Source organism: Mchenga conophoros, linkage group LG14, assembly GCF_057382185.1.
Source record: "Mchenga conophoros isolate Kocher_MC1m ecotype Shallow Benthic linkage group LG14, M_conophoros_male_GT1.1, whole genome shotgun sequence".
NCBI lineage: Eukaryota > Metazoa > Chordata > Actinopteri > Cichliformes > Cichlidae > Mchenga > Mchenga conophoros.
In genome coordinates this window covers 21,179,456-21,323,634 of record NC_140539.1, presented here as the reverse complement: position 1 = coordinate 21,323,634, position 144,179 = coordinate 21,179,456, and the positions used below count along the sequence as shown (strand labels likewise).

Genomic DNA, 144,179 nt, shown 5'->3' with positions numbered 1-144,179 from the left:
TTTACTTCCACAGTGCACATAATTACAGTCTGTCAGAACTGCCATTAGGCACTGGTCGTAGTGTGTTCTTGGAAAAGAAAGCTGGCTCTGTTTTGTGAGGGGTTTTATTTTTTTTATGTTTTGAATAGGGACAAAACCAACAGGTTGGTTTCCATCAGTCAAACTCATTTATGCATTAAAATTGAAATTACAGACCAAAAAAGCTGTAATACTGTTTAAAATGAAAAGAAAAAGTCAAATAAACTCATATTTTATTTACAATAGAACATAAATGAATGTAGTCCCATTCTTGTCTGGTATAGGATTATATCTGCTCAACAGTCCCGGGTCTTCCTTGTTGTAGTTTTCATTTTATGATGTAGCAAAGGTTTTCAGTTGGTGAACGGTCTGGACTCTGGGCAAGTGGTTTGGCACCCGGACTCTTCTGAAGCCACACTGCTGGATCATGTTCACATGTAGCTTCTACTCTTAAAAAACAGAGTTTTAACTTGTATTTGTGGATGCAATGGTGAACTGTGTTCACGGACTATGAAGTGTTCTCGAGCCATGCATTGATTTCTATGACAGAATCACACCTTTTTTGTTTTTTTTTAAATATGAAGGTCACAAGCATACAGTATTTATTTTCAGTCTTGCAGTAGATGCTGAGATATTTATTCTTCTTTGCAATTTTACGTTGAGGAACATTATTCTGAATTTGTTCCAGAGTTTGTGTTTTTTGCAGATTGGTGAACCTCCACCCATCTTCGCTTCAGAGAAACTCTGAAGTAACTCTAAGATGTTCTGTTTATACCCAATGTTACTGACCTGCTGCCAGCTGAACTAATTCTTTGAAAAATGTTCTTACAGCAGTTTCTTTTTAGTACAGCTTACTTTTCCAGCCTTTTGTTTCTCATCTATTCACTTCTGCTTATCCTTCTCAGGGTCGCGCTGGAGCCTATCCCAGCTGTTTTAGGGCGAGAGGGTAGGGTACACAATGAACAGGTCGCCAGTCTGTCGCAGGGCTAACACATACACAAAGACAACCAATCGCACTCACATTCACTCCCCCATTCACACCTATGGGCAATTTAGTGTTTCCAATTAACCTATCCCCACTAACTACATGTCTTTGGACTGTGGGAGGAAGCCAGAGTGCCCTGGGAGAACCCCCGAAAATACGGGAGAACATGCAAACTCCACACTGAAAGACCCCTGGTGGAACTGAACTCGGGACATGGTGCTAACCACCATGCCATCATTCTGCCTTTTGTTTCCCCCATCACAATTTTTTTTTCATATTGTGTTTTTAATGTGTTGCTGTAACACGGAGTATTAGGGCCACATTAAGAAAAGAATTAGTCCCAATTTTGAGATTAAAGTCAAAATTGCAAAAATGTGAAGATTACAGCTGTCGCTTCAAGCCAAACAACTTCCATGGCTCCTATATACTATATACCTCCACAAAATGCTTTGTGTAGAGGAGTTAGTGAAAAAAATTGATTAGATGTCTTATTCTGTCTTGTGATACAACACACATCTTCTTTACTGCACGAGGGTGTCACCATCGGCACAATTCCGGCCAATTCGTCCAAGTTTAAGTGCCTTTTCCCCTTCTTAACAGATGCAGCTTTGTGCACCATCACTTCAGTGTCCCTATATTTCTTCCCACATTGTGTTTATGTGCTAAAAGAGAAATAATTTCCTTAATTTCACTAACTCCTCTATACAAGGCATTTTGTAGAGAGTATGGCGGCTGTGGCAGTTTGTGTTGAAATGTCAAGTGTTATCTACACATTTCAGCTTTTTCCTTGAAATTTCAACTTTATTCTCAAAATGATCGTGGTTCTTCAAACATAACAAGATCAAATATAGATACATAAAATATCATTTAAATATTATTAAACTCCCAAAGCTGAACAGGGTGAATATAGCACTCAAATTATAATTTTAAAAAGAATCCAGAATTTAATCTTGTTCATTATTGGAGTTATTTGGCAGATTCGATATCATCAGTGTCGATATCATCAGCTCAACTAATCAGAGACAGAATCATATTCTGTTTACTCACTTTGGTCACATCATCGGTAAATGGTCTGTCTGCAGACTACGTGACACAGGACTAAGGAGACTCAACAGAACAAAATGTTCACATTCCTTAATGAAAGTGGGCTTTATACAGCCATTAGGAGGCTGGTTGGCTGGAATCACATAAGATGCTTTTACCCCTTACCCAACCACATCTAACAGAAGGGATCAACATTCCTCCAGTTGTGAAACATTCATCCTGATTCGGGAATGCTCCCTCACGCTCTGATGACACCCTTGCTTGTAAGACACGGGCAGCTGCGTGGCGACATATGTTGTCTTGCCAAGCCTAACCTCAGTCAACACTGTATGGAGTGAAACTAGCACAGCATAGTGACAAATGTAACTGTGAGCAGCCTGATTTTCCTGCCCACTTATTAATGTTACTGAAACTGTTTTGCCACATAAAGAAGAAACGCAGGCATAATGTTAAATATTTTACTATTTTATAAATATAAATAAGTCCATCCATCCATTACCTTGACCACTCATGCAATTTAGAGTCCAGGAGTGCTGGAGCCTTTCCCAGCTGTCAGTGGACATGTCGCCAGTCCATTAAAGGGATAATTCAGAGAGACAGACAACCATTCATTCTCAGATTTACACCTATGGCCGATTTAGAATCACCAATTAACACCCCACCTTGAAAATGTGTTAAAATCAAACCCATGAAAGTTAATGCTCTGTAAGGGTCTGGGCTACCCAAAGCTCCATACTTCCACTGAGTCCTACTTATTCATGGGCTGAAGCTCATCCAGGCTGCTTTCGAGCAGTCCAAAAAGTTACCTCCTACCTCCTTTTGCTGCCCACTTTACTTCAACCGTAATGGAAAATGTCATGAGATGAGGGAAAGGTGTTGAGAAGAATTAATAAGGACGTAGAGAGAATAAGTGAAGCACAGTGTGTGAGAATCTGGCTGTTTTTATAACTAGTTTTGTTTAATGTGATTGTGGATGTTGGGTCTGCAGTGGTGAAACTACAATGTCCTGGAGACAGACTGCAAAACACTCCTCTTAAATGCTTTGGCACATGTGTTGTTATTGTGTTCTTTAATGCAGCTGATAGAAAAAAGAACCATTTGGGAAAAGTATGAGTTAATTACCAAAACTGTCATTTTTAGTCTTCTTCTTTCAGCTGCTGTACAGGTCATCATAGTGAGCCCAGGTATTTAAACTCTTCCACCTTCACTACCTCTACTCCTTGCATCTTTTCACCTGTGTCCCTCTCATTCACATACATGTTCTGTCTTGCTTCTACTGTCTTTTCATTGCTCTTCTCTCCAGAGCATACCTCCACCCCTCCAAGCTCTCTTTCATCTGCTCCCAGTTCTCATCTGCAAAGATCATAGTCCACAGAAAAAGGAATAAACAGCCTATAATTTAACATGAAATGTTTGTCACATTGAGATTGGTTGCTCATCCTGTCCATTCATAATTTCTCTTCCTGTTGGAGATCCAGTACCATCCCTGTGTTTATGAAGTCTTTCTTGGACTGAAGGCAGATTAATGATCATCCTAATGAAACTGTTGTGGTTGCTTCTCAAAAAAGTAATGTATTGTGCATTACTTTTAATCATTAAAAAAAATTACACTAACTACTTCCTGGATAAAGTCATTCCTTTCTCTGCTTTTTACATTAATTTTTCACTACTCCATAACATGGCCTTAGATGCAGACTTCATAGATGCATTGTCGCATCATTACCAGCTGAGGGTACAGTCCCACACAGACAGAGAAATCTCAGTTTGAATTTTAACACAAAGCTGTCGGGAACGTTGAAACCCAACACAAAGAGATATGTTCCCCCCAGCAATTCTACTAATTCTCCCAGTTAAAATACAAATAGTCACTTAGTATAAATAACCATATCTTTAGTATAAATAAGAACATTTTCAAAAAAAAAAGTGTAGACATCTGATTTTTCATGTTTGTTACCTTTGGCTGGGAGCAGCAGAGTCTACAAAGCACAGAGTTCAAAACAGTCTTACAACCTCTGGGGAGAAGTTGTTATTTAGTCTGGTGGTTCTGCTCTTGATGGTCCACAGCCTGAGGGGAGGGGGTCAAACAGTGTGTGCTGGGTCAGTAGCATCTTTTCAGATAGAAGAGGCCCTTTTCCTGCATCTGCTTATGTAGATGTCTGTGGTGGTGGTGGTGGGGGGGGGGGGGGGGGGAAATCTGCTGCCAACAATCCTCTGTGTAGATTTCACAACCCTCAGCAGAGGCTTCTTCTCTGCCACAGAGCAGCTGCCACACAGTGATGCAGGAGCACAGGACTCTCCACTACGCATTTGTAGAATTAATTCAGGACTGAGCTCCAACGTCCAGCATGCCTCAGCCTCCTGAGAAAGTAGAGGCGCTGATGCGCATTCTTAACCAGGAAGGAAGTGTTGTGGCTCCAGATAAGATCCTCCATGAGATGTACACCAAGGTACTTAAAGCTGGAGACCACTTACATGGTGGCTCTCCTGATAAGCAGGAGTGGAGTTTCTGCCCCTTCTGAAATCCACAGTCATCTACTTTGTTTTGTTGACTTTCATGCAGAGATTGTTATCCCTGCACTTTCTGGGGGGGGGGTGTTTTGTTTTGTTTGTTTGTTTGTTTTTTGCTTTAGCAACATCTCGTCACTGCTGTGTCTTCTGTAAATTTCACAGCATGACAACTCTGACATTTTTCTCAGTGGTCACAGGTCAACAAGGTGGACAGGAGGGGATTCACACCACAGCCCTGAGGAAATCCTTTTGGGCAATAAAGCTGTAGGTAATGTTAGCCATCCTCAAAAGTTGAGGAGCAGCAGTTTTCTCCTCCCTCCACACAAACTAAAGTCAGCTGACTGTAGCAATAACCGCACAGGAAAAAAAAAAAAATTGTTCTATCAGTCCATCATCCAGATATATGAAAGAACTGTAACACACAAGTATTGATTGTTTGCTTAGTAACTTTAACACAATCTCTGAATTTATTACTGGAATGTTTTACAGGATGCAATTACAGTAAAGTCTCTTTTACACGGTGTTAATATGGTGATCAAAGATCCTAAAAAGTGAATGATATGTGATAACTTCAGGTGACTACAGGCGAAATAAGTGCTGGCAACACAAAGTGGGCAGGACCCACAATTAGTTTTGGATTCATTACTCAAGAAAAGTAATATGTTTTGCACATATTCAACTCTGTATATTTTATATATTTTATTATTATTATTATTATTATTATTATTATTATTATTATTTTATTATTATTATTATTTTTTTACTATTTAATTTGTAAAAATGTGTATACACACACACACACACACACACACACGTAGGAAAATATTTAGTATACACATCCAGAAATGCATACACTATTATATATTGTACATATATTTATTAGTTTCAGGTTGGCCATTCTTGTATTTTGCTCATTTGTGTTGTTGTGTTTGCACATCTCTGTTGCTTGTGGGGCTCGCACACAAGAATTTCACTCGCATGTGCTGTGCCAGTGTGCCTGCACATGTGATGTGACAATAAAAGTGATTTGATTTGATTTTGATTTAATGTATTTAATGTCTTACTCACTAATGTAAGTAATATACTTCATTCCTCGCCCAAAGAGGCGTCAAAGTGATCACTGCAGTAATTCTGCTTTAGTAAGATGAACAGGCAGAAATGAAGGCTACGGGACCGACTGCTCATCGCTGTTTTCGTTATCTCTTGAAGTTCAGGGTCTGCCTGCTGGGCTGCAGTAGGCATAGACTCAGCTTTAACGACACTCTGGATTTGCGTTAGCATTCTGTCTGCTAAGTTGTGTTAGCAGTATAATGCAGATGTTTCTTTCCTGGATGCAGCTTTCACTTTTGTGCAATAAAAATGAAAGCAATGTCCATGTCTTCACCCCTCAAAAGCTAGATCACTGAACCACTCCAGCATTTCCCTCCACCCACACATGAAGTGAAATCAGCTGATTGCAGCATGAGCGCACAGGAAGAAAAAACAAATGTCTGTTTGATGTTTTTTTCTTTCTATCCACCTGGTGTGCAGATAACAACACAATTAAAACTGTAATGTGGTAAAGCAATTACGGAATTTAATCCAATAATTTGCTACTTTGTAACATTTATTGCCCAACACTGCCAGCGATAAACTGAAGAGACAACTAATGAGAGTGGTGATTACCATTGATTAACCTATGAGCTGCTGTAAAATTCAATAGAGGGTCACCTAGGCAACCAGGGGCAGGAATGTCTGCAAGCAACCAGCGACTTGCTTCCAGTGTGTGCATCGCTTTTCACGTTACTTTGGAACATTGTAATGTTGAATTATAGCAAACCTTAAATTCACTTTGATCATTTTAATATAGTTTAAAAGTCTTTTTAGAGAGATTTTTTAAATATAGAGATGTGCATTTTTCATGCAAGGCAACAACTAGATAAGCAGAATTTGATACAGCAGCTTAATGTCCATAGCTCACCTGTGTGTTTAACAGCCTGTCATTGCTTCAAAACAACATGGCTTCAAATGGGAAAGTCACTGTTAATTAACATTTAGATTATTCATTGTCCAGCCAACACATAATCACCAACAATTTCTCTTCTCCTTTCACAACGCATGGGGCTATTGTTAGCCGCTAGTACCTCTTGCCACGAGTTCCCAGAATTCTTTGCGGTTTTACCCCTGAGTGACGTCACATTTTCAATCTCTATTAGCTTTCATTTGCATTTAAAGAAGCGAACCAGCTTTAGCCATCATACAGATATTTCAGAGCCAGTTCACACAGTTAATGAACCTTCCAATAAAATGTATTCTTTAATAGTAGCCCCAGGCTCACTTTCACATGTTTGCAGCTTCTAGTCTGTATCTTGCACAATTGCATCAATATCACACTTAAAAATCTCTCCACAAACAGACATATAAACACTTTACAAAGTACTTAAAACCCATCTGTTACACTTCCCACAGTAGGCCCGTGTGTGTCATCATTTTGCCATCACACACACATATACACACACACACACACACACACACACACACACACACACACACACTAAACAATAACAGCCAGCGGTCACAGTTAGTTATTGTTTACACAGCTAATCTCTGTCACCTCATTTTGTAAGCTGTGCATGTTGTTACCACATGTTACTTAATTTAGGTTTGTTTTATCTCGTGTTTGTTACTTTGATAGTGTTTCAGCTATGACTATAATCATGTGAAAAGAAAGTTCTCACAGGAGTCGGCGCAATCCTGTGAAAAACTAAGTGCACACCTCGATCAGTAGCTTTATCTGTTATCAGTTCCTGTAGAACATCTTTAGCAGTGAAAACCTGAAGTAATTGTTTTCTGTATGATTTTTATCATTGTGTCACACTGTGCTTGAGGAATTTGGACCCACTCTTCTTACCAGCAGCGTTTTAATTCTTCGATGTTTGCAGACATGTTCGTTTATGCATGGCTCCCTATAGGTCCCAGTAAAAAGTTTCTATTGAGTCGAGGTCTGGACTGGGCCCCAGCAGCACCTTGATTAATTTATGAATTTTAAATAATTTCACCATTCTGTTGTAGATCTACTTTGTTTGGGATTGGGATAACATCTGAATCTAGAATAGTTTGGTATACAGAGGAGTTGACTCAATGACTGTAAGGCCTCCAGGGCCCTGTACTACAAAGCAAATTCAACATAGCCAGGGTATCTTTCTGTTATCTGGATTCACTTATCCTCACATAAGCAATCAGGATAATTGTTCACACGAAACGGGTTATGAACTCGTTAAGTTAACCCATGGTTTTCTCCTGCACATTCACATGAAAGGGGTGGCATTGGTAGCATCTGACCAATCGCAGTTATGAATGACGATACTGTCAGCAGAGTGGCTGATTTTACAAAAGAAGATAAAAACTATAATAGTGGGAAAAAATGAAGAGGTTACACACACAATGCAATACTGTAGAGTCTGAGAAGTAGCTCTTGGGTTATTTTCTGATTTAAGATGAATTTCTTGGGATGTCCGTTCCTGGGGCGATTGTGCCATTAAATGTGAAAACACACCTGAATGCATCACACCAGCAAACTGCCAGAACTGCCTTTACAGAGGTGCTCACACTTGCTGATGATCGCATAACGGAGTGGATTTGATGAACAGCACCCGGCTGTTAATAATCATCCTAAATCCCGTGGAAGCAGTAAGAATGTCTCGAGTCATTTTCACATGATAATTCTTTTATGTATGACAGGAAATTGTGACAGTTGTTAATACTATAAAACAGTTGATCACGTCAACGATCAACACAAAATATTAGAATCAGTAAACAAACATTTATGACTATGCTAATAATGTAAATACCAGCATTACACAGCACAAACACTACACTGACAACTCACCACGACAAACGTTCGCTACTATAAATCACCATGTCTAATTATGTCAGTTCAACTGAGGACCAAAAAATGATCTAATGTCTTTATATAGAGTAAACATCCTGCATCACTGTAATCATCTCCTCACTGTTTTAATACATACATCAAAGCAACAAAGCCCATATGCATTTTTTTCCTCATACTGTTTCAGTAAGTTTAACATGTTGCACATTGTTTCTGTCAGTGATGGATTTTGGTAATGATTTCCAGTCATTGCTTAAAATAAAACTGTCCACTGCACTGAGCCCATCTTTCTCCTCCACCCTACCCTAATAATAATAATCTGGTTATACACTGGTCATAAAGCTGTAGTAGTACAATGTTATTGTCCCTCACAGCACACTCATTACGTAAGATATATTGGAAAAAAAGGAGTGAAGTCAGTGAAAAAAGATAAACTTACTTTTACAAATTTACTCTGACTCATATATTAAGACACGTGTTTATACAGATGGACTGTGAGTGTTCGTTTTTCTTATTTTTAATGTCTCTTTCATGGTGGGAGACTTCTTTAAAACTGAACAACTGTAAAAAAAAAAAAAATATGAGAATGATCCCCAGCCATCTCACAGAGTGTCTGTGAAGGTTCTCAGTCATCCAGGTCATTGTAGTCAAAGGAGCTTGCAAAGAAAAGCATAAAGAAGTCCAGACGTTTTTCTTTGCAAGCTCCTTTGACTATCTCACAGAGTGGTTAATGTCCCTTTTTCATACACTGCTACTAATACAAGGGGTCCTAAAATCTTATTTTCGCAGGTCCAGTGTTTTTTGGGGGTTTGACAATTCATGCATTCAACAATAACAGTAATCAAGAGTTCCCATTTTTCTTTTATATAAACATGACCCAGAGATTCAGATCTAAAATATAAATGGCAAAAGGGCCAAGAGAAGAGTAGAGTCTGTGGGAAAACAGGACTCTGCAACACATGAGTATAGAAATAAGAAAAAAAGGACTGGGTCATAGCAAATATACAAAAAGGCATGCCACACGGATGGACAAAAATATGAAAGCGGTAAGGAAATACACAAATATAGCACCACAGATAGAGAGCACTGATGTCACAGCGTGGCATCTGTGCTCTCTAACTTGAAGACGGTATCCTGCTTGTGTATGTTAAATCTAACTTTACTCTTTCTTAACTGTTTATCTGTCAGTTCAATTCAACTGTAGTTATATAGCGCAGCAGTCACCTCAGGGGGCTTTACACTGTAAGGTAAAGAGCCTGCAATAATGCAGAGAAAACCCCAACAATGAACAATCAAACCCCAAACTCCCTCTGAGCAATCATTTGGCAACAGTGGGGCGGAAAAACTCCCATTTAACATGAAGTACCTCAGCAGCACGGTGGCACAGTGGTTAGCAATGTTGCCTCACAGCAAGGTCCTGAGTTCTATTCCACCATCAGGCGAGTCTTTCTGTGTGGAGTTTGCATATTCTCCCCATGTTTGTGTGGGTTCTCTCTGGGTACTCCGACTTCCTCCCACAATCCAAAGACAGTTAGTGGGGATAGGTTAATTGGAATCGAAATTGCCCATAGGTGTGAATGTGGCTGGGATAGACTCCAGCCTCCCCACGACCCTGGGAAGGATAAGTGGCAGAGATTGGATGGATGGACCCTCTGGCAGAACCAGGCTGAGGGAGGGGCGGCTATCTGGCAGTCGGTTCACACCGAGGGCCAATTACAGTAAGTATCACCAATCAAGATAACATCAATTACTTGTAAATATGGGAAGATTCAGACAGTGATAGCATCTGAACTCAAGAAGGAAGGTCCCCAGCCAATTCAAACCCAGGAAAGTCTTGCCGTGAGGTGACGATGCTAACCACTGCACCACTGTGGTGCCTATGGACACCTTAAGAGTTTCATGTTGCAAAGCTCAAATAATATCAAACTGGTTTCTTGAACATGACACTGTACTTGTTGAATTTACGAGTTTATTAAGACAGTTCTGAGGGGGTCCAACTAAAGTGAGTGTAAGTAATCACTGTCTGACAAAAAAAATTTTTCATAATGAGATACAAATAAAAATGCTAATTTAAATGTTAATTTAAACCTGATGAGACATGTCTGCCCTCTTCAAAATTTCATGTACCATAAAAGGAGGGTGTGTTTAAGTCTGTAATGCTTATTCAAAGTTGATGGCCATCATTCAGTGTGTTGATCCTGGAATCTGGTTGCAGTGATTCAGTGTGCTATTATTTCATTAAGCACCATTACATCTGAGTCATTTTTACTTGGATAGATGTCTTTTACTACCATATTTGTTATGGTAAAACATTAAAAGTGTTTGCAGTTCAGTTCAAGTTTTGGAACTTTCTTCATAAAGAAGTACAACAAAATAGAGTATTTAAAACTTATTGTGGTGTTTTAAATATAATCATTAGTTTCAGTTACTTGTTGTCTTTTGGAGGACCTCTGAATTGCACTGATATGGTATCCGTAGTATATTGTTTATTGCAGTTTTAGTGGCTTTTTTAGAGTGAGTCTTAATGTCAAAGTGCACCGTTTGCCCAGTTCTCAGGCCATGTGCTTACATGTGCTTACCACATGCTCCTTACTTGTGCAGCCAGAAATGGTCGTGAGCTGAAGCAAACAAATGACTAGTTAAGAAATTCTAAATGTTAAGCAAGCGAAAAACACAGAGATTACTTTTGTCAGGAACTGCAGTCAAGTACAGGGTCGAATAAAATTTAGCTGCCACGCTGCATTTACGTTGGACTGAAAGTCGAAATAGAAACTTTAGTGCGGTGTTAAGTTGATCCAGTTTTTTTTCTGGATATGCAAGGAGGAAAGTGTTTTCTGATATATTATCCACAGGACGACCTGTTGCTGTAGCTTTGTTTTGGTTGGAGAGAGTAGATTTCACTTTCCTGTGTCATAAAGACGGCTCCTTGGTGCCTTTTTGGCTTGTAGATTCCAGCTGTCCTGTTGTGCGTTGTTGTGTATAAGCAGTAATGTATGTTTCAGGGTTTCCTGCTTTTTTGTTTGTTTTAGGGGTGTTGTTTACACTTCAGTTATACATTATCATTGATATAATCCAGTTGATTTTCTTTCACAGAATTTAGTTTAAAGGAATAACCCTATTACATTACCATTGTTATCATTGGGTGTATTTCGTTAGTTTGTCAGGAATTTCCAGCCTGCTTTGCTTAGTGTCAAGTAAGGTAAGTGGATAAGGAGATGGTGGTGTATTTGGTTGCAAAAACAAATTTCCTCAGTGACTCGAGTTCAGTAAATGGAAGATTCCTTTTGATTGTTTATAAGACCCCAAATCTTTTTGTAAAGTGTCTCCTTTCAGGGTGTGACCCGGTTTGACTTTCTGTGAGATCCTGCTGGCTTATCTAGGGAAAGGGACCGTTTGCCAGTCTTTCCTCCGAGGGTGTTTATGATAATGGTATTAATTCATGTTTGCACACTATAGTACTTAGTACTTATCGTATCTGAGCTCCCTTCTCTGGTTCCAACAGTTCCGTTATGGAGGAAAAAAGGAAGTCCTAACAATGTTAAGGAAGTGTGTTGGTATGCCTGTCGGAAATGAGCGTCAGTGCTCTTAATTGAACCGAGAGATGCGGGGTAAACTAACTGCAACTAAATTTCAGTGGGTGGGGGTTTAAGTTGGGAAAACTTGGTGAAATGCATGGGAATGGTTATATTTTTGGCCTCACTTAATTGGTTTTCCCATGCCTTAGGTACAACAACATTTTGTTAACATGTCAACTTAATGTTTATGGTATCCTAAGCATTTCTTTTGCTGGGCACCATCTGACATGGTGAAAAGTTGTTTCATCAGCATGTCATATTGCCCGTGTACTCTGCTGCCTTCACTCTCTCTCACTGTGAAGTGGCACACTGCCTGATTTCTGTCCCCAAGTCCCAAAGAAAGCCTGAGAAATTTTCTGATAAGGCAGAAATAAAACAATCTACAAATATGTAAGCGTCACTTCTCACTGTGAAGGGATATTGGCTTACAATGCCAGGACTTTCTTTTCTTTTCTTTTACATGTTAGATAGAATAGATAGGTCTTTTAGGTGATGCCCGTATCAGTATTTAATGTGAGTGATTGATGCTGTAATGTTTATTATTTCAAACCAAGCATGTAGATCAATTTGCCTTTGGCGAGGGTATACAGTGCAAGCTCCCTATATTTGTTTTGTGTATTATTCTTCCGATTTTATTTATGCTTGTTTGCTTTTTGATACTTACTGTGATTTTTTTTACTCTGTTGCTTTTTTTGGCTGTCTTTGCTCACTATGGATGGTTTCACTTTCATCAGCTTCTAGAGTTCTTTTTCTCCTGAAACTCTCGCCTGGACCTTTATCTGTTTTGTTAAGTTTTGTGACTCCTATAATGACATAAAGTTGTTTTAATTTGTTATAGTTTTTGGAGTTACTAATCATGAATTTTGTCACTGACCTTTTCTCTAGTTCCACCATGTTAAGCTTTCTTCTATGTGAATTTTCTACTACAAATCAATCACAACACCTCACTTCCAACTTAACCGTGAGCAGACATTTTGCGGGCAGCTGCTCATGCCACAAATGGGCACATTTCTTATTAACATTAGGTTGCACACAGAGGCACACCTTTTTACTTACATGTACATACTTATTGATTTCAACACCCATTCAGTCATGCAAATATCTATCAGATCAAAAATTTACTTCAAATTTCAACAAAGTTGTCATGAACCGAAAGGCTGGGAGACAGAGACTGTCCAAGTAAGGTGAAGCCAGGGTTGGAACTCCACTGAATGAAGGGAAGACAGAACCTACTCCAAGAGATAAATCACACAAGGAAAACCATGAAGGGTAAACGTCATTTACCACCAAGAAGAGTAGCGCAAACTGGCGAGGAGGAGCCAGTTGAGTCAGCTTAAGTAGGTCTCCCGCTGATTGCTCGCAGATGAGGCTCAGGTGAAGCAATGAAGTCTCCGCCCCCAAGGGATAGCTCAGCAGCCACAGAAGGAAAACCCCTCCAGGTACTCCCACGGACCATGACAAACACTGAGTTTACACAAATTGAGAATGAATATTTCTATACTTATTACAAGAACAAGCAATAACATGTCTTTTTTTGACATTGTGCTCCAACTGGCAAATTCAAATGTAATATTTCACATGATAAATAAGAGTTCATCTGTATTAAAATAACATATATGTAATATTTTAATATAAAGACTTGTTTCGGACTTTACGTTTCCCAATTTTGCTTTAAGTTATAAAGTTATTTTGTTGGAGAGTTTTCTCCAAGCACGACATCCCAGTGTATTTCAGACCCAGCAACACGCTCAGACAGAAACTGGTTCACCCGAAAGACAAAACGCCAAAACACAGACTTAACAATGTGGTGTATGCTGTACAGTGCAGCGAGGAATGCCCAGACCTCTACATTGGAGAGACCAAACAGCCACTTCACAAGCGCATGGCACAACACAGAAGAGCCACCTCCACAGGACAAGACTCAGCAGTCCATCTGCATCTTAAGGATAAAGGACACTCTTTCAAGGATGCCAATGTTCACATTTTGGAAAGAGAGGACAGATGGTTTGAAAGAGGAGTGAAAGAAGCCATCTATGTCCACTGTGAGCGACCATCTTTGAACAGAGGCGGGGGTTTACGACACCAACTCTCTGCCATCTATAATCCAGTTTTGAGATCCCTTCCCAGACGCCTTAACGCCCACTCACATCCTGGGCCATCTGACCTCAGGAATTCGCATGATAAGGTGGGGCCAGGTTTCACAATGAACTCACCCAAAACTCTGGCTGATTGGGACCCACACCCAGTTTCACACCTTGGCTCAGGCGATTAGAGGATCATCAGGGGGTCCTTTTGTCCCTCTGTGGGGGGTTACTCCCACTAGGTTTATATCTGGGACTCTCCACCATTTGACCTTAGAACTGAAGAAGCTTCTCGGATGAGAGGTGAAACGTCTTCAAGTAACTTAAAGAAGTCCAGACGCTTTTCTTTGCAAGCTCCTTTGACTGCAGATTATACAGTACAAATACAATGTTCACGTTTCTCCAACGTTGTCTTCCCAACAGTTTCACTAACATCTACACTGGATGGCCAGGAAGCGTTCACAATGTCTTCTCGGGCACTTCTCCGGCGCTGATAATTGGCGTCTGTCTTGTGTCAGTGACGTAAAAGACGGATTTAATGTGACATGACCGTTCACACAGCAGTCGCTTTCTAAAACATCAGATATGTATCGGATTCAGTACCACATACGAAAGTGACCCAGATCGGATTTGAAAATATTGGATTTGTGCCGTTCACACTGTCACACCATGATTGGATATGGGTCGCACAGGGTCAAAAAAGTTGGATTTGATGCGCTTTCGCCTGCAGTGTGAACATAGCCCAAGACCTGACCTGACACATAAACATAGACAAACAGGCACACACAGACACAAACATGCATTCCCACCCTCATGCACACATGTACAAATACTGAGCACTAGCTCAACATGGAGAGACAAACAGAAATGAAGACTGTACACACACTCACACACCCCAAACATACTCTATACCCCCAGGGCCAATCCGACCCCAGACCCAGGAGATGTTTCCCTTTATTCTGGGGTGGAGACAAGCAGCAGGGAGGCACAGCATCCCAGACCCCAACCAGATGGCTAGTTCCTTCTCCCAGCCCCCTGCCCTAGATGGCAACCAAACAACAGGGGTGTGAAGACCCCATACCTCACTCCACCACTTCCTGGGTGCTGTTCTAAAGTGCATTTAAAACATGGGAGGGGCATGGTACCCTCTGCCAGATAGCAGCTGGGGTCAGCACGGCCGCTCCCGAGAACCCTCAATGTCTACATGTATTTAAACTTGAGAGCTGGGCACCAGCACCAGAGTGAGGTTGAATAAACAGACCATCCTCTGGACGCTGCTATAAGCTATACATTTTCACTGCTATGCAGATGACACCAAACTTTATCTATCCATGAAGGCAGATAACAGACACTAATTAGTTAAAATGCAGGAATGTCTTAAAGACATAAAGACCTGGAGGACCTCATATTTTCTGCTTCTAAGTTCAGATAAAACTAATCAAATCAGATTTCTACTCTGGATGGCCTCCAGTAACACTGTGAGGAATTCTGGTGTAGTTTTGTGGATATGTCTTCAGTGCAAATACTAAACAAATATGTAGGACTCCTTTCTTCCATTTGCACAATAGCTCCAAAATAATAATCAGGCCCCTTACCTTAACTTCCTAGGATGGCGTCCACATATGTGGACATCACATTTTGGGTTGTCTAGACCAAAATACAAAATTTTGCTCTACAAGGGCCTGATATCCACTTACGAGGACATTACTGCCACTGTTCTATCGAAATTTAAAACGAATGTCCTCATATGTGGATCTAATTTTTATCTGAAACAAAACTCAAATTAAAAAAAAATCTGGTAATTCTTTGTTTTTACATTCATCAGGTCCCAATCAGCCCAAATATCAAAGAGAAATTGAAAATGCATGCCATGATAGAGTTTGGGTCTTCGGAGGTTAATGAATTTATTTTATGATTTCACCCCATTAGAGTACTTCGCTCTCAGGCTGCAGGCTTACCTGAGGTTCCTAGAGTATTTAAAAGTAGAATGAGAGGCAGAACCTTCAGCTTTCAGGCTCATCTTCTGTGAAACCAGCTCCCAGTTTGGATTCGGGAGGCAGACACCCTCACTACTTTTATGCTTAGGCTTAAAACTTTCCTTTTTTATAAAGCTTATAGTTAGGGCTGGATCAGGTGACCCTGAATCCTCCCTTAGTTACATTGCAATATGCCTAGGCTGCTGGGCGCTATCCATGATGCATTGAGTATTTCTACTTTACTCACCTTTTTTCACTCATTGTGTTTATACACCTCTCTGCATTTAATTATTAATTATTATTCGTCTCTGGCTCTCTTTCACAGCTTGCATTTGTCCTGTCTTCCGCCTCTAACCCCCAATCATTCCCAGCAGGTGGTTCTGCCTGGTTCTGCTGGAGGTTTCTTCCTCTTAAAAGGGAGTTTTTCCTTCCCACTGTCATCAAAGAGCTTGCTCGTAGGGGGTCTTATGATTGTTGTGGTTTTCACTGTTTTCTTTGTATTATTGTAGAGTCTTTACCTTACAATATAAAGCACACTCAGGCAACAGATGTTGTGAGTTGGTGCTTTATAAAAAAAACTGAAATGAAATTGAATTGAACTGAAAATATATAATATATACAATAGATAGTTTTGTGACTGACACTTGGAGCTTGGATTTGGATGGCATATGTGTCTATGAAGGGTTGTAATATTTCATTAAGGTGGTGCACAAATTATCCAAACAGCAGAACATTTCAGCTACAGGTCACATGGGCACATGAGCTAAACTGACCCAATCAGAAAAAGAGAAGTGAACTTTAAATAAGTCTAACTCCATTTTTATAAACTATTGATCAGCTGCTATTACTTTACTTTTACTGGCTGTACTGACATGTTGGTGTAGTATTTTGATTTCATAACAGTGGCAAACAGACGAAGCAGCTTGCAGAGTCATAAAAACATAATTGCTCAGGGTTATAAAATATTAAGTAATTGCTGTCATGGGTCAAAATTGAAATTCAAATAGAAAATTATAAAACAGAAAGTGAAAAACAAAACTGACATGCAAAAGAGATGCGTAGCAAACAAGAGGCCAAAAGGGCAGGTGGTTGAGCACCACCTGGAGTCTGTGCACGTGCCTGCAAACAGCTCTGCACAACCCAAAGCTTTACACATGAACCAACTACGCAACTTTTATCTCTTTAAAAAATTAAAAAGCAAACAATTGTCTCTGTGCTGAGTCAACCTCAAAGGATGTCATGATGAATACTTGTTTATTTTTCATTCTAACCCTGAATTTTGAAAAAGGTCCACCCATTTATCTTGTTACCCTGCTAATCAGAGAAACTTAGGTTACCTCTGTAATGATGCTGGTCTGGGCTTTACTTTACACCAGACTGTATATGCCTGTGAGACCTGTGTTGTGAATTTAATTATCACTGCCAAAGATGACAAAAAATGATACACAGAGATTTGAATGCTTTATTTGAGCCCTTGCAACGCTCACTGAAGGTTTGAGTCTTGAAGATTTGATGCCAAACATGACTCACCCTGCTTCCTGGGTTGGCTCTTACCAGAAGTCATCAGTTTTCCCTGGGTGCCTGGGCTTAGATCTGATGTTCCCTGGATCTTGCTTCGTATGCAGAGCAATGTTAATTGCAGAGAAACAACATCTGGAGCATGGTCTGGATATGTGAGTGTCAAACTCTGGAGGTAGGCCAGAGTGTGTGTGTTTGCTGGTGACAACACAGGCCATTAATGTTTGTATGGCATCAGGGCACTTCTCATCTACCAGTCTGTGAGGCTGCACTCTGCAGTGTCCCACCTCAGAGAGAGAGAGACAGAAGACATGGGCTGGAAGAATGCCTTCATCTTGCCTCAGCACTGTGGTTTACTCTTTGTACGTCTTTTGCAGACTTAAAACAAACCGAGGGTGAATGAACATCAGACAAATCTGTACAGTGTCAGCTGCAGATTAAGAATGACCCACGTCACATAGCTAAACAACTTCACTCTGTGATTATCTCATGATGATGACGCCAGAGCTGATCCTCTGCAGCAAGATGTAAGCACTTAGCCAGTGAACAAAGGTTTATTGTACCAATGGAAGCCCATCTGTGGACAGTTAAACAGTGAGTGCCCTCATGCTCAAAGAAATATACAAGAAAACAACGGCATCTGTATCAGCACAGTGGTTGTTTGAACCTGAGATCACTGCAGGAAGCAAAACTAGTTCACTGAGGATGCCACCAGCATAGGTAATATGTATCTGTTTAGGGATGTTGAATTGCTTGACTTTTGAATATATACATGTCGCGTGATGTCCATGGGTGTACAATGGACAGTAAGTGGGTAGGGGCCTCAGCTTCATACAATTTACATATAATGCAATTAAGCTGGAAGCCATGAACCTCAACCTGTGCTTAATTTGTAGCAGATCCTGCTTTATTTTCTGGTGTCACTTTGGCTGATGTGCAAAATAAGAACATGGAAGAACAAAATGTAAGAAATGTTCCTTTTAGAGTTGTGGGATTGTGTTTTTATTACCTGCTAAAACTCAAACAAAACCAGACATTCAGAGCAAGAAACACTTTTGGCATAATTTCATTGACAGCCACCTTACACTGTGACTTATTTACCACTCTATGGCAGTGTTTCCCAACCTTTTGGAGCCACGGCACACATTTCACATTAGAAAAAAATCACAGGGCACACCATCAAACACCAATGTCACAAAAAGCTTATTGATAATTTTTCCCCTCGCACCGGGTATAGCGAAATTGGCTCAGTCTGTTCCCAGTATACATTTTTTGCTTTCTTCTGACCACTACTCATGCTAGGGCCTTCATCTGGGTTGGAATTTTCTCCAAGACCCAGGTCAGACAGACTACTTTTACTTTTCAAATACTGTTGTCTCACTCACAAAATGAGTATTATGTAATTTCCTCTTCATCTTCATCTGTTTTACTGGCAGTTGGCAACCCATTTAATCAGAGCAGGTAGCTGTACTGCCCTCTATTGGAAGAGAATGCAATTGTTCTGCCCATTTCTCACGCAGATCGGTGGAACCAGATCTTCTTCAGTTGAGATAAAATTGGTCTCTGGAATACTTTGTTGTACAGAAATGTTCAAGGCTCAGTGACTGCAAGGTATCCAGGTCCTTTGGCTACAAGACAAGGCCAAATCATTACCCCTCCACCACCGTGCCTGACTGTTGAGATGAAGTGTTTGCGCTGGTTTTTGCATTTAGCCAAAAACATGTTCAGGTGTAACTTTCAGGTAAAGCCATTCTGCCATATTCTTTTTAGAGAAAAGAGGCTTTCTCCTGACAACCGAGAGTCTGTTTGTAGTCTGTGCGCATTTTCACACCGATAGAATATTTACTCTGATCCAAATCAGTTGATAAGATGGTGAACTTGTAGATTTTTCCTGTGATTTGGTTTCTTTTCTTACAGAAAAAAAAAACTACAGGGGAACCAAAATATGTCACAACAAACCACATGACGACATTTAGTCAGCTTACTGATCAGATGTGTCTGGGGCAGGAGCAACAGAAGTAAATAAGATAACTCTTTATTTTCATTGCACAGTCATACTTAGTACAATAGTACAATGAAACTGGAAAACTGTCCCATGTCGGAACTAAGCACAAGTAAACACAACAAAACACAACACAGTAAACTTTAAAGTAAACAAAAAGTTGAAAAAAAGGTATGAATAATAAATTAAATGAATGTCCACTGCACATTATTGCCCCCCCAAAAAAGTCCAAGGAGGTAGCTAATCAGGTTAGCTGTTAGCATTGATTAGGGCTATTGCTCTTTTGTAAAAGATTTCCTTGAGTCGGTTTGTCCCCGATCTCAGCAACCAGAACCTCCTGCCACACCTCCACCTTCAAATACAGAAAGAAGGTGCCGCCTTCTGGCTTAGTGGGCACATGGAGAATTTACATTACATTAATGTGCTAGCACCACTGACTGTGTACAGGAAGGTTTTTAGCTCAGACTTGCAGCATACATCTGTTGGCTCTGATCAGGTTCACACCATAAACGACCTGCTCTGGAATTTATTTGGAACTGGATCCAGACCACCTCCTCCAAAGTGTCTCGCTGCTTGTGTTTTGGTGCAATTATCATGTTCGCACCTGCCAAATAAACCACTATAAGAGGGAAAATGAAAGACCAATTTAAAAGGACTAAACACCACAGATGTGAAAACACCCTTAATAAAATGCTGCTCTTGGGTTTGTTGCAGTTGCTCTGACTATTGCACAGTCTGGCCTCTGGGTGAATTTGCCGGGACGTCCACTCTTCACACTTGCTGATAATTACTTAATCAAGTGCACCACCTGGCTGCTGGTTACCCTTTTAATTCCTAAGGAAGCAGTTTTCTTAGTTTTGAACAGAGCTGCAAAGTCCTGTGAAAACTTTTTGTCACGTGACTCTAGTTCTAAGTTGGTGAGTTTGTTTCTCAAACTCTAAACAAAGAAAACGTGCGGCATACACCCGATAAATGGTTTAGACTGAGGTGGATCACATTCTCAACATAAACAAGTCTCTGCAGATCTGGAGTTTGTTTGGAGATAACCTCCTCCAAAGCATCTTAGTGTGGTTGTTTTGGTCTGCACCCATGTTCACAACCGAACCACACGGGCACACACAAGGCCTGAAAGCAAGACCAACATAAACAGGCTAAACACTGCATGTGTGAAAATATCCTTAGATTAATCATCTCCACCAATGAGGTTATGTAATTATTGTGGTTTGTCTTTTTTTTTTTCTTTTAATTTCCTTGTTTGCTTATTTGTAAGCAGGATTACTCCATTATGGGTGGATTTGCGTTAAAACCTTTTTCAAAATTGAACATTTTGCATCATAGCTTCATCAACAAATATCAAATTTAAAGAAGGAAAAACTAAGAAAGTATCTAAATGTTCCCACAAAATTATCACTAACTAATCATATTCCATTTGGAGTCTCAGTAAGATGTGAAGTCTCAACTGCTCGTTGCTTTATAGCATCTATTATCTGTCTGTTATCAAATTCTGAGGAAAACTGAGGGAGGAAACTGGGTCAGTAAGTTTTGAAGTGGTGAATTTATTTGAATGCCTTTGACTAAATCTTCAGTTGGAATTTAATATACTAAAGTTTATATATAAAGTTTGTGTGCCTTCTTGGAGAGCCCTCAAAAGCTGACTTTACAGACTTTATTTCCTTTCTAGCAAAGCCAAAATTCAAAATGGATTATATTCCACGGCTTTGCCAACTGTAAAAGGTCTTTTCCTAATCCTTGGTTAAGACAGTTTATTACAGTGTGAAAATCCAAATGCTGCAGTATGTTGAGCAATGCAATGTGACAAAGAGGATCCAAAGTCTCACAGAGATTTACACTGACAAATCAAAGGAAAAACCACATAAAGTGTCTCAGTAGTAAGGTGTCAGGAAACCACGTGCCACAAGAACTGCTTCAGCGCATCGACTCTCTTGAATGCTACTGAAGGATGAAACTCCATCCTTCCAAAAAAAATTTTCCTTCATTTGGTTTTTTTGATGATCGTGGGTGAGGTCTGTCTAAAACACTGGCCCGAAGTCTCCCAGGGGTGTTCAGTCACTTGATGATCTGGTCATTTGTCAATTTCATATTCATCAAACAATTCTGTGACCTTTGTACCCTAAAGATTGAATCCAAAAGAGATCACTCCCATCAGGGCAGAAACATATTTTATTAGAGGATACAGTCATGTGAAACTTTTCACAAGGCGCCTGTGAAAAGCTAAGTAAGCCCATGATTCATCAACTTGTAGAACCACCTTTAGCAGCATTATCTTGAAGTAATCATTTTCTGTATGACTATCAGTCTCTCACATCATTACAGGGGAATTTGGGCCCATTCTTCTTTACAACAGTGTTACAGTTCATTGAGGTCTGTTTCAGTCAGGTTGAGGTCTGAACTTTAACTGGGTCATTGCAACACCTCGATTCTTTTTTTTCAGCTATTCTGTTATAGATTTCCTGCTGCACTTGGGATCATTGTCCCGTCTCGTGACCCAGTTTGGGCCAAGCTTTAGCTGTCGGACACATGGCTTCACATTTCACTCTAGAATACTTTGGTATACAGAGGAGTTTACGGTTGACTCAAAGACTGCAAGGTGTCCAGGTCTTGTGGTTGCAAAACAAGGCCAAATCATCACCCCTGTACCACTGTGCTTGACAGATAGTATGAGGTGTTTGCACTGATATGCTGTGTTTGGTTTTCTCCAAATGTGTTGCTGTTTATTATGGCCAAACATCTCCCCTTTGATCTCATCTGTCCAAAGGACATTGTCCCAGGCATCTCGTGGTTTGTTCAGAGAGAGAACAAAGCCTGGCAACACGTCCAAACAAGCCATACTTGCTCAGTTTTTTTCTCATTGCACTGTCATGAAATCAAACATGCTAACTGAGGCCTGTAGAGTCTGAGATGCAGCTCTTGGGTTTGTTGCAGTTTCTCAGAGGATTGCACACTCTGGAGAAACCGACCTTTGGGTGATTTTGCTGGAACATCCATTCCTGGGAAGATTTTGACATTGTGTTAACACACACCTGCATGCTCCAGACCAGCAAACTGCCAAAACTTCTGCTTTTATAGAGATGCTCCCGCCTGCTGATGATCAGTTAATCAAGTACATTTGATTAGCAGCACCTGGTTCCTATTGAGCCTCTTAATGCCTATGGAAGCAGAGAGGGAACATGTTCTTTTTCACATGACTGTAAATGAGTTGATTCCAAACAATTTGTACTATTTGCAGTGAACCTCTAAGTTTAGAAACTGACCCAAACCAGAACAATGTCCTCGACAGCATAACAGAACTTACACCATCATGGCGTCACAGGATTTGGGGTTTTCTTGAATTTGTCTGTAAGTGTGTAATTCTTAGAACATAATCATAAGGTGTTATTGAACAGCAACCTTGTCCACTAGTTATTCTTCACTGATCAATTTTCTTAATCACTGAGGATCTCTTGAGGTCTGGACTTCTTCCAGCTGTCAGTGAACAGGCTGAACAGGCTGCCTGCCCACCAGTTATCTTAATTGAAAAGCAACATTACAGTTACACAGTTGACCTAATTACATTACATTGCGGTGAGCCGAATTAGTGAATCCATGTCAGACTAGCTCCTGGAGATTGGCTACTGCGCTGAAAAACCATAAATTCTGGACAATTTTTCCTTGTGGAAAAAGCAAAGAGAAATCGCAGCTTGTTAACCCATCAGAGAAGCTGTTACAAAGAACCATTAAGTTCATTGTCTAATTAATAGCAGTGGGCTTTGCGTGACCTCTCATCAACCCTCACCAGAGTCCATGTTCAGTCTCAGCTCTTTTGGCAAAAACACCATCCAACTCAGCCCAAAGGAAGAATACCAGACATGAGCTAAAATAGACATTTAGTCTTGTGAATAAATTGAGAAAAACGAAGCTCTCATCCAGAATACACTTGTTTCCCAAACAGAGTAGTCAGCTGGGGTTTTTGGTTTGAAACCAAACATGGAACGAATACCGCCATGCAGAATGCAGGATTAGGTCAGTGTCGTCCTGATGTTTAGATTGTAATTAATGATTTACTTTAATCACAAGAGTTGAGAGCAATTTAAAACTTTCCAGGATCTTGACTGGAATAGACTGTTTTGGACTTGTTCTGTGTCTTTGATGAGTTTACCGAGGACAACACATGTTTTCATTTACTCTTGAAGTCTGACTTGATAGAGTGTATGATAGAGTGATATCCTAAGCATATATAAGTTGCCTTTTGTTATGAGAGGTGATGTGGGGAGCACTCCTTCAGGAAGATGGGCATAAATGGAAATTATTTCTAATTAGCTGAGAAATTGAAGCTGATCCATAACAGCATGACTCAACATCATAATTCAAACCAAAATATATACCTTGCCTTCATTCTGATCGAACCTGTAACAGCTGATATTGTTTGCATGCCTTACCTAACGTCAAGAAAATCAACACGAGGGAATATGAACATTAACGGGTGGCTGTCACTACTATGAAGGATACTGTGTATCTTGGAAGGCAAGACCCATTAGCATGCATGCAACAACCCAGTCTGTCAGGTTTGTGTCTGTGAGAGTAATGGCTTTGGCCGCAGCTCTCGCCAGTAAAAAAGTACCTCTGCTTAACCTCTTCCACTTAAAATCCAAAATATATGTCCCAGAGCAGAAAAAAAGAGATGCACAATAACAGCTTTGTCAGCAGTGAGGTGTTTTGTAAGTAATGGCTCGGCGTGCGGAGCCAAGATCAATCTGCGCACAGGTGTCTGGAGAGGATGTATCACGTTAGTGATCTAACAGTGGTAATGTTGTGTCTATGAAACACTCACAGTGTGACACAGTTAATGAGTGGGGAGGTAACAAAGTTTTTTTAAACTGATTTGTTGGCGTTGTATTTTTTTAAACCATGAGTAGAAAATACAGCGAGCTGTTTATCTGCTATATTTTTCCCCCAAAGTAGTTTTTGTCACCTGCGCATTCAAAGACAAATACATAACCCACGTAAAAGTAATGATTTGTAAGCAAGATTTGTTGAGCTCAGCCGTGCAGGTGTTGCTAAATATGCTTAGGCAGGACTGACTGAGAAGGATTTGGTTTGAAGAAGTGGTGAAGTGTGAAGATGGATGCTCCAAGGGTCAAGTCAGTGAGATCCTTCTATTACAAAAGTGAAAACAGGATCCTATGAAATAAATGAGATAGAACAGTTGCCTCACAGCAAGAAGGTCCAACATAACTCTTCCAAAATTATTGGACACTCAAGCAATGGCACTGGATTCACCACTGACACCAGGTGAACTCCAGGAAGCCCTGATAAGTATGCACAATAATAAGGCTCCAGGTCCAGATGGCTTTCCTGCAGAATTCTACAAAGAATTCTGGTCGATTCTAGCACCAGTTTTCTACAGAACGTTGTTGGAAATTAAAGAAAAGGGCAGACTTCCATCAAATATGAATTCTGCAAACATTAATCTCCTGCTAAAACCAGGCAAAGACCCTGTATATCCCTCAAGCTATCGTCCAATATCCCTTATAAATGTAGACCTTAAAATAATCTGCAAAGCTCTCTCAAAGAGACTGGAGAAAATAACCCCCCTCTTAATTCATCCTGACCAAACTGGTTTCATAAAAGGTAGGCACTCATCAACAAATACACGTAGATTACTTAATTTGATAGACTACTCATACAGTAAAAACCTAGAAACGACAATATTCTCTTTAGACGCAGAAAAAGCATTTGACAGAGTTAACTGGAAATTTCTATTTGCAACTTTACACAAATTTGGTTTTGGATCCTCTTTCATAAACTGGTTAAAAATATTATATAATTCCCCAACAGCTTGTGTTAGAACAAATGACCAGACATCCTCCAGCTTCTGTCTCTTGAGGGGCACCAGGCAGGGATGCCCACTCTCCCCTTCACTATTTGCAATTTTTATTGAACCACTAGCAGCAGCAATTAGACAGAATTCAGTAATTAAGGGCATAAAATGCAAGAACGTGGAACATAAAATCAGCCTTTATGCGGATGATGTGTTACTCTTTCTCCAAAATTCACAAACCAATATCTCTGGGGTGATTGAATTGATAAACTCTTTTGCAAGAATATCAGATTACTCAATTAACTGGTCAAAATCTACAGTCCTACCGATTAATTGCTCCCTCCATAATTCCTCTTCTACACCACTGCAATCGGGAAATATAAAATATTTAGGTATTAATGTTTCTCCCAAGCTTGCAGATCTAACTAAATTAAACCATATCCCACTTTTAAAGAAGGTAGAAGATGATCTGGCTAGATGGAAATGTCTACCCATATCACTCATGGGAAGGGTTGCCGCTATAAAAATGGTGGTCTTACCAAAAATAAATTATTTATTCTCAATGATCCCAACTAAACCGCCACAAGATTGGTTCAGATCTCTAGATTCATGTATGTCCAAATTCCTTTGGAAAAATAAACCCCCACGTATAAGCTTAAAAACACTACAAAAGACCAAGGATAAAGGAGGACTAGAACTGCCTAACTTTCAGCACTACTTCTTAGCCAACAGGCTTCAGTTTATCTCAGGATGGCTAAAACACACCCTCTTAGATGAACCTTGGCTAGATGTAGAGCAAGCACTCTGCAATAATCTAGAGATCTCAGACCTACCATTTATCAGCTCAAACATCCAACGACATGAATGCTTTAAAAGCATCAACATCAGCTCTTCTCTGACAGCATGGTGGGAGTTTCTAAAATTGACGGCGTCTTCATTAATCCCATGCAAACGTACACCTATCTGGAACAACCCTGACATATTACAAAACAATAATATGATAAACTTTTCAGATTGGAGTGATAAAGGAATCAAATATTTAGAACATATACTAGAAGGAACAGAATTTATTTCATTTGACGGACTAGTTACACAATATGGGATCAACAAGAAAAGATTTTTAGAATATCAACAAATTAAATCCATAGTAAAAAAGAAATTTAAACCGGGTCAAGTTGAACTACAAACACCACCAAGTGTGGTTCAATTTCTTACTCTTAAACCCCCCAAATTACTATCCAAAATATACAGAATGCTTTCTAAAACAGATGAATCAATATCACTTCCTATTGCAAAATGGGAAGCGGATTTATCAGTTAACTTAGACCTAAACTTCTGGTCTCAGATTTGCTTAAAAACCTTTCATCTAATTAGAAATCCCAGTCTTCAATTAATTCAATACAAAATATTACATAGAGTGCACTATACAGGTCATCGGATGTTCAAGATGGGCTTTACGTCTACCAACAACTGCTCACACTGCCAAACCAATTCACCGGACAATTATATCCACGCTCTTTGGTTCTGTCCACCAGTTCAGAAGTTTTGGCGCGAGATATGTGAAGACTTATCGAAGTGTCTGAAATGTAACATTCCAACTTCCCCCTTAGTGTGTTTGTTGGGCAGCTTAGATAATGTCACTTCAGAAAAGAATATCGCCCATATGGTTTTCACTGCCCTATGCATAGCCAAGAAAACAGTCCTCATGAACTGGAAAAATAAAAATAATCTTAATTCTAACCAATATAGAAATTATCTATTAGATTACATTAGTCTTGATACAGCCTCTGCCACCACATCAGATCAATTGCTCTGGGCTCCTTTGATCAGCTCCATCACCTAGTGGGGGTGGGGGGTCATAGTTTGGTCCCGCCTTCACTGTTGTGATTGGTGTGGGGGTAGGGACAGGCTTAGGGCGTCGGGGGGTTCCCCGGAGGCATCTTCCTTGGGGGGCTCAACCCGGGGTAGCGGTCATGTCCGGTTAGGGGCTCTGTTGGCTCTCCGGTGACTGTTTCCTCGCGGCTGCGTGCAGCGGGGCTAGGGGAGGGTCTGTGCTGACGGACGTGGGTTACTGACCTGGTAGCCTGGCTGCCCCTGGGTGGGTCCGGGATGGGCGTGAGGTTCTGGGGGCGCTCCGTCTCTGGGCTGGGACCCGGACCGGGCCTCGGGGGCTTGGGTCCTGGTTGGTGTGTTGCCGGGGTTGTGGGCGGGTGGGTGCATGGGGGCCCAGCCCTGGAGCAGGGTGCCGCCGGTGCGTCGAGCCACCTGGGGGGCTCTTCAACTGGTGGGGGAGATTGTCACATCTTGCAGGAGCTTTCCTCTCCTCAGGAGCTCCCTCTGCAGGAGGGGGAGATACAGGAGAGGTGGAGGAAGATCTCAGCCTGGGTGTTTATTGTCTTATGTAGTCTGGAAGATGAGTGGATGGTGGGGTGGGTGCAGTTTTCTCTGTGGTGGGGTTGGGTGGACTGTCCCGGGCTCTGTGGGGCCGGGCGGCGCTGCTGCACTGGGCCCGGTCTGGATGGGCCTGGGCCCCCTTTCCCTGGCGGGTCGCGGAGTATGGGGGTGCCTACTGGGGTCAGCGGGGGAGCTGGCCCCAGGGAGGGGTCACTTGCCCCTCCCTTCCTTCCCTCCCCATCTCCAGGTGCCTCCCTCTTCCCGCTCCACCACAACCACCCACACATGCAGGGCCTTGGAGTAGGGGTATGTCACCAGGGTGCAGAGGAGGCTACCCCCCCCCCCCCCCCTCTGTCCCCTTCTGGCTGCCTCTGCCTCAATTTTATCCCACAACTTAGACATTCACATTACTCACACTCTCATTACACATACATATAGGATCTTGGGGGTGGGCACGATACACGGAGTCCAAAGTACCATCAGGGTGTACACCCCACCCCTGGCATCGTTGCCCACCTCTCAATTTTAAATACACGTAGACATTGAGGGCTAGCAGGAGGGACCATGCGCTTACCTGCTGCTCTCTGGCAGGTAGCTCCAAGCCCTCCTGGGTTTTAAATGCACCTTAGAACACACATGCATCAACATTACAATGAGCGGGTGGAGGGAGTTTCGGAGTCTTCTCTCACCCCCGTTCTCTGCGACCTGCTGGAGCAGGGGGGCTAGGACTAGGAGGAGGAGTTGGCCGTCCGACTGCGGTCTGGAGTGTGGAGCCTTCCTGCTGCTGCGGAGTCGGGGCGGTCTGCCTCCCCCCACCGCAGGGAAAAGGGAAACACCACCTGGGTCTGGGTGCAGTTCCCCCCTCCAGGGGCGGGGGCACCTAGACCCGGTTTGTAGAGTACGCTTGGGGAGTGTGATCGTGTGTACAACGTCTCTTTATGTCTGTCTCCACGTTGGTTGAGTGTGGAGTAAGTGCATATGAGAGCATGAGGGTGGGAATGGATGTTTGTATCTGTGTGTGCCTGTATGTCTGTGTCTATATGTCAGGTTGGGTGTCAGGCGCCACCTCTCTGGGGACATCTCAGGCCCTCCAAGGTTTGGAGGCCTATCTCCCCCTACCACCACTTCCCCTGCCAGTGGCGGACCCCCTCAGACATCGGTGCGTTGGTGGTTCTTTGTGTCCGGGGATGGGCGTCCAGGTACACACCGGCTCACTCCTTGGCGGCCGCTTATCGGGGCCTGGAGCCTGGGGCTCGCTCGGGCCACTTCGGAGGCGGGGTGCCCCCGGCCTCTCGGCCTGGGGCTCGGTCACTCAGGCGCAGCTGGCTGCCGGCGGAGCTCACGGGCGCGTCACTGCAACTCCCCCTGGCTTCTGCTCCGCGGCTGCTGAGTGAGCCCTCATCTGGGACTCTCCTCAGCTCTTTCTGGGACAGTGGCGCAGCTGCCCCTCTGTTGGTCTTCCTTGGTCTCTTGTGTTCTGGGAGCCTCTGGATGTCTGGAGTTTTGATCTCCTCCACACCTGCTTCACGCCCTGGAGGACGGGGCTGTGGCCCCCCCACACCCTCTAGCAGATTATTACATGAAGGAACCTTTTAAAAAAACAAAAAACAAGCGCGTCCATGCTTACAGGTGTACACACGGGTGATCACACCCACAAACTACACCCTTTTTGGCTCCTACCTCAAAGCACACTGTGTTCTGTTGATCTTATGTGCTGCACAATAATGTTTAACATTTAGTATTTACTGTCATATTCCCATATATCATTGTGATGTTGTTTATTCTATTACTCTTGTTCTCTTCTGCTTGCTTTCTTTTTTCTTTCTCAGCAGGTGATCCAGGTGATTGATATATGCATTTTTTTTTCTCTGCCCGTTCTGTTGGTTTTTGTTTTTTGCCCTTCTCCCCCGTCCCTCTTCTCAGCTGTTTCTCTTACCCTTCTTTGCCTTTAGACAACAATTCTGATGGCAAAAGAGCCAAACGGGACAGGCCAAAAAAAAAAAAAAAAAAAAAAAAGAAGGTCCTGAGTTCAAGTCCACCATCTGCCCGGGGTCTTTCTGTGTGGAGCTTGCATGTTCTCTCCGTGTTTGCCTGGGTTCTCTCCAGGTACTTCGGCTTCCTGTCACTGTCCAAAGACATGCAGTTAGTGGGGTTAGGTTAATTGGTAACTCTAAATTGCCCGTAGGTGTGAATGTGAGTGGAAATGGTTGTCTGTCTCTATGTGTTAACCCTACGACAGACTGGCGACCTGTCCAGGGTGTACCCTGCCTCTCGCCCTAAGACAGCTGAGATAGGCTTTCACAGGTGGTTTTAAACTTCTTCTTAAATGTATTAACAGTGTAAATCAACCAATGTTAGTTCTACAACACCTTGGAGCCACAACCTCAAAAGCACCATTTCTCAGCCTGGACTGAGGACACTTTGGTCAGTAGACCTCAAAGTCTGGCAAGTTACATAAGGATTATAAAGCTCACTGACACAGAACATTGACTGTGAAGAGTACAGAGAGTCCATCTATCAATCCATTTTCTTCTACTTATCCAATTCAGGGTCACAGGGAGACTGGAGCCTGTCCCCACTGCCATAGGGCGAGAGGCAGGGTGCACCCTGGAGAGGCCATCAGTTGGTCATGGGGCTAAAACAGAGAATCAAATAACCACTCACACCTATGAGCAATTTAGAATCACCAGTTAACCTAACAACACTAACTGCATGTTTTTGAACTATGTGAGAAAGGTTAGTACACAGGGAGAACCCACACAAACATGGGGAAAACATGCAAACTCCTCACAGAAAAGCGCTGGTCACATGGTGGATTCAAACCCAGAACCTTTTTGCTGTGAGAGAACAGTGCTAACCACGGTGCCACCATGCTGAGTTCAGGAAGTGATCACCAAAATCTTGAACTAAGCCTTAAACTTTGTCACATGAGCTAATAAGAAGCCTTGTAGCAGCCTTCTGGACCTTTTGTAGAGTGTAGGGTGATCCTTTTCCTTTTTCACAAAAGATCAAGTTAGTGTTGGATTGGGTGACCCTGTATCCTCCCTTAGTTACACTGCAATAGGCCTAGGCTGCTGGTGGCTTCTCATGATGCACTGAACATTTCTTCTTCTCCTTTTTCTTTTTCTATGCGTTTACACACCACTTTGCAGTTAATCATTAGTTATTATTTATCTCGGGCTCTCTTCCAAAGTGTGTCTTTTCTCCTGTCTTCCCCCCATCCTCTCTAACCAACAGGTGGATCCCCTTTCCTGAGAGTTTCTTCCAGTTAAAAGGGAGTTTTTCCTTCCCACTCTCGCCATTTGCTTGCTCAAATGAAATGGCGAGAGTGGCGAGACAGTCATTGTATGTCTATATAGATCAAACCAAACTGAACTGAATTTGATCCAGGGATGGTTTGCTCAGGCAATAAAATGTTTAAAAATAGGATCGTAGAAGACAACCAACTTATTTAGGTTGAACAGCTGATCAAATGTAAACCGACCAAAGTTATCAGGGGCACAAATAAAAACTTCACTATTTAAGGAGCACAATTACATCAACCCGGAAGCCTGACATTGACTGAGGTCCTCATGAACTTTCTGAGACATCGATTAGCTCCTAAGAAACATCATCCTTGACTTCTTCACACGGTGTCATCTTTGAGTGACGATTCCTGCCTTTTGCATCGCGGGTTGCCGGGCACAGCATGTTTCAGTTTCCCCAGCTGTTTTTTGAACCAGGGACGTTTTTAATATGTGGCTCTTATATTTGGTGGAAAGATGCTGACTCTTGCTGTGTTTCTTTTCACCCTCTATCCTCAGGTTTTTGTGATTGCTTGGTTAAAAGAGTTGCAAGATCGTGGCACTGCAAGTGTTGAAAAGCAACAAGCTGAAAATTAAAGCCACAGAGCGCAGGTAATTATCTGGGTTTGTTGTTTGCTCTTCCTCAGTCTGTAACAAATAAGTATGCTCTGTATCCGTGCAAATGCTTGGCAGTCAATTCAATTCCTTCTGGATGGGGTCTTTCTTGCTCCCTCTCCCTCTCTGTATCTGCCTGTATGTCTCTCGCTCTCTCTCTCTCCCTCTCCTTGCTGGCAGGAGCGTCTGTGCTGCTGGCAGGAGTGACCAGAATAAAAACAGCAACACCAGACATAGACGAGGAAATAAAGCAAAGTGATCCACTGAACCAGAGTGTTTGCCCTCTCATAATTACGTTGAGCTTTTCCCTTTTTTCACCCTCCCCCTGCTTCTTTTTTTTTTCATCACTCTTTGAGACTTCGGGGCTAGTGGTAATTAGCCAGAAGAGAATAAAACCAGCTGATCGGGAGAGGGGTGGTGCATTTTGGAGCGAGATGGCTAACAGAAACATTCTGTTGCTCTTCTGTGGACTCTTCCTCTTAGCACTGATTCAACCCTCTCTTCAAGGAGGTAAGTGCATAACCGCAGGTGAATGGAGTCATAATTATTGCTGCATCAATCAAAGGTTTAGAACAGGTGCAAAAAAGTTTTGTTCCTAAACTTAAAATCCTCAGTCATCAAAATGTCTGCTGATGCTTATTAGCCACAAGGCAGCAAGAAGTACATATAAAGGCTTTATATAATAACTAAAATTGATATTGTTTGCATCGGATGTTAAACTTTTGCAAAATAAAAATGTTAATTTAAAAAGAGCTCTGCATTATATTGCTTAGTATGCTTGGTTTGCTAATTTATTGATGACTGCTGCTCATTTGATTTTTATTAATTCCCACAATACAATCTATATAGAAAAGAGTTCTTATTTTATGTTTCATGTTCGCAAAAAGTGTGCACGTACATGCTGTCTATGACTTCACACTTCTGTCCCATGCATTTAAATATTAAGTTTTAAATGCCACATATTTATCTTAATGATTGCACTCCCCTATTGCATCATTATTATTATTGTGCAATCTAAAAGTAAACCATAACAAGACGCCCCTCAAGTCTCCGAACTCGCTTCACATGCATGTGTTTTAGTGCATTTCAAACACTTGAACTGGCTCCTGTGTGCACACCTATCCATATGCGTGCTTATGTTTATATGGCTGCAGATCCAATCCAAAAAATGTAAGAGGAGGCTCCAGCTGGCTCTTCTTTCTACTCAGGAAAAAACACATACTTCTGATTCACTCCTGATGAACTCCTGCGTTGGACAGAGTGAATGTGAGAGTGACTCTAAAAGCTTTCTGCAGCTCTTGTAGCATGTGTCTACAGAACCGAGGAGCTAGTTTCAAGTGCAGTTTGTCATTGAGACTTATCAGTTTCAGACTGAAAGGGAGAGAGTTTGCCTCCCACTATCATTCAGCTAGTGAGTTTGCTTTCTCTCCTCTGCCTGCATTGCTTTGATTGCTTCTTAGTCTGGGATTTGGCTGAGATTCTGAGTTATTCAGTCCCCAACTGGAAAACATGTCAAGCATCTGGGACTGGGTATGCTGTAGTCCATTTGTTGTTGTATTTATTTGCTTAAAAGTTACAGCTGTTTATATTCCTTATCTCCCAGTGTCCAAGTGTACTTTTAGGTGCATTATGGCTATGCTGCTAGAGTCCTAAAATAAATATTTTGTCCATGTAAAGTCTCACTTTTTCTAGCTGTCTTCATCTGATTGTAGAATTTCTTTATCCGTTCTGCCTCATGGCACATCCATCATGTCTTTTCGGTGCCAGGCGCATTTCTATGGAGATTTTGAGATACTTTCATGAAAAATATATAGCAGGTAAAGGAGCCAGCAAATATCAATATTGGCTTAGCAGCGCAACTTTGATCTCAAGATGAGTGTTGAATCTATCCATTTCAAACATTTCTGTGGTGCTCAAACTAGTTCCATCTGTGTCTGTGCACTCTAACCTGAAAAAACCTTCTGGGCACAGTCCAAGGGTAAATTATCTGTGAGTAACACGAACCTCATTAACACCCAATCCACCCATTTAACGGTTCTGCCCAGAAAATGCCTCTTGTGCCTGACAAATTCACGCTTTGAATTATGGTGGACTGACAACCCTCTCTGAATAACTTCAGTCAACAAATGTAAATGAGAAATGGTACTGGAGGAAACATACAGTTACTATAGTTTGTTTGTTTGGATCTCCCTCATGTGATGAAAGAGGCGGACCAACTTGAAGCTTTTTAAACAATGCGTCCTATAGAACACTAGCTATGGTTTTAAGTATCTCAAGTACCTCAGTCTATATGTTGCATTCACACAGACCATAAAACAATTTAACTGGCCTGTGCCACGTTTTGAGCTTGGCTTCAAGGACAAACAAGGACAGAGTTAATGGCACAACTCTGATTGGCAGGACTTGGCTCTGAGCTCTGATAAAAAGGGGGGGAAGTAGTTTTCTTCCTTCAAAGTGTCCAAAGAATTCAGGAGCTTGGGATTTTTTTTTTCTTTAGTGCTGCTGGAAGCCAGTTCCACTCATTTGGCATTAGTCATGATCAGCCTCGAGGAATATAATACATTAATCGGTGCCAGTCGCCTGGCTCTAGGTGAACTTAAATGCATTGCAGAGTGGACTGCCATGCAAAAGCCAAAACACCAGTGTTGACATGCAGCAGTACCTGAGAGTTACTGGTGGGTACCTAAACTCGATGCACTACTTTATTGGTAGCATGTGCTGTGAACACTTCTTTGGCTTTAATCCCTCCTCTGGTGGGGCGGGTTGCCAACCACAGTATACTGGATTAATGTGACATATAGGTGCTCCCAGCGCTCAACAGCTCTACTCTGCAATTACTGAAGCAGTCTATTTGAAGTACCGTCTGAACAAGATGCAGATTTTTTGGTGGCGGGGGGGAGATTTTTCCAACAAGGTTCTTCTTCTGCTTCTCTCTAGCTGGAGCCACACAAGCATTTTAATTTGTTGACGTTGAGCGGTTTGGTGTAATTTCCAGCAAGGTGACTTCATTCAGTACACATTTGGATAGAAGCTGTTTAGTTACAAGCACTGATTGGTTTGTTATTGTGAAAGAACTTTTATTCCATGTATACATGTCCCACTCTGGCGCATTTCCTGAGAAAGTGTTAGGGAATTGTACAATTCCATCCATGTTTTACATCAAAGAGGTTTTGCAAAGTCACTCTCTGCATCAAAGCACAAAGCAAGGAGCGATTACTAACATGTTGGCTTTCCTATCGCTCTTTCTTTTTTTTCTTTTATCATAACTACTGTTAAGAAGGTTACACAAATCGGAGCAGAGGTTAGGGATGGATGAGTTGTTTTAATACGCATTATGTAATTTGAAGAATAATGCACTGCTAATATCCAGGGAACAACCTCTTAGTTCTTGCACTTCTTTTTTTTCACTACCAGTCTTGACTTTATAAACCCAGCACACAGTTTAATGGAAACCAATTCTTTCTCTGACTCACTGCTTTGCAAACCCAATGTGTTACGATTTAAATGCCTACAGATTTTGGATAGTAGTCACTTCTCACCACTGCTACAAAAACATATCAATAATTTGTTTAGCTCTTACTCTTTGTGTGTAAATGTCAGTCTGAGCATCTTCCAGTCAGATGTTTGGTCTGCAATCGAGGAGTGCCAAGTGTTCAACAAAGAGGCACATTATCTCCGATGATTCATTCCAGCCACTATGCAAGCAGCCCTCACCAGGCTGCGAGCTGGTAGGTGCAATCTTACCGGGCCAGCAATCTGAAGTGGCTCCAGTCAGGAATTTTTTCATCTTCGGCCGCCACAGCTGATGTCCAACTTCTTCTTTTAGGTTTACAACAACCTTCTTTTAGGTTTACAACAAACACCACAACAGCACTATTTTTTATTTAAAAAGACACAAAAGAGGATGAGCTGATGAGGAAAAAATGGAAATAAACTATAATTTTAATCAAATGCATCACATGAGGTTAATCAAAATCATCAAAGTCCTCTGCGGTGAAACAATGTATCCTGTGTTGTGATTGATTTTTTTTTTTTTTTTTTTTGGGGGGGGGGGGGGGGGGGTAAATGTCAGCATGTCTATAAAAGCAGAAGTTTTTTCAGTTTGCTGGTCTGAAGCATTCAGGTGTGTGTGTTAACACAATGCCATCTTCCAGCATTGTGATCAGTTCCAGCAAGTTAACACCAAGGACAGCCTGTGCAATCCTCAGAGAGACTGCAACAAACCCAAGAGCAACATCTCAGACTGTACATGCCTCAGTTAGTACATTCAATGTTAAAGTTTCAGACCTGAACAGCTTAGGTTTACAGGTCTGCAAACCATAATGCATGGCGCCACGTTTGGTAAAACCCAAACACAGCTATCAGCACAAAAATCACAGTCCTGGTGGAAAGATGATGATTTTAGCTTGTGTTGCAACTACTGAGCCTGGGCACCTTGCAGTCACTGAGTCGACCATGAACTCCTCTGTACAACAAAATATTCTAGAGTCAAATGTCAGGCCGTCTGTCCGACAGCTAAAACCCATTATTTCACTAGCTGGACCCACGTCCTGATTTTAAGTTTGACAGCATTTTAGTATGTAAAGGTGAATGCTTGGACATGAATTGAGCTGCAATTTGGGGAAAGTCTCGAAGGGGACTGGCTGCTGCTCCTGGGCCTGGCAGATCCCCATGTACTAAATAGAAGTGAAGAAGTTAAAGAATTGAAAAGGTAAGGGAGGGTGGGGCACGTAAACGAGAATGAACAGCTTGTAGAACTGGGAGAACCTATATAGATGAGAACTGGAAGGAGCATGTTTGGAGGCGTGGTCCCGCTCCTGAAATTCCGATACCTAATCTCCAATTGACCATGCAACAGGACAGTGATCCCAAGCACAAAAGAATGGAAACAAAAGTGTTGCAATGAGCCAAAGTCTATGCCTAAACATGACTGAAATGCTGCGGTGGGTCCTGTGAAAACCCTCCTTTTCATTACTTTATAGGGGATTTCTTTGCAAAGCACAACACATTTTGAGAAACAAAACTTTTTCATATCTTAAACTACATTTTATAATAATAATAATAATGGATTGGATTCCTATAGCGCTTTTCAAGGCACCCAAAGCGCTTTACAATGCCACTATTCATTCACTCTCACATTCACACACTGGTGGAGGCAGCTACAGTTGTAGCTACAGCTGCCCAGTTAGTTGGTACACTTCACAGTGGTGTTATGTTCAGGTGTCCCATCAGTTAACTTGGTTTTTACCAAGTCAAAAGAAATGCAGGGGACACATTTTGGAACATTGCAAACAGTGGATAATGATTTTAGTCATTTATGGTCCTTTTAACATTTCATTTGTAACTCTGTATCAACCAGTGGAACCAACAATCACATAAATCAGATTTTGGAGGGGAGTCACAACATGAACAACTTGTTCCATTAGCTTGTAGTGATTTCACATGGTTGATGGTTATCTCCAACCACGGCCCAGTTTCCTCCGTAATGCTCACGCTTGCAATCCTCACACAGGAGAGCCCACAGCAGCTGCTCCAAACCCATGTTTGGTTTCAAAGGCATGACTTTCCTAATCTTGTAATGATACCCTGTCAGCTTCCAGTAGAAAGCTACACTAGAGCCACCAGAAGGTGAACCCTGACAGGACTGAAATCTGGTCTTGTGAGTTGTTAAAATTCTGCTCACCACATGCTTATGTTTCGCTTCAATCACTGAAACAAGATGGGAAACCGTAGAAAGGGAAGTTGAAATCATTTGGGGGTGAGACTAACATAGATTTTATCTTTGAAAATTTTCATTTTCTGAACTGCTTCTCACATTTTTCCAACATGCTTTGGAAAATAGTGCAAAAATAGTGGAATGACTGACTGATTGGCCAGCTGTCATGTGTCTGATAACAGGAGATGTAAGAGTGCCAGGAACCGCAGTGTTTGCTTCACTGCAGTGCTCCTTGGGTTGCGCTACGAGAGCTTTCCATAAAGAGAGAACCAAACCTCCTCTTCTGGGACAGCGGTTTTGGATACATGATGTGAATACAGCAAACAGCTGCTAGTTTGCCAAAACATTTTGAAATTTTATCTAAAGCGATAGAAATACAGGCGCAGAATCGTGTAAATGTGATGTAAACACTGTCCAGATCTGCCAATACTTCACAAACTATGCACTGTGAACACAATGGTAATGGCTCTGTAAGCCTTTTACAAAGGGAATGCCTTCATTAACTGTTTACGAGGTCACGTGTGTGTGTGTGTGTGTGTGTGTGTGTGTGTGTGTGTGTGTGTGTGTGTGTGTGTGTGTGTGTACTCACACACGTAAGCGTGTTTTTCATGCACAAGTCAGGCAAATTGCTCAATCAACTCCAAAGACCAATTATTAAACAGCCACAGCACAGGGTCAGGGAAATGTCACATTACTCACCCAGCTTGTTGTAAATGAAGTAAGACTAAGATCTTTCAAAGAGCAATTGTAAAAACTGCCATTAACTTGGGTGGTACTATGGAAAAAACTGTCATTGGCTTTGGTTTGATTTAGTAACAAAACAAGATCTGACTTACAATTTCCTACCTTCACTACGAGCCAGTCATTATTTTTGGGCCCAGTAACCCATATCCTCATAAAAATCAAGTGTGTAAGCCAGTGTACATTTTCCACTTAGGCTATAATATGTGATAAATTCATGAATTACAATGGAAGGCTTTGCTGCCAGTTTTGATGCTCAGGCAATACATCAAATAAATTATCTTGCCAGCTGAACAGCTGATAAACATGTCACTTTTTAATTTCCAGGCTTACACTCAAAACATGACATTAGGCAAAGCTAAACATATCTGGATGTGGGCCTTTCCACTTGTTAGCTTGTGTCTAGTGAACTACGTCATTTTAATGAAACTCAAAACAAGGGAATTAGGCAAACCCAAAACACTACGTCCACATATGTGGACGCGTGTGAAAATGATTTCTATCTAAGCCTTCAGGCTTTTCACAGATTGTCCTCTTTGTTCTCCGTAAATGCAAATGCAAATTCCCTGGAAACGAAATAATCAACTCTCGTCAGAGTTTGAATGTCAAGTGTTGACAAGATTTTCACGCTTGAAGCAACCCTCATTGCTGATACACAAATTTAGAAAGTATTATTTTCCTTGCATAATGTAAAAATATAAATAATGTGAGGTTGAGCTTTTCCACACAGCTGCAACTTGGCTGTGATTTATATAAGACTGGAAGCAAACATTTAAAATAAGTGGTGCGCCTTGAGCTACCGATAAGAAACTGTCTTATAAAACAGTGGCTATTTTAAAAAGTAATAAAAATCTGACTAATGACACTTCTGACACCTTTGTAAGAAACGTGTCCCTCTCTTAGGGAGTCTAGGAAATGTTGCCAATCACTAAAATAACAGAATACATGACAGGGTGAGGAACACTACATGTTGTAATGGGATACATAAATGCACCAACACAGTCTAGAACTGTGTGTTAAGCTACTCACAGGGGTCCCTGTAGCTGAAGTGAATAATGTTGAGCATTTTGCTGCAGTACAATGATCTGCTGGGGAATCTTAGGTCCTTGCATTGACCTGGCCTCCAAACTTCCAAATCCCTTTCCAATTGAGCATCTGTGAGAAACATCAGAAAAAGCTGGACCCAGAAAGGCCCCACACCACAATCTATATCCCAGTGTCAGGGAGCGCAGGATAGCCCTATGGATCCCCTGTCTCCCCTGTCTATGATGCTGACTGGGAGTTGTTTTGGCAGCAAGAGGGACCACTCCACAATTTGATTATCCAAAAACTTTTTTTATTAGCTGTTTTTCCCTTAGCTAGGAGTGATGAGTTAGCTGTAGCCTATTCATGCTGTCATAGGTCCAGAGGCTAGGTAACCTCAGATCAGGTCCTTTATTTGACACAGGCCTAACACAAAGACACACGCTCACTCTGACATCAACACCTACAGTACGGCCAATGTAGAATCAGCAATTAACCTAGTGAGCATTTTGTTAGACTGGCAGAGCTGCAGAGAACTCCACTCATTCATACAAGCACTTTTTTTTTTACATCTACTTGTTTTTCTAAGCTCTGGTGGATGCATCGGCGAGCAACATGAGGTTCAGTATCTTCCACAGGGATACGTTGACATGCAAACTGGAGGTCACTGCAGCCATTGTTTTTTTTCTGTGGTGAATTTTTAGATCTTTGAAGCTTTTTCCCAGTTCTCTTGTCGCTCTTTTCCCTGTTCTGGCCCCAGTGTTAGCCGAACAGCAATCAGCAGAAGCATACTCCTCCAGCGATGCACAGAGAAGCTCTTGGAGGATTGCACAGGAGTGTATGTGGGTTTGGTGAAAAATCCTCTTTTCCCCATTAGGAAAGTGACAATCCCCACTAGGGTATAAATACCTGGAACTATCCACCATTTGGTTTTAGAACTGAAGAAGCCTCTTAGCTGAGAGGTATGGAAGCCCATTTCCGCCACTAAAAAAAAAAAGTATCCATAACTAGGGATGGGTATTGATAAGATTTTCACGATTCCGATTCCATTTTTGATTCTGTTTAACGATTCGATTCTTTATTGATTCTCTTTAAAAAAGGAGAACACTAAGGTCGATTAGCTTAGAACTTTGTTTTATATCTTCTCTTTGAACAAGATAGAAATTTAGGATTAACATGGCCTTACAAACCCAGTAGTGAGATCTTAAGAGATCCAGCCTACGGCTCTTCAATGGGGTGTCACAGGGTCCCCAGGAAAAAAATTGTAAATGTAAAATAATAAAATAAATATTCTTCTGTAGCAATAACAAAGTATAACATAAATTATTCTGTAGCAATTACACAAGAATATCCAGTAATGTCCCTGCCTACAATTAAACACATTCACTTACCGAAAATCGGGGGCATCTGCTGTGGCAAATGGGTGCAAGGCTTTTACCACAAACTTAATCACTGCTCTGTGACATTCGTCTATCCTGGCCTGCAAGGAGACGCTACCAGTAGACTGCAGCGAGAACTGCCAGCATCTGAGCCAGACTCTGTCTGTCTCTCTCATCATGGTCACCTAAATGCACAGTAATGGCAGGTTTTGTAATAAGGCAGATCGCGCTAACATAATATGCACTGTTAGTTGATTATTTACCTGCCGCATTAACGGGAGAGGACGTGCAAACGTTACCGCTGCTGCTGGGTTGAGATTCATGAGTCCGGAGCGGAATTAAAAACACGACATTTATTTAAGGTTATCGTGTGTTTTGTGAGCAGATGCTTTTGCATATTCGTAGTGTTTCCTCCCTTAAATGAAAATATCTACTTTGCAAGTATTGCAAGTTGCCCTGTTGTCATCTGTTCTCGTAAAGTATAACCAAACTTTTGAGCGTTTGAGCCGCCATGTTTCCTGCTAGGTAAATGACGCTCCGCAACGTGGTGACATTATTCGGGGCGACTGGAATCGATAAGGGAATTGTTTGCAAAAATGGCAAACAATTCCAAGGAATTGAAACAGTGGGAACCGGTTCTCAACAAGAACTTGGTTTCGATACCCATCCCGATCCATAACTCAAAATTTCAACTTATCAACTTGAAATTTTGAGAAAATTAACTTGAAATTTCGAGTAAGCTCTGCCCATCAGTAAGCTACGTGGAATGTGCACTCGAAGCCGGATCGAGAGTACGTTTGCTGATAGTAACACCATGTGATTCAGCTAATAACACAAGGAATTCGTCATTTGTGAAGCCACACTTTGTGCATTCATGACTGGCTGTAATACTTGTACCTTAGCTGTAGCATTTGTAGCTGAGGGCTTCAGCTTCCGGGTAACAAAGAAATTACGTAATTCATGTAGATTACTGAATTTCGATTTAATAACTCGAAATTTCGAATTATTAAATCAAAATTTTGAGAAAAGTAAGTCAACATTTCAAGGTACTTTTCCAAAATTTTGAGTTAGTAAGACAAACTTTCGAGTTAATAAGTCGAAATTTCGAGTTAAGTCTATTTCTCAAAATTTCGAGTTATGGATCCTTTTTTTTCTTTGTGGTGGAAACGGGCTTCCATAAAGATGTGAAACATCATCACGAAAATTAATTAACATCCAGTCACTTTCTTTCTAAACTCCATAGACTACTATGACTTGAATGACTAAGAACCTACACAGACAGACTAAACTATGCTTGAGGTCTATCTCACACAGTAGTCCCGCTTGCGCTTTTGTTAATCAGAGGCAGCCAATCAGAAGAATGTTTGATTAAAGTGCTAAAAAAAAACCCCCAGCTTATTTCAGACAGTGGATAAGCTGTGTGCACCAAAACCTCAGGATAGGAATTATTGTGTAAATGATGAAAAAAATCCTCTCGTACAGTCCAAGAATCAAATGATGGAGGTGAAAATAAGGATAATAGGCTGTGTTTTATGTTATGACTGATCAGTCTGTGTAGATTTGGATGTGAGGTTTGGATGTTTGCAATTATCCTGAGGGTTACAGACAGTACAAAAGTGACTTCTTTTCCTTCTCTGTCTTTATTTTTTGCAAAGTTAACTACTGAAGTGTAGCTCAGAGTCGCCTAGTTTACTGGCTACACCACATCAAAAACTTTCTTGACATCTCTTGACAGGTTTCATTGCTTGTCTTCAGTCCCCCTGCCTCCAAAATGTGGCGTAAGGGTGATTCATATCTGGCAGGCCCTTAGACACCATGTTAGGTGAAAGTGGCGAATTATTATGTCTTTGCCTTTGTGGTGGGTGGAGTGATTGCTCTAAATGTTGCTCCTTTATGTTTCACTCAAAAGTGATGCAGCAATAGCTATTCCTGCTGGCAGGCTTAATTATTTAATGTGGTGAACCACACTGAGGCAAGCTCCATCTTCCATTATGAAGAGAAAACTAGAATTTTGTGCTTTAATCTTAACATCGTCTTCTGTGATTAGCATGCAAAATACCACAGGAAGTCTCAGGATCTCGTCCCCAGATAATGAACTTTGTACTTTGTTGATGACTAGCTTACTGACAAACCATTGACTAAGAGTCCCACAGCTGGACCACATTCAAGTCCAAAGTGAAACTGGTGACAAGTCAAAATTGCTGCCAGGGTTCCTGTGAGTGCATGTACATCATCACCCTCTTAATATGCACAGAGCACCCTACAGAAAAAAATACAGTCTGTGCACCCTATTTAGGTTGTAACAGTCACTAACATTTAACTGATACCAAGAAAGCTTATTTCTCCCTACACAGCAGCCAGTAATTTATTAATATTTTCTTTTCCCCTTCTTATTTATCCGAAGTTGTCACAACTTCTTCTGTTCCAGTGGAGATAACCTGTACCAAGAAGGTTTCTACACATAAAATTATATTTGTTATGATTACCTTTTAGCTTTTACTCTTAAAAAAAAAGGGGGAGAGGGGCTTTTGCGGGGCCACCAGTCTTCTTTTCTCAACACCATGCACGTCACAAACACCCAGAAAACTTGACTGTGCAGTCTAAATCCTGCTTGCTCTCCGAGTCAGTCTTGTCCTCCACACACATTCCAACACATTCCCATGACCTGGCTGAGTTCATGAGGAACATAAGCACATGATGATGGTGATGATTAAGAAAATCATGAAGAAATCTTCAAATTTATTGACGTAGGTCAGGGCACTTGGCAGAGGTCAGTTTGTGCCTTATTTGGATGCACGGTCTTGGTGAACCCGGTGCACTCTGTGGATGTGGTACAGTAGCACGACTGGATTCTAAGCAGGAGGAAAACTGGAGCAGACCTGCAGTCCGTCCTGCCTCACTTACAATGCCAGCACAGGAAATCCTCCTTTTGATTGCTAAATGAAGGCGCAAGATTGAGAACAATAACTGTGCGTCCACTGTGTAGTGCCTTGCACTTGAGCTCTATGCCATGGAGCCACGGGCATGGGCAAACTAATGGAGACTGACAAACATGTGCACTGCATTTCAAATTACTACAAAGCACTTTTTTGTTTCAGTCTGTAAGGCCAAACCTCAAGAAATGTGATCAGTCCAGCACTCTGATCCTTCCAGCGAGGATAAGTTAAGAGAGACCCTATCATTTGTCCTACACTGCAGACAACCACAGGGGTTATAAGACCTTTCTTGACGCATTACTTTTTGCCCAACACAACATTTTATCTCTTCATCATAAAAAATCGTGTTTATCCCTTAACTATCAGCACAGTTGCAAAGTATCCGAATGAGTGTGACACTATTGTCCATAGCTTCACTGCAAACCACTTACAGCTGCATCAGTACATTTAAATTAAAGATTTTCATACATAATTTGCTTGTAATTTAATAATCCAGCTGTGTGTTAAAAAATATCTTCTTCTTCCAGTCCAGGTGGTTCCTGCATCATCCTCTAGGACTGTGCACTTCACTAGTTCCCCCCACTGATTAGCACTGCTTTATTAGCCTCAGCTGCAAAACTGATAATAGTTGCACAAATCAAAAATATGTCACAGGTTGTTAGCGTTTTCTTCAATCTGGCGTACTCGATAAAATGCATGGGCTGGGTTTTTTGGTTTTGGTTTTGGTTTTGTTTTTTTGTGCCATGTGTGATGAACTTCGATTCATCCAGCTTGGACAGCAATACCTTGTAATGTTCCTCTTCTAATGGCCTCACCCAGTGGACGGAACCGAAAGCCCAGTTTTCAAAGTGTATTCTCTAATAAACACATGAACGCCTTTGACATGTGTTTTAAATTAAATTGCCTTCCAACACATATAAGAGCCATTAAACATAGTGGTCTTACAGCCACATTCTCTCATTTACATTGTGTTTTTGTGATATAAACCAGGTTTTCCCCTCAAAAAATATTACTTGTAATTTTGGCTTTAGCTCACCGGTCCCGTTGGATTTAGCTGTTAGTCCTCCCAGAACAACTGCAGTCATTTTTTTTAAGTCTCCATTTCTTTTTATTTCTCTTGTTGTTCCTTGCACACATGAGGCCACCATGTCTGGGATCCAGAACGACCATCTCAGGAGTTACTCACAGTTGCAGCCAAAAATCAGCCGAAAAATAAGGCTAGGGGATGCAGGTGGGGGTTGTGGGTATCCAGAGTGGTGCAGTAGGATTCAGAAAGAAAGTTTCCAACTGCAGTACCTCATCAGTATGAAAACGATTTGAATTTTCTCCTCATCAAAGTTATAGTTTCCCTTTCACTGTGGATTCGGCTGCAGCGGCTGTGTGCACGTTTCATTTAATTTCTGCAACCTGGGGCGGATGTGTATACCAAGGACGGATTCCATTTTTGCTTTATAATAATAATAATAATAATAATAATAATACATTTTATTTAAATAGCGCCTTTCAAAGCACCCAAGGACACTGTACAACAGATAAAAACTGGAAATATACACAATGATAAAAATAGAAGATAAAAGTTAAAACATACAGAAATTTAAGAATAGGCAATTTTAAACAGATGAGTTTTGAGGGTGGACTTAAAATGGGTCACGGATGATGGAAGTGTTTAAGAGTGTTTGTCCAATAAATGAGCTATTTGTTTAGAAATGCTATTAGAAGCAATGTGCTTTTTTAAAAAAAAAATGGCTGCATGCCCATATTTCTAGTTAGTGTCACATGTGTTTGTGATAGAAGATAACTTCTTGCTTTTTCTGATCTGTGCTCCAGGTGTGTATCTACCACCTGGTGCTGGGTTAGGACCAGGAGGCGGTGGAACAGGAACTGGATTCTTTCCAGGTAAAAGAGCATCCACCCAGTGTCTGCACAATTTAAAAACAAAAAAACATCCAGAACGCAGCCACTATAAACAAAGTCTGCTTCTCTTTAGAAAAGGTATGAGAGGTACATTGAACTACCGTGGAGCAGAAGTTTAACTAAAAGAAATAGTAGTATAAGAATCACTGCAATGTGAACATGCAATTGACTCAAAATAAAGACACTTGCAGTATTATGTGCAAAAGAATACGAGAAACATAGCACTCTGCTTGGCAGTGCTTTGTCATCAAACTTCAAAGCTGAGTTGATAGTTAAGTCTTGGCACTGATGATTCAAATGACTGAAAGTGGCTCACACAGATTTAACGTTCTTATTTATAACTGAAACCTAAGGGGTCTGTTTCTGTCAAAAGCATAAACTGGAAAGTCTGAAACTGAGTAAATATTTAACCCAAAAAGTCTTTCAAGGGTGAAAATGTGCATGTTTGTGACATGTAATCATCCTTTTCTCTTGTTGTATGTACTCAAAAATATACACTCATATGAAAAAGAAAGTTTTCACATGACTTCATGCAGTCCTGTCAAAGCACACTCTTACTGCCTCCAGAAGAATTAATAAGGTAAGGAGGAGCCAGGTGCTGCTAATCAAATGCGTATAATTAATCATGAGGAAGTGTGACCATTTCCAAAGGTTGCCTGAAGAAAGCGTCTTTTCTCTAAAATAAACATGACAGCATGGCTTAGGCTTGCAAAGCTGCATTTGAACAAACCACAAGATTTCAGGAACAATTTCCTTCGAGCCAAAGTAGAAATGCTTGGCCCTAACGCACAGCATTGTGTCTGCTGAAAACCAAACACAGCATATCAAACACATCATACCACCGTGGTGCAGGGGGGATGATTTCGGTTTATTTTGTAGCCACAGGACTTGGGCACCTTGAAGTCACAGAGTCGACCCTGAACTCCTCTGTCTCAAAGTATTCTAGAGTCAGATGTGGGGCCATCTGTCAAACAGTTAAAGCTTAGCTCAAACTGGGTCATGCAACAGGACAGTGATCCCAAAAAATTTACAGCAGAATGGTTGAAGCAGAAAAAAATTAAGGTGCTGCAATGACCCAGTCAAAATCCAGACCTCAACCTGACTGAAATGCTGTGGTGGAACCTTAATAGAGCCGCGCATAAACAAATGCCTGCAAACCTCAGTGAACTGAAGCAACCTTGTACAGGAGAGTGAGCCAAAATTCCTCTGCAACGATGTGAGGGGCTGATAAAGTCACACTGAAAATGATTACTTCAAGTTATTGCTGCTAAAGTTGGGTCTATAAGCTATCGAATCATGGGGCATACTCGATTTTTCACCAGACTGCACGGAGTCCTGTGCAAAACTTGACTGCATACAATCAATGTATAAGCACATGCATTCAGTGATTTATAACATATACCTTAATGTATGCATGTGCAGCATTGTCATTTCTGGAAAAGGAACACAGATTTTGAGCCTCACAAGCGGACTTATGTGACCGTGCTTCATCATGATATAAAAACTTATATGCAAGTATGTAGTAACCCTCAGAAGATGCCACAAGACACTCCTGGTGTCCTGAGAGAACTTATGACACAAGTCAGCTGGCATGATGATAAACTGTGATTTACCTTACTACATGTAGGCAAACCATAAATCAATAGTTGTATGACTGTTATTTTACTAGGGGCTGCTGGAGGGTTCCCTGCGGGCTATAAACCAGCTAAAGCTGCAGGTGAGTAGAAGAGATTTTTTGATTTATGACTTTTCCCCCCAAAAAAATAAAAATAACTTCTCAAGAATTGCATCTGGTTTATCATGAACCGGATCATTCATGTCTCTGTCTGTGATGTGGACAAATTAAACAAAATTATATCATAAAAGTCTTCTTCAAATATGTATATTGGAAGAATTGTTTTTTAGCCTCATGGAGCTGTGCATGGATCAAGGCGATTTTATGATGAATTCAACTTGGTTTAACTCATTGTCTTCCAGCTACTGATTAATATTTATACATTTTTAATAAGCTTCAGCATCATCTAGGCCGCTCTTTGAAGAGAGTCTTTCATTCGGCTCAGCCTAAATCAGCGATATTTTCCATGTAAGTTTCTATAAATCGAGAAAGTAGTGTCATTGCAGGCACAGGTATTCAGTCTGATGATTATCATTTCACACATCAGCAGCAGATACTCACACACACAATTTTAGCAGCAGCTTTACACACCCTGTGTAGTGCCCTGGCAGGGCTTCAGCTCCCATTTGCTGAACAAGTTTGACCTTGTGCACCTTTTTCATTTTTTTGCTATATTTTATGCTAATGCTATTTGAGGGCTATGCGCACGTTAAGTTTACAACATTAAGCATGCAACAGTGTAACATTAGTTCCATAAGAAACAGACTGCAGTCCTTGAGACAAATTTCCCTGTCAACGCTCGGATTTGGTTCGGCCGGATCAAGGGGAAACAACTGGTGAGACTTCCTTATCACGCCACCACAAGCTAAGATTAATTAAATCCAAGGGATATTGCTGAGGCAGTAAAACAATGTGTTTGAGGGCTGACCGCTTTTAATAAGCCTGTTTGCTGGAAGGCATTATGAGTTTTCTCTTATATGGTCTTTAACAATGATTACCGTGATAATTAACAGCCATCTCCAAATGGTAACGATGAAGACAAAATGACGACATGACACGAGATTGTTACAGAAACAAACACAGCAGTGCGACCGTGATCAGCCTATCATTAATGTTGTCATCACTTTTGTCATCATCTGCTGTTTCTGTCAGGAGGTTATGCAGGAGGAGGTGGAGGCCGAGGCCTATTCGTGCCAGGGGCAGGTGGCCAGGTCATTGCAGGATTGCCAGCAGGTATGAAGCAACTGCGCTTAATTGATTTAGCTGTCGACCAGCAATGCACCTGCCTTTAGGAGCCGCTGTCATTACACATAATCAGGCAAAGCATTTCGGCATCTTAAGTCATAGCTGTCCGTTTGTGTTAAAACAGTTTAACAAATTATGTCACAATCAGATAATCACACAGTCCTCGCATATTATGTTTGCTTTGACTTCAACAGGACAAGGTGGAAAAGCCCCTAAACCAGGTAAGCTGGAACATTTTTTTAGTGTTATTGTGGTTTTTATTCTATCGTTTTACTGATATTAAAACAGACTCTGATTTTTACATGGAGCTAACACTAATCTACACTTTCACAAAATATTTTGAACCCACTATTTTTGCTCTGTTTCCACATGATGCAGTATTGCAATAACAAGGAGATTTTACACCATGTTGGACGGTCTTGAAAGGAAGGAACTCTAGTCACTCTATGGTCTGCATTACCTTTACCCACCCAGTCCTTAAAGAGACAGTCTATTGATCGGGTGTCAGCAGGTTGTCCTTATCAGCCCTCGGGTTTTTTGTGGTGGTGGGGTTGGCATCTCTCTGGGGAATCCTGACTGGGTGGGATCATACATACAGATTTCTCTACCTCTGCTGCATGAAAAGGATTAAGGAGTGATGATTGGCAGAGTGCAAACAGCTATCAACGCCTGCCAAGCAGTGGTGCCAGAGCACTGATTAATGTTATTGTAAAGCTGGACCCTCACAATATCTGGAAACCTCCGTGTTGAAATTTACCACAGCCCTTCTCTCCGATACTGTACAATAAATATTTTCCTTTGCTGTATTTTAGTCTGCACCGCATTGGTGCTCTAGTAAATTTAGCCATCATTTAATTTCCCCCAAGCACCGCTGATACAATCGCAGCCTACCTCTCTGTGTTTAGAAAGATAAGGGACCAAGCAATGGTTCTATAGTCCTGATAACACATGGAGCGGGGTCCCTCTGGAGTGCCACACCCTCACCCTCCAACCAGAGAAGCTGGAAAGCACTTTTGTGAAAATGACCTAATATCCAGCATTTGGTGGAAGTTGACTTTGGCCGGGCGCAGCAGAGCATTACTGGAGAAATATTGCGCTTTTGTGTGCATTTAAGACCCCTCTCTTCCTCACCGTGTACACGGCAGGAATTAAATTGGTGAGAAAAAGGGAAGTGAGAAATGTTTTAAAAAGCTCCTTTCGTGTTTGTTTTAGATCAGTGCTCCGCTCTGAATCCATACTAATCTTTGTTGTATGGAAAATACTCACAGTGCATTACTGGGGTTTAGCTAAGACGCTTTTTTTAAATGGAAAAGAAGACTTAAAGCCTCAGGGGAGCAGTAATATGTTCCGCTTCATGGCTGTTCACAAAGCTTTGAATGTTGGTTTCCATCAGAGCTGCTTTCCTTTCCATCAGAGGAATATTGCCTGAAGCCTTACAAGCATGAAGCCTCCATTAATACACAAATGTATATCTACAGTTCACCTGTAAGTAAGACTCACACAGCGGCAGGTAGAATCCATCCCATTGGTCAGTGTCTGCAGGCTTGTGCTGCAGAGAGAACATGCAACTATCACGTGAAAATTCACTGACATGTTTTTAGTTTTTCATTAATCTTCAATATTAAGAGCAGGATTGTCTTTCTAAGGACACACAAATGCAAACACTGGTCAGCTAATCTCAGATGCATGCTCACATAACAAGAGCTGCCATTCATTCTTCTGATGAAGTCAAGCAGTGACATTGCATTCCTCAGATATGCACCTTGCCTTTGCAGTAATGGAGAACAGCAGCTGGCTATGTGAGTAGCGTGACTGCAGTGAATTGCAGCGTAACTCATGCAAGACCTTGTAAATGTTACACTAATTGTGAAGTCTGTCAGCATCCAGCTCTGACAATACAATGAAAGGTGGAAGGAGGAACTTTCTCCTTATGAACAGCTGTTGGAGCCCTTTTCTTGTGCTGCCTCAAGCGAAGGTGGAATCAATACTCATAGCGTTATTGCTGAAACTTGGCTCTCGCCGACCAGCCTCTTGTCACTTTCAGGCAACGTGAACGCAGTTAACGAGAAACATAGAGGTTACTGTTTTTGCTGTTGGTGTAATTTCTTTGTACGATTACAATGGTCTGTTTTAGCTTGAGAAAAGATGTGTCTGTGTGGGAGAGCTGCAATGTGTTTACACTCAGCCTACCAGTGGACTCTCCAAGATTAATAAACACTGAAGATCATAGACAACATGTTGTCTGTCTTCATTTTCTAACGCTGTCAGAAGCTGACAAAAGCGAGCCTCGGCCTTTGAGCAATGAAAACGTATATGAGCCATTGGGATCTGTAAGCAATTTAACAGACTATAGATCTCATACAGCAGATGGATGAAATACTGCTCGTGTATAGCTTGTCTGTCGAAAGCATCAGTGGCAGTCGGGCTTTTATTAGTTTCTAGGCTCATAATGTTATAAAATAGGTATGTGTGAGCAAATAGCAACGACTAAAGGAAAAAACTAATGGCTGGCTGGCAGCAATTCGCAAATCTGAAGAAATTAACATCTCAGGAGAAGACAAGTAGGCATCAGGTGTCACTTCTCTGTAAGAAAGTCCAACACTAGCTTTTAGGAAAGCTGTCGCTGAACAGTCTCTGTGCTATTCAGGACAGCTGAGTACACTGAGTTTCTGAGTAAGCTCTGCCAACTGCCATCCAACCACAAAGAAAGACGGAAATTGATATTGTGAGCCTGGTAATGTAAGCCCACTGCTCGGCTTAACTTTGTGATGCAACTGCAGTGTAGTACAACTCAGCATTACAACATGAAGTCTCCAAAAAGTCTTTGCGAAGGCGCAGCGGGATTTGTTGCGGAGCCGTTTATGAATAGATAAGCGTACTGGAAAAAACTGGCAGCTGAGTGTAAAGAGTCTCGCCTTTTCTGTGGCTCTTCCACTGAAACATGATGATGAAAAGTATTGGAAAATGTAGTCAAAAATCCTCCTCGGAAAATTTGAGATACATGTAACATTTTGGTCCACACAGAAACATGTCTCTGAGTTGTTTTGGCAGTCATATGGACCTGCGTGGCAGCAGGCCAGCAGAGAGTTGTGGCTGCTGATTGCAGAAAATACATGCAGGTGGTGGGCTTGAGTGTTCGCACCACTTTAGACTGTTTGTGAAAATCTGAAATAAATGAAGATATTCACTTTAATACCATCACTGGGGGAAAAAAAGCCCCTGTAATTCATAAGAAAACAGTTATTTCAACACACGCACTTCTTTTTTTTTTCACCTAAAAACTCAGAATTTCTTTTTTCAGTTAATCTTTCTAGGATTTAAAAAGCAGAAGTACACCTGCTTTTCTTTTCCTGCTCATCTTCTGGTTCATATCGCGGCCATTGTTTGAAGACGCACCAAGTGAACTTGTCTTCTTCAAAAGCAGGAAAGGCAGAGAAATTGAAGCGTGCAGTGGACACGGGGAGGACAGACGAGAGACAGGCTAAAGCAAGGAGAACGGAAAGGACCGATAACTCATGCGGACATGCCGTATATATGTCATACGCGTACACCACCTCTCACTGCCGCGCAGAGAATTATATGCGCATTCATTCGCATTGCACACATACCGAGAGAGCTCTGTGAGAGAAAGGAGACTGATAGATTGAGGTGAGGATTAAAGTGTTTAGCCAAAAGAAGATGAGCTCTGAGGAGGTTTAGTCTCCTGGAGCACATGTGGCTTTCATTACCGCAGCTCAGACCTGTCCTCTGAGCTGTCAGAGACTGGAAGCATCTGCATGTGAATATGCATGACTGTGATTGTATGTAAATATGTTTATCATCTTCATATGTGCGCAATTACGAGAGCGACCGCATGTGTGCGCGCCGACACAAACACACACAAATAGCGATGTGTATTCTGACATCGGTTTGGAGGCATTCGGCATCCCTTTCAGCACATAATAGACACACTTGTTTATGCAGGAAAAATGTGAATTATGGACTTTTCTCTATTCTTACTCAACTATCTTTCCTCTTAGTCCATTTAATCTGCCCTCCACCGGCTCTCTGCGTCAAGCGTTCAAGATCTTGGAAAATAAACTGTCTGCAACGGAAACTTTCTGATATCACCCCCACACTGGACTCAGCCCACCCAATATGCACACAGCCAACACGGCTTATTTGTTCGCATTGCAAATGCCTGTTGTCTCCCAAACAATTTTTCTTGGATTACGTCACCAGTTGTTGATGTCCTCGCGAATTCATCTCAAGAATTACATTTATATTGGATTAAAGCTTGATAAGAAGCTCTTTATTAGTTTTCATTGGTGCCTAATCAGTCAGGCGTTCCACACATCACTGTTTCTAACTGTGGTATTTCCCCACATGCAATTATAAAGTACTTTCTCTCTGCTTTAGGAATATCTCCTCAGGCCCTCACTGGCCAGTTTTGTATTTTGTTTGCACGGTTATTTTCCTGGGAACGTTACTACCGATGCATCTTGTCCGTCTCCGCTTTGTTGGTTGAGCAACTGTCCCATGACGATACTTCTCACAACCTCTTCTGACGCTCCCTTTGCCAGCAGGTCGGCAACATGCAACTGTACTTGTCCATCTGGCTGCACAGCCAAAGCGTTATTTATGTAGTGATAGAGAAATTTCTTTCTGTTGTTTTAGTAAGAGCTTATGAAGACAGGGTGAAGTCTGTGAGAGCCGAGGGCCTGTTTAGTAGATTTGTTTAAGAGTAAGCATTTACAGCGCTGTTGCTGTGAGTTGGGTTTGAAGAATTTAAAGGGCCATTAAGAGGAGATTATTTGTTTGGAAAGTTTACTGTATGCATTCCAGTCTTGGTGGGTATAAAGGATCATGCATCACACGGCATCATCAAAAGAGTGGTGGGTGATTGATACATACACAGCTCACGTCTATGCTCAGGTCTGATGCAGGGCCTTAAAAATGTTGTGACTCCACATGTGTCATTTTAAAAAAAGTCACTGCAAAAGTGTTCTGGTGCTGATGTCTTGTCCTCCCAGTGCAGGTTTGCTCATTCATTAAAGTGCTCCTAATTTCAAATAATGGGAGTCGCAGAAATTATCTCACCCCTGTGAAATGTCACTCTTGGATTTCTCAATCAGGCCCAGTGCCGGGCTTGAGTAACCTGGGATGATAAATGGGTTCTGAATGACTTCAGCTTTGGCCCTTGAGGCTTCGTAGGTATCCTAACGCATTAGTTCATGCAGCAATGCCTCTGCATATTTGTAACGTGCTATTTAGTAAACAGCTTTCCCACCGTCAGTGACAGTTTATCTTCCTTTGCTTGCTTTCCTTTGTAGAGTATCCCATACAGTTTGTCATAATGAAATGCCTCTCGTGGCTGAGCGGTGATAGCAGCCTTTTTCATAACGACAGAGGAACTTGGAAAATGCTTTTAAGGCTGACTCGAGGAATCCATCGTCAATGTTTTAATTTGCATGTTATGAGCCGAGCCGACCTGTTGAGCACTAGCCTCCCCTCTCGGCCCTCTGTTGTCAGAAAAGCATTCAGTGGAATGGCAGTTAGATGCATATGTGGACCATCTGGGAGAGGAAACGCACTTGGCCAACTTTACATACCATGGCCACAGGCTGCATTTGTTGACTGATTTTCTTACACCATGCATAATTTGCACAATTGAACCTCCCTGCACATGGAACCCACTGATCACAAATGAGCTTTTTTTTTTTCCCCCTAAAACTTCATCCTCTCCGAGCACATGTACTCCGTGCTTTGCTGCTCGATCTAATGCCTGTGGTTTGTTTCTGCCTTGTCTGCATGTCTTTACAGTACATTCTGGGAGTGTGTGTGTGTGTATGCCAAGCTACAAAATGAGCAATGGTATGAGCTCTGAGTTAGAGATACTCTTCAGACATATTCAGGGGCTTAGTGTTGGCAGAGCAACTGTGACATTCCTTTAGAAGTGGATAAAAAGGAGAAGAGCAGAGCCTCTCCACTCACACACAAACAAGGAAGCAGGAGACATGTCAGGTCAACTTGAAAGCCTATAGCATAGCGTGTTCTGCTCTATATGACTCTAGTATAAACAATTACATCAGAGGCTCAGTGGATATTGTGTAATGCGTGGAGTCGAAAATTAACATGGTGTAAATTAAGACATGGGAATAATGGTCTTTTGGACAGATGTGCTTGAAATAATGCGTGTTTGCAGAGGTGAGAGGCTTGAAAAGACTCGTGCTGGTGGGTTCAGACTGCCGCAGACGTCAGTGGGCATGGCAGCCTGGTTTGGCACAGCGATGCTGCTTTAAATCCAAAGAAAGTGTAATGGTGACTTTTACAGTTGCCCTTAATTTGAAGCCGTTCGCAAGAGTTGCTCAGCGCCCAAGTGTGTGGGTTTGTGAGGCTCTCCAAAGATACCCAAAGTTTTTCTTGCACTGTAGGTGCCCACCGCCAAATATCCCCTTTTAATTTTTTAGTATGATGCAAAGCTCCCTTATAAAAGTGAATAATTGCCACTCGTACCAACTTACTGACACGTAACACTGATCTCAACCTGGATGGTGTGAGAGTGTGCTTGCACACGGTAACAGCAAGCACAGATGTCAGAGAACAAGACAATAACAAGACCTTTTCCCTGTTTGTCTGTAGGATTTTTGACAGTTTTGCACTTGGGGTCATTTGGCAGAGAGGCAGGATCAGGCTTTGGGACCTCTCATTGATCGTGTCAATGACTCCATGGAAAAGGAAAAGCAAAAACAATATAAGGCTTCCCGCCAAAGTCGGCAAGCTCACATCAGCCAGCGAGGGAAAGACTTTGTGTGTAGCGGTGTGACTGTGTGAATACTTAATTAGTCCAACATGTGACTCGTCCTGCCTCTCACAGCACCGCATGTCCGTGACTGACAGCACAACCAAATCTTGAGGTGACCAAGAGCAGGGGAGGTCAAAATTGAGGGAGGGGGGAAGAAGAGGAAGCAAAGGGGGAGCTTCAGTGTGTCCACATGTCTCACGCGATCTGGAATCACCATCGCACGTCACGTGACTCTTGCTTCCATTCAGCTTGTCCTGCGTCACCTTGTAAGAATGCAACTTATCCACCAACTTGGAAGCAAAACTGTGTGATAATTTGATACTGATAAAAATCTGCTGTCATGACAGTGAAGGACAAAATGATGGGCTTAACTTTCAAAGTGAAAATTTATATGGGACCACAGCTGAACAGCAGAATCTGCCTGTCAGTCACAGTAAAGCACTGAGTCCCCTGGGCTCTTGAAGAGGAAGTTTATCTTCATAAAGATTTTCCATCACATTACAGAAAATTACAGCATTTGTATTATGCACGTCTTTGTGCTTCTTGCAGCTACTCTACTCTTCACATGTTTGTTTGATTAGCCATTTTTTGCATACCAGCACTGGCTTCCAAGTCAGATAACAGTATTAAAGATGTGTATGAGTTACAGTACAATAACCTCCCCTTGTGAATTAACCACTTGTTCTTATGAAGCTTCCCTGATTAAATATGACCTGAAACCAAGAATACAATGAGAAACAAGTCCCAAAAATTTCCTGGACATTCCAGTGCTCCAGCTCCGAAGTCTGCTCTCCTCGCGTCTGCCGTCAGTTACAGTGGATCTCTGCCATGGAATTCTTTGCTCTCTTAAATTAAACCCTTCACCAGACCCAGCTGGTTCACAAAGCAGAGAGCGAGAGAGAATGAGAGGGGAGAAAGGGGGAGGAAAATGGAGGGGATGGAAAGGAGCGAGCAAATATTTCTCTCGCTTCTCATGTTTGGCTTTCTCCATTTGCTGCTATTAACACCTCATATCTGGTCTGCACAAGCCCTTAGACACCAACTGGAGAGGAAAGAGTGAGAGGAAAGAGACAAGGATGGTTAAACCGACAGAGGAACGGTAACAGAAAAAGACTGTGCGCCGAAAATATTGTTTTGATTAATGTCTCTTGTATTCCTCTGGTCCCGAAACAGAGAATTACCTTACCTAACCCCAACGGAGAATGAGCAAGACGTTTCAGTGCAGAGATTGAAACCAGATATTTCTGTTCACACTGGCTCACATCCATCACTTGTTCTGGACTTGTGTTTGAGAACATGACTGGTGACTGAAAGTACTAGCCACACTGTCTGGCCAGTTTTAATCCAGCGTAAGTCTTCGGTTTAAATAGCTATCTGCAGGAGGCATGGCTGCCTGTCCTTCGTCACGTTTTCATTCCATTGAAAAACAAGATTCCCTCTTCTTTGCCGGAGAAGCTTTAAACTCATGTACCCACAGTGAAATCATTTTTAAACAAGCGACAGCAAATTAATCACCCACCATTGCTAGGCAATGCTCAATTATTCATAACCGCAGCACAGCAGATTTCACCTCAACAACCTGTTTGTGCACTTGCCACTTCACAACTCAGAGCCAGGGGTCTTTTCTCAATGGAAACTGGCTGGCAAACAGTGTTTCTGTCACATTTCTTTTTTTCAAGGTATCTAAATGGAGGAAACTTTGATGCACTGCTGCGCCGCATCACTTACCTTCCAGTTTACTTGGCCCCCAGTCCTCCCTCCTGTGTTGTATTGGGTTTCTGTGCCGTTTAGAGCACAGGCCTTCTTTGGGTTCTTTTGTCTAAGGTCCAAATGCAATTGGGGTTTCAAGTAGTCTCTCGAGCTTTTTATTACGACTCGAGAGTCACTGAGAAAATTCAGAGCTGTATTAATGTACAGAAGTCCTTCAGCTTGACAGTAATCAGCCAAATATTTGGAGCGGCACCAAAGAAAAATGATGATTTGATATCAGGGTAACGGTGCAGGCTTTCCAAGTGTGCAGACCATGACAGCAAACAGCAATGGTGTGGACTCCCGCTAATGCGTGAGCTAAGTCGGGTCTATTTGTGTGAGCTGACGTGCTGTAATAGTAGTAGTCCAACAAAAGCCTGCTTGTTTGGACTCACAAGATGGTGTAAATATAGCTAAACAGAGGGCTTTTGTACAAAACTCAACCCTCCATCTCCCAAAGACACAATCAGTGGATGAATGCCAAACTGCCAAAAGTCCAGATTTTGTTAGCGTGTCCTCTCTCTTTGAGCTCAAACATACACAACCTCCAGGGTAGCTTTTTTAAAACTGTAAAGCATTGTATTTTCCTACGCTCCAGTGATGTCAGAATTACAGAAAACGAAGCGTTTCTTCTGTTCTTTCTTCTCTAAACTTTGCCTCTGCCCAAGGCCTGCACTCATACCCTCTCGCTCACACACACACACACACACACACACACACACACACACACACACACTCAGAAGTATTCTGTGTGTCTGGATTGTGTCTCATGATCTCAATCAGACAGTTGAGCTCAACCTGGCAGATGCTGGACAACCTTTAAAACCGCTGCCAGGTTGGGCTGTGCATGTGCGAGCACAGGTGGGCCAGATGATGGATGAATAAGCTAAAAACCTCCAGGGTCCTACCTGTCTTCACTCTTTTCAAGTCTTTGGTCCCCACTAACATGCGAAAGCCTCCTCTTGCTGTAATCTCACACCTACAAACATGCCTCAGATTGGCCAGTGAGACAGTCCAGTGCTCTTAGTGTAAAGGAACACATCAAACCAGACCTTTAACGCTTCCATTTTTATGCCAGTTCTTTAACATTTCTGGTGTGCATTGCTTACTGATAAGCTCAAGACAAATAATTCCTCGTGTCAGCCGAAGACACATTGGGAAAAGGAAAGCCCAGGATCAGAGAGATTTATATAAGAATTGATTACTTCGAGGTGTGGCTGGGGATGGTTGAGCAATCGAGGGGAATCAAGCTGAAAGCGTTGAAGGAGATGAATTATCACAAGGACGCTCAGCTTAGCCTTTGGACTCATATTGCATGCTAAGTCTAGTTGCCAAACCCTTTGCAAGGCCGATGCCCACATTTGTTTTGACTCAGTCATGAAACTTTACTCTCCATCTTCCCCTCTGTCTCTCGCTGCACATTTCCCACCCTTTGTCAGTATCATTACCTGCACCCCGCGGCTTGCTGAACCGACACCAGACCTCCCGCCCTCCACTCCGAATCTCGCCTTCTCTCCCCCCTCACTCAGCTCATTTCCCATGCTTACTCGTTCTCACCCCGAGATTATTTTTTGGCATACAAGCGTTGATGAAAATAAATTCCTTGGTCGACTAGCCCATTGGCAGCATCCAAATTTCTTCTGGTTTCGAAAACAGTCATTACTCCGACCTGTTTGTCTCTGATAAAAGAATTTGGTTAACTCACAGCTTCTTTTAATTCAACTCTGTGAAATACAGCTCTGACATTAATGTTCCTAACATGTTTTAAAACATCCATTCCCATATGTTAACGCCAAGTAATAGGCATTTATCACTTTGGCAGTTGTCTGGAGATACTTAAGTTCAACATAATGCATCTAGATGTGAATAAAATTACACCATCTTGAGGGTTTTTTTTTCTTCTTCTTCTTTCTGTTTAAATTATAGCATGTTTTGTATCTTAAGAAATCTAACATATAAAGTTAAGCAGGGATTTTATAATCTATTAAATTACCTTTTTTCCCAATGATTTAAAGCCACTAAATTCAAGCAATCTAAACCTTTGTCTGACTGTACTTTCCAGTGTTGAATTTTCTAAATATGCTTTCTTAAGAGTCAGAGCTAAGGCAAAGCAGAATCTGTTTTCTGGAGCTTTTTTAATACTAATCTAGTCTCTTATGATCAATAGGCAGGTGGCGAGCATTTTTTCTTTTGCTCTTTCCCCACGTTCTTCTCACATTGTTTGTTCCTGTCTGCTCGCAGGGATGTGGCTTTATTCATGTGTCAAGTGAAGCCAAAAAGATTAGTTTGGGTATTTAGGGGCTCAAAAAGTGCAGACTGCTCCATCCAGTGTTTAGAATTAAACATAACCAGATAGGGAACCAATTTTTTTTATGGTATTTCTCTCATGCGTTTTAGCCAGTTGGGGTCAGCTTTATCCCATGTACCCAAAGTAAAGTCCTTGGCTCTAAAAACATACACACAAGTGTTTTCAATCAGATTTAATTGGGCACACATGACATTATATCTTATGCCATGACATTTATTTTTTTTACTGTATGGTGCGCTGTACTCACAGGTCTTGGAAAATGTTTGAGTGATGGCTTATTTTTCTTTAGGAGTAACTACTGCTGGGTAAACCACATCTAACTCATTATAGCCACATTGAAAGAAAACTGTGTGCTTTTCTTTAATTTGTTATCATCTACACACTTCAGTCCGTTTGTGAACTGTCACTTTTTTATCATCCAGGATATGGAAATCTAGGAGGTGGCGGCCTGGGGCCTGGAGGCTATGGAGGAGGTGAGCTGAAACTAGAACAGCTATGTGTATGTTAAACACAGGGGCAAAAACTCACTAACCTTTAACCTCTTGTGTCGCTTAGGTGGCTATGGGGGCTACTATCCGGGAGCTGGATCAAAGGCTGCTAAAAGCGGTAAAATGCAGGGCAGAAAATGTCTTGGTAGAAATGTAACATCGGCGGCTAATAAAAGAGTGACGGCATCAGCGAACAATTTTTCCTTGATTTCTCATTAAGTGCAGTGGAAACTGGAGGTTCATCAGATATGATGGATATTGGGATATTGGCTGTTGGAACGAGACACCGTTTATGTTTCAATTACTTGTTTTGATTACTGAAGCGATATTATGCTTCTTTTGAAATTCAGTCCTGATATCTGAGGTCTAAAAATGCCTCAGGACTTTAAGGTCTGAAGTAACTTCCAGGATTACAGTGAGACATTCCTGCAGAGGTGGAATGAGCTTGTCTGCCATGTGAAAGCTTGTTGTTAAACAGAAACATTGCCTCCCTCTTATGTTAAATCTGTTTTGGTTTGGATAATTGTAAACTGACATTACCGATGTCACTGTAATCTGTTAGGTTCTGTCCACTAAACAAAAAAACAACACGCATTCACAGATGAGGCTCCTGCATGGATCTGAAGTGCATCTGAAGTTCTGGTTGTCCTGCTCACAGGTGCAGGAGGCAAACTCATGTTTTGGCCCGTTGACAGACTACTGTACAGACCAGACTGACACTGACTGAAGCGTTTTGAACTCTGAAAGATCTGCATGCTCAAATGTTAGGAGAAAGCCAAAGTGAATGTTTCACATTAATGGTAACTCGGCATGGAAACACAGTTTGGCAAACATGCGTACATTTTTAGCATGTACTTGCAAACCTTAGACAGTGTGAACCTCAGCAGAGCCTGGCCTGACCTGAAAGTCTGTGCTGTATTCAGACACATGAAGTCAAGAGGGCTCAATCATGGCCAAGACTTGACTATGGCACAGAGCCTACCGTTAAGTATTGATTGGCAATGGCAAGAATCAGTCTGTATTGTTTTCATGACACTGAAAATAACAGGTCCTTCCTCTGAAAGAGCACAGATAAAACAAAACATTCCCTTGCCAGAGTTTGCCTCACCAGTTCCCCCAGAACGCATACTTACAGGCAGTGCGCAATGTCTGTCCAATAAAGTGTGTGGACTTTAAGATAAAAAAAAAATTAACCAAATAAACCATTGTGTTTTATCCAGCTGCCAAGCTCCCTTGAAAGTGAAGCTGACAGCTCATTTCCTGCAGGAGGGGTTAGCCAGCGAAATGAGGCATTTGATGAAGTGAGGAAAATGCCATGCATGCTGGCTGCCGTTTCTGATTAAAGCAAAAGTCAAAAGCCATGTTGCTTTTGGTCACGGGGGTGATGATAAACTGCAAGGCCCAGATTAGCTGCTCTCATTACCGCTGACCAGCAAGCGGACCTGCCACAAGCCACAAAGCGACTCATTGCTCATCTTTAGTGGCACAGGGCCCTCTAGTGGTGTTGGGATGTACAACTGTACAGTGGTACAAAGCATCTTATTGGTGTCAAAGACTAACACTGAACTGAACGTGACTTCAAATGTATGTTTATGTCTGCATATGAACAGGGGTTGGAGGAGGAGGAGGTCCTGGAGTCACTGGAACTGGACCTGGACTGCCTGGTGGAGGCAAGGCACACACCTAATATCATTTTCCACCTTTTCTAATTTTTTTTCATTTTATTTTAGCTCTGATTTCTCGAGTAAAATTGAAAGCCAGTCTTACTTTTGTTAGGTACTCACTAGAATAGATTGTATATAATACATTTTCTAATATATAATAGTAAGAAAGAAAGGAGTCATCTGTGTGAAGGGGCAGAAATCCCAGTTTGGCCAGGATGTGTGTGTTCTGGACACTGTGTCTTTTTCACACTCCTTTCTTTAAGCAAAAATAATATTATGGCTTCTTTTCTTTATTTTTTTTCAGCACCTGTTATTCCTCAGACCGGCCTTCCTGGAGGTGGTGGCGCAGGAAAAAAAGCTGCCAAAGTGCCAGGTTTTGTAGACTCAACAATAAACTCAGAGTGAAGACAGACAGGATGCAGCCCACCAGGCAGTGCAGCCACATCAAAAATATTTACCAACAAAACATATAAATCTGCAAAAAAAACCCAGAAAAGCTTATATAGACAGTAGTGTGCAAAAGTCTTGCGTTACCACTCGTTTCTTTATATTTTGCTAATAAAATGTGAAACATGCGCAGTAATTTATTAAAACATGTCCAAACATACATGAAAATACAGGATATAGCGTAAAAACACAGAGATCTTGAAAGTCAGTTGTGGTATGTCCAGCTTTATACTTTGGCACAGCCTGAACTCTTAGTCAAAATTTCTTGTAATTTCTTGTAATTTAAAAGTAACCTTCAGAAATAGTTCTGAAGGACATTCAGAGCTCTCCTCTGGATGTTGGCTCGCTTTTGTTCCATTCTCTGTCAAGATGATTAATGTTAAATAATGTTGAGGTTTGGGCTCTGAGAAGCCAATCCATGACTGATAATACTTCATTATTTGTTTTTCTATTCACATATGCTTCTCCTGCCTTAGCAGTAATTTGGGGATCACTGTCATGAAGCCAAATGAAGCCATTCCCAGTCAGACATTTTCCAGATGGTATTGCACAGTGGATCAAAATCAGACTCTTCTGCTTTGATAATTTCATAAGGTTTAACAAGATTCCCAACCCCACTGGCTGAAAAGCAGTTCCAAACCTGTGTTCTCCTGACCTGAACCAAAAATGTCTTATTTTGAATTATTACTCCATATAAGACCAGCCCAGTTCTTGTGTAGTTTAGCATACGTCAGTCTTTTCTCAGTAAACATCATATCTCAAAAGACGTCACCAGACATGACTTCCAGTTGCTGTTCATCTGCTGTAGATAAAGTTTTAGGTCTGCTGGTTCTTTTTTTGTCTTCTTTGTCTTTGTCTTCCACTTGTCCAGTTTCCTCACTGTTTAAGGACACACTGCACACCATGCTGACACATGCCAAGTTTTCAGTTAGTAGCTCTTTGAGAATCACTTAATTGCTGTAAAAATACAAGTTGTGTTGTCTTTAGAAATTTGTTTTTACAAATTCAGCTAAAGAAATGGGAATGTATTGAGTGTTTCTGTGACGGGTGATAGTAACAAAGTCCCTAAAGATACATTTTAAAATTGATTGTTTGCTACACACTGCACTGATTCATTCATTGAATTAAGGACTTCTTTCTGCTTGGGCAGTTCATAGGTGATTAGGTGCTTTAAAAAACAAAAAACATTCCTCTGAAAACAGTCAGGTGCAAGACGTGAACTGAAAATGAAAGATGAAGAAGTATTCCCTGCTTTAAAAACATAACAAGAAAGTGCCTTAGAAGCAAAATATCGTATAAAGACCTGATGGGAGGCTCAAGACTTTTGCACAGTGTTGTACATAAAAGCAAAGGATTATACTGAGTCTTGTCAAATGTCGCCTTAGAAAACAGCAAATCAACATTCTTTCAAAAGAGAATTCCCCTGATAATATATTAAATGTAAAGGCATTTTTACATTGCTGAAATAAATTTCGATGAAGGTGAGCTATCAGTGTATACAGTATAATTCATTTAGTTATAGAGGTGAATTCAATTTGTATCAACCAGGCAAAGGCTCAATGTGTAAGCATTTTCCGCTTCCCATTTGGCTTATTTTTCTTTTTGTGGTTTTCGGACATCTAAATGTTCACCGTCAACACTGCTGTTGATCCCTCACATATATTTAAACATGGGTGTCTTCTCATTGGCTGTGGCAGGTGTGGGTGTACCTGGCCTTTATCAAGGTGGACTGGTGCCTGGACAAGGTTTGACTCTTTCATATATTAATCTGGGGAACTTTTACTCCTTTGTTAGTTTCACCATGCAGACTGTCAGTCATTTAAAGACAACTGCAGGAATGTCTGGTTTCTTCTGTCATCTTCAGGGTTTGGTGGACGTGGAGTTCTGCCTGGAGTGCCCACTGGGTCTCAACTCAATCCCAAATCAAGTAAGTTCAAGTTTTTACTGATGGGTGTCAGCTGATTTATTTTCAGTTTTATTTCATTGCCAGTGAATCCCAAAAATGGTAAATACCAGCTCTAAAAAGGCTTACACTACTGACAATCCTTCACAGACAATATTTGTAGAGTTCCCAGTGTAAGACATACTAAACAAATGTACATGAATAAGTAAAAGTGCTGGTGTGGGTCCAGAGAGTAATGCCGTAGCACTGTGATGCATGGTTCCAGTGTGCTTTGCTTCGTCACTGCAAAAATCTTCATGTGTCTCACTGGAATATCTCATTTTTCTTATGTAGTTGCAGGAGGAGTAGGAGGAGGACAGCAAGGTAACTTTATCAATGATTGTTTGTTATTGTACAAGTAAATATTTCTGGGGGGGGGGGGGGTTATCCACTCTGTCTGCTATTATCTAACCCAGATTTAAATGTTTTTCTTCTTCACAGGTGTCCGTGGGTATGGGGGACCAATGCAGCCAGGAGTGTTCCATGGATACCCCCTCAAATCACCCAAAGTGCAAGGTGTGACATGAAATTATTCAGTGTTTGCATTAATTCTTCTACAGGCATGTGGCATAATATATAATTTTGTGGTTTAATCCCTGCTAATGTTAAATAACTTTAACATCAGCAGGATTATTATTATCATTTTGCAGACTACAGTCTTACTTATCTTATACTTAACTGTACTCTAAGATTTTTCTGTGGCAGGTTTAGCACTGTGTTATTCTAATGAGAGAAGAGTGTATTTGGGGTCTCAGACACATTGCTTTTGTTTTGTTCGTCTTTCTGAAACCGAACCTTTGTGTTCAGGAGCTCAAAAAAGTTGTTTCTGTTCATCTGGACGTAGCGTTTTCAGTTTGAGAAAGGCACTGGATGAGTGAAGAAACATTTCTCCCACTGAAAACACTACGATCAGGAGAAACAGAATCAACCTTTTGTGTTGATTGTGTTCACCTGAACGTAGCGTTTGCATATGATGATGTGTGCACATATAAAATAATTCCAGCCTCTGTTTTTCACTCTCTCTCTCTTTAGGTGCCTATGGAGCAAAAACTGCAGGTGGAAAACTTACATATGGTAAAAATAAGTTTATTCTTTGAAGTTAACATCTTTGAAGTTTGGTTTCAGTGGAAATTCACCATTTAGTGATCGGCGTTGTATCCATGCATCAGGTTATGGCGGCTTTAATGTTGCACCTGGACTGCCAGGAGTGCAAGGTGGCCCTGGGTCGAAGCCAGGATATCCTGTTGGAACTGGTATAAGTTTTCACAATTTGTTTCCCTACGAGATGTGGAGTAGAGATATAGAATTCACTTTTTTCCTTTTTTTGCAGGAGTGGGACTTGGGGTCATTTCACCTGGTCAGGGTAAAGTTGTTCAGTGTAGTAGTTTACCATACTGATTGAAGTAAATGCTTCCTGTAAAATCAGTATGTCTGCATGTAACTGGACTTTCTGCATTCTGCTCCATGTTTAGGTGGTACTGGAGGCTTTGGAGCTGGTGGTGGTGGCTTTGGTGGCACTGGTGGGCTGTATCCAGGCCAGGTGTCAGGAGGTACGATATCTAGCACTTGGCAAGAAAGAAAATTGCACACCAGCACACATGCTGAAAAAAGTCACACAGCTGTCAAATGAACTGTAAGATGATGGGAAAAGTAAAGATTTATTTGCAGGCCAATGAATGGAAAAAATAATATTCGTGGGTTAGCTCCATATGATCATCTTTAACACTTTCATGCATGAATTATGACAACCTCAATCAGGGTTTTCTCTTAAATATTTGTATTCATCTTTAGGCATGAAAAAAAGATTTTTGAACTTAATTTTTTTAAAACATGTACTTTTCAAAGAGTTTGTTACATGTCGACTTAGGTGGACAACAGACATTTTGACTTATGAATTTGACACACGAATAAATAATACACACTGTGTAAAAACTATAAAAATAAATTTTTTTTATAAAAAGATGAAAAAAATATATATATATATACGTGTATATATATATATATATATATATATATATATATATATATATATATATATATACACACACAAATACAAGAAAACAGCCTTTGAATAGCTGTCCACTATAGTGACCACTATGCATGAAAGGGTTAACTAACTAGCACAAATATTTCACACCATACCTTACACCTTGTTTTATTTTGTGCTTTTTAAAATAAATAAATAAATGTTCTTCATTTACTCAACTTTTATCATATGACTCACTATCGTTATGTTGACGACAGGGTATGGAGCTGCTAAGGCTGCCAAATATGGTGAGAATGTTTGTTTTTCCTTATCTGGGAAAAAAAATACTTTTAATCATTTTTCATACTTTTTTCATGCATTTTTTCAGTAGAGTGAGAAAAATATAACTTAACTAATATAAAATTATGTTACATTACATGGAAAATTTATTTACATGGACAAATTACACATATGCTTTTGTCAGGAGTACCAGGAGGTGTACCTGGGGGAGTACCAGGAGGTGTACCTGGGGGAGTGCCAGGAGGTGTACCTGGGGGAGTACCAGGAGGTGCACCGATTGGAAGAATTCCAGCGGTTGGTGGATATTCACCAGCAGCAAAAGCTGCTAAATATGGTACGCTTTATTATTTGTGGAACTGTTACAAAGAAAACTAACTAACTAATGACACTTTCAGTGGAATAACAGAAAAATTCTTCAAAAAAATTTCTGTCTCACCGACTTCTAAGACCATGATTTTCAATCTACAGGCAACATTTATCACCAAATTGAAGGAAAAAATGATGGCAAAATATTTGTGGGGTGGGACCTGGCTCAAGTAGAAACATGGAGACAAATAGGGACAAATGGAGGGGGGGTGGGAGAAAATAGATCAATGGAAAAATAGAAATAAGGGGACAAGCACAAATAGGAGAATACTATCCTTTTAGCAAAGCTGAAAGCTGCTAAATGTCGTATGCTTTATTAATTGAATTTTACTATTTATTTTGTGAACTTTTTAAACATTATATCAAACTGTAACCTGTAAATGTACTTTTTTTAAAAAGTGCATAATTTTTTTTTCTATTCAAATTAGGCACAGGAGGGCAACTAGGCACAGGAGGGCAACTAGGAACAGGACAACTAGGAACAGGGCAACTTGGAACAGGAGGGCAACTAGGCACAGGAGGAGGATATTATCCTGCAAGCAAAGCTGCCAAATACGGTATTATTAATAATTGTTTTAATTTTTATTGTGAATTTTCTGACATCATGCCAAAAAATGTAACTTCTAAAGGTATTAAAAATGTGTCTTTTTTCAATTTAACTGCATGTGGGACAGGAGGGCAACTTGGAACAGGAGGGCAACTTGGAACAGGAGGGCAACTTGGAACAGGCCAACTAGGAACAGGCCGACTAGGAACAGGACAACTAGGAACAGGACAACTTGGAACAGGGCAACTAGGAACTGGAGGAGGATATTATCCTGCAAGCAAAGCTGCTAAATACGGTATTATTAATAATTGTGTTAATTTTTATTGTTAATTTTTTAACATCATGCCAAAAAATGTAACTTCTAAAGGTATTAAAAATGTGTCTTTTTTCAATTTAACTGCATGTGGGACAGGAGGGCAACTTGGAACAGGAGGGCAACTTGGAACAGGCCAACTAGGAACAGGCCAACTAGGAACAGGACAACTAGGAACAGGAGGGCAACTTGGAACAGGGGGAGGATATTATCCTGCAAGCAAAGCTGCCAAATACGGTATTCTTAATAATTGTGTTAATTTTTATTGTGAACACTTTTAACATCATGCCAAAGCTGTAACTTCTAAAGGTATTTTATAATGTGTTTTTTTTTTTTAATTTAACTGCATGTGGGACAGGGGGACAACTTGGAACAGGGGGACAACTTGGAACAGGAGGGCAACTTGGAACAGGAGGGCAACTTGGAACAGGGGGACAACTTGGAACAGGAGGACAACTTGGAACAGGAGGGCAACTTGGAACAGGAGGGCAACTTGGAACAGGAGGAGCATATTATGCTGCAAGCAAAGCTGCCAAATACGGTATGCTCTTAACTGTATTATTGTCTGCATGCTTTTAGCCCATCGGGTCGAAGGATTCCCATCGAGTTCTAGCAACAATGATTTTGCCGTTTCATGCACAGTTTTTTAGTGTCACGCGAATCACTGGTCCTCCTAGAGTATTGGTCAACGAAACAAGTTTGAATTGACTGTTTCTGAGCCTCCTTACTTCTCACTGGATTTTAATTCTCTTTGGTTTGTGCAGTATAGCCAACCAATGATAACAAAACTGACATCTTGGTTTAACATTATCTCAAGCAGTATTTTAAAAAAAGCTACTTATGTCTTCAAAAGTAAATATTTTGTCTCTATTTAACCCCTTGGGCAACAACTCCATCAAATATTGCCAATTTAACTTCAATCTGAACAAAAAGGCAAATAAGAAAGCAAATAACAGCTATAAAATAACGAGTGACTGACAGAGATGTTACTGAACCACCTTTAAAAGTTCTCAAATACAACTCAGAAAATTCATGATTTACGATATTAAGTGAGAAAAAAATGTTAGTGACCAAGAGGCTGCGGTTGGAGGGAGTTTACCATTTAAGCCACTTTAAAAGTATTTTCCAGCTTCTGATGGCTGTTTGGAAGCCTCAGACTCCACCACAGTCTGTTCCAAGTGATACATTTGGATTTGGGATTTTTTTAACCTCTTTGAAACTGAGACTTTTTTTTCATTTTGGGAAAAGTTTCTTTAATTAATAATTAATTTTATATTTTTTAATTTAACAATGTTTATTTATCTTTAACAATACAGTTTTATTCCACAACAAAAACATGTATTAGTAAGACTCTTTTCCGCTGGGAAGTGACATGGCGGTCCTGCCATTTCCTTCGGATCTTCTCCTCTCTCCGTTCACGTTTGACCTCATCTAGCATCTGCTCCTCTTCCTAGAAAAAAGACAGAAAGAAAAACACCTCCCTCGCCCAGCCTTGATTATTAATATGATCTAACAATTTGTCGTGGAAGTTTCCATTTAATAGAGCCTGCAGAGAAACAGTGAGCGGTGCCTGAAACCTTTAATCAAAAAAGAACAGAAATCCAGGCTTGGGGAGAGAAGCCATCCTCGCTGACGGTTGGCAGAGTCTCTCCCTGAAGCCAGCAGGGCCCTGAGTTTAAATACCATCATATCATTTAAATAAATGAAAAAAAGAAAAACAATTCCAGACTAAATAATTATATTTTTCCTTAAAGGTCAAGGTGGTGGAGGGTTTATTCCAGGTGTTCGTGGAGGTGGTGGAGGAGGATTTTTACCAGGATATGGATGTAAGCATGCCACGTGGACATAATATTTTTAGATATTTCAAGGATTCAATTATATTTTTCAATCTTATTCACGTTGTCCTGATAATCTTACCTTTTGTCCTTACTTTGGTGCAGCTTTGGCAGCCAAACCTCCTAAATATGGTGAGACTTTGATATTCACAGTTTGGTACCTCATAATATTTGCCAAACGTATTCCACCTGTACAAGTCTATCAACATATTAATACATAAATCCAGTGATACAGTTTTTGTTAAAGGTTGTGCCTTTAATGCAATATTGGATTTAATTTGGTTTGTTAAAGCTGTGCTGACACATTTTATAGGAGTGCCAGGAGCAGGCCTAGGAGGAGGGGTTGTCCCAGGAAGAGGAGGGGTTTTCCCAGGGGGAACAGGACAGGTAGTCCCTGGTGGTGGATTGGGTGGTAAGTCGCTAAAGGTTTGGGGTTTTTTAAAAGAACTTCTTCTCTGTCGTTTGTGATAATTCAGCAGCAAACTTTGTTTGGTTTCTTACAGGTTTTGGAGGTGGTGCTGGAGTCAAACCACCAAAGTATGGTAAGGCTTTTGTTTTGATTACACTCTAGAATAATATGATGAAAATAACACCAATGCAATATGGAGAGAAATACTAAACTGTATTAGCAGCAGTACGTGGATCACACTCCCCTGCTGCAAAAACTTCTAAATTAGGAGGCAGAAATAAGTATAAAACTGCATAAATCCTGCACGTTGAGAAATATTTCCTCGGGCATGAATGTATTCTCACTCATTAATCTAACTTCACTTTAGATTTTAATACTTGAACTAATTGTACCACCTGCACTAATGTAGGAGTTCCTGGAGGAGCCGGAACAGGGCTAGGACCTGGAGGAGTTCCTATTGGAGGATCAGGAGTTGCAGGTGGACCGTACTCCCCCGCCGCAAAAGCTGCTAAATACGGTACAGTGAAACGACCACACAAGCATATGAGTGCTGCAAAATATTGGACACATTTCCTTGATGATTCTGAGAGAAAGAGTACAGTTTTCTGTCACTTCAAGCATTTTTCACTTAATCGTTTCTATAAATTTTTATATTGTCTTAGTTGCAAATTAATGATGCAGCTGGTTCTGGTTCTTTTGATTAGGAGTTGGAACTGGAGGTCTACCTGGAGGTACTGCATGAAAACACCAAACAGCCATTGAGTGTGATTATAGAATTCAACTAACATCAAACAATGTCATGATATGAGTATTAATGACATTGTGTTTTTACACAGGATTTCCAGTTGGAGCAAAAGCACCAAAATACGGTAAGGAGAACCTCAAAACTAATAGAAAAAGCTACATTGTTTTATAATAAAGATGCAAAGATGCAGAAGTTGGTTAAAAGATAAAAATACCAAATCACAGCCAATTACAGTCAACTGGAGTAAAGCTTCATCCACCAATGACATCAGGTATCAGGGTCCATGTCATGATGGGAAACAAGTTAGGGTTCTGGCAAATTATAGACAGAATTTGGATGAATTTAAAATGTTGTATCATTGCAGTAGTTCCAGGAGTGACTCCATACACACCTGTCAGTTTTCCAAATGGCTCTGTTGTACCTGGTCAATTAGTTCCTGGAAAACCAGGTAAAGCTTAGAGAACAGCTTCTTGTTTGTTTGTTTGTTTGTTTGCACCTTTTCATAGTTGTAAATTTTAAATGATCCATTATTGCTTCCACAGCAAAGGATGTCAGTGGAACTCCTCAGCCAGGTACGGTGAAATGTCACGGCTGATTACATACTGTATGAAAGGAGGATTGTCTGCCACAGTTAGAGTATTTCTATTATACAGCAAATGTAAAAAGTTAACAGCAAACTGAAGAGATTTGTGGATTTTCATTTTTAAGTCTCAGAAGCTTATTGAGAGCTTCAGCACACTGCTTGCACGACTTTACCAATAAAACACGCACACGGCTCGACCTGCCACGCCATTTTTTTCCTTGTTTTTAACAGTTGCTCTCTACTTTGTGGTAAACGTATTTGCCCCTTCACTCCTTTTCTGCCCACACAATTTCCCAGTTTTAATAATATTGCTACAAGCCGTTGACCACCTCCAGCTTTACAGCCTCCAAGCTGTGGCAGTGCTTTGGTCCACTTCACAGCTTCTGCCTTTTCTTGTGGCTCTCACTCTGTGCCCGTGGAATTCACACTGGATCAAACTGGTACTTGTCATCTTTTTGGCAGAGCCCACTGATATTGCCACAACTGGCAAGACCCCAGAGGTCCCAGATCCCAGTAAGACTCGGTTTGCTTGAAGTCTTTGACCATAAATTAAATTATAAGGCATTTATTTGATGTTTGCAGTTGTAGTTGAGTTTTGATCTAATATATATATTTATCTATTCAGTATTTGAGAATGTGATTTAGATTTTTTGAGATGATTTGGACCCTTTTTGCTTCTGTCTTGATAATTATGTCTATTTATTTAAATCAAATTATTACATCAAGAAATTATGCCTTATGAGAGTGTTTATAATTTATACAAAGCTAAATTAAATTTTCCAGGATTTAGAGAGTTCACTTTCTCAAATACTATTTGGAAATACTATAGAAATGTCTCATGAGCATGCATTAGCTGTAGTAAGTAGCACTCCACTTCTTTTTGGGACTGTAAAGAATGGGAACCAATTACCTTTTTTACAGTATTATATATATACTCTGCTAAAGGGAAGCAGCATTATGTACTCTGTCAAATACGTGAGAGAGCTGTCTCACATATAGTGCCTGGACACTGTGCTTCACAAAGTCCTGAAAGAAAAGTCGTTTTAAAGCAGACCTATTATGCTTGCTTCAAGCTCCAGAGTTTTATTCTTGGACTATATAGAGTAGTTTTGAATCATAGCTCAAAATTATTCTTTGTTACCTTATTTAAGCATTAGTGCACCTCAGTTTTAGCTATTCTTCCTTTAAGCCAACCTTCTTCTGATTGGCTGCCCCTCACTAAAAGAAGACTTCAGCAGCAGGTGGGTGGAGCTTCTATGCAGACAGCCAGAGCTGCGTGTCTGATATGATGTCCCTCTTTGACATCATACAGATCCAAGAGTAGGAAAACTGTCTGAAACTGAGTATTTAGAGCACAATGAAGGCTTTTGGTTTAGGCTTATTTAGTTTTATAGGGATTAAGACTTCTACTATTCACATCACCAAAATAAATAAGTGAACACATAAAAATAAAAAGAACGGCAGCATAATAGGTCCACTTTAACCTGTCTTGCCTCTTCAACTTCCTGTTAGTGTTGCATAATTTGGGGCTGCTTTTTTTTTTCTTTCTCTAGCATTTACTCAACTTGTGCACTCCTTTACTTTTTACCTCACAGCTTCCTGTGCTTGATGCATTGCTTTCATTATAGCGTCATTACTGCAATTTGTGTACTATTAACTGCATTAGTCCTGCATTAGGGAACGGGTAGATTAATGGGTAGCGATCTTTTCTGTTTTAATTCCTCATATTCTCCACCGAGGTTTGTTTAGGAACATGACTACTTGTGCACATAGTTTGACAGTTTTTTGTGATATTTACACAGTTTAAGTTTGTAAAATCACTGCACTTAAAGTCCTTTATTATTAAATAAACACTGAATAAATTGAAAAGCAGCTACTTTACACTTTTTATTAGATTAGTTGTTTCGTAGTTGCATGAAATCCTAGAAGATTACGTCTTGTATTTATTTCCTTGCATTCCCAAATCCAATTAATGGAAACCATTGATTTTGTTGATATTAGTTGGGCTCATCTGAAAGGACAAAAAGTAAAAGGCACTTTTCTAACTTTTTTTCTTTCTTTCCTCTCGTGGTGGATGGGTGAACACAGGTGGTAAGTTGGAAACAAACATGCAGGTTTTTGCTTCATTTGATTCTCACGTGTGTCTCTTTGTTTTAATAAATGTTATTTCTGACTCCTCTGACAGTTTCTGGTGGAATTGTTCAGCCTAGTGGTAAGTAGTTCACATTAATCCTGTAAATCCTTGTTAACAGTGAAAGTATGCTTACTGTGCTTATCTAAACATTATTATACTTTTTCTTTTTTTTACTTTACAGCTGGCACAGGTGTTGGTAAATATGTCAAAATCCTCTCATACTGAAATATATCAAAAATACTCAGAGGTTCATGATTTGGGCTTCATTCAAACATTAAACGTGACAAAACTTTTACTTGTGTGTTTCCCGTGTGACAGTTGGAACAGGAGTTGACGCTCCCACTGGTGGTAAGAACAGTTTTTCTTTTTCCTTTCTGTACGTATTCAACATGTGCCATTAAGCAACTTATTTCAATGGATCTTTTAACAAAAGCTTGTAGCATCTGTTAATCTGTAAAGTCTATGACAGAGGTGTCAAACATAAGGCCAGGGGGCCAGAATTGGCCGAATCCGGCCAACTGGACAGCTTTAGAGGAGGGCATCAATTTTGTTCTTTTAACTGTATTTTCAGTTAAAACATTGTGGTTTATACGTAAGGGACAGTTTGGACAATGAGCTACCAGAACTTTTTTGTAATCTCCTTACAGTGTCACACTGTCAGATTTATTTCATTTACTACTACAGCATTTGTTTATATTATAACAATATTTATTTCTTATCTCTGGGATTAAATATGCACTTAAACTTCTTTACACTAACAGCATGAGCTTTATGTAGCCCTTAAAGTGAAATGAGTTTGGTATACCTGCCCTATTACATTTATTATTACTGAAATTGCATTACTTGTCATTTTGACATATTTTAATGAATGTAACCGTTGCCTATGTTTCTAGTTGACACTTCACGCCAAGTTCAACCTGGTAAGTTTACGTTTTTAATCAAAATTGAGCAAAATGTACTGATTAATTTGTAATTTACAATAAGAAAGAAAAAAAAGAAAAATAAGAGTTAAGTTTCACCCTATCACGCCTCACTCACTGGCCACAAAAAGGTGTTTTAACATTCCTCAGAGATTTTCGTCCATATTTACGTGATGGCATCACACATTTGCTACAGATTTGTTGACTGTACATGGATGATGGAAATCTCTCGTTACATCACATCCCAAAAATGGTCTATTCGATCGTGTACAGACAACTCAAGAGAAAAATGACAGGAGGCCAAGCTGAAGATGTTAACTTTGGAGACAAAGTTAGAGAAGCGAGGCTGAGATGGCTTCGACAGTGAATATGCTGGACAAAGAATGTATTAAAAAAAATGGAGCTGCCCAGATAGAGGAAAAGAGGAGAGCAAAAATGATTGATATAGTGAATGAAGACATGCAGAGGGTTGGTGTGAGTGTGGAGGATGCTAGGAACAGGGTGAGATGGAGGCAGATGATCCACTGGCCACACCTAAAGGGACTGCACAGATGTCCCTAATGAAGTGGCCAGTGAGTGTAATTCTACCCATTCTTGTGACTGTAATAGTTAAAGGAACTAAACACGATATGCTAAATTAAATTAAATGTATTAAAAATGTCAGAATAGTTGAGGATTTTAAATTAACTGATCAAACTGTTGTTTTCTAACTGGTTTTAATAGGTTTTCCTTTTTTTACCTTTCTTTTTTTCATCACCCATGTTGGGCAGTTTATTATTCTATCTGTTATTTTAACTGGAGTTCAACAACAAGTCAAATATTTATTATTTTATTGATTCAGGAGCGCTGTGTTGCTTTAATCACTCAGTCTCCTGGATGTTTTCTAACTTAAAGTTCATGAAAGTATGCTGGATCCATCTGGCCACATGGTGGAGACCAATACAAACATACCCGCTGTGGGGCTTTTTCTCTTTGACTGTAAAAGTAAAAGGCGCGGCTGTTTTCAGGTCCTGGTGTTGGAACAGTTGGAAAAGCACCCAAACCATTTATACCAGGTAAAGAGGAACTAGATATTTTAACTATCACTCATTTGTATGATAAAGCATAAGATGTTGTCTCTGATTCTCTTGCATGTGATCTGTTTATGTTTTCCTCACTCCTTCGCCACAAAATACTAGATGTGCATTTAAGGAGTTCAACTGAATATTGTCTGAATTTAGTACATAATATTTTAGCCATCTGTAGCTCACACCAAGCCTAGATGTTTATATCTGGATTTATACAGTTTGTAAATGAATTTGTATTTAAACGTTTCTAATTATTAGAGTTGTGCATTATACATATGATCAGTATGGCATAGTTAAAAGACTAAATTGTGACATATCACAGATTAATTTCAGCACTACTGTCATGTTTGTTGCTGCTGCTCATTACTTACACAAACACACAGACAGCATCTTACCCTGTCATTTTAGTCTCAATCCAAATATTGATTAATTTGTTTTTATAATCACATCCACTGTCAAGCTACACATGATGCATCCTTCTTAACGTGCACTCTCTGTGCAGACAGTTAACGATTCTTCAGCCTGGATCAATGAAACCAACAAAAAGCTGCATCAGGCCAATTATACCTGCAACAGACTGAATAGTCATCAGTTTTGTGCATCTGCTCGTTTGCACTTTTAGGGCATTTTACCTATTGTGCACTTTTTTTGCAAGCTTTGATGTAATTTTTTGAATAGAATTGTAAAACTGAGAAATTTTGTTGGTAACAGGAGACTCTCCTGATAGATAATTAAAAATAAAAACAAACATTTTTTTTACTAAGATTAAAACACACAATATGACAAAAAATTAAACGTTAAAATATTATAAACTCTCAAGATAAAGTATTTGTTACCTTTACATTTTTCGGATTAATGTAAAGGATCATCAATAACACTGTGATACCCGAATACAATCTGTTATTATTTTTGTTGACTGTTGATTTTGTTTCTCACTTTTGTCTGATGCCTATCGAGTAAATCTCCGTTTTTCCCAGTATTAACATGGCAGGGATTTGAAATTGCACATTATAACATGAAGTCTTCTGTTTGACGTTTACTCGTTTGTGCACTCAGGGTAAATGTTATGCCCAAACTGTTGATTTAACTAATTACATAGAAAATTTAATAAATGTAAATTTTCTGTGTAATTTTGTTACATAAGTACGTACATATTCAGTTTCTACAGAGTACATTTTATTTAATGATTAATCACTTGAATAAATAAACCTTTGATTTTTGGGGTCTTCTATTTTTACTCCCTAGGTACTGGCTATCCTTATGGAGCACCTTATGGAGGCAAGTTTCCTGTTTAAGTTTATTATGTTTTGGCTCTCATAGATTTTGTTTAAAGAGCAGTGAGGTATATTTCTACTCTTTTTGTGCTTTAGTACCTTTAGGCACTGGACCCGGAACTGGACCCGGAACTGGGCCTGGAACTGGAACACTGCCTGGAGCAAAGCCTCTGAAACCTCCAGGTACTCGAATCCATTTTTTCCTTCAAGCAACCAAACTGTTTTAGTAACTAAAACTACTTTTTAAATATACTATAAGACTAAAGCTGGTGCAAAAAACTTGCCTATAATCTTTTCTTTATCTATGAGAGACACTCTAATGTCTTATAATTATGGTGTAATCATTTTTATGCAAAACACAAAGTGGAAAGACACTGGATGAACAAAACCATTGTATGGTACGTCATACAGAACAAAATAAACAAAAAACATTTAAAAATGTAAATTCTGAATGAATGCATGTACAATATGTTTTATTTTAACACAAAGTGAGTAGTCAAAGAGTACTGAGATGTATGAAAGTTTCGACTGTCAGAATTGAAGAACTAATAATGGAATAATTAGATAAATACACAGCGTGATAACTGCTGTCATGTTCGTGTTTTTGCAGAAGCTTGTGCACATGCAGTCTCAGCATTGTTGTGTTTTGTGTTTGTAGCTGTGGGTGGTGTTGGAGAGAGACCAGGAATCCCACTGGCTGCAGGAGGTTATCAAGGTCAGTGAGCCCTAAGAAAATTTACTTGCAGGAAACTAAATTATTATAACGTATTAGTAATTTTTAATTGGGAAATAAGAGTGCATCCTGCTTTTTAGCAGGACTTGTTGAAATCAGGGAACATCGTATTATCATTAGACCCTTTTTGTAATTCCTTCACTGAGCGTAACGCCTTCTCAAAATGTAGGAGATGAGTTATCTATTAGATGTCACCATGATTCAGGTGGATACACTCTGCTTGGACAAGGTATATATAAAAGGAGGCGAGCCTGTCAGCATTGATGCCTAATGTTTCCCTGACTTTAAAAAACAACAACAAAATCATCCAGTCCAGTGCACAAAGTGACAGTTGGTGAAGAGATGTCATCTCATGCCACTTCCTGTGCAGGAAATTGGCCAAAATGCTGATAAGTTGCTGTGCAGGGTGCAGCGTATCAGGAATGAGAAACCACTTTAAGGAAGGAAAACAACTGGGGCAATATTCAAAGAGTTTCTCATTCTTTATGTGGCTCTCAGTCCTAAGCAGGATGGCTATAGTAATAGATTAAAGGGTCATTGCATGTAAGCCAGTTTTCTCTGTGTGACAGGTGGAGTTGCGTATCCTGGAGCTGCAGCTAAAGCGCCGAAACCAGGTAATGTAACAGGCCCGGTACTGCTGCCGCACATCAAAGCACAATGTAAACATGGGAAATGTGCTGTGAATGTGTTTTCCTATAGCTTGTGGCCACTGTGTACTTTATGTTGAAAACACAGTTTCCCAGAAACAGTGTTTGGGAAAACGTCCACCTCACTTCCTCTTCAAATTAAGCCTCAAAAATTCAGTACTGGATCTTTTTAAAGTAGTTTTTGTTTTGTTAGCGAGTTGCTATCAAACCAAAATCACTAGATTTACTCAGATTACTTGTATCAAAAAGACACTTTGTAGACATTTACAGTACCATATTCTCTCTCTTTAGCAGAGTTTGTTTACCAGTGAGAAATGTGGCCTGAAATAAAGTGATTCAGCCATTTTTATTTTTTTTTAAATCCAGCTTCTGCAAAGGCAAGCTCCACCAAGGGCAGTAATCCCTGCAGTATTTCTGTTCCGTTAGGAGTCTGTAAATGGAGCAAGTCAACAACACATCATTTTGCCCTGGAGACCATATTACTGTGCAGAACATCACTGTGGGATTGTTTGAAGATAACACAACCCCCCTGGGGAGTCCTGCCCTGAAATAGCAAAATTCTGCCAGGGGAAATTTGGATGAGGACGTTAATGTGACGTTAGCTGAGCCACTGGCCACATGCCAGTTTAGGGCCTGAAGCAACAATGCTGGAGTAATACACACAGGAAAAAAAACTACAATCCATAGAAATATGAAACTTAGAAAGTTGTATTTGCTGTATATCAGAAGAAAAGAAACATTTGAATTGTTTCTTTATTGTCTTTTAATTTGAGCAGGCTACGGCAATATTGGAGGTGGTGGCGGATACCAACAAGGTGAGGACCACAGTGACATTTTTACCACTCAGTCCCTCTCCTTTTTATTCTTAAGCAGCTTAAGATGATGCATATTTCTGTTCAGAAGTCTACAGCCATATTTACACTTGCACAGCTTTTAGACCTGCCTCTTCTTCTCTTCCTCTGCCCACCCGTGATGGATCATTGCAATCACACAGCAGCAGCCGACAGTGCCGCCTGCTCTCACTTCCCCACAGATACTGCCCGGCTACAGCTAGTCATAAAAACTGTGTCCTAATCCATCTCCCAGTGAACACAGACACATCCGTCTGTGTTACTGCAGATGGTTTAATAGCTTTCATTTTTGCAGCACAGTTTTTCCATCAGGGAGGTTTGCCAAACTGAGAGATCCGTAATTATGAAAATCAGGTCAAGTTGTCATATTCAGCGTAATGCTGGGTTGTTTAATCATAACTTACTTGTAAAACATTTAGTGCAAATGGATTTACTGCCAACACAAATAGATTCTATACATGAATCCAATTCTTATCGTGTGACATATTTTCTATCTGTAGGCCTGTGAGGTCTCCATTAAAAAGGCTTTTTCAAATTTACAGGTGTAGTTCCTGGTTACAGAGGAGGATACCCCCAGCAGTACTACCAAGGTAAAACAACTACTTCCTTTATGCACATTTTGATTAAAGTATATTGATGAATTCACAGCACACATTATGTTACATACTACCTGCTACCTGTTGTTGGTGATAAACACTTCTGTGTAGTGACCTTTTAAGGGCGCAGGTTGTGCCATAAATCAGTGTTGACAAATGACAAAATAGAGCCATTTATCTTTAGAAGGTGGGATCAAAGGCAGAGAACAGTGGTAGGATGTTTTAAGAGTGTGTGGCTGTATCGGAGGTGGACTTTCACCCAAGAATAAGAACTCCAAAAAAAGAGGCTCTAATACTACTTTTCAGTAAAGCAGACTGAAGTATACTCATGAGCTACTTTATTAGATGTACCTTGCTAGTACCAAGTAGGACCAATTTTACCTTCAGAACGGCCTTAATTGCTTGTTGCAAAGATTCATCATTCATTCATCAGCTGTATTGTCGCAGCAGACAATCTTTCCAGCCTTCTGTTGTTCAAGAAAAAAGAAAAAAAGATGCAAATCTTGGTTGTAACAAGCGGTTATTTGAGTAACTGTTGCTTTCCTGTCGAATCATGTGGTGGTTCTCCTCTGACATCAGCAAGGCATTTTCAGCCAGACAACAGCAACCTGCTGGATATTTTCTCTTTTTCAGCCCATTCTCAATAAACCTGAGGCTACGTTCACACTGCAGGTCTTAATGCTCAATTCCGATTTTTTGATCAAATCCGATGTTTTTTTTGTCTGCTCGTTCACACTACAAATAAAATGCGACAGCAAACGCGCTCTAGTGTGAACGCTCAAAGCGGCCCGCATGCGCAAAAGAAGACGTCAAACACAACGCGCTCTGTTTAGACCCAGACCAAACAATATTGTTTGACTGATGGCCCTTAACATAAAGACTTCGGACTTCACGTTTCCCAATTTTTGCTTTAAGTTATTTTGTTATTTACATAATAATGTAGATAACCTAATAATGATCCTTATTGCTGTTTAAGAGAGGAGCGGTGCTTCAAAGGATAGTTGCAGATTTCTGTCAGAATCTGCAGATTATGCAGTACAAATAAAATGTTAACGTTTCTCCAACGTTGTCTTCCCAACAGTTTCACTGGACGGCCAGGAAGCGTTCGCGATGTCTTATCGGGCGCTTCTCCGGCGCTGATAATTGGCGTCTGTCTTGTGTCAGTGACGTAAAAGACGGATTTAATGCGACATGACCGTTCAAACAGCAGACACTTTCTAAAACATCAGATATGTATCGGATTCAGTACCACATACGAAAGTGACCCAGATCGGATTTGAAAATATCGGATTTGTGCCGTTCACACTGTCATACCATGATCGGATATGGGTCGCATAGGGTCCAAAAAATCTGATTTGATGCGCTTTCACCTGCAGTGTGAACGTAGCCTTAGACATGGTTGTTGGGGACAATCCCAGTAGCTCAGCAGTTTCTGAAATACTCTGACCAGCCAGTCTCACAACAAAGTCACTTAAATCAAATCGTCTTCTTTCATCATTCTGATAAGCAGTTTGAAATTCAGCATGCCGTCTTGACCCTTGGCTGATTAGATATTTGCATCAACAAGCAATTGAACTGGTGTACCTAATGAAAAACTGTAATTCACAGTACATTCATAGCACTGATAACTGCATTGCTAAAATAAACCTGCCTCCACCGAGCGGAGGATTTGGCGCACAGATGATTGTTTAACTGTTTGTCCTTGTTTCTGGATCAGGGGCCGGATTAATGCTGCCTCCACTTTAGAGCTTAAAGAAAAGGAGAGGGGAGCAACAGAAGGTTTTCTTTTCTTGCAACAATATTCACATGCCGAAAATGATTCGGAAACCACATTAGGAAAAATATTACCTGATTACCTCATCGGTATTTATTCTTCCCTCTCCTTTCCTTAATGTCGGCCACTTTCGCAGCTTCAGCTTTTGCACAGTTTCCATGTCATGCTTATTATGACCTCTTACTCGTTAATCTACAGTAGAGATATCTACTGTATCCTCTTATCCAACTAAAAAAAAAACATATTAAACTTTAAATATCTGGAATGTTTTAGTTTAATTTGAATTTGATTAATTATTCATAAATATTTTTGACTATCCTAAACACTGAAGGTTTTTTTTTTTTTAGACCAAAAGGATTTGTGAACTTTTCCATTTTAAGTTAAAAATAATTAAACAGGTCAACCCACATTTTACTGACATTTCTTCAGTTTAAGCAGACAAACCTTATGCACCTCTATCCACAAGATTAAATGTCGGTATTATAAATACAAAACACAGACAGGAGAAGACTACTGTCTGCATAAAATCTGGTCACTTGTCTGCACTGAAAATGTGTCTGGAACAAACAGCTCAGCTCTACGTTTAAGTGCCTCCTGTGCGATCGTCTATAATGTCAACAGTTTAATTCTAACCACATCCTGGCTGAGAGAAATGAATCCACCTGTGTGACAGACCCAAAGTGGTTTCATCCTATCATTGCTCTGCTGACACCTACTCTTGTATTTGTCTTTCCTGTTGTGTAGGATATGTGCCAGCCCCGCTGACTCCTCAACAAGGTACCAAAACTCCACGTCCTCTCATTACATTACTTCACACATGCAAAAAGAAAACTTTATTTTTTTGCACATTATAAAGGCATTGTTTCAGTGAGCGACTGTTCCCTGAAGCTCTGCTCATTTTCCAGTTTATCTCTCATTAAATCTACTTTTTGGCAGAGCACGCCAACATGCCAGATTATCGAGATGAGTTTGGAAAATGGGTGTGTGCTGGTCAGTGCAGATGGTGCAGCTCAGCCCGTATGATGAACACACCATAATCTGTATCTTCCTGAACTAAATTACTCCTGCGAGTGGGATAATTTCATAGAAAGCGCATGCTATTTTAGAGGCTATAATATCATTCGTTGGATCACTCAAAGTACCTGACATACAGCTTTCAAGGGCTTTCAAGTCTCTGAATGAAATCTGAATCAGGTTTATTGACAAAACTTTAGCCAAACCAGGATATTTTTTTTTTTATAGAATGCCCTGAATAAGCATGTGTTAGTGTAACATGTTACTTATAACGTGACTGGAGGATCATTAAGAAGATTAAGATATAAGAACTGTAGACGGGAAGAAAATGTTCTTGTGCCTTGAGGTGTAGGTCCTAATGTGCTGCAACCCCCTGCCAGAGGCAAGTGACTTAAAAAGCTCCTGTGGGAGAAGTGCAGATTCCAGCCAGTTGCCTTCTTAGTAGAGCAGTGGAGTGTGGAGGGGAGACAACCCTACACATGAGAGTAACTAGGAGAAGTGGATGACAAGATGCAGGTGAAGATAATCAAAGACAATTACACAGGAGAAGTACAACTAAAGTCAAGAAGCTAGAGATGGGTATCTATCAAAATAAAACAGGAAGGAAGAATTGTAACTAAATGGGGGAACACAGACATGTGAATGATCTTAACATATGGGATCAACACAGTAAGAAGAAGATAAGATAGGAAACAACTCAAACTTTAATCAAGAATAATTTCATGTTTCTATGGTGAACATAATTAAATCATGTAGCATCTGCATGAAAATCCGCAACTTAATTTGTATCATGTCATCTCAACAAGATCAATCTAGTAAGAGTGGTTCGTTGCCTGGACTCACGAAATTCACAAAATCACATTAGATGTCAAACTGCAGGAAAATCGCTGGAGTTTTAAGAGGCAGATAACTACACCCACACCAGGTGTATGCTATCGCTATTTATTGTGGTTTAACATGTCAAGGAAAAAAACGTACAGAAAATTCTGCATCAAGCCTTGCAATCATAGTTTTCCTAGTTTTGTTAAGCCTGGCTTGACAGCTTGGTGGCACGATGGTTAGTGCTGTTGCCTCACAGCAAGAAGGGCCTGGGTTCAAATCCACAATCTGGCTGATTTGCAGTGTGTAATTAGAGTTAGGTTAATGGGTAATTCTAAATTATCCATGAATGTAAGTGCAAATGGTTGTTTGTCTCTATGAAATCATCAACCCTCATATTGGTTCATTAAGCAAGACTAGCAGTTATTAACAAAGTAGTCGTTCAAACAACAAGATTTCATTGTGTTTTCCTAAAGTTTTTAACTTGTGTAGAATGAATTAAAATAAATTTCACTTTATATACTTCAATAAATCACTTAAAGTCAATGTAAGTATACTACATTGATCCAACGTAATCTGATTACATTAAACCACCAAATGTCAAATGTGTTGGTTTGACATGGTCATAAATGGGTTATTGTACTTGGTTAAATCACATGGAAAAAGGTGCCATGATTAAATTGTATTCATCCAACAACAGAATTTTTTGAGTGCAGGCAGACTCATCCCCACCTTTGATTAGCCCGATCGAGGTAGCGTCATCTGCTAATTTCATAAGGTTGACTGACTGGAGGTGGAGCTGTTGGTATGCAGGAATAAAATGAGGGGAGAAAGTATGTAGCCTGTAGGGGAACTGGTGCTGGTGGTCTGAGACATGCATGCATTTTCATGTCATGCCATTACATGACCAGTGAGGGTTTTCACATCCTTCCTTGGGCTGGTGGATAGTGGAGCAGTCCCACAATGATGGGACAAAATGATCTTTGCTAAAGTACTTGTAAAATCAGTGTGCCTTTTAGCAGCCATCCTAAAAAGTATTTCACAGTCACCAGGACTCAAAAACTTTATATGTAGAAGTTTATTATAAATATCATTCATCTCATCTTGGTGGTGTTGATTAGATTAAGATAAAGTTCTTGTCCAGTATATCAGCAGCTGTCTGTCATATATCACCTACCTTATTAATATAACTTGCTGAGCCGGTCTGCAGTGCAAACTTCACTAGTAAATCCATCTACAGTTTAATTTCCAGCACCCGTGTTTGGAGGCAAGTGTCTCCTGCCTTAAACGGCATCCTTACAGGGAAACGTGAACTTATCAAATGTGAACTTTGATAAGACATGCCGAGAAAAAGACAAGTTCTTAAACATTTATGCACTAGAAGAACATTTTGTTGAAAGCAAATGAATCATATTGGGGGTTTTTTTGTTTTTTGAAAGTACCAAATTTTACACAGAGAAAGTTTTTCTTGTAGAAATAGAAACAAAAACCCACAAAAAAGCCAAGAGAACAGTTGGATATTCAAATATATGCGTGGAAAATAGAGGGACAGATCTGCCCAGTGTCCAGTCGGATAATCTTCTGGCAAACATTAAGGCCTATACCCTCAGATTGGAAACATAATAACCAATATTGTTTTGTTGTTTTGCAGCCAAAGCAGCAAAGTACGGTGCTCTGCAGGGCTTCCTTGGTGGCGCAGGTGGAGGAGGAGGCGGAGGATTCTATAGAGGTAAAAGACCTGTGCACATTGTTGAAGAAGCATCCTGAAAAACAGAAGTTGCTGCAAAGGCTAAAATGTTGCCGGTGTTTGCTGTAGGTGGCGTTGCAGGATGCCAGGGCAAATACTGTGGGAGGAGGAAGTAGAGGATCTCTCGAGATCCAGTGACCTCAAGAAACCATGGTGCTACTGCATGATCGAGAATGTACATTTTATATGCAAAGCCCCATTAGACAACCTGTAAAGATGTTTGTTTTTACTTACTTGACTTCAGTGTCTGTTTTTACACAAACCCACCGACCCAGAATTTTGTACATGTGACGTATGTTATTGACAGTGCCTTTTAATCATTAACGTGTTCAAGTTAACCAAGTTAATTCTGTACCGCACCGGCCCACCATGTGTCGCTGCGTCCGTGCACACACGCCTGCACGTGTGTGTATTGTTTGTTTGAAACTCTGTCTGTACCATCGGCTGTCAATGTCACCCACAAGTGATTTCCCTTTCTGCTTTAATCCTAAACTAAATCAAGGTGATCCGTCTCACTGGGCAGCACAGGGCTCGTCTGCTCCTCTCTGACCTGTCACAGGGGTGGGGTTGGTCATAGCTAGGCCGAAATCTGATGATATCCATCCAATGTCAGTGCGGTTCCTGGCTCCCCATTTTCTCTGCTGCCATTTTTAGGCCTGCTGGGTATAAAGCGGTGGTAACTGGGGCTCCAGCCAACCCATCTGCTCTCACCAACTTTGCTGATTCTTGTTGCTGTGCAGTTCAGTGTTCTCAGCTTTTTTGTGTTAAATGTTGCCAAACACTTTCTGCTGAAGACAGTCAAAAAGCAGTGGGTTTAAATATCAATCAGACACTGCTTTGGTATGTACGCGACGTGTATGTGCGTGTGTGTTTCATTATGTGTCGTGTTTAAGTCTGCTTCAAATGTTTAGTCTCATTTACATTTATGTAACTGGTCATTATTCAAGATTTGCGGCACCATGATTTGACTCATAGCTTTTTTGTTATCAGGAATGTGTGAGCATTAAAAAAAACAATCCTTTGCTTTTGCATTTATTCACTGTTATTAACTGTAATACAGATTAATACTTTGTTTTAATGGGAATGCCGCTGTGTTTATGTGAGGCACAAAATCCCTGTTCTTTATTTACTTGAGCTGCTTTAAAAAAAACAAAACCAAAGGCTTTACTGACCAAAGGTTCATGAGCGCTGTTGCCAAGTGACCCCCATCTCTTCCCGTAACTGTGTACTGTATTTTGTACTAATTTGATGGCTTCAGTTCCTTCACTCGGTGCTGTGTAAGAACTGTCTTTGAGCCTCGCTGGGTCAGACCTTGTCTTATGTGGCGTGGGATACTCTTCATCTTTATTTAAAACTGTTTTTATAAGGAGGAACAGTGTGGTTTTGCACTTTTTATGTTTCCACGGCACACATGTGACTTGTTCCCGGACATCCCGGCATTTTATTTGCTTTAACAAATAACAAAATAAAATGTGTTTAAAGAACACGCGTCTTCTTATTCATTACTTCTTCCTGTCCGTCCTGAGGGCTGATCAAAATCACCCGGTGGGGAGTGTCGAATCAGTCCAACGCTGGAACAATAACCTGGGTTCAAGTCCTGCCTGTTTTAGAGCTTTTTTTTCATATGAGTTCTGTTATTGTTCCACTAGGAAAAATGAATCACTTATCAGATTTATTGTATGTGAAGGATTTCTTCTCTATAATGAAAACAAACCTCAGGTTAGGTGCGAACACTTTGCCAGAGTATGGCGACTATGAGCTGTGTTCTTATTGTGCCAGCTGGAAGTAATGAACTCATACTGCTGTTCCCTGAAGATCTCCTGGGAGAGCCACTGACCCGTGATCCACATCCTGTAAAAGTAGCTTACACTGTTGTTCCAGGAGCAGAGGCTTTACTGCAGACATAAAACAATGTCACTGTGAAACTCTAGTCGAATTCTGTTTTTCTACAGCTGGCAATTACACATTTCTGTAAATCTATTTGCTTGATTTTCCTAGTGTTAGTTAGCTTGCTTAATTTCTAACAGGAAATAATGTGTTTGTGTTACTTTAGGCAACATGTAATCGGTGTAGGCAAACCCTTTGTACATACGTGTACTAAATCAGTTACCTGGCGACCTGCCGCTGGGACAAACAGATCAAACCTCTGGCCCTGGCTTAGCTATCCCACTCCCATCTCCCCATACCAACACTCCTGACGCTGAACCAGCGACACTGATTCTTGAAGAAAAAAAATAAGTTTTTTTTAATATCAAAAAATGTGTCTAATTGCAGGAAGCCCCTTGGGAAATACATATATTTAATAATAATAATAATGATAGCCCACATAAACTGAGAATTTTTGTTAAAGCGTGCATTGCTCTGTGTATATTTTGCACACTGCCGGCTGCAGGTAGCTTTAAGAAGCGTTAAGTTCATCATGTCTAAGCAATGAGGAGTTTTAAGCAAAAATATTTCAACTTGGTGTCCACTAATGCTATACTCACACATGAGAAAACAGTGTTTGGAGACTGCAGTATAAGCAAGATTACTGTGATTTGTGTGCTTTGAAGACGGAGACCGGGTATGCAACCACCCGCAGTGAGCTGCCGTCCTCGTTACCATTTTATTGCTGTCTTTAGTGCGATAAGACTGAATCAGTCTGCTATGAATCTGCTGGCAATTACATGTTAATACTACAAACCTAATTATACAAACCTGTTGCCGTCTACATTTACATAAGTCATCCAGTGGAAGTGAGTCCCTTACTGCAAAGAGACGTGTTACAGAGGTGTTGAGGTCATCCAGACTCACTCAGAGTTACAAAAAAAAAAAAGGGGGGGGGGGGGATCCATCGTCACCACCACGTGGAGCAGGTGCAGAGCCGAAAAAATGTAAACATAGAAAAGAATTAACACACACTGCAGAGCTCCAGCTTCCTTATTTATTGCATCTAGTAGTGTGTGACGTTTCGACTACGTCTGCTTTTCTTCAGATAATGACACGTAGGACGGCACCATCTTAAATCGTCTGTGATAGATCACATGACCATGACCAATGGCAATAATATCCAATCAGAACCATGTCTTATAGGTCTCACTCAGATTTATTCCAATAGGTTGATAGTCTGTCTGCATTTGAATTTGAGTTTGCCATTTTATGTCCACTCTAGTGTCACATGGTAGACCTGCACCTCAACTCGCCTCCGTATTTGTTGTGTGAAATTGGCACTAATTTCTGTGCGTTTCAGAATTGCTGTGAGACGGTGGCTGATTGGGTTCTTTTAACTGAAGCTAGTTATATTTGATTGTTCTTACACTCTGGTCCTTTGATATTTCACACTACAAACGCTGCTGTTTCACTTGTGGCCCTTTGTGCAGGTATGTTAAAAATTCCAGACTGAAGAAGGTTTGAATTAAAAATATTTTTTATGTTTGCATTCTGCTGTGGTTCTGTGCTTTGTACAATTGAAATTCAGAGATGATTCGGTGATATAATCATGCTGTACACACAGAATCCGTGTGTTACACTGAACCATAAAGGAAAATGGACGTGTTGACTGCGTTGCATTTAAGCAATGACTAAAATCAGTAATTACCATTTTGTAATTTCTGAATTGTGCGCTCAGGCTTCCGTTTCGTGCCTGCTTTACACTTCTTCGCAGAGCTAACTGATTTTATGGCTCCTAAATTAAGCCCCAGTTAATCTCATGAACAGCAAATTTCACGATTTAGACATCTAATAAAACCTCAGTTTTTATACTCCTGACTACACTGCAGCTGCTTTTAGATTTGCCTTCATGGGTTTAAAACCAGCCAACCACTTCATTTTATTTCCCTTCGTTACAGCTTCTTTTTATGTTGCACCCTTTGCTTACACTTTGTTTGCACTTCTATGAGACACTTAGCAGCTACTTCCAGCACCTCCACCTATCCCATATCTCAACCCCTTTCGCCACTATCACGCATCAACGCGTTAATATTTTACCTGCCTTTCTACAAGAGCGCACTCTGTCTACTTGTAGTTACCTTGTAGTTACTATGGTGGCGTTTCTGCGCCGTCTCCCCCCACCTACCCCTCTCCCCTCCGTCCCTCCTCCACCAGACTTTATTAAGCAGGGCGTGTTTGTGGTTGGCCAGCCCCCTGTTTCCTCCGCACTGCTCGGCAGCTTCATTGGTCAGCGCCTCTCTTGAATGAAGCGCCGCAGAAACGTGCAGGCAGCGGGCAGAAGGAAGCTGTGTGGGCCGCCGCAGGGAGCGACCGACGCGCAGCGACACGACCCCCGGGCGCGTTGCGGTGTGTGTCGGTGAACACCGTTTATCCGTCGAGCAGAGGCAGTTGGCTCTCTCCCGGAGCTCCGCGTGTGAATGAGGTTGATGCTGCTCTGTTGCACCTGGAAGGACGAACGCATGGGAGAGGAGGAAGGTAAGGACCTGCGTGCTGGTTACGCGCTTCGGCTTTTGGGGCGGGCGATGCGGAGACCACGGCGCACTCCCTGCTCCTCGAAACGCAGAAGATGCTCCAACAGAAAAAAAAGCTGCACACTGCACCGTTTCTGTGTTTACTGTACAGAAATAGGTTCGTGTGCAGGGAGCGCCAGGCTGTGCCGCAGATGAAGCCATTCTTCGAGTGGATGCGGCCAGCATGTTTGTATGCAACGTTCACCCTCAGGCCACCACCACACTCTTCATCTGCCGCCAGCCTTCTCCAATAATCCAGCATGCAGTGCTTATAAACAGGTTGTTACGTGAGAAGTAACTGTCCTTTAAGAGCTTCCTTCATGCTGTGTGAAAACACACAGATGGCAGAGTTTCCTGTTGTGCCTGCACCAAACTAAGACTCCCACAGACTCCATGATTAACTTAGGTGTGTGACCGGTGTAGATTTAATCGTTTAAAGCAGCCAGATAACCTTCTGATCTCATTATTAATGAAGCTGTTTTAATTGTATGTTTTTTTAATTCATTGTTTTCTGGATAGTGATTCAGGAAGCTATGGCTCGAACAGCTGGTAAACCACATTGTTGATCTATGTGTGTGTATTTTGGCATGTGGTGTGAGATAACTGTGCACACCGAGCTGTCAGTCAGCTTCACTGAGGTGAACAATGGGCGTCCTATGTAAGGTTTCACTTTGCATTGCAGTGTGGTTAGCTAATCTGGAAGTGTCTGCTTTAGGTCAGAGCGGGCGGGGCGTACGCACCTGTACCTGCACAGGTTTTACAGTTTGTGCCAGAATGTAGGTGTGTTTCTGTTTGCCTTGGCAGCCCTGTCTGAAGTCAACAGGAGGAAAGAGATCATGCAGAGAAATGCTCCACAATAAAAAATGCTATAAAAAAATTAAAAAAAAAGATGGTAAAAAAGTGTTTAAAGAGAGAAGGCTGGAGGAGTGAAGAAGAAAAGCATTAGCACCAGACATCAGCACCCAAAGCTCTGCCAAAATGGCTTTCAGTTCACAGGATGGATGAATAATGGAAGCTGTTGTGCAGAGTTAAGTTTTATCAAGACTCTTCCACCAGTATCCAGATTTCATATTGTGGCACTTTTGAACTTAACCTTGGTCAAAATTGGGCCTCTTTATAGCTGCTTTGTATGTGGAGAAGTACTCTTGTTACTTCTTGTTGAAATGCCATGATGAAGAGGTGCTACGCTCGGCTGTTACTCTGAGGTGACAGTCGTGATGTTACTCTTGGGTGTACCGCAAGTTCAGGAGCTCAGCAGTGAGAGTAATGCGGGGGAACCTGAAGCAGTAGCATCTGTGCAGTTTTATTCTTTACAAATCAAAACAGCATCCCCACGGATGGAATGCTTTCAACTGGCTGCCATGTTTGTGTTTGCTGTTACTCACTGAGTCTTGCCGTGTGACTTTTTTTAGGCAAATTAACTCAGGCAACAAATGCATCTAACACAGCATAACGTTGGCCGCCGCCTCGCCCTTTGCACCAGATGAACCCTTACTGCAGGATAAATCGTCCCAACTCTGCCAAATTGCTTTTTTCCTGAAACTCTAATCATAATGAAGATTTTCCTAAGAGGTGGAATCTTTGATCTGCAGCTAATAAGATTCCTCTCATGGAAACGACTCTTATCAGGAAAGAAGTAGAAGAAAGCCGATGTCTGGTTTAAATTGTAAGGAAAATATAAAATGTTATTAGCAGGCATGTTATTAGCCTGCTAATAACTATGTTATTAACTATGTTATTAGCAGTTTTGATGATAACTACATTATTTTAAAAGCGTACATCTACCTGCCATCATTTTATGCATCATCTCAGTTTCTCTTTAGTTTCTTTGTGTCGTTTCCTGCTTTTACAACATGCACCCACGCCTCCACACTCATGGTGCGTTAAATTTGAATTTGAAAGTAGGAATTTCTGAGTTTCCAGTTGGGAATTTTCATCTGGAATGGCCCCCCTTAATCTGAAGTTCCGAGGCAAATACAATGCAGCATCATCATCACCCTGATTTCTACACTCGATTAGTTTTGGACTTGTTAGCCAAGCTTGCTTAATAGAATAGCTCATTTCAGCTGCTCCCTTATTCACAAAGGGGTCGCCACAGCAGGGAGCTCCACATGTTTGACGTGGCAGATTCTCACACTAGATGTGACACCCAAGTGAGTCTGTCTCTCCTCTGGGACTGAACCAGGTATCTTTCGCGTGATAGAGATATGTGTAAACCATTACACTATAGAGCAGCTGTAGAGCTGCCAAAACAGTGTTTCCACCGTTTCCTCATACCCTTTCGAGCAAGGTTATGGTAGAACATCGTTAATACTTGTGCTGTGGCTCATTCTGTGGCCTTTTGTACAGGTAAATTGTGGGGGAAAAAACCCAAAACAACAAAAAAAAAATGGAAAGTTTATGACTAGAAAAAAGGGATAAAACATCCAATTAGAGGTAGGTTTGGAAAAGTAAAATAAAAGCCTTTTATTACTGAGCATAACTACCTTTGGAAACCTGGATGTTTTATGCCTTTTGGTCATAATATTTCAATTTTTCTCATTGCCAAAGTTTGAATATTATCCTATAATTCTAGGCAAAAAATTGTGTTTCTTTAAATGTTATGATTTTTTTTAATAAACAAGAGTTTTTCTATTAAACAGGGCAATGCAGCAAATTAGTGGTTTTGCCCCTGCTGAGCCGTATGCTCATTAAAAATGCCCCTTCAGATGGTACATCGTTTCTGCTCTGGTGGTAACGGTGGAGGAGACGCTGTGTGGTGTGTTTGTTTGAGTTGTGTGTTTTTAGAGCTGGGTTATAAACCAGCAGTGATAATTTGCATAGCCAGATAAGCGGTGGAGAAGGCATACAGACAGAGACACAAACACACATCTCTTTGTGCGAACTGTTTATAACTTTATGTTTAATGAGCTTTAATATGGTGATATCAGCACGTCGGTCTCCTGTCATTACAGCTGGAGGAAGTTTGCCCGTGTGCGCGGGATGCAAACAGAGGATCTACGATGAGCAGTACCTCCAGGCCCTTAACAATGACTGGCATACCGTCTGCTTCAGGTACTTTCAGCACAAACAGCAAACCAGACTCAACATATAAACCCAGACTTTGAGTGCACACACGTCTTTAAGTCTCACTGAGTTTTTGGCCACTTGGGAACAACACTGAAATATCACAGTGCATCTTGCTTATTTATCCATCCTACAAGTCCATCCAGCTAGAGCGAATACAGGTCAAAAGTTCACTGGCGTTTAGCGCTGTTCATAGAGTCGACCTGAAGGGGAATTCTGCCTATCAATTAGCTGCTAAATGTTCCACTGTGTTCAACAGCCGGTTACCAAGTGTCTGCTGAATGGTATATTACTGTGATTAATATATCACTCATTATTACTGCTTTAAAGGACAGCGAAGGAGTGAGTGAAGTGAGTTAATGGTTGCACATATAAGGCATAAAAGTACCCTAGAAAATAAAATAAAAATACCAAATATTTGCTGTTTTCAGTGTTTAAAAGTCCTGTGAGTCCACAGTCCAGTGAAAACCCTTTCTTTCTTAAAATACTGGTTCCACAGGAAAATAAAGGCTAAGCAGTAGCTGGATGTTGCTAATCATATCCACTGTCTGTCTGATCATCAGTTTACAGGGCTGAAGCATTCAGTGTAGGTTAAAGAGCCCGACAGCATGGCTTAGGCTTGAAAGGTTTCATCTGAACAAACCACAAGGCTTCTGGAATAATGTCCTTTGGGCATGTTTGGCTGTAATGTACAAACACCTCATAGCAGCAAACAGGCACGGTGGTGGAGGGTGATTATTTAGGCTTGTTTTCCAAGCATAGAACGTGGGCACCTATTAGTTATTAAGCTGATGATTAACTTCTCTGTACATCAAAGTATTCTAGAGTCAAATATGAGACCATCCATCTGACAGCTAAATACTGACGCAAACTGCGTCGTGCAACTGGTCAGTGATTCCAAACACAGCAGCAAAGTCCAGACCGAACTGAAATGTTGTGGCGGGACCTTAAGAGAGCTGTGCAAAAAAAATGCTTGCAAACTTCAATGAACGGATGTAATGTTGTAAAGAAGTGTGGGTCAAAATTCCTCCACAGAGATGTGAGAGACTGATAAAGTTATTCCTACTAAAGGTGGTTTAATGAGCTAGTTAATCATGCGAAATATTTATTTTTCACAGGACTGCAGAGAGTCCCGTGAGAAACTTTATCTTTCACATGACTGTGCGATTAAAAAATGATCAGGTTTCAGGATGTTAGATAAACCAGTTTATTCATATCACCATGGGAAACTGTAATAAAGATATTAAATGGGAGAAATAGCTGGCAAGTTGTGTAACAAGTTTAGTTTTTTGTGGTTTCAATGTAGGCTTTGTACTGCAGCATTTCCTGGAATTACTACTGTTACAGACTCGTTCCCAGGCATGTCTGTGCCTGCTTGTGTTTTCTTTCATTTCGAGGAGCTAAACGTTTTCGTGTTATTGCCCATAATCACATCTTGTTCCTTGTTTAATCTTTCTTCACTGTAATGCTAACACAAGTATCCTCCTCCCACCACCTTTTCTAAGAAAATCTCCTTAAATCTGATCTGTATTTTTCTCACAAGTGTTTCCTTTTTGTGGGTAAAGGTAAAGGTAAAGTTTCAGATTTTGCTGTGTTTTCTTGTACTTTTAGTTTTTGATGAATTCTGTAACAGACATAACCTAAAGTAGTCCTGGCTGCAGACCTGCGTCAGACAAGTGCTAATGTCGAAACCTTCACATGATGCAGTAATGAAACTTTACAGGTGCGTAGCTGAGATCAAAATGAAAATTTGGTGTTTAAAGATGGGTGTGATCTAATTCACAAACACTGAGCAAAGACAGACATTGGCATTGTGGCTGTTGAGACATCTTCTCTAGTTTTGACCTGTAAAATTACAATGTCATGACACCTTCACAGTAAAGAAATTGCAAAAGATGCAGATACACATAGACACAAAGTCACTAGCGGTTTAAACAAGTCCTGACTGGCTTACAGTCAAATGTGTGCTTCTGAAAAATGACATTTAACAATCTGAGAGCTGAGTCAACTCCAACCCTAAGCCATTACATTTTGTAATTTGCCTCACTTATAAGTGTCTCCTTTAACATTTTGCTCACAAAATATGCGTACTCGATTATTTTTATGAAACTATTTTACCCATCGTGTATGAGAAAAGTGGAGATGGGTAATAATTCAGGTCCGTTTCCACTTCTCTTGTCTATGGTGTGCCACAAGGTTCTGTTTTGGGACCTTTATTGTTTCTTTTATATTTGTTCCCTCTTCAGTACTTTTCGAGCACTTTTAAAAACTTTTCCTATCATTGCTGTGCAGATAACATTCAGTTGTATCTCTCTTTTAAGCCACACAATATTTTTAAGCTTCAGGCGCCATTGAAAGTTAGACGGTAGACCTTTTTCTCCAACTTAATGAAGAGAATATAGAAGTGCTTGTTTGTGCTCCTGACAGATTTAATGAAAACTAGGTCCTCTGGCTACATTTGCTACATTTTTTGTCAGGAACCTTGGGATGACCTTTGACTCTCCTTTCACTCTGGATGGTTACGTGAAATCTCTGGTTTGCTCCGGTTTTTTATCACTTAAGAAATACCCCCAAGCTGAGTTCCATTGCGACATGCTCTGACCTCATCACATCTGGATTTCATCATGGCTGCAAGACTTTTAACTATTTTTCTAAGTACTCACGTGTCGCACTGTTGTTAATTCAGTTCCATTAGCTTCAGAGTCCACTGGTTTTTGCTTTTGGAGCTCTGCGTGGACAAGCACCAGCAAACATCAGACAACTTTTACATCCATATGTCCCCAGTAGGCTTCTGAGGTCATGTGATCAAGACTTGCCATAACAGCTTTCTAATAAGCTGGTACTTTACCACATTACCTAAGCAGTTTCTGACGCGTGCTCCACAGCTGTGCGCTCAAAATACTCACAAGTCCAAACTTTGCCTTCGCCTCTTCATGCAATTCTTGTCCCAGTTGACTATCAGTTATGCAGCCTAACCTTACATTGTTAACTGTTGCATTTTTGACCTGAACGATTTAACCCCTTCCCCTTAAATCCCCTTAAATGCAGTAACCCAGCAGGTAACTGCCCCATAGTGTGCAAAAGACCAATAACAACAAAAACAGCATGTATAAATAAAACTTTATTTAATTCCTAAAAACATACAATACTTATAAAACATAAATATTGTCTTTAAGTTTGCCATATGAGTGCTGTTCTCTGTACTTTGACTTCATTACAGATAGTTACAGAAACGTTCAGACTTGACCTGTCTGAAAACCTGTTACGCAATTTTATTTACACAAACCAGAGCAAGTCATAGAGGCACTCGCATACCTGAAGTTGCTCAAGACTTTTTCTCCTAATCAACCAAAAGGAGTCGTTCTTACTCCGATGAAGCATACGTTGGTTGAACTCTTGCGTCAAACCTAAAGCCACCCCCATATGAACATTTCTACAGTCCGTGGATTTGGAGAAATGAACAAGCAGGTTTTAGTTTCTGACTCAGATTCTGGTAACTTGCACTACACCATGTTGTGTGTGGGCAGAGAGACTGTGTGTGTCTCTGTGTGAAAGAAATCTATTAACATTTTTGAATTTTAATTGATTTTCATGAGCAGAACTGATCCTATCCTGGTAGACAAAACACAGAAGTTTTTAACATTTCTGCAACTGAATATCAAATGTTGGAGCTTGCATTAGAGTCCAGATCCATCCATTCATTAAATAGATTTAATATTTAATAGGTCAGTCTTCTTCTGTATAAACAAGCTTCCAGCTATCACAAAAGACTTTATGGTCTGAAAGGAAAGCAAAGAGTGTTGTTCGTCTCCTGTTACTTTTCATCCTCTCTGTTAAATATCTTTCATTAGGAGCTCTTATGTTAAGACTGCTGCATGCTGTCCTAAGTTTAAAAGAAAGTTAAAGTGCAGGCGTCACTTAACATTCAGTCAATGCAGCCGCCTTGGGTCATGTGACACGAAGCTCGGAGCAGACAAATTAAGACGTAGTCGCAGATGTTTCAGATGCACTAATGGTGATCGATTCCTTCAGCAAGGCAGAGCCAAGGAAAAATGTGTTTTTATGAAATACCAGAAATAATCAGGTAGATTTCTGGGAGGAATTTCCCTGTAGTAAACATATTAATTCTGTAGATTTCCTCCATCATTTCGCTACTCCTTTTAGTGGTCGCCACAGCGGCTCATCTGCCTCTATCTCACCCTATGCCTAAAATCCTCTGTCACACCAACCCTCTGTGTGTACTCCGTCGCTACATCCATTTAGCTTCTCTGTGGTCTTCCTCTTTTCTTCCTGCTCAGCAGCTCCATATTCAGCATCCATTGTTTAATATTTTCCTAATTAAACTAAACTGGATATAAACAGTCCAGGACTGTCACTTAGTTTCGCGAGTGGAGATTATTAACTTTAAAAGTGGGCTTATTTTTAAATGACTGTTTAGTTTTTTTGATTAACAGGACACAAACGCTGTCGCTGCTTTTCTTACTGATGATCTTATGTAACGTTTCCTTCTCTTTCTCTCGTCTCTACTCATCTCACATCCTTCATGGAGATAACCTTGTTTGTGAGAAGCAGGAGAACAAACAGCCACTCGCTGAGGAGTCCTCCTGCTGTTTAAGCACTCAAAGCTTCACAAGTCAGCCTCCGTGCCTCTGATCACTATTACTTTATCTTGTTTTTTTTTTAAATTTCATAATTAATTAAGAAAATAAAAAATAATCTGAGACTGAAAAGATGATTTCTGAGTGGGTTCTGACCAAGATAGAAAACAGCTCAGGCAGAATAGTGCATATAAACACATGCACACAATGGTTTACACATAGAAGTAAATTAAATGCCTAAATAATGAAGTGTACTGACGTGAGGATTAAAAATGTCTTAACTAAAGCCAAAATAAGCACTGTAGGTCAAACAGGGTCAATGATGGTCACGTATAACAGATGTCACTACCAGATGTGACTTCCTCCAAATGTACTATAATTCATCCTCAGCAGTTTGAAAACCAGCTTTTCAAACTGTTGTATAAACAGAGGTTTTTTTTAGTGTGTTTTAGGGTTTTTTTTGTTCCACACTTTGTTATCCCCTTTCCCAACCACACTGCCTACATTACCCTGAATGCAACTCAGACACCGATGTATATTCACAGATTTGGGTGCGCTATCATGAAAAAGTACAGACATGAAAACTACAATTCATCCAGTGCCCACTTGAGGCTGGCTGCAAGTGAGTCAATTCAAACAGACTCCCGTGGTCAGTTTTTACATCAATTTGTAATGTTTGTGTATTCTGAAGACAGATAATACGGCCTGCTGTTAGGAACAGGGCACCCTGAGATCTCTGCCCCATTTTTAGAAGTGAAAGTGAGGTACTTGGTAGTTCATCCACCTTTACTGTTTATGGATGCAGCATGCTAACCAACTTTGCTGTGATTGTGTCCGTGCTGTAAGACTTTTTCCCAGTCTGTTGTAGCATACTCCTCAGACATTATACAAATGTGCTGGGCCACCGAAAGATTATATATACAGCAGCTGCTTGGCCATGGGAAACACATGCAATGAAACTCCCGGCACGCAGACCGTTGGTGAGGTGCATTGTACCCTTTACGTACTGTGTAACGTTATGCACTCTGCCACTTCATGATGGAGTTCCTAAAAGCTTACACTTTGCAGTAATACAAGTTAGAGTTGATCGCTCCATCTAGGATGGAAGGAGTTTCACAAAATGACTTGCAGAGGTGACGTCCATTTAAGCAGTGCTTAATTTAAGGAGCTCTTTAGAACAAACAGTTCTTTCACAAATTTTTGTAAAGGCAGACCCCATGGCTACATGCTTCATTTTATACACCTGTGGCCGATAGCTGCCCACACACAGGTAGAAACTGTGTTTAATATGGGGACTGGTAGACAAAGACAAAAACTTACTAATTCACCCATTCTTAGTATTTGAAATAAAGTTTGAGGGTCAATATAGCAAAAGGTCATTGGAGATATCCTGGAAAACCTAAAGTAATGGCAGGCATGGAGGTCCTGGTGGTTATGTCTTTCTTATAATGTCAGTCTGTGGATAATGCAGAGTCACCTGTCTTCGAACAGAGATGAGGAGCAGTTGAAAAGGTCACATTCTTCTAATACCACATTGTTTTTCCTTCATTTAAATTTTGATCAGTAAATTACTCAGATGATATCACCACATGTGTAGACATAAATTCTTTAAAAAGAGAATTTTAAAGGTTGAAGAATCTTCGGGGTTATACAGAAACAAATACTAATACAGAGCTGGTGCTGCTGCCTAAATCTGTTGGCCGAACGGTGTAGCTGTCATCAGTTGGATCGGCTTACATTCAAACACACTCGCAGTGCCTCCACTGGTCACAGGTGGCACAGTGCAGCTGTATCTCATCTACAGTGCAAAGAATTTGCATGGTGAGCTCTTCTTGGTCATTGTTAACGGGCATCACATGTAATCAAAAAGCCACATTTCACTGATAGTAGCTTTTAATAGTTGCACTGACTCAGCTTTATTGTCTATTGATTTTGACCGGCTGTAAAGGTAGTAAATGTCCAGCTGCGTTTTCGAGTCTTGCCTGTTTTCGTCAGTTCATCCGAGCTGGTCAGTGGGTTGGCTTGAAACTCAGCTCTGAGTGGGTCATTAATGATTTCCTCCTGGCCAGATATCTGAATGGGAAATCTGAGGAGGGCATCCTGGCGAAGGGTTGAGTCCACAATGGTTTGTGGTATCTATATGCACGGTGAGCACAGATAGGGAGTTACAAATGACTGAGAAGGGCTGCTGCAGGTTTCTGTGCATGCTTTTTCCACCCTGACTTTTAAAGTAAAAGCACTTTTACTTGTGTTATCTGCTGTCAAGAGCCTCGTGTAGCTGATTCAGACGTGAGCTCTGTGTCAGCTCCATCACACTTGTTTGAGGTGTCAGATATCAGCTTGTAGCTTTCAGCCCTTCTGCTCCTCCACCATGTAGTGATGCTACACACACCAGAACTGTTGAATTAATAACAGGAGAGAAGCTGTGTGTGTGATGGAGGTCTGTAAAAAGAGAGTTTTCCCCCTCGAGAGCACAAATGGATAGAAATTAGAACAGGATCTTCAGAGAGAAACAGATTTCCATGGTAAATGAAGGTTGAACATTGGTGGGAAAGTGAGGAGTGGGACAGGGACTTTCTGGAGCTTAAATCCTAACCCAAAAAAGAAGTTTTCCTCTGAAAACAGCAGGAGCTAGGCTTCATGGGAAATCGCAGTCAGGCTCTCAGTATGAACTGTTTTTTTTTTCCATTTACATCAAAGCTGAACTGCAAAACAACATTAATGCATCCACAATATTTATTCATCTATACTGATCTGAAACTTCCATTATGTTGATTTATTCAAACATGTTGGTTGTAATTTGTTACTCAGAGATGTGTGTTACAGGCTTTCTTTCTTAAATATGATCCACATGTTTGACTTTACGTCTGATGCCCATCCTGAAGCTAGCCCTCTCATTTATCTGGGCCTGTGGCCCCCTTGATCACCGTAAACAGACTGGCCATGACCTTTGACCTCACTTGCTGTACTTTCACGTTTTTCTGGCCTTTTTCAGCTTTATTTGATAGATACAGTGAAGAAAGGACAGGAAAGCAGGGTCAGATAAAGTCAAAGGGCTGCGGAGTCACATGTTGGGCCGGTCGCTTTCTTCCGTATGGCGTGTGGTCGCCTGATTAACGCACTGAGCTAAACCAGCACCCAATAAACAGTACTTTGATGAATAATAAAAACATTTATGGCGTTTTTAATGGCTTGTAGTTAATTTCTTGCTGCCCCGGCACTGAATAACCTTCACTAACGTTTCTCATTTTATCTTGTGGTGAGTTCACTAGTCCGACTAAAACATGCTGAACGTCTCAGTGCTTCATGATTTTTAATTATTCATTTATTCATTATATCTTAAAAGGACCATAACGAGTCAGAAGGCAGCGAGAGTCCCTTTGTAAATTTAATTGATTTGAAAACCTTAAATTTAGGAATTGAACAACTCCATGGAAAAATTGTGTGGATCAGGATCACTATGAAAGGAGTGCACCTCAAACTGCTGTGGCCTCTCTGATTTAGGGGATAGGTTGGTTTCTGCTCTTCGTCTGACACGGCCATGTGTTTGTCTTGTAGTCTGATTCACCAGCTTACAGTAAAGCTAAATAATGACTTTTCTAATTTAGAATAAAAAATAAAACTGCTGTAAAATGAGTTCATTAAATCAGATAAAGCTGAACTGAAAATCAATATTTATTTTTCCCTCTGAACACTCGACTGCTGCTGCACTTTCTCTCCAGTGCGCTGCAGCCCCTTGCTGCTCGCAATAAAACCATTTCTGCTTGACAACCAATAAGCTTCTGCTTATTTAGCACTTTAGATAAAATCCATTTCATTCATCCACCACATCTACACATGTGCACGTCTGATCACCTGCAGTGGGTTTTTTTCCCTGATGCTGATAGTGCACAAATGCTTATGTGTTTCCACACTGTGTTATCAACAAACATGGAGCTTTTTATGATGGTTTAAGGAAGGATGAGTATACTTTAAGTCTGCTGCTCTGCCTGCACTGTGGGGCTCACACATTTACGTCTCCATCTGTCCTGTACGCTTACTCACATCTGCAGGACAAACATTACAGCCCTCGACGAATTTTAAAAAGCGCTTGAGATCGTTTATTGGTGGCAGCGCTCTGCGATACTCATTGTGTCAGTGACAGAAAGCATGAAGAGGCTGCAGTGACTCAGCTGCTTTCACCTGCAGATGAACTCTGCCTGGTAACAGAAGCTCCAGAATGTGACGGAGACTCGACATCAAGTAGTGGCAGGCTGAAAGAACAGAAAACTGCCTCAGGAAAACAAAGTCGTTTTAAATAAAGGTTTGTTAAAGATTAAACAAGGATTTGACTAACAGAAAATACTGTACATCCTTTCATATACAGGGCTTTGCAGAAATCTTGAACGGTCCCTCATTTTTTAATGTTTTTGCTTGCAAGTTAGACTTTCTTGTAATTTTTTAAAAGTGGTCTTGAGCAGTAGTTCTGCAGGCTTTCCAAAGGTCTTTCAGAGTTTTTCCATTGGAAATTGTCTGCTTTTTCACTCATGTAAGTCCTGTCCTTGTACCTGAGCATTTTTAGAGGAATTTCCTTTTTGTTAAGCAACTTAACACTGATCATTCAAGCTTATAAAAGGCACCTCACTCAAGAATTAAGCAGTGTTGTGTCCACACATAACAGACAACGTGGCAAAGAAGCTATTTTAAACTGTATCTTTAGACACGTTGATACTGGCAGCCTGTGACAAAAACACAAGTTTGTTTCCATTCTTTTCTATTGAATCAGGTCATCTTGACCATGTCTCCAGACCTAAAAGCATTTAGTTGCTGCCATGTGACTGGGTGACTAAACATTTGTGTTAATGTCTTGATGCATGATCAATCATCTGGGTAAGGAAATCCCAGAAAACTGATTCTGTTCATCTAGACGTTGCGTTCTTAGTGGGAGTACAAAACCAGTTGTACCTAATAAAGTGAGTGCTGAGTGTATACTCACACAGAAATCTGATAAGGAATAAGACACAGGAAACGAGACAGGGCTGAACACAATCAATGAAGTGAAGACACAGAGGAAGCAAAAATGAAACAGGCCATCACAGAGAGCAAACTACAAAGTAAGACAAAGGATGCTAATCCTAGCCCAACCCGCTATAACAAGAAAACGTGTAATAGACACGCCGGTCCCCTGTGTCCATTATACGAGAATGCAGAATTTGCAGTAAGCTACAGTAACAGCAGTGGGAGCTATTTTATTTCACGCCAACATGAAAATAATCACAAGTGGGTGTTTGAACAGACATTATTAAGACATTTACACTTATACACATATTAGCCCCCTAGCTTAATCGTTTCCGGCCCTAGAATTTACTTAAACCGTTTTTTGCTCACTACAGACTTTGTATCTCCCCCTGCTGGTAATGCAGTTTTTGCCTAGCCTCAGTACAAAGTATGGGCAAGGAAGCACCCAGGGATAAAGGGGGGAGGAGGGCAATGACAACAATCTTAAAATACTAGACACCTGAGGCCTGTAACTATGAAGCAATATTTAATGAAGTTACCCAGGTAACTAGAATTAATCCTCGGTTTTGATCATGTTAATGTGGGTCGTTTCTCACTGTGGTATTTTGCCATGGTAACTCATGCTGCTGTAGAGCATTTCTGAAAGATCCCTGAGACTTTGGTGCATGGTGAGTAGGGAGAGTTTACATTTTTTTAGTACTATTCAAAGTTTTTGTGTTTCCCCTGAATCTTCTTATATGTAACCATTTCATTTTTGAAATTAATTTTTTGAAAGCAAAAATATGATGATCCCAAAACAGAGCAGCTATCAGTACTTATTGATCCCATATCAACTTCACACATAGTCGAAGCCTTTGTTTGATTTTTTTTCCTTACACCACCGAGGCTGCGGTTTAAAGAATAAAAACTGAAATAGTCTTTTAAAGCCTAATTTAAAGAAACACTTGATGATAATCCATCGGATTATCTCATGTGTTAATGATAGAGTTGTTGGACTGACAGTCAGCGTTTTTGCCCGCTATCTTTCCTGGCTTCAGATAAGCTAAACTGTCTTAATGTAGCCGCTTTTTGACAGCCTCATTGGACAAAGCACTTAAAGTGCACACATGTTCATTCAGTGCTTTAAATATATGGTGCTCTTTCTTTCATGTTGCTGCTTTCGGTCAACCTGTTTAACCTATTAATATTGGAATAATAGTTTCATTTTCCTTTGTGAAATCAGCTGCTCTGCTGGCATCACCCCCGCTTCCATGTGAACATGCAGGGGACACCCTGGGTTAACATACAGAGCAGATAACCGATTACTGGATTGCTAATCTTAGGGTGAGTGACTCCAGATAACCCATACCCCAGGTATGCTGAACTCACAGACCTCAGAAAACACAATGACAACTAACCCCCAGAAAAATCTCATTAAAATACTAATACTATAAAATATTGAGGAGATTAGAGCAGTAATCCTAATCCTAAATAACAAAAAAGAAAACTTAAACAGAAACTGAAACTTGAATAATTCTCTAAGTGTTCAAAACCACAACAAATCACACAAAAGCTCTTTTACTGGAATCAATAAAAAACTGAGAAAATGAAACCAAACAGAAAACACTTCCCAAAATAACACTGAAACTCCAAAAATCCCAAACATGCACAATAATTCTGTCAAACAAATGAAATGTGTGGAAAAATATAGCAGCAGAAAAGTAAAACTTGAAGCGCGAGTGTTGCGAACTTCTTTTGTAAGTAAATTACTTCACTAAATCTTTACCATGTAAGCTTATTAGCTGCCTCTAAAGTGCTGATGGAGCTCTAACTTATGGGGGCTTGTTTACGCTGCTGAATATATATACTTTTTTTTAAACTATTTTACTATTTTTATATTTTTTCCTCAAAATTTGGGGTTATGTCAAAATTCTGACTTACTCAGAGGGTTGAATCAAAATTATTATTAGACATAATAAAAACATATGACTTATGGATGCGGTGGGGGGGGGGGGTCTGTGGCAGACACAAGCTTCATTCATCAGGGCTTCCACAATGAGGGGCTGACCAGTGAGCAAGCGGTAACTAAACTTTCAAAATAAGAGCATGGCAATTGTTTCCTTGAAAACAAATGAATAAAAAAATGCTAACCTGTTTCTGTTTCCTGCAGGAACAGTAATTTGTTAACATGATTATGTGCTGAAGGTAATTTGATGTGTGGACTAACTGTGACTGATTCTATTTCTGAACTATCTCAAACATATGTTGATTGGCTGATATCAGCTTATCACTAAAAACTCTGCTGTCTGACTGGTTTGAATGTGGTTACTGTGGAAGCTTGTCTCCACCGCTCAGCCAGCGTAAGTCAAACCTTTGGGTTATTATCTCAAATTTGGAGTTAGTTACCTCAAACATTTGGACTCCAAACTTATGGGAAAATATCTCCAAATAAAGAAATAAAATTGAAATTTTAAGTTACTAAATGAGACGATGACCTGAAATTTTGAATTGGGTGGCATTTTTTCCCTCCTTTTTCTGGGTTAGAAACTAGCTTCAACGGGTTGCTGATTTCTCTGTGAGTAAGGTTACACCTTGCTCAGGAGCTGCTTCCTCTCTTCACCTCACCCCATCCTTCATAAAACGAAGCTCTCTGGTGCTCCTGTGAAGAGGTTGGTAAATCTAATAGTTTGAGAGGCCGTGGAAGGGTTTAATAGATGATGGATAAGAGGAAAATTTCATTTGCTCCGCCACAGCCTTTAAATGTATTGACGAGTGCAGGAAATTTGCCTCATGAAGTTTCAACAGAAGAAATGAGCTGCTGCGAGGAAGGCAGGGCCACTGTGGGCAAAGCCTCTGCTGTCACAGGGTCGAGTCTCCCAGAGGACGAGAACAGGAAGTGGCTGATAAAGAAGTGTGACCCTCTCTATACACAGCTGCACTCAGAGAGGAAGCAGAGGAAGGGAGAGACACTGACGCTTGTGACAGCGAGGCCGTGAAGCCGGGCGAGCTTAGTGAGTCAAACATCAGAGCTGCTGACATGAGTCTGTCTTCGGACTGTCTAAACAACGCCTTTGCTCCCTCGGGTGACATGTCAGCAAAGAAGCAACACAGCAGGCAGCCCAGAGTGTGAGTGCACCCATCAGTCTATGTTTATAGATGATAACAATGATGTTTGAGCTGCTGAGAGTGAAACAGAACTTTAGCTTGGATGTAAGTCGTGCTCCGAGCTTATTCGAAAACTCTTGTTTAGTCCAAAGTACTAAACAAGTGTAGAACTTTTTGTGGACTTTTTGTTCTGGCTGTCTTTTTGTTGGTCTTATTTGACAGTGTTGCAGTTTTCAAAACTTTATTTAACCCTATTGACCTTGACAAACCATTATTTTCCAAGCTGATGAAGTGTTTAAAGTATAAAATATATAAAAACTGTTTAAAGGAGGATGTTTCTGTTGGACTAACTGTTCAAAAGTGTACGCGACCATCGTCAAAACTCAAAATCTTCATTTTCGCATTATAAATCATTTAAAAAATAATTAAATGATTAGACTAATTAACAGGAACAGATTAATGAAAAATGTATTTGCTTAATTCTGTCAAAAAAGTTGGACTAAGAATTGAGTTTATGGCTAAATTTGTCCTAAAAAGTAACTTGTAACTAGTGATTATTTTCACTATGGATTTATTTACTGGTAATATATTAGTGACTTATTAATATTCTCATCTTTATATATATTTTTTTCTTGGTGCAGCTCAAAACCCAATTAATTATTAGACAAAAAAAGGCAGTAAACTAACCCCAAAGAGAAAGTGTGGTGGTTGGTTAGGAGTGTCTTTCACTTTCTCTGTGCTGGCATGAAAAGCAGCACTAAGTGTATTCTGATATGCATGAACTATGTTCCTTGTATATATTCTGACCAACAGTCTTTAGGAATGCACTTGAGGGTGATGCAGTAACTGAAATTAACTCATTTCTCTTAAATGATCTCTCACTTCTCCAAAGTGCCGGCACACGTCAGTCCTCGGTGTCGTTCACACTTCCGTCTCTCTGGATGCAAAAGCCCCTGAACTTCCTGACTTCCCTCTTTTAAAAGTGCCACCATGAATCAAACGCTGCTGTCCCACATGTGACTGACACCGCGGGCTCAACGTCGTCGTTTTTTTTATCGGATAGACGTGCTTACGTCACCACCCTCGAGCAAAGTCGTGTGTTTTTTGTGAGTCACGTACTAGATGAGAATGCACTTTCTGGGCTTAGCACATTTATTTATTTTTTGGCTGTTTGTGTCTTAGAAGATAATGTAAGCATTATCCAGAACAACCAGGCACTCTGAGGGGACACTCAGTCCTCTCATTAACAACAGAGATGACGGTGGGATGAGCCCTAAAACGCTGGTCAAACTGGGAAAATAAAGTCAGTTTCGATGGTTGTATATTTAATTTTATGATTAGTTTTTCTCTGTGAAAGAATTAACTATTATACTTACTCCGATGCTCTGTTCTGTTAAGTCTGTTTTCATATTTTTTTCACCGTGTTTGCTTCTCTAACAAAGACGTTTGGTGATGCAACTTATTTTTTGTCAAGTTTTTCTTCCAATATTTACTCAAATTGTATTGACTTCCTCTTTTGAGGAAATAGAAAGTCATTACTTGTTTCCTCTTTTACGAACTTGAGACTATCACAGGAAGTTCTTAGGTGTTAATGTGGTAGTTCTGCAGGATATTGGACAACATTTAACATTTCCTGTGTTGTTTAATGGTCGCAATTGTAGCTTTTGAAAATCTAGAAAAACATCATATGAGTCTCCTTCCTCTGCCTGCACCTCGTCAAATTCATATCTGGAGTTCATGCCGGCTGATAATATTTGCAGCGGGGAGGAAAAAGTCGTCCTGTGTGACGGGTGTATTTTTATTAATCGCCTTTTTCCCAGCTCTAACCTTTGGCACTCGCTCCTGTGCTTTAATCACACTTTAAAAATTCAATTTTGTTCTGTTTGGAGGAGATGGAGTCCAGACTTAAACCCTGAATGGGATTAAAAAAGATGAAGAATATTAAAGTCCACATTTTGTCACTGTTGAAAGAGTCCTGCCAGTTTCATATCTGACCTTCATCATTTTACAGGGACAAAAAATAAGCTAAGCTAAGCTCACAAGAATAACGATGTTCTAGTTTTGCAGCATGATTGTGTTGAGAACAGCCCATTAATAGTTCAGCATGTAGATTAGTTTGAAAGCCAAAAAACTTCACATCCTACACTTCAAATATTTTAGCAGTTGTTAACAGGAGTGTAAAAAACAATAGGGCCCAAACTAAAGTTTACCTAAATGTCCGGGCAGTAGCAGCATTGTTTTGTTTTTTCCTCCTAACAAAAATCATTTTCTTTCAACTTTCAACTCTCACCCGCCTGTCCACACCCACCTGTGATGCCTTACCCACACTACCGTCTGTTGGGGGGAAAATAAAACTGCCATGTGACGCAGTAGAGGACTCTCTGACACCAAACCAGAAACAACGACACGATTATGTGATTAATGAGTCCACAAACAAAAACACAACTGTAACAATAAAGTCACATACATCATAGACAAAGACGAGACAAACAAGTAAATCCTTTTAAATGAAGTGTGCATGTGCTGGTAACTGTATGTTTACTCTGCTTGAGTCTCATAATGTATGATTAGAAGGGGGAGCCAAGAAGGGCACACTTCAGGTTCAGTAAAGTGGAGCAGCATCAGTAACTGGGTTGATTCTGTCTCAGTTTATCAAGTTTAAAATATTCCAGGGGAAAGATACACCTTCTATAAGGAATTATGCAAAATTTCAGGTCCCTATTGTCCTAATATAGCTTTCTAAATTATACATTGAGTTGGTTTATCAGTATTATTATTATTATTATTAATATTAATATAGTTATATGTTCTTTAAAATTGTCTAAATCAGGTGAATTGCTTCACAGACAGTTTGAAACCAGAAAAACACATTTAACTTCAGTGTGATACTTTCCTGGTATGACACCATGTACCAAATCTAAATCTGCTTATGTTTAAGGCTGGTTAAACGAGAGAGAATGTCATCACTATGTGCTTTTGTTTATGAGAAGCTGTAAACAAAACATTAGTCGCCTACCTGCAAATTTGTGGTTTCTGCAGGCCTCCAAATCTGCAAACATTCAAATATGTTCCATGCAACAAGCCTGAGAGTCCACATTCACAGAGCCATGGTACCAGATATTTGCCCTAAAAGATTAGCAGTGGAGAACTAGCTAATGATTTTTTCTACATGTGCAAAGTCCTCCAAATTTTAAAGTGGCATCTCAGTTAAACCCATGCTAGAAAAATGCATTTTGAGAACAAAATTGATAAGAATTTTGCATAAATCCTATTAAAAGTCTTTGTGTTTTTTTTAATAGTGGTCCATGCAGTTGTTGATAATTCAGCAAAATAGTCTGGTGTGTGACTCACCTGTCCAACCACATAACCTCATACTTTGAGCTCATAGCATTGGTTCTCATGATTAATGCTAACAGTAAGTGTCCGGATAAAGCTTTTGTAGTGAGGTACTGTTATAACCACTGAACAATTCACTGGTTTCATTTCATGTGTTAGTGTTTAAGCTTGGAGTTGGTCTGTAAAAGAAACCTGCTACTGAATGAGACCTACTAAACAGCTCTCCCAAAGCTCCCAGATACCTTTTATCATCTTCCTCGATGGAACAAGTGAGACGGCCAGCGAGCCGACTGCACTGACAATCGGTCAGTCTACATGGCTTAGCAGTCACAAAGGAAACTGCTGCCGTGCACTCCATTCACTCACAGTCTGCCAGAGCTCCTGTTTACCAGCTGAATAGACCGCCGGGCCTGGAATAAAGAGTCTCTCCCACGGGCTGAAACACTTGTTCAGCAGAGTTGAGCCTCAGGAGGATGTCATTATATTTACTGTTTAAAATGCACAGCCCGCTCTCCTTGGCTGGTTCTCAATTCCTTAAGAGTAGCAGAAAACATGAGGGGTCAGCGTGAGTGTGGATGCTGCTGAGTCTGCCAAGGTCAGGGGAGCGGGGTGAAGCCTGATTGGCTGCGCTGATTTCCGGGTACCACCCAATAGAGTGAGACTGAAGGTGAGCAGAAGGTGATGAGGTAATGCCTGGTTTTTTATGAGAGAGGGTGACATCATCGTTGTGGCATTTTGCGTTGCCGTGGAGAAGGAGGAAGGGGGAACCAGGCAGGGGGAGGGCGCGTGGGAATGGGCCTGATGAATGTGTCTGTGCTGTGTGTTAATGTGTAAAGGCTGACTGAATCAAAGAGTCCAGCTCAGACAGAAAAAAGTCCTCATAGTCAGAGTTTTAACACACATGATCCTTTTATGTCACTGACATGTTGGACATCCTCCTTTCCTTCCTGGGAAAATATCAGGAGTGGAAATTTGGCTCCAGACCAGCAATCTAATCTATTTATGTCTCCTTTGTGGGGCGTCCCCCAGACAGTCGTTTCCTCAGCTTGACTTTCCCCCCTGTGTGTGCATGTATGTGTGTGTGAGACCACCCCTCCGTCTCAGTGCTCCTTTCTCTTTTGCCTGAGGTTGATTTGAGCCTATCCTCCACACACAGTAACAACAGCTGAGTGCTCACTCTGGGGTTTTTGCACAGTAGGCAAATTTGTTTCTATCACCGTCAAATATCATACACGTTTGATGTCCGTTGTCTAATTCTTCTAGATTTTTCTGGGCAGACGGGCAGACCTGTTTATTGGCTTATTGATCATAGGTACTCTCAGCATTTCATCTGTCTTTGCTGATAGAAGGAAGATGGATGTCCTGAGCTTGACTCGGATGATGGAAGATTTAATAATTGATGAAGAGATGCTTGTGTGTGCTGGTACGCGCGTGCGTGTTTGGGAGGTGCAGCAGTCCTATACACACATACTGTTTCCTTTTGAGCCCTCCCGTTTCCTGTAGCCACCTCAGCCTTCACCTCATTCAATGACCTGTGGTTATATGTACACACCCACACACAAAGACACATCACAAAATGCTGACCAGGACCGGGTGGGCGGCGGTGTTTGTGTGGGAGACTTGTTTGCTTTTACTTCACTGCGAGGCGTTCGAGTCATCAGAGAATAAAATCTAAGACATGTTTTCACGTACTAGCAAGTTAGCTCAAACTGAGGCGATAGTACTTGCATATATTTAGAATATGTAATATGGGAATTTATTGGTGTATATTTTAGTCAAGAAAAACTACAGGCAACATATCCAAAACTGTGCCATTCCAGCTTCACAAATGCAGCCCTTTCTTTCTTATCTCACGTTGTATTCAGTGATGGTGAGCTGAGCAGACTGGTTCAGTATGTCAGGCTAGTCTATGGGCAGTTAAATGGCATTTTATAAACTTATTTAAATTAAGCCTTTAAAAAAATCTTGAGGTTACTTACTACTTTAAACTTGATGTCTACTTTGATTACATGTGGGAGAAAATAATTGTAATCTTGCTTCCTTTTGTATTTGCTACAGTGCAGATTTATATTTACGAGCACAAAGCTCTGCATGTCAGTTCAGCCTCGCCATGACAGCTGAAATAATGTGGACATTTATCCCCAATAAATTATTCATTGTCTGTCTGCGCGTCTGCTGTGTATTCCTGATTGACGCAAACCTGTAGAAGTGCAGGAAATTCTTCTCGCTGTTGAATTATCCTGTCTTTTTGAGATTTATTTCTTCCTTTAGTATGAGAAGTGTTAAAATTTTCCAGAGCCCAAGTGAATGTGTTTAAGTGTCCTGCTAAGCAGTCCAGAACCCAAAGATACTCCTTTTTTAAATTTTGCTGTGAGATGAACAATGTATTCTCACAACCTGCAAACACGAAATATTTTTTCAATAGTGCACTTTCCTTGACAAGCAACTTAAACAACAGATCAATCTAAATATTTGTGGATCAATTTCCCTGCAAATTGGCTAATTGACAAGAAAACTAATTAAAATAAACAAATTTAAATAATTTACTAACTAATCATTGCAAATCTGATAAAAAGGACTGTTCAAAAACTCCCAATATAGACACAGACTTAATTTAATCCAACGCTGGGTAGATTCACTTCACCGCACAAGAAAAAAATCCAAAAATCCAATGATTGGTCTGTTTTTAGTTTAATCACTGCTAATTAAAAAAGCAACTTTAATTGGTTTATCCTTTCAAATTTCATGTAACATTGATATTTTCATTTTAATATAACGGAAAATATGATGATTAATGAAGTTTGATCAAGTTAATTATTCTAATTTTACTTCAAAGCCACATAAATAAATACAATGTGGTCTGTTTACATGTTGAAATGTACTGTGTGTTATTTCAGAAGAGATGTGTTCAGTCACATCTGTGTCGTCTTGTCTCATTCATTGTGTTTACATTTCCAATTGAGTCAGTCAGAAGATACATGTCTCTCCATTCATTCATTCATTCATTCATACCAGCTGGACAAGCTAATCATGTTAGGTATCGACCCGGGTCAGGCTGTCATTGTGACGAACAGATGAAGAGTCATTCACAAACATATTACATCATAGAGCTGTCCAATGAGATCATCTGATCCATCACTGATAGCGTTTCAGCACATTTAGCAGCATGTTAGTCCTACATGCACATTTATGGATATGTCGTGTATCAGAATGGAAACATTTTATATAAATGCACTGATTCAAGCTTCTTTTTTTATCTAGCCAATTTGGCCATTATAATGAAAAATGCAAAAGAAAGAGTCTTCTCAAATCCAATGTTGTAGTTTTGTTTTCTTGGATATTTCATAATAACCATAAAACATATTTGCAGTGTGCATCAGAAAGAACAGAATGAACTGAAATAACCTCAGAAGTTTGATTTTGAAGTTTCGCACATTTTGTCAACAACTTCATTCCTTTTTTTTCTTGTTTAACCAAACCAGCCCATTTTTCTATTAATATAGCTCAATACTGCAATCTTAAACAATGTTTCCACACAGTTATAAGAGATATTTGTCAATCCAGTGAAGATTCATGTTTGTTGAGCTTGACTAAAACCTTAAAAAACTTACAAAATACAGAATTCAAAAAACTAATTTATTCTAACATTTCAATATTAAGACTGTTCTCTGACCAGAAAGAAGTGGTCAGGGTTAACCTGTCATAGACCTGGACATACCGGTAGCTTACAGATCTTAAAAAAATGAGACTTAAGCCTGCATTCTTCATAATGGACAGCAGGGGGCGAGTCATCTATCTGTCTGCCCATATTCACTCACTGGCCACATTAGGTACACCTTGCTAGTACTGATCTAGACTCCTTTTTTCCTTCAGAGCTTCCTTAATTATTAATGGCAACAAGGTGTTGGAAACATTCTCCTGAGATTTTTGTCTGTACTGACAAATCTGCAGCACAAATGTGCTCTATTGGATTGAGATCTGATGACTGTGGAGGTCATTTGAGTACAGTGGCCTCATTGTCATGTTCAAGAAATAAGTTTGAGATGATTTGAGCTTTAAGACATGGCGTGTTATCATGCTGGAAGCAGCCATCAGAAGATCCTTGCACTGTGATCATACAGTCTGGACATGGTAGGCTGTAGCATTTAAATGATGCTCATTTGGTACCAAGAGACCCAAAGTGTGCCAAGAATATATCCCCCACATCGTCACACTGTCACCACCATCCTGAATCATTTATACAAGTCAGGATAGATCCATGGTTTCATGCTGTTTACACCAAATGCTGACCTTACCATCTGAATGTAGCAGCAGAAACCGAGACTCATCAGACCAGGCAAAGCTTTCAATCTGTAGTGGCTGCTATTCGGCTGCTATAGTCTATGTTGTGTAAAACTTAAAGATAGAAGATTTTGTCTGAGCACAAATGCCTCAACAGACACTGAGTAACACGTGATGGCACTTGGATAGAGAGCAGATGTTTGTGGAGGAAGGTGAGGTGAGAGGCAGGGTAAAAAAAAACTGCCTCCTTTTGACCTGGAAAAGGAATGTATTCCTCTTTCAGATACTTTCAGCTAATTCCACCAGGGATCCGAGCAGGAGAGGGGGAACAGTTGCAGATTTACTCACTCCCCTCCTTTAATCTCAGCTCTTCTGTCATTGGTTGTTTCCTCCCCTCTGAGATCCAGCTGGCATTCATTGTGTCTAAAATCTGCTCTGCCCCCTCTCATTGGTCTGTGGGAGTTAGTTATGTCTGTGCAGCCTGCATGTGCATTTCTTTACCCCTGCCCCTTTTCTAGTGTTTGTCAGGTCATTGTAACTTAGATTAAGTGAACCATCAGCACTGCTTGTATTACAGTAAAATATATATTGTTTTATTTTAATTTTTCCCCTACAGTGAGGAGTTGTCAGAGCTCAGCAGGGTATGAGAAACTGTTAAGCTCTCTACTAGTTAGATTTTTGGAGCATCATAGCAGAACGGGCAGAGGCTCTAACTGAGTCTTTCACACTGATAATCCTCTTACACGTCAATGCCACCACACCCCCAAACACAATCACACAAAAACACCAAAAGAGAGCCAACAAATACACATTAACACACTATTTTTTTATTGTGGTGGGGCTTTTTTTCCCCTCCACGGGAGTCTTGGGTTGTAATTCAGCTTTGCTGCATGTCTGCTTTACCTCAGAGATAAGATTTTTGTGCTGAAGGCAGAAATTTTGCAATCTCCTCCTGGGAGGCACTAATGTATTCACTCATATCTTTAATACGCTGCTACCCCTCAGGACTACATGGAGACAAATTTCAGAAAGTAGCAGACCCACTGAGCTTTACAATGACTCCTAGAATTGCATGCGTCCCACCCAGGTATGACTTTGCCTCAGCAGGACCTCTCAGGATGTGTACGTGTGAAGTGATAGACAGTTATTGAGGGGCAGAGAGCCAAGACAGCCGAGTAGCTCCTGGCTCGGCACTGCGGACGTCTTCCGAAAGCCTTGACCCACTTCAAAGTCTCCTCCTCCCCCCTGCTCACCCAGACGCGCTGCATACTGAAGCAGCTCTGCCACAATCTGCTGAGCTGCAGTGAAGCTCTGCATGCGGACACTGGGGAGACTGAGTGTGTCTGTCTAATAAATAAATTGCATGTGTGTCAGTATGTGCTGCAAGGTCATGTGTTTGTACACAGTGTGTGGCTCACACAAGGTGAAAGGCCTCGGGCAAAGTCACAGAAAGTTGCTGCTTCTGCTGAATATATTAATGAGTCTCTCAGTTTTTACTCTAGCAAACATGGACAGGTATTCAGCAAAGTGAGTAAGAATCCTTAAAGTGCAGCAAAGAGAAAAAAAGGGAGGGGATGCAGAGGCTGCACCACATTTCAGCCCTCTGCAGAAAATCCTAGGAGCTTTAATTTTTTGGGAGGGGGATAAATGATCAAAACAATTTCCTTTTTTTTTATTGTGTTTTGCAAACTAGAATTCAAACCCCTAGATAGTTCATTTAAAAAAGAAATTAACAAGTCTGCATAAATAAAAAAAAGACAACCAGGAAATTGGAGACATCCTTTTCCCCAACCACCGCTCAATACACATGTCCACCACACAAGTCCTACAGTACTTCCTGCAGCTGTTGTGTAGCTCTTTTGCATGGCATAAGGTCCAGCAACAAAGTGCTCACCCAGCCTTAGTAACCCTGTCCCAGTCAGAGTAAGTAGTCCTTGTTTCTTCCTTCTTTCGTAGTAGTTGCTCTTACTCTGACCCCTCACCTAGAATCAACTTGTATTATTCTGGCTCAGGGATAAAGTCAATTATGCTCCAGCTTCTGAATCCATAATATGTTTAGAGCAAGCAGCCCTTGTTTTAAGCTGCCCTGAGCAGATATGAGCCCAGACGGCCAGCTGATGGGAGGCAAGCTCCACTGGGAAGGACCAGAGATGCTCACTTAGTCATGGATGCTAGACGCACTGATTTAGACAGATTACAAACAAGCACTCACAGTCTGTAAGCACGTCAGCAGTGTACTACCTCACCAATGCATTATCACATGCATGGGGGATTAGCACACATTTTGATTTATGGACACATGCAGAGCTATTGTGCCTACAACTTTCACAAAGTCATGCAGTGTGGAGAAAAAAAGCAATTGTTTTCTGATCGGCTGGAAAATCAGGAGGACTCAGCCTGTTTTTTTATGGACATTTCTTTCCCAGTTGTGTGTTCAACAAAAGTCTGACCCATAAGAGATTAACACACTATTCCCATAGAATTACTTTTCTTATCTGCCATCAGTTACCAGGAAAACACCTGGACTTATTTTGAATGTCACACTCACATGTGTATCAGTCTGTACTATCTGCATTGTAGGTGAACTTGGAAGTTGTGTGTCTCGTATCTGTCTCATTGTCTATCACCATACGAACAGCCTTTTGTCTGTTGCCGTCTCAGCTGCCTTCTGTCTGTCATCATCTGATGTCTATCAGGGTGACTGACTGGTTTTGCGATTAAACTCTGGTGATATACTAGCTCTAGAGATAAGGATGTTTTTTGGGCTCGCTATCAGACCGTCTTCTTAGTAACTGGTGTAGACTCAGGCTCAGAAACCATACCACAACACTGGCTTATTTTCAGACACTCAAACGGGAGCAGCCTGATGACAGAGTGTTTTGTTGTGTGTATGTCTGTGTGTGAGTGTGTTTGTGTGTTTTAAATTCATGTTAATAAAATAAATACATTTAAAGTTATGTAGGGTAATGAAAATTTGCATGTTGTCTGGTTGAAGCATGTATTCTTGTGAAATCTGTATATACAGTGATGGTTCCTTTCCAGGTGTACAAGCTGCATGTTGCACAGGGACTAAAACACCCTTGCACCATCAGAGACACAAGCTTTTCAACTGAGTGCTGATAACAAGCTGGATGGTCCTGCTTCTGGATCACGTTCTTTTTTGCATCATAGAACTTTAATCTGCAATTGCTGATTGTACGTGAAATGTACTCACAGACGATGACTTCTGGAAATCTTCCTGAGTCCATCCAGTGATTTCCATGCCACTTGAGTATCCCAAGATCCGTCATGTTTCCAGTATTGGTTTTTGGCCTTGCACCATGCACTGGGGATTTCTCGATTACTCTGAATCTGTTGAGGATATTATGTGCTGTAGATGATGAGATATTTGTTCTTTGCAGTTTTACATTGAGGAACATTATTTTGAAATTGCTCCACAATTTGTAGACTCAATTTTTTATTTTTTATTTATTTATGAGAAACTCTGTCTCTCAAAGGTGCTCTTTTTATATCCAATAATGTTACCAATCTGTTGCCAGGTAACCTAATTGATTGCGAAGTGTCCCTCCAGCAGTTTCTTCTTAGTCCACACCGCTTACTTTTTCACCCTTTTGTTACCCCATCACAGCTTATTTTTAACACCTTACTGCCATCAAATTCAAAATGAGCTGTTTTTTCTCTCCCTAAAATGGTAAAATGTCTCAGTTTAAAAAAAAGTTTTCTATAATCTGTTGTGAATAAAATGTTTATAAAATTTGCATTCCTTTTTGTTGACATTTTACACAGCGTCCAAACTTTGTTGATATTGGGGTTGTGAATTAATCAAAATACGATAAAGATAACATAAGATACACTTTATTTATCCTATTTATTCTAGGTTTATGCTAGCTTACTAGGCTAACTTAGCCTAGCTTACTAGGCTACGTCGGTTGACGTAGTGTTTGCTCTGTTTATCGTTCATGTTTTCTATTTGCTGTGACTCTGTTTTGTTTTTCCAGTCATAAGCTGTGGGTTAATGTATTATCATTTGCCTATTACGTGGTGTGTGACGGGGCCACGAAGGAACTTGTTATCGCTATGAAAACTATAATTTGGAGCTCTGCAAGGCGTCATTAGGAGGGTTAAAGTATGGTTTACAGAGAGCAGTACAATATTATGTTCTGTCAGCACAATAACAAGTCAATCTGCTGTGCACCACTTAACTTTCCTGGAGGTCTGACCTGCAGGTTGACTGAACTACTCAGGGTGCTGAAAATAACAGCTGATGAATCTGTTTATAATATTGATCAGCAGTAAATGATTTTACATGTAATTGTTTAATTCATCTGTTTTGTCTGCCCATTTTAAATATGAAAGCAAGGTTAGTTTATTTTATTTCTTTTTTTTTTTTATTAGAATATTGTAAATTGGAAAAACTTTTGGTTTGGTTTGTTGCAATTCAAATATTTCATTCTGGTTGTTGTATGTTTTTAATTTCTGTGTTGTCAAAAAGTTTAATTTACTTTTCCTCTTTTACGACTGCAAAGGGACTTGATCATCTTCATTATGTTTGGATTATTCATGTTTAAGGGAGCAGTGGTATTACTTTGTCTTTAATCTTCTGTTAAATTAATTGTTCTTGTGTCCGTTTCTGTCTCCTCTCCTGTTAGGTGTTGTGAGTGCAGCGCCTCGCTGTCCCACTGGTATTATGAAAAAGATGGCCGGCTCTTCTGCAAGAAGGACTACTGGGCCAAATTTGGGGAGCTGTGCCATGGCTGCAACGACCCGATCACCACTGGCCTCATTATGGTAAGAGGATCTGCCACTTAACTCATCACTTAGCACCCCCACGGTTCTTGGTTTGCCGATAAACCTTGAGTTCAGGCTGTGACAGACCCATACACACATCTGAGTCTGTACGTTTACAGCCTCACTGGCTGCTGTGCGCCAACAAGCGTAGATTTTAATAGGACATGTGCCAGACCTATAACTGACCCCGATGCCTTTGGCAGCTTAGAGAGATCTTCTTACAGACCTCCAGTGAAAGTCCGAGCTCTTGTTGTGACACAGGAGAGGTTTGAGTGCACAATAGATGTGGCCACAGTGCTGGAAAGCAGATAAACTTGGCTTCTGCTGATAAGTGCTGCTGCATTATAGAAAAGACAAGATACCAGCACCAAAAGAGACTTGTGTCTATTTGTTGATTAGTGATGGAATCACACACATTCAAAGCCTGGAGAGACTGATTAATATTGTATGTTGGTGTAATAAAATATGTTGTCTTTATATATCTGAGGGCCCAGTTTCCCTGCCAGTGCAATGCCAGCAGTAGCAGAAATGCAAATGGATGGCGGGTTTTTTTCTGATGTTGTTTTGTGCCTGTTTGCAAATCTCCTGGCGTGTTAACTCGTCGTTGCTGAGGTGGTTGGAGAGATGCAGCCAAGATGATATTTGGATGGTTCACACTGTAATTTCAGCTGCAAAAAACAGTCTTCCTATGCTGCTAAGATCACCTCTTAGCACAAACATTAGGCCATTTCCAGGAGATTCCCTTACAAAGCAAGTTCAACACACCAAGGCTATGTTTTCTGTATCTGAATCTATATTTCTTACTTGACTATTATTCCTGGCTACAATCAACATCCCAACTAGCAGAGATATTCCAGGAGTGATTATGTGATTTTCCATAGAATGATCGTCACCCTGAGGTGGTTTTGTATATGTTGTTCTCTTATCTCTTATCTTGCTCCTGAGCAGAATAGGCCTGCAACAAGTTCCCATGGCAGTGTAGCCCTGTGAGAAGTGAACCGGCTTTGTGATACCAAATACTCACCATTAACACTGATGTTACCTGGATAAGCCCAAATATAGCTACTTATCTGATCTTTTGTTCTTGTTATTTTAGAAAAGTGAAAGAGCAGTTGCTGCATGCCTGACCTTAAATGTCTTATTGAAGTAACAAACTTGTAAATTTACATAGAAATGTGGTCAGTGTGTACAGTTTGTTCATGAAGCAAAGCTCATTCATTATTAAAGTAAACAGCTGTTTTGGTTTTTGGTATGTCGTGTTCACGATACCCATTAGAGCAAACGTTATTGTTGCAGGTGTTGCAACCAACAACTTTTACTTCGAAAGTGAACATTTGTGCCATACTGTTCACACCTGTTAGCAGTGAAGAGTCTGTGTCTTCCATGCAAGCTATGAGCGACCAGGTTTGCTGCAGCTGTCTAGAGGTGCAACATTTTACCATAGTAAAATGTGGTAGTCGCAGTAAGATTTGTCTAGTGGCTCTTTGAAGTAATAGTGTGCAGTTATTGCCACCCACACGCTGGTGGTCCTTTGATGGGGGGAAGCTGAGTTCATTCTTTGCATATCGAGTATCTGGTTTTCCACATTTTCCTCCTGGTCAGAAGCAGAAGCTAGCAGAATGCAATGTTTGGGTCCATGTGTGTATTTTATCATTCCTCTGCCTCCAGACAGCTTGCCCTTTGCTGTGCAATCTCAGTAATGATACAGAGGAGACTGTAAAGTGAATTAGGTGGAGTGATTGCTACCTCTTTCTCCTTCTCTTTCTTGTTTATTGCTTCTCTTACAGTGCAGAGTCACTGATTGACTGTCTCTGCAGCTGCACTTTAGCAAATTTAAGATTGGTGAGCCAGTCCAATTGTATCACTGTGCACACATGTAGACCAAGGTCAGCTCCCTACATCTGTGCCACACCCCATAAAGAAGGAGAAGCCTACTCCCATCCTGCACAGTCACTCTGACGCCTATGCAGATTAGTAGGAAAGCACAATCCTATTTTTAAAAATCACTGAGGCCACTGCACCTTAAAAAGCTGCTGTCACAGTCGGTGAAACCATTTTGAGCTCCATCATGCAGTGATGAGTCAGAGTCTGCAGACAAACATGGAAGAGCTGTTTTTGTGTTTCACAGGATTTCATCTCTCCTGCTACAGTAATGTCCACAAGCAACGCCTAGATTTGTTTTTTCTTTGTGTGTTTACTATGTGCAGTTTATTGACATACAACAATAACACAGCATCATCAGTGCTTCATTCATGATGCATCCATAAAAATGCTTGTCCGTAAATCAAATCACAAAGCTATGGATTGTATGAAATGCCCTCATGCTCTTGCTTTTAAATGTTTGGGGTGTATCAGATCATTTCAGTAATTTTCCCAAACTAACAGTGCAACAAGAGTGCCAGCTTTGTGCAGCAACTTAGTGTGTGGACATAAGAAGGTAGGCAAAAGCTCACTTTCGCACTTTCCAGAGACAGTTATTGCTTGAGTAAACAATATGAATGCCTTTGAGACAAAGGTGCAAAAGTCTGAAAGTTTTTCCATTCACAGATTAGAGAAGCTTGGAGGAGTTAATAAGCTATTTGCATCAAGCTGGTATATCAGAACGCTTGTGTCCTGTACATTTTAGTTCGTTTTCACATCTCAACTATCTAATACAAGCAAATTTTGACACTTTTTTTTTTTAAATTCACGATTACACTGACAGTGTCAAAGTAGAAAATGAATTAGAACTAGGGGTGCACTAATTGACCAGGCAGGGATTGGAATTGACTGGTCATCCTCACACATGTCCAGTTGCGAGCTGGTCTGTTTCATGCATGTGGAACAAATGCACAACAGTGTAGATAGGCAAATAGTCATGTGCACAGTCACACACAACATGATAGAATTAAAGTAAACTGTAGGGGAAACACCATGAAAGCAATTGTGACAACAAATCACATCAGACTCTTTATTCACCTTCACCCAGCTGAACATGGACATTTAAGGAGGCTAACAAATTCTTAACATGCCTGTAATATAATTCTAAGTACCTGACATTTGTTTTGTTAAATATGTTGTATGAGCTTCTGTTTGGTAAAGAAAAAGATCTCTTTGAATTTGGGGGTTCAGCAACTCATTTTCAGTTAATTATTTACACCTGCTTCCAGAGTAAAGCACTATATTTTTAGCTGTCTATAGAAGATCCTGTCACTCACTGCAGCTTGGGGGGATTATAAAGAAATTGTGAAGTTTAATAATGTCTTTTATAATGAAAATTCAATTTTGCATTGAAGAAAGTTGACTTTTACTTGCACATGCTGTCATTTTTAGAGAGGAAGTCAGAATCTAAAAAAAATGGTATCTGTAGGTCACACTTGGAGAAAATCCAAAAATGGGATAGCCCAAAAAATTGAAGTTGATCCTTCTCTAATCAAAACAGGACAAAAACACAAAGTCTGTGCAGTTAAGTGATTAAATTATTTCTTCAGTGTAATAAAACATCGATTCCAGATGTTACACGGTTACTCTTCAGAAAGACTGAGTTTGACTGGTTCTTTTTTCCTTTAGGCACTTTAGGACTTTCTTGTAGTGGCTCCACAGTGCAGTAGTTTACACCTTTGCAGATCCTTGGTTTGATCCTGGGAGAAGACAAATCCCTTGAGGAATGTGTAAGAAAGTGCATCCTGCCAAATCAAATATGCGGAACTCCTTCCTATATTGATCCCTTGTAAATAAGGGGAGCAGTTTTTCTTTTAGGACTTTCTTGTACATGTCAGGGTAATATTTTTTATGGTTGAAAATCCCAGAAGAAGAGTCTCTCGGTGGAGACAAGTGGAGATTATTTTGGCTACTACAGTTTCCAGGATCAAGAATGAAATATTAAGCTTGAAATGCTTTGGTGGTTTCAGTCTCCCTTTGAATTTCCTGATTGCTCCATGTGTCTCTGTTATTGTTTTGGACCGTAACCACTGCTACCCTGTGGATGGGGCTATTAAACCAAATAAATCTAACAGTATGTCTTAGGCTGTTATATTTATTGAAGGGGCTGTTGGTGTGTAAACAAGTGTGTGTCTACAACCTCTGCTGCTCTCAGCACCTTAAGCTGGAAGTTGACAGAAGTTAATTCAGGTAGAGAATAACTCTTAGTTATTTACTACCTACCTGTACTTGCACTGATTTATGCAATGAACAGATGGAATTGAATTCCCTCTCCTCTCATCACTCTTTCCCTCCATTACTCCTCTTCCTGACAAATGAATCTGCAGTAATCCCAGCTGTGCCCCCATTCAGTTTAGAGTCAGTCAGCCTTTCTGCAAACAAATCAGGGCCAAGATCCATCCAATGGAAACTGTGCCAGACATCGACCCGAGCCTGGTAATTATCCAAAGGTTGAGAGTGGATTGTTTTGACTGTTTCTCACTCTTACTTTGTTATCTTTGCCACAGCGCTTTGCTGTCAGTCGGCCCTGCATGCCAGCAGGAACTTTTGTTGTTGTTGACTGTGATGGCTGTGGTGCAGTCTGAGCTCTGATTCTGGACAAAGTGCAAATACAAAGTGCTGTAAATAGAAAAAATGAATAACACTTTTGGAATACTGAGTTTTTTTCTAAGTTGGGTTTACTTTACACAAGTCTAAATTACATTCTTGTTTATTGCATGGCTTAAAAAAGCAGCAGTTCACAGATTTCTGTTAGACTCTACCTTAACTCTTTGAACTTGTCACAGTTCATTTTTGGATTCAGTCCTCTTTGGTCCCTGACCATCTCCACTATGCTTAGGGATGTAGAAGCTCCATTCATATTGTTGCTATGATAGTTGTTTAGGGCTCTGATAGTATGTTTGGGCTAGTTGTCATGCTACAGAGGGAATTTCAAACACCTCCCTGATGGTAGTGCATGATAGATATGAGTCAAAAATGAGTAAAACTGCTTCACATTGCTGCATATTTGAGACATACATTAGTTTTGAAGAAGTAGGAGAGCAGAAGTAGAAGGAACAAAGTAGAAGAGGAAAAGAGCAGAACAGTTCAAGATTGAGAAATGTGGAAATGTTTTAAGAGACTCTAAGTTGGGTTGTGTAGCACTAAATACAGGTACACTGTAAATATGCTGTATAAAGTCTGCAATACTTGGCAAGCGGCCGCCTGCATAGTAAATCTGATGTGATTTTCAGCTCAGGTTGCATATATAGTTGTATATGGTTTGTCTAACTGAGCCAAAATGAAGTTAAAATGGAAAATCAAAAGAAAAAAGGGAAGACAAAAACATCTACAAAGTAAGTCAAATATATGAATGTGCCTGACATTAGCGCTGCTGCCTGTACTGCCACTTCTGCTCCTACAGAATCATACAGTTACTAAGGCAAAGCTCTTTCCACAAAAGACAAACCAAATCAGAGGACTAGTTAATAAACATGTTGTATAAAAGTGTAAAGTTGATGGGGAAATAAAATGCGCTGAGGAGTCTCACAGGAAGCACTGCACTTGGTTGTTCATGAGAAAGTAAACTTTTTATATTAATTGAAATTATTACTAAACAAAACGATTGTATGGCCTGAGTTTATATGCAGCGTGTCCATCAGGTCCCAAACCCTTTCCAAGTTTGCTGTTTGTTAGTTTTCATTGCGTTGTGTTACTGACAGCTTTGGAGAGATGACGGTTATTCTGGCCTGACAGGCCTTAAACAATAAATCTCAGGGACTTTTCCCTTGCTGTGTCTTAGAATACAAGATGTACTGAAACAGTTGGAGGTAAAATCCGAGGCGTTTCCCTGAAATCACAAGTGTTTGTGAGTCTTTGGAATTTTCTTTTCTTTTCTTTGGTATCATGTGTTCCTTTATGAGAATTTCAAAACCCTGTTACAACATGTGCTGTACTTCTGTTGTGTTCTTGACACGTTACTGTTCACTCATTTCACTCAGTCAGATGTATCTGAAACTTTGTGCGGTGTTAATTATTACATAAATTAGCTTATTATATTAAAATAAGTTAAATGATGAAATATAGGCATTTGTGTACATAGTTTTTCATTTGAACTGTTCAGCAGATTTAGGTTGAGTCAGGGTATACAAATGTTGCTTTTCATTTTTAGTTAATATTAAGTAATACTTGTGTCTGGGTTGGCTGTAAAACCAGTGGAAAGTCCCAGATCTACACTGAACTTTACCAACTCCCACTGGTCTGATGTGTCTTGTGTGTACATGGGAGTCTGCCAGTTGTTTCTGTAACTGCCTGATGATTCTTTTGCCACTAAGTGAGGACAGATACATCTAATGTGTTGCCAAAACATATGTCTAAGATGCTGCAGTTCAGATTGTGGTACTGCTTTTTCGAGAGCAGCCGTTGATCTCATCAGTAACTAACTGGTTTAAAGCTCTCTTTCAGCATGTTGTAATCTCTTTAATTTGCATCGTATTTTGAAGTCTGAATATGAACTCCCTCTCAGAGGCCAGGTTCTCACACTGTGCCCTGTTTGATGGCAGGAAATAGATTATGTTACGATCACTTCCCTGTTTTAAATATTTTAATCAGACATAGTAATCTGCAAATGGCCTTCAGTAAAATGTGTTAAGACACTTGTTTATCATTTCCTCTTCCCGGTGTGGAAACACTGATGAGAACAGCCACCTCTGTGGGCTGAATTCCCCCCCGTAGGGTAGCTGTGGGCTGTTGGGTTTCACTTCTGAGTTCTGTGCCTGCAGCTTGGACTGAACTTAACTTTTGCTTTCTGCAAAGAGGCCAGTTTAGTGTCACACACTATACAGGTTACTGATGCAGTTTTTCACTCCTGTTGCTAATTCTTTCTAGTTGAATACCTCACGGATTGTATTTAGTTCTTTGTTTTACAGCAGTTTGCATGTAGATTTATCTAAAGTTGATTAAAGTCCCGAACCTTGCTTTGCTTACAGCTGGAAATATATTACAGAATATTTCAGACTTCCCAGCGTTCATCTGGTAATTGGGTTAATATCTCTGCATCGTTTCCACAGAGTGTAATAATTTAAGGAAGTTTGTTTTATTACTCATGAAATCAGCTTCTTAAAGAATATAACACAATCCTAATTAAAAGGATATTTACTTCATAACATACTTGTTGTATCCTATTCTAGTGACATTTCTGAGAAAATACTCAGTTCATAATTTTCTAGTGACATCATAGCATTATAAAAATAACCACCTGGTGAACAGAGGGTGAATTTCCTCCAGTGCATGACAGTAACTTTATCAGATGGGAAATTAAATACTTAATGACTGCTCACTGAGCTTGCTGAGTATGAGTAGAGTACGCTCCTGCATGCAGACAAATTAAGCACAGTAGCAATCCCTCCCTTTTTCTCAATTTGTAAGCAGTGACAGTTAAGCTGAAGTTTTCATTGGATTTCTATAGTGAAATTTGATCATAATGTTAAACCTGGTCAGAACTGCGCAAGTAACCATGAAGCTAACATTTGATGAATCAGCATTACTTATATATAATTATATATATAAGTTAATATATATAATTAACTAAGTAGTATTCTGCATACTAAGACAGTCAAGAATGTTTTTGTTTGTTTATTTTTGTTTGTTTTTCTCTGCCTTGGATCATGAATAACAGAAATATTTGCCTATTCAGATAGACACTATAGTGTATTATAATGCTTCTTTTGGAGGATCAGGTTTCTTAGTGACTCTGGTCCACGTTTCCGTGACAGTGCCACGCAGATTTGTTGGCTGAACATTCATAATGCAAATCACCTGTTCTGCGACATCACAAAGATGCTGTATTAATTTGAGATTTGAAAATAAGACCTCACTTTCCAGTTCTAAGTTGACAGGAGTGGCACAAAGTGTGGTTTTTCTTTCAGCGAGTTCTGAAATACAAAACTAGCCCATGTGGAATCAACAACCATGGCACATTCAAAGTCACTTAAATCACCTTTCTTCCTGATCATGAAGCTCACTTTGAACTTCAGAGGTCATCTTGACCGTGTACATGCCTAAATGCATGCTGTATGCATCCTGGCATGTGACTGGCTAATTAGACATTTAACAACAGCTTAAATAGGTATATATAAAAAATGTCCAGTGAGTGTAACTAACCATACTTTTGTACACTTTACATCCTGGCTACAGTGTCACAAGTGAGATTGTTAAGTGGGTATAAAGGTTAAAATTAAAGAATCCCAGGAGCTCTGTGTCTGACTTAGCATTAACATATATCTGTGAGAACTGTGTATGCCTTGTTATATAATTTGTTTGCATTTCTGTGTGAAAACCTTTACTGATTATTTTCCTAGAGCTTCAGTCTCTCCTACCAACAAAAACCCTGCTTGGTTAATGCTGACTTGGCCTAGGACCTTTTGCAAGAGACATTCTTTATATTGAATCTTGACTCCCATGTACTGTGTATTGCTATTAGATTAGCAAAGTTTGGAATCATTATAAAAGCTTTTTGTCACTAGACCTTCCAATAATCACATTATTAAGATAATATGAATCCATATCATATGCTTGCCTGGCAGCTGTCTCTCACTGCAGTCTGTCTCCACCACTTTAGCGTGAATGGGTCTGAATGTCTATTAATATCTGCACAGTGCACACTCAGATGGTCCTCCAGCACCGGTCTAAAGTGAGGGCAGAGACTTGGACTTCTTGGCATGCACGACATGTTTGTGCCGAACTGTTCTGTACAAGCTAAGACGGGAAAAGCGCAATAGGACACACCTATTTTACAGTATATGTAACAAAGAGCTGTCTCTGAACTTTTTTTCAACTTTATGTGGTGAAATCCTGCCTGTTGTAATCTGACATTAGCATAGGACAAGACTTAAAAAGTATTTACTATTTAGTTATGCATTTCCATCGATCTGCAGGATGTTGAATGAAGCTTTAGTTGGTCAGAAAAAACACTTAAAATAAAATATTAATTATTATATTAAACAGTTTTTAAAGGTTTAACTTCTAAAATGTTTGCTGCTATTACGTTATTATTTTTAGGCTGTATTATTTTTACTTGGGTTTTACTAGTTTTGTTGATTTGGTTGAATAGTAAGCTTGTGGCTTGCTTTCACTGTGGTTTGCTTTACTATTAATATTTGAGATTTGAAAAGAATCAGTAATTGCAATTTTAGTTTTTTTGTTTAAAGGAAGAAAATAACAAGCCCAGTGTATTCACTTTACCTAGTTCAGCACAACACTAAATTAAACATGCAACACAAACAAATTAGTCCAACCTAAAAAAACAAAAAACAACTTTCCATAGCATAACATTCAATAAGTCAGGCCTGTGACTGTTGCCGCTTTCAAAATGTGATTACAGGAATAGGGGGAGAGGGAAGGAATTCTCTGAAGACACCGTGGGGGGTTGGGCGGAGGGGGTGCGAAGCAGCCGGCAAGCTGACAGCGTGTACAAGAGTGGGCTGGGCCAAACAGGAAACGATGATGTCATAGCAAAAGTGAGCGAGAGAGAAGGGGAAGGCAGAGTGGTTGGGGGGGAGAGGAGGAGTGGCACTGATTCAGAGATGAGCTCAGCTGCATAGGCGTGGGCTGCTCGCTCTCTCCTCCCCCTCTCAGTGCTCTCTTGCTGCCTGCTTTGGCTGCTGCCAGTGTTTTGTTATGACAGCGGGGGAAATCGCCTGCCTCAGTAGAATGAACTAGAACAGCGAAGAGGAGAGACGCCGGCTCCCGTTGACATGGTGGGAGATTTATTTTTCTGGAGCTTCTGCTGTCTCAGGCTGTGGAAAAGGGATAAGAAGGTGAGCCTATTCGCTGCTGCTGATGCTGATGCTGACACTCTGGGTGTCTTCTGATTGATTTATAGTATTCATGAGCCGGCGGGGAGGCAGCGAAGCAGGTCTCTAAGCTGGTTCAGATAGTTTGCCGGTTGCTTCTGCACAGTCTTGTTCCAGCATGCCTCTTTAATGTTAAAGCCAGAGCATGAAATATGGTGTGTTTTGTGTGTCCCTTTAAACTGGGTCAGTGTATTGCTTTTTCTAATTACAGATATGCGTCTTTTTTTCTGCTCCAGTGTCATGAAAATGTGATGAGCCATGGCACACATGCTATTTTTAGGATGCGTTCTTCCTCACATAAAAGTGCTAGCACATTCAAAAAGATTATTTTTAAAAATCACTGTCAGGACATTTTCATTTATTTATTTATTTTTAATGAAAGTGGATTTGAGACTTGCAGAAAGAGAGGGAGGGGGGCCGACAGGCTGAATAGCAGCTTTCCAAAGCGGAGGCCAGGGTATGCTGTGGCACTGTACGGTTTGTGACGGAAGGGGGTTTCCATTCAGACAGCATTAGTGTGACCCACTGTCTTCCCTGTCAGCCTTTCAGTCTAATTATGTTTGCTTAAATGATGTGTACTGTAGCTTCATCTTCTTTTTACTTGATTTCTGTTTAGCCAGCTTTGATTGCAGTTTTGTGCAGCATCTTGATCATACTCTGTGTTAAAGCTTTAGGAAATCCCTTTGACAGATTTTAGTATTTGACCCAGTTGTAGCTCAATCTCAGTGCAGCAAATCAGGTATCAGATACACATGCTCTTCTGACTATTCCCCCACATGATGTCATTTTTTTTAAACACAGCTATTAAAATTTTGTTTTGCTTTCAGTGAACTCAGTCACATATGGACTGCGTATTTCTGTTTAGCTCATGTAGGATGCCTCAGAGGAAAGTTCATTACATCAAGGACGGGTTTAAGCAAAGCCAGATCTCCTATAATCCTGTGAGTCCATTCAGAGTCACCCTTTGCGTTGTTGATATGAGGTCATTCTTTCACGTTTTGCAAGAGTGTTGTTAAGTCAGAGGATCCAACCGGTGCTTCTAGCTGCAGGGGTTCTGTTTCAGAATGGGTGCACCTTTATTCATGTTTGGTGTGTATGCCTAGGAAATTTGTACAAATAGTCAATGGTTTGGATATGCAGACCTGCAAGCGTCTGGTGACGTTATCCTTTGACTGTGTTCCTGTGGTGTCCCAGAGGCATCAGATTTCCACTAATGTATTCCTTAAATAGATAAGTTAAAAAACAATATATTCAAATATATTCAAGTTTTTTCTCATTAAACATCTCACATTTACTTTGCTGTTAATATAGTTTCATAAAAATCATTATGTCTTCACTTAAGACGTGAGATCAGTGTGTCAACTTCCCAGTGCTTTGGCCCTGCTGTTTTCTAGAAAGTTCTTCACGTCTGCGATCAGACATGTGGCATCTGTTTGTGGTCCTTTGTATTCATTGCTGTATAAGGCTTTGTATAAGGCTTTCATTAGTAAAGATAATCAGTGAGGAAAATGTGAAATGATGTGATGGAAATGGAAAAATGTCACGAAGAAGATATGAAAGATCTTGAAGCAAAACCGGAGCAAAACAAGAACTAAATGATTTGGGTTGGAACATGACGTATGAAATAGAAATGAGAGACTGTTAACTGTAAAAACGTGTCTTTGAAATTTTATATAAGGAACTGCCGCCACTGGTCTGCCTTAGTTTTTTCAGCCCATGTGTTTGTAACATAATCTACATGCTAATTATAACTGTATTTACTCAGGCCTCAGTGTTGTTGTTTTATCTGTCACTGAGAGTATTACACTGTTGTAAATTCCTAAAAAACAACCTCCAAGGGTCACTTCACATTCCACAGCCACTCTAAGGTTGCACTTATAAATCATTAAAAAACAAACAAAGTTTGAAGGCTACATTAACCTAAAAGTGTCTGTGGGTGACGGTCACACGTTGGTGGTAATGAGGTAACACTCGAAACTACTTAGAATTTTTTCTTCCCCATCACCTCATCAGTACTTCTTCACCAGAAAAACCCCGCAGACTGCAACCACTTAATAATGTGGTGATGATGTATGCTAAACTGTTTAAGGAGTGAGCTCTTTAAACTTGAGGGATCCTCAGTGTTTGGAGAAAATTCAGATAATAGAATTTATAAAACAAAACAAAAACTTAAGTACTGATGTGTCAGACAGTAGATACTTTTATCTACATATAGTGTGATATAGTAAAAACAAGATGATGAGGTCATTGTGAAGAAACTTTCCAGCAATGACTTTCACAATTTAACATGAAGACTCTCCTTGATTCTGTTTCACACGCTGATGATGAAATTCTGCTACTAAATTAAAGGCTTCTCTCCAAACATGACTTTTGTTAGATTCACTTGTATGAGCTCTTCTAACATTTAGCCTGTGTGTTGTAAGATTTACCCAGCTTGGTTAAAACTTGTTTAAAACTTGTTTCAAGTGCCCAGTTCCCCAGACATGGATTAGCCAGAACACAAAAACTTTTTTTTTCTTTCTTTCTTTCTTTTTTTTTTTTTTACCTGGGATTAGGCTTAATCCACATCTTGGAAAGAAGCTAAAAAATAGTTTTGATGTAGAGATGAGTCATTCAATTCAATTCAAGTCATTTCAATTCAATTCTGTGTTACTTATATGCCACTTAATCACAACAACAGCGGCCTCAAGGTGCTTTATAATATCTACAGTAATAGAGAGAAAACGTCAACAATCGAACAACCCCTATGAGCAAACACCTGGTGACGGTGTAAAGGAAAAACTCTGTTTTAACAGGAAGAAAACCAGGTTAAGGGAAAGAGAAGCCATCTGCCGTGATCGGACACGGCAAGGCAGACTGTAGAAGAGAACCAGCGTTTAATAACTCCTTAGTAACAAATAATGTACCAACTATTTGGCAAGTGTAGCTGTTGTGTAGCTAACTTCTATCAGTTTGCTGAATATTAAACTAATTGAGAAGATTAAATAAACTAATTTCAAGTTACAGTGCACTAGGCTGTTAATGACACCAAACAAACCAACTTCCTTCATGAATGTTATATATAGAATTACATATATACATGTAGAAGAAATTAGCATTAAAACTGCACTTTTAGTCAACTCCACACTCTTTAAAAACATCATTAGTATAAACATTTGAGCACAGAAGCTGCAAAGACCTCAACTGTTCTTTAGCTTCATTTCTCTCTGTCATCCCATGAACATGGCGCACGTGGCAGCAGAGTAACGGCAGCTTGACCCGGTTACTCCTGGACCCCGTGGACCCACTTCCTCTCCCCCCCAGGCAGACATGTGTTCTCTGTTTGGTTTGTGTTCACTCGAAGAGGACACGAGGCTAGCGCACACCATCGCACACACTCTTGAGCATGACTATGAGCTAATGCAGACTCGACACACGCCCACAGACCTTATGTCAGGATAGGATGTGGAACCAGTGGTGTATTAATGCATTTGGTGTTTCTCAAACCTTTTTTTCTTTTTCTTTTTTCCATTGAGTGATTTCGTATTTCATCTTTTGTCCTTTATTTTTAATCACTCAATCCACACTTTAGAGGGAGACCACGTCCTAAGTGTGAGGGGAGCAGCTGTCGCCTGTCACATGCGGGTTTAAAGAGGGTGTGTGTGTCTGCATAGCAAGCAAATGGCCGCCACAGAGTCAGGGCGTGCAGAGCCACACGTCCGTTTCATCTCCGTCCAGCTGTCCTCTCTTCCTGTCTTCTTAATTTATTTGCAGGGCTGCACCTAAGAGAAATCTACACCTTAGAGAAAATGTGGCGCTAAAAATAATCGGGCAGCTTTTGTGTTTAACTTTACAATGATCTCCCATTCTCACAGCACTTGCTGCTTTAGGTTGTGTTTACATGTCCTTTCGAAGTCACGGTGTAATTTTTATGGCTCCTCTTTTTGTGACTGCTTAGTTGACGAATAAAGATGTTAAGCTGGTCGATTAACCTCGCAGCTGCCTCGTTCCCTGTGTCCATTACAGAGCCTATTTTCTATTTTCTCCTCTTTTGTTCTTAGGATACAAGTCGACTCTTATTCTCCTGTTAGTGGCAGACTCTAACTTTTGTTGTTTTTAACTTCAAAAGCAGAAACTGAAATATTTAACATACAAATAAGTCAGGATGGGGGCATATTTTATTGCTGTGTAGCTGGAAGGAGCTGAATTACTTTAAAAAGCCATAAATTAATTGCGGGGTCTCCCTTGCTGCAGCTCAAGGCCTCGACATGTGTTTACTTGTTTGTGTGTCTTCACTGCTGTTTTCCCAGGAGGGAGGAGTAGTCGACATATGGCTGTAGACGGAGGTTTTCATTGATTCTTTGATCTTCACTTTTCCCCTCTCTGTTTTTAGGTTTACTACCATTTAAAAGTAGTTCTGCTTAGAGGCTGATTCAGGTTTGCAGCCATGAGTCCTTTTTATAATGACCTGAATCATATGCAGTATTGCAGGGGCACAGTCAACGTTAATATTTCATCAGGTATTCTGGTGATTATTTCTCCACTAGTTTATCAGAAAGTTAAATAACGGAACAGCTGAATGAGTAAATTCTGTTTGCATGTGATTGATTATTCTTTGTCCAGCTCTCCTCCACGCGGTGCCCCTTCTTAGTCCTCCTGTATCTCATTAGCATTGTAAATCAGTGCAGTTGAGGAGTGCTGTCAAGGGGTCCACTCCCTCCAAAAATTTCTGCCACTAAAAGCAAAAAATGGACTAACAAGCACAGCCTCTGGGGAGCAAATGGCTCTCGTGGGCTTGACCTTAGGTACTTAATTTCATGTCTCATGTTTAATCATTAAGCCTTTGAGTGGGTGGGTCGTTTGCACGGACAGGCGCCACATTACCTGAAGGAGTCGATAATAATACATCGAAGGCTACTTAATCGATTATTTTAGTCGATGAGTGTCGCAACAAGCAAGGACAGGGAGCGGCATTAAAAGTGGGGGTGTTGATGCTTGATTTTTCTGGTCATGTTAGTGGTCTCTGGTCTGAGGAACACCCAGAGCTTCACCCTCAGAGCTGCCAGTATGAATTATCGGCTGGTCTGTTTTCTTTATTGGCCATAACTCAATTCTCTCTCTTGTTTGCAAAACTGCCCCGAGCTCTGGAGGGCATCTGGCAGCAGCAAACTCGATGTTTGTGCATGAGACTAATGATTACCCTCAATCACCAGATCTCGCCCTTCTTTCCAGAGGCAGCCTCGTGTTGCTTGTTGCTCAAAAACCCTGAAATATTGCTACATTTTTCGTCTTTAGATAGGAGAAAAATCTATTTAACATCGGACTCCACCACTCTGTTTACATGTTCATTTATGTGTTTGCATGTATGTGTGTTTTTTAACAGGTCGCAGGGGAACAGAAATATCACCCAGAATGCTTCACATGTCTGAACTGCCGATCGTTCATCGGTGATGGAGACACATACGCTCTGGTGGAGAGATCTAAACTGTACTGGTGAGCATCCGTCACTGTAAAGTTTAAACAAAAAAGCTGAGGCGCTTGCTTTATGTGTCACATCCATCATAGCCTGTGAAACTAGTACTCATGATCTTTCTCCAGTTTCATCCTCTGCCATAAGCTAATCCGCTCAGAATCTGTAGGAAAGCTCGAAAGTGTGCCATAAGCTGCTGTTGATTGACAAAATCTCAAATTTATTTCGCTTATTTCTGGCTTCAAAGGGCTTTTTGTTAACATTATGACAAACTGGTGACAACTGGCAGAAGACATGCTCATATCTGAGTGTGGTTTAAGCATGAAACAAGTCATAAAACCATTAAACTGGGAGAAGAATGCTTTTATTATCATATAAACAGTAGCTGCAGTTTGAACATCATATTGTTAGTTGCCAGCTTCCAATAGCTCCAGGGTTGCTTTAATGTTCTTGTCACAAGTTTCAGACTGTATCTATCAAAGAATATCACGAGAGAGGCGGCTAATTGTATTCTGCAGCAACATAATGACATCGCAGTGTCCATAAAGACTTAGATTCAACAAGAACAGTGAGTCTGGGGTTACATGAGAGACAGAAGACACTGAGACAGCCTAAATCTACAGAACTATGGCACCTCCCCCACAATACCTTTGAATTACTCACCTTGAGAGCTGGTGTTTTCTCAGATCATTACATTCAATGAGAGAGTCGCATGTTGCTGACTGACATGACACAGAAAGGATATCAGCAACAGCTTTACAGTTGGGGGGGGGGGGCATCACCTCATAGGTTATTAGTCACTTCATAACATTCTGACTTATCAAAGGTCAACCTGACTCAAAACAATGAGTGTACAGTGTTGTCTTGGCTGAGCCGAAGCAACATGTGACACTGTGAAAATTATTGTAATGAGAAGTTGATTTTTCATACAAACCTCACGAGGATTCCTATTATCTGTTTTATTACTGCTGTTCTCATTTTTAGAAAAATAAATAAAATAAAAATAAATTCTATTTTTAATCTCTACTTCTCTTCCTCTCTGGCTCCAGTGGTCACTGCTACTACCAGACCATCGTGACCCCGGTGTCGCTACCGGACTCGCCATGCTCACGGATCCCTCACACGGTCACACTGGTGTCCATCCCGGCCTCCGCTGATGGCAACAATGGACGCAAAGGGCGCGGTTTCTCCGTGGCAATTGACCAGCCGCTAAGCCCGACCAACGGCTACAGTCCCGAACATGGACACACCGTCAGAGTCTCCCAGTGAGCCACGTTTGTGTTTTGTGGATAAAATGAATATCGTGTTTCAGTTTGTGGAATGTAGAGCAAGTGGAAAATGAAGAGGAAAGGCGGAATGAGTTAAGAGATGCAGCATTAGGGAAGGTTAATGGTGGAGGACAAAGGATAAAGGAGGGGGATTTATAAATGGAGGCCAGAGTGATAGATGAGATTCATTTAAAATGTATAATAGAGTGGAAGGATAGTCACTGTTATTCAAATGAGCTCAGACTTATCTGCTCTCTGGACAATACTAAAAGAAAAATGTCCCTTGTGTGTACAAAGGTGTTTAAGGAGATTTCTTTTTGTTTCCAGGGTGGATGCCGACTGCATCAGCCCAGATGTGAAAAATTCCATTCACGTTGGAGACCGGATCTTAGAAATTAATGGGACGCCCATTCACAACGTTCCTCTGGATGAGGTATTCATCACTATTTTTATGTGTTTGCTGCTAAAAGATGATGCTTTAGTTTCACTCAGGCGGTTCTCTGTGTTCCTATTGTTTTGGAGGAAAATGGGATGATATCCATCTTCAGCTTTTGAGGATTTCCAGTGGCAAGATGAGACTTAATAATATAACCAGCTGTTTAAATAAATAAATGTTTCAGTAAATTCATAAGGGAAGTTACTGAAACATGAGTGCTTCATCTAACCCTGAACTTATAAGCAAATCCAACCAGAGCACTTCAATGAGCCGATATATCCTTTTAAGTTTTGAAATGCATTAGTGCCGTTCACTTTTTGATCTGACCATCCTGTCTGATCTGTCTCTTCTTCTCCAGATTGACCTGCTGATCCAGGAAACGAGCCGGCTGCTGCAGCTCACCATCGAACACGACCCTCACAGCCAGTCGGGACAGGAGGGAGGCTCCTCGGAGGCTGAGGACCAGGTGGACGGTCCGTTGTCCACCCCACTGTCAGAAGGGCCCAGCCCCATCCTACCCATCACCCAGCCCCCCAATCCAGACATCAGCAACCTGAAATCCCGCATCATCACGTAAGACATCAATGCAGCAGCTAATATACTTTTATCACAGTTTGCTACAAAGAGTTAAATGTATGTTCTCATCTTCCCATTAATAAAGTGTGAACACCTTCCTTCATGAAAAGGTTGATTTCTTTGTTTTCCTCTCTTTTAGGCGAAGTTACAGCACTGATAAGTCGCCTGGATCCAGCAATGCCGCGTCACCAATCTCCCAGAGGAAGGACATCAATCGGTCTGAGTCACTTCGGGTCGTCTCAAACCGGACTCACCGTATCTTCCGCCCATCTGACCTCATCCACGGAGAAGTGCTGGGGAAGGGATGCTTTGGACAAGCCATAAAGGTAGATTTGAGTTGGCAGAGACTCCTTAGACTCATTAGTTGCATGCTACATTGTAAATGTATCATTCAACGAGTCATACTGAAAAAAATCCAGAAGGGGGAAGCATTGAGATGAAAGAAGTGTATAGTGGAAGGCGGATGGAATGACTGGGGATTTATCACATCAGGGAATTTTTCTTTTTTAAGTTTTGTCTCTTAACATTGCTTCAGTCAGTGTTGCTTAACTTGATTTGTGCATTGTGTCTTGTTAAAGGTGACACACAGAGAGACGGGTGAGGTGATGGTGATGAAAGAGCTGATCCGCTTTGATGACGAGACTCAAAAAACATTCCTCAAAGAGGTGAGTGGAGACAGACAATCTCAGAGACTTCAGACTGTGAATGAAACATAACACAGAGCAGCTTGTGCACCAAAGTTATTGTTGTTTTTTCTTTTATAAGCCAAAACTAAAGATTGTAGTTAAAGTGAGACATTCCTGAATGTAGGAAAGGGGTAAATGAAAAAGGCAGACGTCTCACACCTGAAGAGAAAATGAAATTAAAAAGGCATAAACTCCCCTTTGAAATAATATCAGTTCACTATGCTCACATAGTCCTGTCTCCCAAAAATGATGGCTGGGCAGATTTTATTTTACCGCCCACATTAAACTTTATCTCTCTGCCGACCTCCCTAAAGAGAGCCGATAGCAGAGGATGACTCAGGTTCAGATTTCTGTGAGGCTTTTTGGGGTTTGAAGATCTGAATCACTCCTCGTGTTCCTGTTTGGCGCTAGATTAGCCTCATTCATCCAGTTAACTGCCTCCTAAATGGGATGTTTGAAGCTCAGAAAAATGGTTCCACTTTAGTTGTGGATTATGAGTGGGTATTTAGCTTTATTATTGGGTTGAAACAGTGAGGAGTCTTGTAATTAGAAAAGTGAGTAAAGAGATTCGCTGTAAAATGAGCCCCAGTCACAGCTAAGCAATGATTATTACTCGTGCTGGCTGCTTGTTTGTAGGTGGCCCAAGTCTTAAATTACTGAGTCTTGTGTAATCCTCATCGGTGAAGATTAGAAAAGAAGGAGGCAAACATTTCAGATGTCATGTGTAACAGTGGCGTGCTGCCTCCTCCATGTGACTTTAGTTTTACCAGTAGTGTAGTCACATTTGTAAAGTAGCAGAAGTAATTGCAAAAATATTAACACTGACTGTCATAATTTGTTCAGGTGATAGTTTTGTACTGTGAATATTTAAGATCCCTTACAGCTGCTGTGGACTTTTCCCAGAGATGTGTGAAAATAAATAATTATTTGTGTCTTTAAGGTGAAAGTCATGCGATGCCTGGATCACCCCAATGTGCTCAAGTTCATCGGAGTCCTCTACAAAGACAAGAGACTCAACTTCATCGCAGAGTACATCAAAGGAGGCACTTTGCGGGAAATCATCAAGAAAATGGTAAACAAATGGGGGGGTGTTTGTTTCCTATATGGAATTCCAATGCACAGACTAGCATGGTTATTATTAATAAGGATAATAATAAAAATAAAGAAGAAGGGATTCATCACTTTATACCAGTATGTTACATTAAGTTGTGTGTTTTGGTTTTTCCTATAGGACTCAAACTATCCCTGGAACCAGCGGGTCAGTTTTGCTAAGGACATCGCTGCTGGGATGGTGAGTGTATATACTGTTAATACACTCTGGAAAACAAACCAAGGTTTTTCTGCATGGAGAAAGTGGTTTAGATCATTATTATTGTTTTGCCACTGCATACACAAAAACACAGAACACGACACTGCCAGACTCTAAAACATACAGAGGGAAGTGAAGATGGTGCGGTTGTATTGTCAATAACAAAACATAACCAAGATCATAACCTTATAAATAAAAATCAAATCCTGTTGAGCCAAGAGAAAAGTAGAGATCAGTGGTTGTGAGAGATAACCACCGCTTCCTGTTAGATGCACTCTGAATATCTGCTGTACACATACTTTTTGCTTTAGTCTTGCTGTTGTCTCCCTCTAGTGGTCATGTTTGTGAGCTACAACACTTGTGAGGTACTTTTCTTACTATAAAGGTTAAATCGGAGCATAAATTCCTGCAGGATAAGAACACAGGTTCTCTGGATTCCCCCCCAGATAGCTGTACAGTGATGCATATCAAGCATGACTGTGTTATTGTATATTCAGCAAGAGCTTTTTGAAATAAACCCAGACAGTATTGTTCGACTTGGCAGTGTTCTACTTACAGATTATCAAAAGACTGTTTATTTATTTTTATTCTTCCTGCCTTTCCTTCCTCTCCTATCTGTCTGTCATTCAGGCATATCTGCACTCCATGAACATTATTCACCGGGACCTGAACTCTCACAACTGTCTAGTCCGAGAGGTAAGAACTTGTCTTCCTGTACACTTTTGTGTTTGTGCCGACATACCTCTGCACATACAGCATGTTTTCTTTAAGGATTTAGGACGGCGCACCTGCCATTCGCTCATACAAAAACAAAAAAGGCCTTTGTTCGCAGTTGCTATGGGAGACTAAGACGACTTAAAAAACACTCCACACAAGAAGCTTAAAGCAGAAACATTCAGCTTGCCGGACCTAAACAAGGGGAGTGCTGAACACGTGTCACATGACAACAAAATGTTTGCCTGACAGCCTGGAGATTAATTTTAAGCTCACTAGCGAAGCTTAAAGCTGATTCACCACAGATATATCCCTGAACACTATGTCTGTCTTTTTTTCAGAAGTGATGATGTTGATAGTGAAAAGAGTGAATCCAGAACTAGTAACTAGCAGGTTGACGCTTTTTTCAGACAGTGTTTCCCTCAAGCTGTAAAGCGAATGAACTAAATATGCCCATTTCCTTTATGAAAAATGAACAAGTCATTAAACCTGTCAGCCTGTGGTCTCACACACAAGCTGTTCCCTGCTCCCAGCAAGTGATTTCATTGCATCTGACATCATTTTATACTGTGAATGTCGTTAATGTGAATACTTTGTGTAGTAAAAATCACATTTAGTGACTTTTGGTGAGTATGCTTGTTGCATAAAAATAAAATGTTTTGGCATATTTCACTTTAAAGAACAACACAGTGGTGGTGGCAGACTTCGGGCTGGCTCGACTCATGGTGGACGACAAGAACGGGGAAAAGCTGACGCAGGGAAAGCTGTCTGGCATCAAGAGGCCCGACCGCCGGAAGAGATACACGGTGGTGGGAAACCCCTACTGGATGGCTCCAGAGATGATCCATGGTATGAACTACAGGAAGTGATCCATGTCCTTGCTTACCTGTGCTAATCACAAATATTTTATTGAGTATGAGATCACCAAAAATATTTTGTCTTTTTCCATCGCAGGGAAGAGCTACGATGAGAGAGTAGACATCTTTTCCTTTGGTATCATGCTCTGCGAGGTAAGCTATCCATCAGCTGCTCTGGATATTTTGAATTCCTGAAGTTATATTTTTTTCATGAATAAACCCGGAGATCTCAAATGTCTTCAGGGCCTCCAGATGATAAAACCAGTCTAAGGTGTTATTCTGTAATTAGAGGAAAAAGTTAACACTGTCAAACCTTGAATTTAGCCTCATATGAAACACACCATTACATTTTATGAGGGGAACAGTCTTCCTTCTCCCAAACTCCACATTTCTTAGAGGGGGAAAACTGCTTTCCGACTGAGCATCCAGCGCCACAGTGATGAAGGCTTGCAGCCTGGCCACACACCATCCACATAATTTGGGCCCAACAGTGTAGGAGCTCCAGTATGAGTTCTCCAGATGAACGTTATTATCCAGAGAACATTACAGGGATTAGAGGGCAGGAAAGCAAAGAAGTCTTCATGTGGCTGCTGACGGGCACACAAATGATAGTTGTGGTCTGCTGGCACCATGAGCTTCTGTTTGGGGGGTTTGCTGGTTTTCAGCTGGAGGGCTGACCAAGACTGGGGGAGACTTCTGACACTTTGATCTTTAACTCTTTTTGCTCTTTCTTGCTCTTTCCAGGTCATTGGCAGGGTGAATGCTGACCCCGACTACCTCCCCAGAGCGACGGACTTTGGACTGAACATCTCGGGTTTCCTGGAGCACTACTGTCCCACCAACTGTCCCCGCGCCTTCTTCCCCATGGCTGCTGTGTGCTGTGACCTCGATGCAGACAAACGGTCAGACACCGGATTCATTTTGACATGTAACCTAAAGGGACAGTTCACCAAGAGTTGGATTATCACAGGAGCCAGCTTTTTATTTAAAGAGGTTTTTCTGATACTAACCAACCAAAAAAAACTATTTTCTCGATCCTTTGAAACTGGCCTAAACTTCCAATTCTAACAACTTTGGTTAATTCAGCACATTAAAAGGATTAAACAAGCATAAATCCTTCACTGTGTTGTATGACTAACTCAAGTAAATGCCCGTCAGGTACCTGGATTTTTCAATTCTGAGCAAAAAAATCAAGTTTTATTGTGTTTTGAGGTGAACTGTCCCTTTAATTTATAACAAAAGAACTTGATAAATACAAATAAATTGGAGAGGTTTACAAACTGTGGTGTCCGTCTGCTTTCTTAATACACAGGCCTGCTTTCTCGAAACTGGAGGAGTGGCTGGAGAACCTAAAGATGCACTTGGACATCGGTCTGCCCCTGATGTCCGAAGTGGATCAGCTGCACAAGGCCTTCTGGGAGCACCACAGCATAACACGTCCTGAGAACGGCCTGCACACCCACCCCGAGCAGCCAGAGTAGACCCGAGCAAAACAGGGACAAGTGGGACGTTATCAGTAACCCCCACAGGGGTGGCGACCACCTTGCCTGGATTGGCGCAGCGGGCGGAGGAGTCATGTAAATACCCCTCCGTGTTTGCGGGAGCAGACTGGCTCAGGCTCAGTAAATAGACTCAGGGGGAAAAATGTCAAACTGAGAAAGCCACCTGCGCACACATATTGACTTTCAAAGTAAAATCAAGAGACATTAATTAGAATTGCTTGATTCTGCTGCACCTGAAGCTACAATGGAGCACATCATATGCAATCAGACCCGACTTTCAAATCACAAATCAGCTCTCGAATCATGTAGATTTAACTTTAGAGGTCATACCAGGTCAAGAATACTTGCTGTACTATTGTAGTGTGTATGTTCATGTGGAAATATAATCCCCCCGCCCCCACCCCTAAAAACAATGCATACAGCAGACCTTCACTTTAGGCATCTACAGAATATATTGTGCAGTAGGTGTTTGCAGGTTTGGTTTTGCTTTCTGTTTGGACGTCAAAGAAGAGGGAGTGTGAGTGTGTGTGTATGTCTGTGTGTGTCGTTTAGAGGTTTAGATCGACTCATGAAGCAAACCCTTTCAAGCTTTAAATAGTTCACAGAAGAGCGCATGACTGTAAATAATGCTGTCAGGGCAAATCCTGGTTCTTCGTGTCCCTCTGACCTCATTTGGTCACAAACCACTAATCTACTTGTGTTGCTGCCCCTCTCCCCTATTTCTTGTGTAGCACTGACTTTCACATGGAGGTACACGCACCCCTTTTTGGCCTAGATTTGGTACGTTGTCTCTCAGTTTTAAGAGCCGTTGGCATATCTCATCCGCACCGACATTTAAAGACTTAGCAGTGTACATAACCTATGACAATGTAAATGTTTTAAATATAGTAAATGTACAGACATATTTTATATACGTACGTGACATTGCCATATTTTTATTGGCCGACCAGAAATGGAGAGTAGAGGTTTGACTGCAGTTAAAAAGGCACAGCCGAAAGGTTTTTTTCTTCCCCCCCTCTTCTCTTTCTACATTTCCACCACTGTGGCAGGTTTGGGGCTTTTACTGTTCGACGTATGTGCAATCTTAATCCCTAAAACGTTATTTTAAACCCCGTAAATGTTACATTTTCGTCTTTTCTCTCTATCCGAAAAAGCAGCAGTCAACCTGCGAGCTTTTGTGTCGCCACAGATGTCCGCTGGAATAAACGTTAAAATAATACTGGATCAATCTAATCGCATCAAATGGCTTTAAACTAGCTGAAACTCTAAGACTACTACAATTATATGTGGTTTTGAGAGCAATCAAGCAGTTCTTAAGGGTTCCCTCTTCTCTCGTGTACTGTACAGTAGTTAAGGTACTGCCTCATTACGTCAGCTGTCTGTCTCACACCTCTGTCTCTTGTTTACATGTAAACGCTGGCTGTAAATATCACTGTATTCCTTCCATTGTCTGTGTGCATCCTCAGAAATAATCTCCTTTGCACCTTCTAACATGAGACATTTATATCTGTTTGTTTGTTTGTTTGTTTTTTTAATCCTGCTGATGTTTTCACAAGCTGCATGATATTCTTGCTAGGTCTGCTCAGCTTCTGAACAGAGTTATTTTTGTCTTTATTTGAGATTTTAAAAAAAAAATTATAAAAGAAAGACAAAAAGTGTAAACAGAGTAAGCCGGGGTTTTAAAAAAAGGAAAAAACAAAACACAGCATCCCTCTCTCTCTTTTTGTTTTTAATAGCTATATACCCACTGAAATCTTTTTGTACACATTTGAGTACTTTGATTTGCACTATATAACCAAGTGGCTATTTAAAGCCACGTTTGTTAATTTTTCTCTCTTGGGCTACTTGTGATAAGGAAATAATGTCAGTTCAGGTTGAAATATGAATGCAAGACACTGATAGAGCCTTTTAACTATAAAAAATGGGATCCGGGAAATTCATCCTCTCGATAGCAAACTGTACCGTGTTTGGAGCGTGCTTCTGATTTATTATGAAGATGCATTTACACGGTTAAACTTTAAATACTGTCTTTTGGCAGCAGATTCGTCAACCCCTCCTCTCATATATCTGAGGTAATATTGCTAATAGTTTCGTTTCAGCACCACTTTTTCTACCTAAATAAAGCTAAAGTTTCCAAGCTTTTGCTACCGTGAGGATGAGATGTCCCGGCTCTGCCTGCTGCCTACAGACCAGTCCTTTGCGAATGATGTTCTGTGTTGTTTCTGACTGCTTGTTCCATGTATGACGCCCACAGAGGATGCAACCACTGCTGGTCTTTCTGACAATAGAACACTTCCTCACCTTTTCATTGTACTCTTTTTGGCTCAGGGCCGTAATATTCTGGAGCTTTTTCTTGATTCAGTTAATCCAGCAGCTTTGCAGAAAACCGCTCCTCAGCACCGACACTGAGAAAACATGTAAACTATGTCAGTATGTACGCTCGTAACACAAATACGCTTCTGTAAAGTGAGCTCCTCCCAGTTTATGTGTTCGTCCGTGGGCAAATTTTCTTTCTCCATCCCTGTCTGAGCCATGTTGAGCATGTTAGGCGTGTCTGTGAGGAAGTGTTGATGATCGCCGAGAATGTCGCCGCAGCACTTCTTTGCAAAGGATCGTTACCTCTGAACAATGCTGTGCCTTTGTTGTAAGCTAGCCTTGCCAACGATTTGAAACCATGAACTGATTTCCCTTTTTTTAATGTATCATAAGTGCAAGCCTGATTCAAGTGGGTTGATTATCGTTGCTGAAACCACGTTGTATGAGATTTCATCTTGTTCTGTAACGTATTTATATTTTCCAGATCTCCATTGTTAGTTTTGATATTTTGATATTTCTTTTTTGTCTTATTTAATTTTTTTCTTTCTTTCTTTCTTTCTTTTTTTTTTTTACACAAGCTGTGAAAACAATTCTGCACTTTAATCCTGAACGTTTAGACTCTGAGGAGGCAACTTTTTTTTTTCCATTTTGTCACAGCTACAAATAAAACTGTTGCTCCTTAAAATAAACCAGGTGTCTGTTCTTCTTACACAATACTATGCAACAGTCTGGAGGCAGCCTTTGTTTCTTTATATGGTGCGAGGAAAATGGGAAATGTTTGCAGCAGTTTAATGAAATATGCAGACATGCATAGAAATACTGTATATAAGGCAACAACAGAGATCCAAGCTTGAAAGTCAATATTTGTCTTGACCACTTTTATTCTCCAACACGGCATGAACAAGCAGCTTTCTTGTCATTTGTTTAAGCAGTCTTCAGGAATAGTTCTGGTTCCTCTGAAGTGATGTATATAAAAAATGATGTGTCACTTAAGGCTTTTGTGCAGTATTATATCTATATTCACTCTGCGATTAACCTCCTTCCACTACTGAAGCACCAGTGAGCTCTAAATATGGTTGTTCCGATGACATGCGCTTATCTCGGAGAGCAGTATCAGCACTAGCTGCAGAGAAACTGTGTGGGCAACATTAAAGTGATAAAAATAGTGCTTGTTTCAACTTGGGATGATGAGGGGAATGAGTATTTTTAAAAAGTGTTTACAAAGCAACCACCAGATGTCACCATGTGTCTCTTATTATATCCGCTCATCATTTAGATTCATTTACAGTTAGCAGTATACACCTGTCACTACTACTGTTAAAAACAATAAACAAACACAGCACGAGTGGAAGACATGTTTACAGCTTTTTCTTAAATTAAAGCGCACAGTTTAAAGATAATTGTATTAAATCAGAAACAGTCCAGCTAAAAGCAAATCTACTCTTGTAGTACTGCTGAAGTCTTATTATTTAAGCATGAATTTCAGTGTTGAGTTGTGGAGGTGCAGTTTTCAGATTCTAAAATGAGAGTATGTAAGTAAGAAATTAGTGAGAAATGCAGTTATCACAGCTTCAACGAGGTGTCACCCTCAAGTGTGTTGCTTTGTCACATCAACACTTTTCACAGATCTTCAGCTGACTCCAATCTGAGACGATACAAACTGCAGATCTTCATGTCTGAGAACCATGAAAGAGTTGAAGTTGTATCCTGCTTTATTCCCTTACTTGGAGTCACGGTTTTCATTTTTAATTATAAAGAGAAGATTCACAGTCAGATTCTTAAGTGGTCTAACGGGCTGATTAGTGTACATCAAACAGTTGCAAGGGTTGGATGTGCAGAACAAAGTTTAAAAACAGCTTTACTCCAGCAGCCATCACTCAGATGAACAAATTGTAGCCTTTTTACTTTGTGGGTTACTGAATGCTCAAAATGATTTAGTTCTTTTTTCAATCTTTTTGTACTATGCTTATGTTGTCTGCTGTGTGTTGAAACTGTGCATGTGAGGATTGATGACTCAGGATTACAGAACAAATCTACTTATGGATACAAATAAAGTAACCTGAACCTGTTTATACATCAAAATCAATTAATTATAGATTGGCACTAACTAATAAATACACATGTAAAAGCTCAAATTTTAGGCTGGTTAGACGAATGTTTCAGCCTAAGCTGGCAAAGCATCTTATGGGTGGAAACAGCATCTAGCTACTGAAAATAATAATATTTAAAATAAGTAAATTTCCCCCCCAAATTTAAGTGCAATATTTTGGTGAACATCTTGAATCAAAGCCGGATGTCTACACTTCAATCACATCATGTCAAATATTTTGCGAAACTGAACCGCGTCACCGTCATATGTTTACAATACTTTTGTTCGATTGTAGAATTTTGATAGACGGAAATGACCCCCAACTAATCACCGCCTCCTCCCTCAAAAAGAAATACTA

The 144,179-nt window shown here is 40.5% G+C and overlaps 2 protein-coding genes across 8 annotated transcripts; both read left to right on the top strand.

Moving 5' to 3' along the window:
* Window positions 1-31,908: 31,908 nt before the first annotated feature.
* elna (elastin a) lies at window positions 31,909-85,761 on the top strand. Of its 5 annotated transcripts, none has more exons than XM_085243346.1 (46): window positions 31,909-32,196; window positions 45,309-45,377; window positions 47,065-47,112; window positions 48,163-48,243; window positions 48,450-48,476; window positions 59,519-59,569; window positions 59,652-59,702; window positions 61,195-61,254; window positions 61,553-61,621; window positions 63,393-63,440; window positions 63,560-63,622; window positions 63,932-63,961; window positions 64,079-64,153; window positions 64,670-64,711; window positions 64,807-64,890; window positions 64,968-65,000; window positions 65,110-65,187; window positions 65,882-65,911; window positions 66,088-66,237; window positions 66,698-66,826; window positions 66,962-67,111; window positions 67,229-67,366; window positions 67,488-67,670; window positions 68,884-68,955; window positions 69,070-69,096; window positions 69,278-69,376; window positions 69,468-69,506; window positions 69,783-69,890; window positions 70,078-70,104; window positions 70,210-70,242; window positions 70,483-70,566; window positions 70,661-70,692; window positions 72,886-72,913; window positions 73,017-73,031; window positions 73,154-73,183; window positions 73,729-73,755; window positions 74,763-74,810; window positions 76,068-76,100; window positions 76,193-76,279; window positions 76,755-76,811; window positions 77,399-77,443; window positions 78,253-78,291; window positions 78,870-78,917; window positions 81,442-81,474; window positions 84,182-84,259; window positions 84,347-85,761. In XM_085243346.1, exons 1-46 carry the CDS (start codon window positions 32,121-32,123, stop codon window positions 84,391-84,393), a joined length of 2,901 nt encoding a protein of 966 aa, XP_085099472.1. In that variant the 5' UTR covers window positions 31,909-32,120; the 3' UTR covers window positions 84,394-85,761. The 5 variants fall into 5 exon arrangements, with proteins under 5 accessions (XP_085099472.1, XP_085099473.1, XP_085099471.1 ...); XM_085243347.1 differs by having other exon boundaries at window positions 66,944-67,111; window positions 67,524-67,670; XM_085243345.1 differs by having other exon boundaries at window positions 66,944-67,111; window positions 70,486-70,566.
* Window positions 85,762-88,449: 2,688 nt separating this feature from the next.
* On the top strand, window positions 88,450-142,421 carry limk1a (LIM domain kinase 1a). Of its 3 annotated transcripts, XM_085243340.1 has the most exons (16): window positions 88,450-88,681; window positions 91,671-91,770; window positions 116,729-116,867; window positions 131,982-132,091; window positions 133,118-133,333; window positions 133,664-133,769; window positions 134,131-134,345; window positions 134,488-134,674; window positions 134,927-135,013; window positions 135,975-136,106; window positions 136,266-136,325; window positions 136,974-137,039; window positions 137,738-137,906; window positions 138,012-138,067; window positions 138,659-138,816; window positions 139,227-142,421. In XM_085243340.1, exons 1-16 carry the CDS (start codon window positions 88,624-88,626, stop codon window positions 139,393-139,395), a joined length of 2,028 nt encoding a protein of 675 aa, XP_085099466.1. In that variant the 5' UTR covers window positions 88,450-88,623; the 3' UTR covers window positions 139,396-142,421. The 3 variants fall into 3 exon arrangements, with proteins under 3 accessions (XP_085099466.1, XP_085099467.1, XP_085099468.1); XM_085243341.1 differs by lacking the exons at window positions 88,450-88,681; window positions 91,671-91,770 and adding an exon at window positions 104,239-104,483; XM_085243342.1 differs by lacking the exons at window positions 88,450-88,681; window positions 91,671-91,770; window positions 116,729-116,867 and adding an exon at window positions 126,398-126,583.
* Window positions 142,422-144,179: the final 1,758 nt, after the last annotated feature.

What these genes read in the sequence shown, in the direction of transcription:
- elna (XM_085243344.1), top strand. Translation starts at nt 32,121, where the DNA reads ATGGCTAACAGAAACATTCTGTTGCTCTTCTGTGGACTCTTCCTCTTA. An exon ending in TGGACTGGTGCCTGGACAAG is followed by an intron (nt 63,441 to 63,559) that starts GTTTGACTCTTT and finishes TGTCATCTTCAG; the next exon opens with GGTTTGGTGGACGTGGAGTT. An exon ending in TGGTGGCGGATACCAACAAG is followed by an intron (nt 78,292 to 78,869) that starts GTGAGGACCACA and finishes TCAAATTTACAG; the next exon opens with GTGTAGTTCCTGGTTACAGA.
- limk1a (XM_085243340.1), top strand. Translation starts at nt 88,624, where the DNA reads ATGAGGTTGATGCTGCTCTGTTGCACCTGGAAGGACGAACGCATGGGA. An exon ending in ACAACGTTCCTCTGGATGAG is followed by an intron (nt 133,770 to 134,130) that starts GTATTCATCACT and finishes CTTCTTCTCCAG; the next exon opens with ATTGACCTGCTGATCCAGGA. An exon ending in GGGAAATCATCAAGAAAATG is followed by an intron (nt 136,107 to 136,265) that starts GTAAACAAATGG and finishes TTTTTCCTATAG; the next exon opens with GACTCAAACTATCCCTGGAA.